This window comes from Lethenteron reissneri, chromosome 37 (genome assembly GCF_015708825.2).
Source record: "Lethenteron reissneri isolate LAM-NWPU_2019-01 chromosome 37, ASM1570882v1, whole genome shotgun sequence".
NCBI classification, from domain to species: domain Eukaryota; kingdom Metazoa; phylum Chordata; class Hyperoartia; order Petromyzontiformes; family Petromyzontidae; genus Lethenteron; species Lethenteron reissneri.
In genome coordinates this window covers 1,027,935-1,145,489 of record NC_083815.1, presented here as the reverse complement: position 1 = coordinate 1,145,489, position 117,555 = coordinate 1,027,935, and the positions used below count along the sequence as shown (strand labels likewise).

The 117,555-nt window shown below is 56.1% G+C and overlaps 2 protein-coding genes across 17 annotated transcripts; one reads left to right on the top strand and one right to left on the bottom strand.

Annotated features, from left to right (window-relative positions):
* Positions 1-12,475: 12,475 nt before the first annotated feature.
* Positions 12,476-30,853, top strand: LOC133351479 (vitamin D 25-hydroxylase-like). 3 transcript variants are annotated; one of them, XM_061566723.1, is made up of 7 exons: positions 12,476-12,638; positions 12,949-13,073; positions 15,054-16,020; positions 23,392-23,533; positions 24,143-25,489; positions 26,453-26,785; positions 27,381-30,853. In XM_061566723.1, the coding sequence occupies exons 3-7, from the start codon at positions 15,730-15,732 to the stop codon at positions 27,554-27,556; spliced, it is 2,289 nt and encodes a 762-aa protein (XP_061422707.1). In that variant the 5' UTR covers positions 12,476-12,638; positions 12,949-13,073; positions 15,054-15,729; the 3' UTR covers positions 27,557-30,853. The 3 variants fall into 3 exon arrangements, with proteins under 3 accessions (XP_061422707.1, XP_061422708.1, XP_061422709.1); XM_061566724.1 differs by lacking the exon at positions 12,476-12,638 and having other exon boundaries at positions 12,756-13,073; positions 27,454-30,853; XM_061566725.1 differs by lacking the exons at positions 12,476-12,638; positions 15,054-16,020 and having other exon boundaries at positions 12,756-13,073.
* On the bottom strand, positions 28,405-114,953 carry PLEKHA7 (pleckstrin homology domain containing A7). 14 transcript variants are annotated; one of them, XM_061566711.1, is made up of 29 exons: positions 114,278-114,953; positions 109,312-109,482; positions 107,719-107,795; positions 104,676-104,733; positions 60,981-61,067; positions 58,828-58,921; positions 58,324-58,419; positions 57,989-58,061; positions 57,481-57,581; positions 53,771-53,937; positions 52,371-52,656; positions 51,164-51,354; positions 50,597-50,882; positions 49,778-50,095; positions 48,612-48,701; positions 47,725-47,784; positions 46,471-46,551; positions 44,940-45,089; positions 43,571-43,766; positions 43,091-43,182; positions 42,596-42,859; positions 42,252-42,321; positions 41,940-42,016; positions 40,592-40,870; positions 34,701-34,934; positions 33,691-33,824; positions 33,376-33,512; positions 32,621-32,715; positions 28,405-31,815 (listed from the first exon to the last, which is right to left on the bottom strand). In XM_061566711.1, the coding sequence occupies exons 1-28, from the start codon at positions 114,361-114,363 to the stop codon at positions 32,663-32,665; spliced, it is 4,008 nt and encodes a 1,335-aa protein (XP_061422695.1). In that variant the 5' UTR covers positions 114,364-114,953; the 3' UTR covers positions 28,405-31,815; positions 32,621-32,662. The 14 variants fall into 14 exon arrangements, with proteins under 14 accessions (XP_061422695.1, XP_061422693.1, XP_061422694.1 ...); XM_061566709.1 differs by lacking the exon at positions 32,621-32,715; XM_061566710.1 differs by lacking the exon at positions 32,621-32,715 and having other exon boundaries at positions 34,701-34,931.
* Between the last annotated feature and the right edge of the window lie 2,602 nt (positions 114,954-117,555).

The window sequence follows — 117,555 nt, the reverse complement described above, 5'->3', positions numbered from 1 at the left end:
ATATTGACAACTTATTTCTTTAGAACTGCATCTTGTGTCAAGTTTGATGTACTTTCCCCGCACCTCCGATTAGCGCGGTTGGGCACTTGCAGTGCCAAAGAAGTTCAACAAACATGCATACAGCGAGGAGCCGATACATCAATCAGTCATGATCATTGTTCCTGTATGTGCCATTATATATATGTGCCGTTTACATCCGCCTCAAGCGATATTGACCGATGAACTATTTTTATTAATAAAATCGTCATGAATCAACAGTCATAGTAACCATAAAATACGTAATTCCATTGTCATCATCATAATCATTAATCATTCTTATTCATTCAATCGTGATCATCATACATAATATAAATGTGTCATTAAACCCTCCACCACTCGACACAGCCAATTAGTAAGGGTTGTCACGTAAACAGAACATGCCAATTCGTTACTAGTACAGCACACCGGTGTGTTGGAGAGCAAATCCACAACATTTACAATCATCATAATTATTTATCAATAACTCAACATCATCCTCATGCGATCAACATCGTTCAGTGTCATTCATCAGTCATCATTGAATCAGCAACCATTGCTAATTATGATCCTCATTCAATCATCATCATGATCAGCGTCATTCATTAGCCACCGTCGTCATCATCCATCGCTGATTTGAATGGGACGCGTTCGTCACTCGTTGTCGCGGAGGTTCGCGGTTCGATCCCAGCGGCCACCCCGATTAATACTGCGGTGGTGTAATAACCGTAAAAATAAAGCAGTATGCGCCATTCGCTCACAGTGGACGTTACAGATCCCGTGGCGCCATTGGCAAGAGTATGAGATTGTGTGCGGGGAGTCGTCTTCGGTGATGACCTCTGTTTGTGTGACTGTCCAAATTTAACACAACCCACAAATTACGTAGCTGGGATGATGAACAATCGTCGACGTGCGAACACTTAATCTAAGTGGTCTTGTGGTTGTTGTTGTTTGACTTGCATCCCACTGGTATTTTTGCACACAGCGTTGGTGTACGGTGCTTTTTCTGCAATATTTTGCTGTCTTTTCTTGGATTTTCTGTTTGCACATAGTCACTTTAAGATGTTTTCTTGTTCATGTTTTTGTTTTTTGTTTGTTGCGGTTACACCCGATTCAGGAGCCGAATGGCTCACAGGGCTATACCTTATAAATGAACTTGAAATTGAACTTGGCAGGACCCGCCTGAATAGGGGTCCTGAGTCTCTGCGAGGAGTTCCAGAGTGTAGCAAGCATCATGGCCAATTATCATCTTCATTAAATCAATCACTTTATACATTAATTTTCTATGCAATCATCAAACGATCATCAGCATCATCCATTATCTTGTCGACTGTGTGGATGTTGTGCTGCTATTGCTGGTGCCCGCGCGGCACCGCCAACGCAGCAGCGTCACAGACAATCTGTGTCCAAACAGGAACACGAAATACGGACCACAAGCACTGGCCCTGACCTCCTGACCCCAGGGCTGAGACACGACGGGGTGGGTTGGGGCGAGAGGGGACACCGCAAGACCCCCGCACTATTGACTCTCGAGCGACGACTATTATCGCCTCCTCGTGTCCACGAGCCACGACATGAACAATGATGTGTCTCTCTCTATGAGACACTGAAAGTCGAAAACCGGCGCCAAAGTTTCCTTTCTATTAAACCAATGCTGCTGAAGACAAGTCACTCCCCCACGAGGAAGCGCGGCTGATGGAACGTGTTAAGAAACAGTTTTAAGTGAATGTATGTTGAACTTTTCGCGCACCGTACGTAGCCAACCGTGCTAGTCGAAGTGAAGGGACAGCTATGGGAAGTTGGGAGGCAAATTGTCTGATTATATATTTGTTTGAAGATACTTTCATCCAGCAGTGGATCGACCATTGCTGCGTAGATAACGATGGTGAGGAGCGCTTACCACCGACCATAAAGACAGCTGGGAGTGGGGGCGGGGGGGAGGGGGGGGTTGAGTTGTTTTACCATATTTCACCACGCTGGCCTGCTGCTGTCGTGGGCCTGGGTTGGCTCTGACGTCACTGTAAGCCACCATCGTTATCGTTAGTCCGGGAATCGAACTCATGGTGGAGCTGAGTGGGGGGGGGGGGGGTATTGTAATTATAAGACAATAGAAGATTGCTAATCACAGTTGATTAGCATATGTTGGCTTTACATGGAATACAATTGCAAGGTGTGTTACTTAGTAATATGCGTCCAGGCTGCACTAAGCCTGTAGCTGTCAGAGTGGTGACAATAAGTTTTTATTTCTCTCGATGTAAATCGATGACACTGCTCTAGAATGTTTAGACGACGTCTGCTTCAGAGATGAAATGTGCTGTTTGTTATTGATTTTGATGTGCTGAATTCAAACATTGACAATGAAAACAACTGATTGGCTACTGTTCCCAAGCTATTTAAGTTGTTACATTTTGCGTCTATGTATGTTGTGTAGATAGTAGAGTTTTACTCATAAATGCTAAACCTAGGTCTTTTCATGTGTTCATGGTTGCTTTGAATGATAACACGTCACCTGTCCTGTTCATGTGACACTTAAAAAAATCAGAAAAAGGGTTATATAAATCAAATGTATTATGAAACAAAAGGCAAAAAACTATTATGTATATATAAGTACATTTCAATTTAAAGCTTTCGTGACTGCAGGTATTCATATTCTTGGTTTTTTCGGTAATGTCACATAGAAGGGAAATAATAAAATAATAATAAAACATTAATTAGGACGCTGTCTTTATAACAGCCATGTTCTTCACCTGAGGACGGCTGCTTGCGTTGTGGCCGAAACGTCGTGAGAATTTTATCTTATTACGTTTTATTTTTATTATTTTATTATTTCCCTTCTACGTGACTTTACCGAATGAACCAAGAATATATAATTACATTGTTTAGTCCATATTCAGTGTCTACTCAGCGCTTCCTGGCTTGTCTCTTGTATTAATTAAACGGAGCATCTCCTGTCACTGTCCAGCAATAGTCTGCAAGCAATTGTCGTGTCAGTGATTCGGAGACAAGGGTTTCCAGGAGGCACCTTCTTTATGAACACCTTCACACTGCACAGGTTCGCCCTCGCACTCTCCCGAGTCGTCTAGCCCAGCCTAGACACAACCCTGACCGTGTGACACCGACGGCGCTGACCGAGACAGCCAACAACTCTCCGGCCGTGCAATATCCAGCGAAGACGACAGCGACGACGAGACGAGTCCACTCCCAGAACCAGCAGCCCCGAGCTCCGGCTCTCAGCTGCTTTTATGCTCCCAGCGCAGCCTGGCTCCGCCCTGGCCACGCCTCCCTTCTGGAACCAACTAGCAGGTTCCAGGGGCTTCCAGATGGGATCTTCCATGACCCTTGCCCCAGTTCCTCCGCCCTGCCGACACACAGCCGTGTAGATGCTCACCGGCGTGTCCACTGTTTGTCCACCGCAGTTGCCGCTGCTGGACAGCAGCCGGCGCTATTACACTACACATTGATGGGCTCCATTTGCCCTCGTAGCGTGTCTCCATTGTTGCAATGTCCTGGTGACATCGCTCGCCATGCTCGTCGCTCACTGCTCCGCAGTTCGGTGGGAAAATCTAGATGAGAGTGCAAAAAAATATATCTAGTGACATACTCTTTGTTTCGGTAAAGTCACGTCGGTAGAACAATAAAACAAAATAAAAATAATTAATTTCGATTTAAAGCTTTCGTGACTGCAGGGATTCATCTCCTTGGTTCTTTCGGTAAAGTCACATAGAAGGGAATAATACAATAATAAAAATAAAACATAATAAAATAATTCTCACGACGTTTCGGCCACAACGCAAGCAGCCGTCTTCAGGTGAAAACCTCCTGTCTCAATGGCTAAATAATCACATCCTATATGAGCGAGGTTGGCTACGTACGGCGTGACACCAGTTCAAAATGCATAACTCTTTACTCTATAACCACCGTCATCTAATGTACAATTTTATAATTCTGTTAAAGCGCCTTGGACTAAGGCGCTATCGAAGTCTACGTACGATAAGGGCAAACACGTGGTAGGACCCTGCTGAAAAAAAGTCTAGAGGTTCGGTGAGGCTTTCCTGTGTAAACAAGTGAAACAATATGAATATTAATAACGATTTAAATGCCGCACCGTGGTGCTCTCCGTGTCCCAAGACACCATGCAGGCTGGACGCTGACTCACACATGCTGACTTACACATGCTGACTTACACATGCTGACTCACACATGATGACTTACACATGCTGACAGCGATTGTGGCCACAGGGAATGGTCACAGAGGAGAGACAGAGACGGGAAAGGGAAGGGCGCTGTAAAGTGGCGTGACAGATGAGAGCGCGAGCAACTGCTCGAGTCGTTCAATTTGGACGTTTTGGCCTTGCCGGCGATGGCACCAAAATAAAATGCGGTGAACGTTATCACGCCGAGAAACAAAGGGTGCTGCGGTGATGTATCGTGGCGAGCGTGTGGGCGAGTATTCACATCGCCCCTGCGATCGGCACGGTTGGCTGCGGGCGCTGCGTAAAGGAGTCCAGCGTACTCACTTGATGCAGCAAATCTGGCTGTGACGGTCCCGCCTGATGAGGGAGACTTGTGTTGCCTCCGAAACGTCGTGATTTTTATTATTTTATTTTTTATTCATTTTAATTTCATTTTTTACCTACGTGACTTTACCGAAAGAACTAAGAGTATCAGTCCAGCGTATATAATTGCAATTCAGAGCTCCTTCAGTTCAGCCTCCGTTGTCTCGACTGCCGCGCCCGGAGATTGGTTTGCAGCGAGCCCAGTGTGGAACTCGTTTCTCCGCGGTGTCGTCTCGACACGGATTTTTAAACGACCTCCTCCACATCTCAAGCGGCCTCCTCTCGACGGGTGCGCGTCTCTCGGCCGCCGAACTCACGGGACAAGGGATTTTCAAAAGCTGCGGGGCGATGTGAGATGTGTGGGCTCCGTCGGCGTCACACGCAAGCTGCCTCTCGCAGTGCTGATTTGACCGTCTTGTTTGAATTTCCGTCTCCCGTAAGCACTCTAGATTTGAAGTTTTCGTGACTGCAGGGATCCATACTCTTTGGTTATTTCGGTAAAGTCACGTAGGTATAAAATAAAATACAATAAATGAAAACAACTAAATTAAATCACGACGTTTCGGGCGCAACACAAGCGTCCGTCATCAGGTGGGAAAGCATGGCCTACTGCTGATGCAGACTGTTTCACCTACGTGACTTTACCGACAAAACCAAAGAGTATGAATCCTTGCAGTCACGAAAGCTTCAAATCTAGCAGCTAAATACTCTTCCAAAAAATCCTGATTGGATGGCAATTAACTATTGACAAAACAAGACCTTGTCAATGGATTTAATTTTCATTGTGGATCAGCAGGGCACGCCGGCTATCGTGGTGGATCTCGCGATTTCCCATCGGGTGCCGGAGGGCCGTTCCGAAATGTAAAGCTTCGTCTTTAAATAGGTGGCGGCGGGGGGGGTCGCCCTCACTGCCGCCAGCCATCCACTCCTCCCCTTCGATCCGCCACTCTGCGAAAGTTTCAATTTTAGTTTCAGCTGCTGTGGTGTAAACACCGAACCCCCGTCTCGGGATTATGTTGAACTTCTCCGCGCCACCGTCCGCAGCCCACCGTGGTAATCGGTGGTGCGAGGGAAAGACAACAAACAAGGACCCCCTCTAGACAAATTTACCCCACCCCCCCCCCCTCTTTAAAATTCCCTATCGCCCCCAGCGCCTGCCACGCCTTGTATCTGCCACCGCACCGGCATCGTCTTACGACGCAGCGATCTTTCCATGGAGCGGATCTCAGAGCGAAGCGCTCATCGAGTTTTTCCAGAGAAAGACCACGGGGTGGGGGGGGGGGTAAATGACGTCGCAGAACTACTCCCGAACCCTGAACTCGCTCCGGTCAACTCCTTGTTTACCACTGCGGAGTACACGTCACATGTTGTGACGTGCCACGCGCACGGGGTTCCATCGCGTGCCGATCAAAGCAAATACACGTGTTGTGTTCTCAGAGCCAGAAATAAAAGAGCAGCATTTAAAGCACTAACTAGATATGACGGCCCGTTTGTTTTTGTGTCTGTGTGTGCAGTCACAGTGGGGAGCGGTGGTGTAGCGGTTAGCGCGCCACGCTACGAACCCGGCGATCCGAGTTCGATTGCCGCTCACGGCCAACACCGGTGACGATTATTGGATCTGGTACTGGGCCTCCCCTAGGTCGACTCAGCCTCAAGTGAGTACTTGGTGCGGTGTGTAAACATCGCCACTGGGGAGACAAAGGCAGTCGGGAGTGGTGCTGGCCACAGAGCTCGCTTCGAGTGGGACTTTGGATTTTCGGCTTTAAAAAAAATCACAATTGACAAAATAAATGCTGACGTACATGTCAACGAGACACGGCACGCGGTTGTTGTTTGTTGCTAAAACGATGACAGTGGCATGGGCAGCGTGTGACGATCGGGCTGGCTGATCTGGGTCCAAAGACGAGTTGTCTTGTTCGGGAGTCAAGCTGCCCGATACGGGTGAGCGTGTGGGCGAGGCACCCTCCCCCACCAAAGACAAAAGATCCCCCGTATAGCCTTCAACAGACTGTTGGGACAAGTGCAGTTCACGAGGAGCACCTATAAAGGCCGGTACGGCACACGAGGGGGTCGGTGCCCAGCGCCACGCCCGGCCGCCTTTGTCTCCCGAGTGTCGATGTTTACACACCGCACCAGGTACTCACTTTAAGCTGAGTCGACCTAGGTGAGGCCCAGGAGCGGTTCAGATAATCGTCACGGGTGACTGAGTTCATAGCGCAGCGTAGCGCTACCCCCCCCCCCCGCTCCAGCCCCCCCATTCCCCACGTCCGTGTTGCTGCTCACTCAGCATGACGCCTCGCATCGTCTCCTGGCCGCTTGATGTCAGCCGGCGAGTCGGTGACGAGTCGGCGAGCTGGAATTTAGCAAAATTAAGCGTTAAATCGAATTTCACACCTCCGATTGGCACAGTTGGTTATGTACGGTGCGAAAGAAGTTCAGCATACATTCCGTGACGATTGTGCTTGTGCAGTCATTGGTGACCGCTTTGTGGGGCGCTTGCTTACAATGCCCCGGCATCTCAACGGCACTTCACATCGCCTCTCATCTCTGCCATTGCCACGCCCTGCTGCAGTTTAGCCTAGGGCACCCCCAGTGGCAAAACAGTCCCAACATAGCAGCAGCGGATGTGATTTTGCCAATGTGCTTTTACCCAAACAAGTAATTTGGAGATTATTTTTCCAACGGACATTACACAGCACGCAATCGGTTTCTTTATCGTTAGATCGTGTGGGTATAATGCCGACCCGATTTGGAGCCCGTGTGCCCTCCACTCACCTGACACATGCAAACAAATGCAAGCACCCCAATTGTTTCGGGTTTCCCGTAAACAAAAATGCCCGTCAAGTTGAAAATCGAGCGAAAAAAGTTGACAATGTTGTGCAACGTTTCGCCGGAGGTAACCACCGGCAATCATCAGGTGACCGTGACACGGGCACACGCGACGTCTGGTTGCCAAACTGTGCCAGACGTCCTCCCGAGCGTGGCCTCGTGGATGAAGTTATTTCTCACCTACATTTTTACTTCCAATTCCTAAGACGTTACGCGTGCGTCATCGGAATGGGAAAGGGTTCATTAGGTCCGGGCGCCACTGCGCCACGCCGCGCCGTCGGCAGACAACCACCACCCCCCCTCACCACCCCCCCTCCCCCCCGTTCGATTCCGCGCCCCGCACGGACGAGTGCCCCGTGCCACGTGCGTGGTGTCGGTCCTGGGACGGGACGCGTCTCAGGATTGCGTCCAGCAGGGGCGATGTGTTTTGTACTTGCTACTTACAGCTCAACGAAACGACGATCGCAGAGCGGAGGGGGAACAGAAATTCCGCATGACAGCGAGCCGATGTCGGCGCGACAAGGGCCCCGTGAAGGGGGGGGGGGATTGGGCTCGCTGACCCACCCAGGTGGGGAACACGTGCAGGAGGCATGAAGAGTTATATGGGAGGGGTAAGGGGGAAAATAACGAGTATGTACGTCAGTTGAATTTCTTTGGCACAGTACGTAGCCAAACGTGCTCATCGGAGGCGCGATGGACGTGGCCCAGCGGTAGCGCGTTCACCGCTCGTTGCAGAGGTTCGAGGCCGGCGGATGCCCTGGTTAATACCGCCTCGGAGAGCGTATGAGCCGTGCTGCGTGCCGTCTGCTTCACTCGTGGTGGACGCCAACGATCCCCGTGATGTCGTTCGAAACGAGTGTGTAGGTCATCGTGTGGCTGCGTCACGGTGCACAATTTGAGAGTGTTCGGAAAAAGTGCCGCGCACGTTGATCACGTGGGAACGCACAGCAGCGACATCGCCTGCCTGTTGTGAAAATGTGGACAGGACCCTCCTGCCAAAGAGTCTTGAGGCTCGGTGAGGCTTCTCTGGTTAAAGAAGGGCAATTGTAACAACACCACTAAATCAGTGCCCGCTGTTGTATTTGTCTTGCAGGTGCGGCTCGTGCCGTCGAGCTGTCGCTAGAGAGTGGCCGAGCGGCGGGGAGGGAATGACGAGTAGAGACGCAGCGAGACGGAACACTGGCCACGCTTGTAGCACACGTGTAGCGTGTGGCACGTCGTGGGGGGGGGGGGGGGTAATTACCGTACATTTAATTGGCTTAATTGCAGGTCGCGTCAACGGGGTGAATGATTGGCGTGGTGAGTACGGTGCCCACCGCGGTGTGGCCACGTTAAGGAACGCCGCGTTCTCGTCACTCCGCGTTCGTTCACAAATTCCGAGCCCGTGAGCAGTGGCGCATGGTCGTGAAGGGCAGCCTTCATCGGAACCCAAGAGGTCGGCGCCGGTAGCATGTATGTACGTACGTTGAACTTCTTTCGCACCGTACGTAGCCAACCGCGCTAATTGGAGGTAGCTAACGAGTGCGCAGGCAGTGCAACGGCACTGGGCAGGAGCGGCCGGTGAGGTCCGGGCGCCAGGCTACAGAGAAATTGGACTGGGCTCCCCCCACCCGCCCCATCATTCATTCCTCGCAGCAGGCTCCAGATCGAACCCAAGGTAGTTAACGTCTTGCAGCCATACATGTGAGGGCCAAATCCCAAATACAGCCACTACCAAGCAAACGACGAAAGTCCCGCTGCCGAGCAAAAAACAGAAACGAATAAACGCATTCAGAAAACGGCTCCACAACAAAGGGCGCAAGCGGCGACGAAAAATGGTCAACGCACGCGACTAACGCAAGCGTCTGCGCGTTCCCACAGCCCACCACCACCACCACCACGGCCGCAGGTGATCGACACGGCCGGCTCGAGGATCAGGTAGAGTTTGCTGGTCGTGTCGATCACCTGCGGCCGTGGTGGTGGTGGGGGGGAGTGGGGAGGGATAGGGCGACCTCATGCGCCACGAAGGGGGCCTGCAGCAGCCCGACGCCACGCACCACTTCGCTCAGGTCCTGTGCGCCGCCACCGCCTCCTCCTGCCACCGGCTGCCCGTGGCCCACCGAGACCTACTTCTGTGCGGGCACCAAGCCGGCGACGAGCTGCTCCTCGCTCGGCCGTCCGCTCACTTTGCTCGCTTACTAGTTTATTTTTCTTTTTTGCTTACCAGGGTCAGGCCCACTGAGCTATGTAGCTCTTTTTCAGAAGCGACCTGGCCACAAATGATAGCTCAACCAAGTTGCTCATCACGTAGACATTTATAGCGGCCAAATACTCTAAGCGCGTGTTTACAAATGTGGAGAAAAATCCATACAACCACGGGGAAAACACGCAAAATCTAAATATACAGGCATCAAGGTCGGGATTGAACCCAACTCCTCCTCTATAGCAGGCGAGGGAGTTAACATCGAGCCACCCGTGGGTGGGCGGCCGTTGCAGAGAAATCCGGCGACGTGGTTCTAAGAATGGTCAGAACTATTCTAAAAGGACGTGACGCGCCGGTGTCACGGTCCGATTTTTTTAAATTTTATTTTATTTCAATGACACCGCAAGTTGCCCACTCGGTGGTGATAGGAGAGCCGTAATTGTCGTTGCGCTCGATGATTTCATCCAACCGTAGCCATTGTCAACTAAAATTATAAATAAAAAACCTCTTCGGTGACGGATATTTCGTCGCTAATTCCGTTTACAAGTTAACTTTGAGAACTCAAAGAGACCAGGATGAGTACCGTTTGCAAGAGCTAAAATTACCAAAAAAAACAAAGTAGAGCATTTGTAGCGAATTTAATTCGGAGCAGAAACAATTGTCGCCTGAGAAATTGAAAATAACCAGGGAAGGGAACTCATCGTGAGGTGAGTGTGAGAATTAGTGAGCGTGGAAGCAAGTAGTTGGCCGAATGAATGAGTGGGTGAGTGAATGAGTGAATGAGTGGGTGAGTGAATGAGTGGGTGAGTGAATGAGTGGGTGAGTGAATGAGTGGGTGAGTGAATGAGTGGGTGAGTGAATGAGTGGGTGAGTGAATGAGTGGGTGAGTGAATGAGTGGGTGAGTGAATGAGTGGGTGAGTGAATGAGTGAATGAGTGAGTGAGCGCGTCGTTTCGACCCGCAGTGTTGTTGGTCGAACGGCTCGACGAGACGAAACAATCGGTCCTCAACTTACGCGGCGGAGGGATCGACGGCCTAAGCCACCGTGGTGCCGCATCGCACGCCACCACGTGCAGCAGCTGCCACCCAACGGCGCCCGGCGACGTAGGAGGAGGACCAGGGCCTGCGTCGCTCGCTCTCTCCGCCCGCTGAGCCGCGGCGAAGGATTCGCGTCGGCGTGCACAGGAGAGATTTGTCATCTTCTTGGTTCTTTCGGTAAAGTCACGTAGAAGGGAAGTAATACAATAATAAAAATAAAACATAATAAAATAATTCTCACGACGTTTCGGCCACAACGCAAGCAGCCGTCCTCAGGTGAAGAACAGGTATGTCGAGGAGAAAGCCACCTCTCAGGCAGCAGAGAAAGAACGCGGAAATGTTTAATCGGAGTGGCAGGCGCTTTCGAAAAGTGTCCGCTGTTGCGAATGCGTACGTTGCCTGCTGGTGTGTGTGCGTGTCGAAGAGACGGAGGGAGGTAGGGAGGCTAGCGACTGAGATTCTTCTCGAATCTCCTGGTCTTCGCTCGCGATGACGGAAGGGTTGCCACCTGTCCAGGTTTGACCTGGTACATTTTGAGTATCGGCGTCTGCGTTCGGGTGGCAACAGGAATTGAATTGTACCGAGATGGAACGTTGCTGCTGCAGTCGACTGCACAGTGTTGGCAAGGCCCATGCTCACTGCGAAGTTTGTCCGGATTTTGCGAGACGGACGATAGTCTATAGGAGGGTCCCCGAATTGCTTGGCCACTTCTATTATCGATTTAGACTCGGCCAGTAATAATTCGTTTAACACAACACTTAAACGTTATCAAAATAAGTTGAATGTCCTTGTTGGCACGCATGTTTTGCAACTGCCGACAGTTGTGTTTGTATTTAATATTTTGTGCTACTTTAGTCTCTCACCAATGTTACATCTCGTCTGTTCAACGTAGCATTTAAAACACCAGCAAATAATCCGATACACACCTGTAAATAACGTTGGGAATTCATCTTTATTTAAAGATACTGGTTTTTTTTTTTTTACCGTTCCAAATCTTACTATGATTTTTAGTTTTTTTTTAAAAACTCTAGCAAGTGTGTCAGTTACTCCCGCAATGCATGGTGTTTCATTGTTTTAATAACATGATGGTTTTCACTATTATTTCTGGTCGGTCTTGGTTTTTACATTGAATGCTCTGTTAATTCGCGCATTATTGTAGCTATTTAATCGTATAGCTTCTTTAACATGTTTAAACTCCCTCCTCAGACTTTCACCATCTGACACTGTTTTATCCCGATGTATGTGCGTCTTGATGAAAGAGGATTTCTGTGCGGGGTGATGATGCGAATCTGCATTCGGACGGGCATCAGTGTGCGTTCCCTTTCGGTAAACGCTGCCTGTTAGTTTATCGTTTAGGCCGCATCCGAGTAAAATATCCAGAAACGGGAGTGACCATAATACAGGGGGGGGGGGGTTGTTGGGTTAGGTGGAGTTTGCATCTAACCCCCCCAACCCCCCCCCCCTCCCACCCGTATTATGGATGATATTGGTCGTGAAAGCATCCTGCGTGTTAAACCAAACGGGAGTCATTCACCTCCACGTCCACGGTGAACTCCGGCGCGGGGGGAGTTGGTTGTCATTGTGACCATCACTCGGCCCCTGGTGGACAGAGCCTGCAACGAGAGCCCGTGTTGCGGGCCAGGCGGGGGCGACGGCCACGACACGGGACGCACGATGCTGTTAGCGACGCAAGTGTGGGTTGAAGCGACGCAAATCCGAGAGCGGCGTTAATAGCGGGACGACGTATATTTGCGAAACGACGTAAAACGGGGAAGACGTAAATGTGGCTATGACTGTGTTATAGCAATGGGTGTTGTGAATCTGTGCGTTGTGAAACAATGAGTCTCAGTGTGGCTGTGACGGGGTTGATGGTTCACGTGGTCCCCCCGACTGTAGGGGTCGCTCCACTCCACTCCACTCCACGCGTTCCGCTCCTCCTCTCGCAACCCGCGTCTCCGATTGCGCGATGAGTGAGCCGCGCTTCCAGTGTACAGCGTCGCTTCGAATAGCCCATCCTGGTACACACTCACCCCTCACCCAGGTCATCCGAGCTGTCGATTCCTCTCCACGCACTCTCACGTCTCCCCCCTCTCGTCTCATCTCTGCCCCCCTCTCCAATCGCTTTCTTCCCTCTCCCCTCTGGACTCACTCAGCCTCCCTCCATGTACCCTGCGACGTCTCATCTCACTCTACTCCCCTCCTCCTGCCACTCTCCTACATCTCCCCTCTCATCTGTCCGCTCCGGTCAACCTCCGCCCGGTAGGAGGTTGCTCATCCCCCTCTGCTGGCCCTAGTGTCTGGAACTTCCCTCTCGCCCTCCCTCCCCAGCACACCGTGCTGCCGACTCCATGCCCCCCTGCTCACGTCAAGACTCGAGACCAAATGGGATGCAGCGGTGATGCAGTGGAACCCGGCCACCTGAGCTCGATTCCTGGCCACGGCTAACATCAGTGGTGAGTGATATCAGCAGCGCAACACCCCTTAACTTTTATATCAGCATAAGTGACAGTGTAGGGAGACATTCTCCAAACTAAACATTTTATTTTATTTTACCAGGTAAGGCTCACGAAGCTCTATAGCTCTTTTTATAAGCGACCTGGCCACAAATGATATGTCAACAGAGTGGCTTATCACGTGGAAACGTGTTGCAACCAAATACTCTCAACGCGTGTTTCTAAATGTGGAGGGAAAACCGGAAGACCCGGAACAAAAATCCACGCGTCAAGGTCGAGCCCGAACCCACGACCTCCTGTACTCCAGGCCAGAGAGTTAACATCTCATAGCCACCGTGGCGCCACATTGATCCAGCAGTGGATCGATCATGGGAGCGTGATGGGGACCTGGGGGGCAGCCGATCCTCCCACGGCTTGAGGGGGGTATCAATCTGAACGCTGCCACCCTAATGAATATTCATAATGGACCCCCACGACGACTGGACCCCCGCAAAGTAGCAATCGCTTCCAGTGCGGTATCGTAGCCCCCCCCCCCCCCCCCCAACGTCGCCACTCAGACCCACACGGCAATGGCCTTGGTGGTCTCGCGTGCCTGTGCGTGTGTGTGCGTGTGTGTGTGTGCGTGTGTGCGTGTGTGTGCCTGTGAGCGTGTGCGTGCCTGTGGCGTGTGTGTACGTGTGTGAGTGTGCACGTGTGTGTGAGCGTGTGCGTGCGTGTGTGTGCGTGTGTGCGCGTGGGGAGCGGTAGAGCAACAGTTAGCGCGTGCCTGCGCGTGTGTGTGAGTGTGCACGTGTGTGTATGCTTGTGTGTGTGCGTGCTTGTGTGTGTCATGTGTGTGTATGTGTTGGAGGGGAGCGGTAGGTAGTGCAACGGTGAGCGAACCCGACAACCCGAGTCCGATTCCCGCTCACAGCCAACATCAGTGACGATTATCTAAACCGGTCCTGGGCCTCCCCTAGGTCGACTCAACCTCAGATGAGTACCTGGTGCGGTGTGTAAAAACATCGCCATTGGGGAGACAAAGGTGGTCGGGCGTGGTGCTGGTCACCTACCCTCTCGTGTGCCGTGCCAGCCTTCATGGTGTGCACCTCGCAAGCAGCACTTACCCCAATAGTCTGTTAAGGCTACACGGGGGATCTTTGTCTTTGTGCGCGCGTGTGTCGTATAGCCGTTAAGGGCTCTTATCTTAGCGTGCGACGTGATTGGGGCCTATTGAGTGAAACGCCGATCTATTTATGAAGACCAAACAATGGGATTAACCCTCGAACTCGTCTCGCGCGGTCTGACGCTCCCGCCGCACGCGAGGTGACCGTGCCAAGGGAGCCGAGGGGGCGGACGAACGGGGGGGGGGGGGACATGACCGGCTGAAACGTTTTTGCGCAATCGTGGTGGTTATAAGGGGGTGGTGGTCGTGGTGGTTACCAGGGTTGGTGGTTGTGGTAGGTTGATGTGGCGGTTGATGAGAATCGTATTGAGTGATGGTATGGGTGGTGTTCGGGGTTTGTGGTGGTGGTAAGGGGATCGTGGTCGTGGGTTGGCTGTAGGGGTGAGAGCAAGGGGGTGATGGTCGTGGCGTAGTTTGTGGTGGTGATGCTTAGTGGAAACATCGGGGATTGTGGTGGTGGTCAGTTGTTGAACACGTGTCTGCATAGACACGGGTGTCTCTCTCCCCGCCTCTCTACCCTCTCCATGCCAATCAGACAATATCTTGCTGTCCTTCCCGACACCTCCAATTATCACGGTTTGGCTACGTACGGTGCGAAAGAAGTTCAACATACATACGGACATTATCCCACCCCATTTGGCTCTTCGGACAAATGCGTAAAAGTTTCTGTTTGTGCAGTGCGCTCCGGCGGTTTGAGGGTGACAATGGGGGGGGGTGGGAAACGCCGAGGGAGGGAGGGATATGATCCGTGAGACCGCAAATTAACCCCCCTCCACCCCCCCCCCCCTCTCCTGCTCGCCCCACAACTCTAACAGATCGCACGCCTTCTGCGGAGCAACGTCAACTCGGGCATACGAGACAGAGACGCATAGACATCAAGAGGTGCATTCGTAGAGACGCACAGTGACATGCGCACACAGACACACACGCTTACCCAAACGCAACATACACCAACGATGTCACGCACGAAGAGCCGACGCACACTGTAATATAGCCAAACACTCACACACACAGAACTACACAACTACACACACTGGCGCATCAGCAACACAGACGAACACACACCAACAAAACAGACACGCATTTTTGACCCAAACACATTGACAAACACACACTTTGACCCACACACCGACACGCGCACACATATCAAACCGCACACACACTCACGCATAGTCGCCCCCACACACAGATAGCCAACCACACACGCAGACACTGACACCCACGCTTTGACCCACACGGACAACCAACTACACACCCACGGATAGCCACCTACACGCGCAGAGCCACACACACGCAGAGATCCACACACACACACGCAGAGATCCACACACACACACGCAGAGATCCACACACACACGGAGAGATCCACACACACACGGAGAGATCCACACACACACAGAGACACACACACGGAGAGAGCCACACACAGAGAGAAACACACACACGCACAGAGCCACACACACAGAGAGCCACACACACGCACGTCCAACCATGGCGTGCCATCTCGCGGAGGGCCCCGGCCAGTCGTGTCCGGCCCCCGCGCGTCTCCCCGCCGCGGCCTCGCCCCTGGGCCTCTCCGCGCTCTCCGTGGCCCTGCTGCTGCTGCTGCTCCTGCTGCTGCTGCTGCTGCTGCTCGTGGTGCTGCGATTGTGGAGGGGATCCCGGCGCCTTCCCGAGGGGTTCCCGCCGGGACCCCGGGCGCTGCCCTTGGTCGGGAACCTCCTCTCGCTGGGGGAGCAGCCGCACGTGACGCTGACGGAGCTGGCGAGCCAGCACGGAGCGGTGAGTCGAGCCGGTGGGGAGGGAGAGTCGGGTCGGTCGACACACTGGTCAACGAAGACGGAGTCGTCGTCATCGCCATCATCATTATCATCATCACCATCATCACCATCAACAACCGCCATTCGCCACTAAGTGGCGGTGACGTCACTACGACGCTTGTGCCAGGATATGTGCACGTTGAGGCCACGTGAAATGTCGAACGCCCACTGGCAGGAGGTCACGGGACAGACCCAGGTGCCACGGGTCGACTGACTGAGATGACTGGCTGATGCACCACCTGTGCCCCCTACTGTGCCAACTTTCTGTGATTTTATCTACCCGGTGCTCCGCTCGTGGTTGTGAGCGTCGCTCCTCCACCCTCCGTTGTTGTTAGAGGGCGACTGCCTCCAACTGCCCAGTAGCGTCCTTCACGAGCCTCCTCCACAGAGGCCGATCTTGACACCGCTGGTACCAGTCATCGGCAAGTCCATTCAGCTCCAAATCTTCCTGTACCACATCACTACATCTCTTCTCTAGCCCGTGCCGCGCCCGTTTAGCGCCCTCGATCCGGCCAAACAAAAGCTGTTTAGGCATGCGGTGGCTGGGCATGTGGGCGCCATGGCCCAGCCAACGCAGCCTTGCCTGCCGGAGGAGCTCACCGATGGGACTTTGCCCAGATCTTTCAAGGATTTGTGAGCTCCTCACACAATCCAGCCTGCTGGTTAAACCCAGGATAGATCGTAGGCAGGCCAGCCTACATGTTTCTAACCGGAGAAAATGTTCCATTAGGGGGGTCCACGTTTCGCAAGCGTAGAGAAGGGAGATTATGACTGTGGCCGAGAAGACCTGAAGCTTTGCGCGGAATGACATACCAGGTAGCTTCCACACAGTGTTTCGCATCTGGTCATGGGAAACTCTCCACTCTCTCCACAACTGCCCAGTCACCAATTTGGGAGTTGTGGGGGTCGAGTGTCCGATGGTACAAAATACCCAGGCAGGTGCTTAGTTTTGATGGGGCTGATGGTAAGGCCCCACCTCTTAGTGGCAAGTTCCAGGTTCAGTAGCAGCGCCTCCAACTCCTCCTCTGAGTGAGCAGCAATTACCAGATCATCGGCATACATAACATGGTTGAGCAATAGGGAGCCATCCCTTGATCGCACCCAGGCATCGATCAGCCTCCCATTGTATCTGTACCAGATGGAAATTCCTCCAGTACAGTTATGGAAGGCTTCACGAACTACGTGGTCGAAATGTGTTAAATAATGTGGGAGCCAGAGGACATCCCTGTCGCACCACAAGGTGTACAGGGAATGGCTCCGACTCCTGGCCACGTAGTTTACCTGAGCCCGCTCACCATCATGAAGGTCCTTAATGATCGTAAGCAGAAGGTCAGGGACTCCGAAAGCACGAAAACCCAGAGCTCAGGCCTACTGATGGTATCATAGACCTTGACCAGGTCAACAAAGCAGAGATGTAGGTCTTGTTGGAATTCCCTACACCTCTGCTGTAGCAGATAGACAGAAGATATGGCATCTGTATAAGACCACCCTTTTCTGAAACCGCATTGGGGCTCCGCAAGCCTCTCGTCAGCGTGCCTAGCAAGGCGATATCGAATAATAATTCTTGAAGAGTGAGATGCCCCTGTAGTTGTTACAGTCTGTGCGGTCCCCCTTCTTAAAGAGGGGGACCACCAGGGTATCCTTCCAATCCTGCGGAAACCGTCCAGTGGTCCAGACTGTTGTTATGATGTCATGTAGGGTAGTCTGTGCACAAACGCCACGCTCCCTCAGCATTTTTCTTGGGAGATCATCTCTGCCGGGTGCCTTTTCTGGTCTCAGGCTCTCGATCGCCTTCAGTACTTCCTCAACAGATGGCACCTCAGCCAGCCACTCACAGGGGGTGACGACTTCTTCCGATATTTGAGGCACCGCAGCCTCGGCAGGGTCATCCCCACTTTGTCCCACGATGTTTTCCATGTCGAGGGATTTCCCCTTCCCCAGGACCTCACAGAAACCCTCAGCAAATCTGCAAACCTGTTCCTGGGGATCAGAGATTGGATCACCGTTCTTTCCCCTATGGATGGCAATAGGTATGGTGCTGCAGGTTGCTTTTTGATGGAGTTAAAGAGCGATTTGTGATCGCGGGCCATTGAGGCAGACTCCATATCCTCAGCAACCCGCGACCACCACCCACCCTTGCAGCGCCTCACGGCTCTCCGAACCTCTGAGCGAAGGCTGCAGTAAGCCTCCTCATTTTCTGACGTGGGATGCTGTAGACGATGAGAGTGGGCCTGTCGCTTTTTCTCAGCCAGCTTAAACACCTCCTCTGTCAGCCAGGGTCTCTGAGGAGGTCTGGACCGCGTACCCAAAGCAGCTATTGCAGCTGTATGAGCCACAGTCCTAAATCTCGCCCATTTCCCCTCGACATCAGGAGGAGTGAGGGACGATGCCAACCCCAGCCGCAAGCAATGATGAAATTCTCGCTTTCAACGTTCATAATCATAGCTGAGACCAGGCCACTATGGGTTTGAATGTGGTCCAGGGTGTGCACTCACCACCGGAGTGGAAAAATGGCAGGCGCATCTTACAGTCGATGGTCAGTGGGCAGATCAGCTCCAGGGTAGGTCCTGGTGTCAAGGACATGGGCCCGCATCCTCTGTTCCATCACTATGTAGTCCAGCAGATGTTCTTGCATATCACCATCATCATCACCATCGTATTCACCATCGTATTCACCATCATCATCACCACCATCATCATCACCAGCACCATCATCATCACCACCATCATCACCACCATCATCACCACCATCATCACCATCATCTGACGAGATGGACAGCCACGACGAAGACCGCAGACTTCTCTAAGCGCCGCGAACAGAAGAACCCCGCTCCTCTCTCCCCTCGGCGAGTGGAGAGTGCGCGTGGTTGTGGGACTCGGATGGAGGGAGGGGAGTTGCGTTCATTTTTTAAAATATAAAAATCAGAGGCGCCACCGCTTGTGTTTGTTAGTGCGCAAAGAAGCGACGCTGCCGCAATCTCGCGGAGAGACTGGGAAGGGGAACCACGTGGACTGGAGAACGATGTCATTCTGAACGTCGTCAGGCCAACGTCGTCAAGAACGGTGACGGAGGTAGCAGCCAAAGAACGGAACGCGTCCGAGAGGACGTGAGCCGAGGAGATGGTGCCATGATAATTATGATGATGACGATGATGATAAAATCAGCAGCTGCAATATTGCTCCAGGTGCTAGGGGTGGATGGATCGTGACATCGCAGGATCGTAAGAGGTGGCGGTAGCTACGTTGCGTCCTTCATCCAACAGTGGATTGGCCATGGCTGGTGATGAGGAGGAGGAGGGGGGTGAGATTTGTATGCGCGCGTCGCGCGTGGCCACGAGCCACAGCCGCTCAGTGCTGACGTCATAAAGACCGCGTTGTTGTGGGTCATTATTTAATTATTTAGATTATTACTTTGTTATTTTATTGGGGGTGGGGGGGTGTAAGTTCCGGGGCTGTGCTGGGAGTCTGTTTCTGACGATGGGCATGGTCACCGCGACCTATCGGAAGTGAGGGAGGGGGGGGGGGGGATGGCGGAAGGGTGGGGGAGGGGCGGAACGGGTGATGTGAGGTTAGGAGACCCGGAACATTGGGGGGGAGGGGGGGGGACGTTGATTATGTAGAGAGTGGGGTGATGGTAATGTTGATGATGGTGATGCAGGTGGTGATATTGACGACGATACCGGTGTGAATGGAAAGGGTCGTGACATCCACACGATGAGTGATGATGATGATGACCACGATGGAGATAACACGGGGCACAAGTCCAGTCTGGTGGCAGAACACGCAGACAGATGAACACGCGCACGCACGCGCACAGACAACAGCCGCCGTTCGCCACTAAGTGCCGGTGACGTCACCACGACGCTTGTGCCAGGCTAGGTGCACTTTGAGGCCACGTGAAGTTTCGAATGCCCGCTAGCAGGAGGTCACGGAACAGAACCAGGTGCCACGGGTTGACCTGAGATGACTGTCAGATGCACCACCTGTGCGATCCCTCCAACTTCCCCAGCAGCGTCCTTCACGAACCTCCTCCACAGTGACCGATCGTGACACTGCTGGTACCACTCATCGGCAAGTCCAATCAGATCCATATCCTCCTGTACCACATCAGCCCATCTCTGCTCTAGCCCGCACCGCGCCGCTTTAGCCCCATCTAGCCGGTCAAACAGGAGCTGCTTGGGCATGCGGGCTCCATGTCCCAGCCAACTCAGCCGAGCTTGTCTGTAGGAGCGCATTGACAGGACTGTGCCCACATCTTTCAGGGATCTGTGTTGCTCCTCGCACAATCCAGTCTGGTTGAACCCAGGATGGCTCAGGCTAGCCTCAATGTTTCAAACCCGCGCAGACATCTCGCAAGCGTAGAGGAGGGGAAAACCGTGGCCGAGAAGAACCGAAGCTTTGAATGAAGCGACAGGCCAGGTAGCTTCCACACAGCGGTGCGCAGCTGATGAAAATATAATGCCACTCGACTTATTCGGAGTTTGACCTCGGCTGCCAAACCGGAGCTGGTCATATGCACACTGCTCAAGTACAGAAACGTCTCCACTCTCTCCAGCCCTGCCTTGTCACTCGTGAGGAAGTTGAGGGAGGGGAGCATGTGATTACACAAAATACCCAGCCAGGTGCTTTGTTTTTGTGGGACTGGTGGTAAGGCTCCTACAGTTGCATGCTCCAGGTTCAGCAGTAGCGCCTCCAACTTCCTTCTCAAAGTGAGCAGCATTCGCCAGATCATCCGCATACATAACGTGGTTGACCAAAAGGGAGCCACCCCTTGCCCGCACCCGGGCATCGATCAGCCTCCCATTGTATCTACACCAGATGGAAATTCCACGAGTATATTCATGTAACTCGTCTCAAACTAGGCGGTCAAAGAAGATGTTAAATAGCGTAGGGGCCAGAGGACATCCCTGTCGCATGCCACGGTGTACAGAACATGGCTCCGACGCCCAGCCAGGCAACTTTACCCGGGCCTGCACACCCCCATGAAGGCCCTTGGTGAGCACAGAGGCGCACACACACAGTCACACACAGTCACACACACAGACACTTAACCCAGTGAATGCTGTAATGTTTCATAACTCGTGACTTGACCCAGACGGACGAGGAATGTACGCAATGCCCACACTGTGATGAGCGCGCGTGTGTCCGTGTGTGTGTCCGTGTGTGCGTGTGTGTCCGTGTGTGTGTGTCCGTGTGTGTGTGTGTGCTCGAGTGCGTTTCTGTGTCTGTTTGGCTGTCTGTTTTTGCTCTCGTCCATGTGTGCGCATGTTCGTGTGTGTCTTTGTTTGATGCCCGCTCACGACCAACATCAGTGACGCTTATCTGAACCGGTCCTCGGTCTCCCCTAGGTCGACTCAGCCTCAAATGAGTGCCTGTGCGGTGTGAAATCAGCATTTTGGGAGACAAAGATGGTCGGGCGTGGTGCTGGCCACCCACCCCCTCGTGTACCGTGCCGGATTTTATAGGTGCTCGCTAACAGCACTTGCTCCTACAGTCTGTTAAGGCTATACGGGGCATCTTTGTCTTTGTGCCTTCATAGCGGTTAGCGCACTGCACTCCGAACCCGGCGACACGGGTTCGATTCCCGCTTACGGCCAACACCAGTGCCGGTCGTGGGCCTCCCCTAGGGCGACTCCGTCTTGAATGAGTACCTGGCGCGGCGTGCCGGCACGTACCGACGACATTCACAGTTGCTACTCGCAGAAAACATTCCCCAAACAGTCGCTCAAAGGCTCCGCCGGGCGATATTTACATTTGCCATTCTGTCTGCGCCAGTCAACCTCGTTAACCATTAACCCTTGCGCCTGTCCGATGACCTGCCAGCGAACCCTCGACACTTAACACGATGGCTTCAAAGTACACCTAGCCTGGCACAAGCTATGTGATGACGTCAGTGAATAGCACCTGTTGTCGTTTAGCGATGTGTGATAGTCTGTGTTGGATTATGGGGAGCTGTAGCGTAGTGGTTAGCGCAGTGCACTACGAAACTGGCGTTGGATTCCCCGGCCACAATTAATTATCGGAACCAGTCCTTTACCGAGCCTTAAAAGCGACCCAGCCTTAAATGAGTCCCTGGTGCCTGTGTGTAAATATGAACACTGGGGAGACAAAGGCGGCTGGGCATGGTGTTGCCCACTCACCCCCGTGCCGTTCCGGCCTTTATAGGTGCTCGCTAACAGGACTTTCCCCAAAAGCCTGCCAAGCCTATACGGGGGATCTTTGTCTTTGTGTCCGACCGATCGCCGTGCCAGCTACCCGACGCGAAAATTCAGTAACCCCCTCATGCTTCAAATGCAGTGGTGTGAAGATGGTTCATCGCACTCTCTGGCCCATATACAAATACACACATAGACATACTGTAAAAACTCCCAAATACACAAAGATACCTGACCAGATTGAGAGGAGCAAGTGCTGTTAGCGAACACCAATGAAGGCTGAAATGACATAACAGGATGTTTGGGTGACCAGCACCACGTCCGACCGTCTTTGTTTCCTGAGTGGCGATGTTTACACAAGTACTTATTTGAGTCTGAGTCGACCTAGGGGAGGCCCAGGACCGGTGCAGATTAACGTCACTGATGAATCGAGATGCACGAACCCACACGTCACACACGCCAATACACACGATACACAACACGCAACTCACACACTCGTACACGCCACACGCAGCCTCGCAGGCAGACTCACTCGCACACACTCACACGTGCACCAACCAACACATTCATACATTCACACGAACACTCTCTCACAACCTCAGCAACGACTGTACGCCATCATCATCGTCTCGTCCGTCCCCAAGGACTACGATGACCGCATGTGCATCGAGAGTCAGTAACCATCGTCACCTCGCGGGGTTGTTCTGTTTGTTTCCTGTCGGTTCGCTTCTGAGCTCACACGCACTGTGGGCTCAGGGCAACTCCTGAGATTCAGACGCACTGGTCGACACCGTAACCACTTCGAACCCGCCAACATACCCACCAACTTAAACATACGCCCAAACACACATTCGCACTCACAACAACCGTACCTCTCTACTTGGTGGCATTGATATCAACACAGCGCATGCATCAGGCCAAATCAAAAGCAGCTTGGGCATGCGGTGGCTGGGCATGAGGGCTGCATGACCCAGCCAACGCAGCCTCAGTCGCCTGCCAGAGCAGCTCGCCGATGATGGAGACTGTCCAGATGATGCCGTAAATGGATGGTCGAGTTCCTAACGCAGCCCAACAACCGACGGTGGATCGTGGGCGGGCTGCTAGTGAGCCCCTTCCCGTGGGGCTCCTCGCTCACCCTGCTCCCCCCTCTGCCCCCCCACTCCACACCCCCCGGGCAGGTGTACTCGGTGTGGCTGGCCACCATCCCGGCCGTGGTGGTGTGCGGCTACGAGGCCGTGCGCGAGTGCCTGCAGCTGCGTGCCACCGACTTCGCCGATCGCCCGTGCCTCCCGCTCTTCCAGCGCCTCACGGGCATGCGTGGTGGGTCACCGGAGTGGGTCACCGGGTCACCGGGGTGGGTCACCAGGGTGGGTCACCGGGGTGGGTCACCAGGGTTGGTCACCGGGGTGGGTCACCAGGGTGGGTCACCAGGGTGGATCACCGGGTCACTGGGTGAGGCACCGGGGTGGGTCACCAGGGTAGGTCACCAGGGTAGGTCACCAGGGTGGGTCACCGGGGTGGGTAACCGGGGTGGGTCACCGGGGTGGGTCACTGGGTGGGTCACCAGGGTGGGTCACCGGGTCACCAGGGTGGATCACCGGGGTGGGTCACCGGGTCACCAGGGTGGGTCACCGGGTCACTGGGATGGGTCACTGGGGTGGGTCACCAGGGTGGGTCACCGGGGTGGGTCATTGGGGCGGATTACCGGGTCACAGCAATCATCGTGTCCCTCCGACTGCGCAAAAAAAACCCCGGCAGGACCCTCCTGAAAATGAGTCTTGAGGACTCGGCCAGGTTTTCCTGGGAAATTACACGGACAAATGAAATCGTGTTCTTGGCCACGCAGATGAATGGGCATCACCGTTGGTTAATGTGTCTGCTCTGGGCTTATGGGACTATCCGCTCTCCCGCTTACGAATGCGAACCCAGGCCTCCTGAACGCGCGGTTCGGCCCGGGCTGGGCCGAGCAGAGGCGCCTGGCGGTGTGGAGCGTCCACGCGTTTGGCACGGCGAAGCCCGACTTTGAGAGTCTCCTCCAGGCGGAATGCGCCCACCTGCTGGAGGCTATGGACAAAGCCTTCGAGGCAGCCGATACAGAATCATCGTCGTCGTCGTCATCGCATTCATCAGCAGCAGCAGCATCCAGATCACCAACAGCAAACGCGTCGTCATCATGTGATCTATCATCAGTAGCAGCATGTGCTTCATTAACACCATCAAAATCCCGAAAATCATCCGATGCTTCACCACCACAATCATCGTCATCAGCAGTAGCATCGTCATCAGCAGCATCAGCAGCAGCATCCCCTTCATCTTCACCTAAGCGAGACCCAAGCGCGGCCGCCGCCGGTGGCATCGACCCGGGCCCTCTCATCACGAGCGCGGTGTCGAACGTCACCAACCTGGTGATCTTCGGCGAGCGCTTCGAGTACGGCGACACGGAGTTCGAGGGCATGGTGCAGATGTTCAGCGAGAACGTGGCGCTGGCGGCGAGCGCCTGGTCCTTCCTCTACAGCGCCTTCCCGCGCCTCGTGGGGGCGCTGCCCTTCGGCTCGCACCGCCGCCTCTTCGCCAACGCGGAGCGCGTGCGCGAGTGCCTCGTGAGCCTCACCGAGAAGTTCTCGCGCGGCCGCGTGCCCGGCGAGCCGAGGCACATGGTGGACGCCTACCTCGACCAGGTGGACGCGGCAGAGGAGGCGGCGGCGGCGGTGGCAGCGTTGGAGGCGTCGTCGTCGTCATCATCAAGAACAATGGCATCAGGATCACCAGAAACTACATCATCATCAATGTCATCGTCTAGGTTATCACCGCCACCATCATTGTCGTCTTTATCGCCATTATCACCGCCATCACCTACATCATCATCTACTTCACTACAACCACCATCATCATCATCACCGCCATCATCATCATCATCGCCACCATCATCACCACCATCATCACTACCACCACCACCATCATCATCACCATCATCACCACCACCACCATCATCAGCACCTACATCATCACCACCACCATCGCCTACATCACCACCACCATCGCCTACATCACCACCACCATTATCACCTACTTCACTACAACCACCATCATCATCCCCACCACCATCATCATCCCCACCATCATCATCATCACCTACATCCTCACCACCACCATCATCGTTCACGCGAGACAACATGATCTTCACGATCGGCGAGCTCTTCATCGCTGGAACCGAGACGAGCAGCAACACTCTGCGCTGGGCCATCCTCTACATGTGCCTCTACCCAGAGCTGCAAGGTGAGTGGGAGGGGGGGAGGGGATGGGGGAGGGGAGGGAGCGAGGGGGCCGTGATGCAAACAGCAGCGGTCTGATTTGAGTCTCAAGCGCTTGAGACTCAAATTGACACGGCGTGGGGAGGAGACCTTAATACAGCAGTGGATTGAACATTGGCTGTAAACCCATTCGTTAACTGTGTTTTTTAATTAATTGAATGACCGATTAAATCTGTGTTCTGCTCACGATGCAAGAATCGAATCGCGCGTCCAGGTATAGCTCTGGTGGTTGCCTCTGGGCTGATGAAGCGAACACCACGATACCAACGATACCAACGATATCACGATACCACGATACCAACAATACCAACCATACCACGATACCACGATACCAACGATACCACGATACCAACGATACCACGATACCAACATACCACGATACCAACGATACCAACAATACCAACGATACCAACGAGAGAGACGTCCATGACGCGTGATAATTACCCAGGAGTTGAACGCGTCCGTGAAGATATCCGCCCCCTTCCTAAATCACCCCCCCCCCCCCCCATCTGTCAACCCCCACTTCATTCCCCCATCACCCCAAATTATCTCTCCCGTAAACCCGCCTTCTCTCAAATCACACGACATCCCCATCCACCCCGTCCCGAAACCACTCTCTACTCAGCCCCGCCCCCCAACTCCGGGTCCTCCATGCCCCCCCCCCCCCGGCGCCCTTCCCAATCATCCCATCTTCCTCTCCCAATGTTGATGAGGACTCCTACAGTTTAGCAGAAGTCAGGCTAACAAATACAAGCGGCGGTGCTTCTGAATATTCTGAATATTTACAAATAAAAGGTCAAAAATAAATGTGAGTGCACCTCCCCCTCCCTTCCTCCCCCGTCTCCACTCCCGCAATATCCCCCTGCACATCATCCGCTCCCAATCATCACCCCCTCCTCCCCCTTCTCTCCATCCCTCCCCTCCCCAGACGATCTGCACGCGGAGCTGACGCGCGCGCTGCGCGGCGAGCGTCGCGCGCTCCGCCTGTCGGACCGCGCGCGCACCCCGCTGCTCGAGGCCACGCTCCACGAGGTCATGCGACACGCCACCATCGCGCCCCTCGGCATCTTCCGCGCGGCGACGCGCGACACCTCCCTCCGCGGCTTCGCGGTGCCCCGCGGCACCGTGGTGGTGGCCAACCTCCACTCGGCGCACCGCGATCCGAGCGCCTGGTCCCGCGCGCACGAGTTCCTGCCGCAACGCTTCCTCGACGCCGACGGCAGATTCGTGCGTCGCAAGGCGTTCGTGGCCTTCTCCATCGGTAGGTGGAGAGGGGAGAGGGGTGGGGTGGGGGACTGCTCGATAGGGGAGGGGTGGGTGTGTGTGGTGACTCTTCACTCCTCGCTCTGCTCCACCTCTCTGCATTCCCCAGCCTCTCTCTCCTCGCCCATCTTCCTCTCTCCTCCCGTCTCCTGTAACCTCACCCCCTCATCGCTTCCTCACCCCCTACCCCTCGCCTCCTCTCTGTTCACCTCATCGCTCACCTGCCACTCTCCTGCCATCGCCCTCCATCCCGCACCCCCATCAACCCGCCCCTTCCTCTTAACTCCCCCGTTGCCTTCCCCTTACCTCCACCCGCCCCCCCTGGCCCCCGACCGCACTCGCCCTTCCATCCCCCCCCCCACCTCTCCTCTTCTCTCCATTCTACTCACTCTATTCTCCAAGTCTCCCTCTCCACTCTTATTCCTCTCCTCTTTCCATTTTCCTCACCGTGCATCTCTCGTCTCACGTCATCTTCTTCCCTCTTCACCCCCCCCCTCTACATCCCTCTCAAAATCCTCCTCCGTCTCTCCACCCAACCCCATCCTCTCCTCTCTCCCCCCCCCCTCCTCCTCTTCCCGCCCCGTCACCCCCAGGCCGCCGTCACTGCGTGGGAGAGAAGCTGGCGCTCATGGAACTCTTCCTGTTCCTCGCCTCCATGCTGCACAGGTTCCGCTTCAGCCTGGCCGGGGGTGGCGCGCCCGACCTGCGGCCCCGCCTCGGCTTCACCCTGCAGCCGCGACCCTACCGCGTGAGCGCCACGCGGCGGTAGCGCGGGTGGCGCGGGTGGCCGCGTTAGGGGTGGCGTGGAGCGGGCGTGGGGTGGGACAGCCACCATCACCCAAAGGGCATCCGCGGCGGAGACTCAGGAACCATCGCGTTCGGAAGGTGGCCAACCGCTAAGGATGGAACGATCACCCGCTGTGAAATGGGGAACATCTCTTGGGGGGCCACCGGAGTAGGTTCGAATGAAGGTGCGAGGTGCCAGTCACAGGGTGGCAACCGCGAAGGACTGAACTATTGCCCGAGTGAGGATGACTGGAGACTGGAGAGAGAGAACGCCACCCTTTCTGCAGCGGTCACCGACGACTCCAAGGAGATGGGTTGGCAACCAGGGAGACGGAGCGGTCATCTGTGAGATGGGAACTACCTTCTGGGTGGCCACGGTCGAATAGAGAGGCAAGAGGGGTTCCATGTATAGGGTGGCCACCCGGGTGGCAACCGGGGATATGGAACTCTCTTTCCCAGAGATGCATTGGGGTTCCACTGAAGACAGAACGACAATTTATAGAACTGAACTCGCCGGGGGCATAAGGCAGTACGCTAACCGCTGCGCCACCACTCCCCTACCCCATTTAATAACGCACACGGGTGCACTTTAACTGAACGCACGCGTTGGGCTTGTTCCGCGTAAACTCGGCGTGCATCCGACAGGCAGATCGCTCGTTCATGGAATTTGCCAAACATCCCCATGTAGCAGGGCCCTCCAGACAAAACAACGTCTCTCGAGACCCGGCAAGTGTCCATCACGGGACGGCTGCTTCGTGAATGTCTGCAGTCAATTCGCTTCCATGGCAGGCGCGCCTCCTCGTTGACGATGGGCACGGCAGTCGACAGAGGCCACGTCTCGGATACTTTTATTGAACCCCACGCTCGCACATCGTCTCCCTCGTCAGCCCACTCCTTTATTTACAAGCCGCGACGCGCCGTGCCGCACCCTAAGGCAAGGGTTCTCACACCGCTGTCATTCGGTAATTACTGCACTACCCCCCCCCCCTCCCATTGGGGCACGATCTATCCACTGCTGGATGGAGGACTCCCCAAACCATCATCACGAGCGGTGCTGCGACACCACGATACATCCACACGTCCCTCATCGCTCCATCTCCTCCGCGGTGGTGACGGCCACCCTCGCGGGCGCGTTCCCTCCTTCGGCTGCCATTCCATCACTGATCTCGTCCATCGCCCATCATCGCCCATCATCCCTTCGAAGTCGCCCTGTCCTCTGAACCAATCTCGCCGAACTTTCCTCACAGTCGCTATTACGTCCGCTCGGCATAAATTATATATAGATACATCTGACGACTGTGTCCCTGTCTGTCTCTCTCTCCCTGCCGCTCGGTGTAAAGCCCATCGTGCTCGTCTCGCAACTTTCGTTCGCGCGGCTCACGCCTCCACGACGCTCCGACTGGCACCCTTCTCCAGGCGCCGTCGGTGCGCGCGCAGCCGCGCGGCGGCTCAGTGTAGGAGCCGGACAGTGGCGGGGGTGGTGGTGGCGATGCACGCGGCTCAGTGTGGGAGTCGGACAGTGGTGGTGGTGATGGTGGTGGTGGCGATGCACGCGGTTCAGTGTGGGAGCCGGACAGTGGCGGTGGTGGTGGCGGTGGTGGTGGCGATGGTGGTGGCGATGCACGCGGCTCAGTGTAGGAGCCTGACAGTGGTGGTGGTGGGGGTGGTGGTGGTGGTGGCGATGCACGCGGCTCAGTGTAGGAGCCGGACAGTGGTGGTGGTGGTGGTGGCGATGCACGCGGCTCAGTGTAGGAGCCGGACAGTGGCGGTGGTGGTGGTGGTGGCGGCGATGCACGCGGCTCAATGTAATCGCGCACCAGGGAGGCAGCAGCGAGGGTTGATGATGGATCCCCGCATTCCAACGCTGTGACAATCCCCGGTGCCACTGGGGAGGAGCCGTACCCTGGCTCTGCCAGGAGGAAAACAGGACAGCAAGAGGGCGCCGGCTGTTTCCATCTGTACGGGGATATTATTTCCCCCTCGCACGCAAGGTGCGGGGTTTCTCCGGGTGCTCCGGGTTCCTCCTCCCCACGTCAATAATACTACTAATAATAACCACACTAAACGCGACTCGTCATCCATTGGCTTGTTACAAATCAACACCCGCAGAGTCCTGCGACTCCTTGCTGTGTGGCCGCGCGCGTGTCCCGAGTCTCGCTGCCTGACGACGAAGGCGCCTCGCGGGGAGGCGCCCACACCGAGTGTGCCGCCTCGATCGGGCCCGGCAGACCACCGAGATCCACATCAATTATGGGGGGGGGGTGGTCCTATGCCCCCCTCCCCAGTGTAACCTAAGAGGCACTGTTACAATCGCTATCATCATTACAATCAAAGTACAATCGTTAATGTTGTTGTTACAGCAGTTTTGTGTTTAGAGAAATATGTTATAAAAGCTTAAAAAACGGACACATTTTCATCATCATCGTCGCCGTCGTCTTGACATCAGCGTCACTGTTATTGTTTTTACGTCGTGAACATCGTTCTTTCACCCGACGTTAAAAAACAACCTGGGTTGTAGATTTGGCACGGTGCTGCTGGTACGGGTTCCCCGATTGTATAACCCCCCCAACCACTCCCCCCACCATCACTGCTCTCAACAACACGTGGAACACACACACACACACAGTTCTCATCAGCGCTGTCACGCGTTTATCAATCATCAGGCGCGTGAAAGCGTGCAACGATTTAAAATATACATTTAAAAAAAATAATTATCGTTTTAGTTCACAGACGACATTGGGTAAATGCTGGAGCGTCGCTCGCACACGTGTGGAAGCGTTCTGCACAACCGGTCACTGGTTCCTCGTTTTTCACTGCACAACCGAGCCGTGCCAGTATTGTTTTTCCCACTCTGTAGAAGCCGAGCCGTGCCCTTGACGGCACACGCAATTCGCACATTATCAGCCCCGTCTCTGGCCCTGTTTGGCCTGCCAGCCAGATCCAGTCGTTTTCTTGTGATGCCGGCAGCACACATGTCACGATTTTGGTTTCGTCTCAGCTTTGCCAACTGATCCAGTGGGGGAAAAAAAAACTACCACCCGTGCCATGCTGGCCCCGTGCTGGCTCGGCTCGGATATACAAGTGGAAACGGGGTATTGTTGCTGGAAACAATGTGCGACCGCTTGCCAGCACGCGCGCCAGTGTGAATTTGGTGAGCTCCCTTTTATTTAGCCATGTTCGCGGTCAACGATGACCGCTGAAGTGGTCAATGGCCACATCGAGTCCAGTCTGTGGCCTCCCATGTGGTCATTCTCTTAGCCTCGTCCACTGTAAGGGGCATTCCCCCCCCCCTCCCCCAATTTATGATCAGTTCAGGCAATCAATGAACTCGGTAAATCTTCAACACGTTTGTAGCCAATGACCGCGTGCAATGCCACTATGAGATCATCTCGGACCACGTATTCATTCAGACTCTATAGCCTCGTCTCGTCACAGTCAGGCATGCTCGCTCTGTGGTGGTGATGGTGGTGGTCATGGTGGTGGTAGTGGTGGTTGTGCTGGTAAGTGGTGGTGGTGGTGATGATTGTAGTGATGGTGAAAATGATGGTATGGTAGTGGTGGTGGTGATGATGGTTGTGGTTATAATGGTTGTGATAGTGGTGGTGGTGGTGATGATGGAGATGATGGTTGTGATGGTGGTGGTAATGATGGTGATGATGATGGCAGTGGCGATGGTGGTGATGTTGAGTGGGCAGCAGTCGCAGTCCTCGTCACGTGAGTCGACCATCTTCGTTCACTTGTGGCCCTGACGGCGGGCACTCGAGAGCAACCCGACACCCCGCGGCCCATCAACGTGCACGCGGCCGCACGATGCTGCCGCCTCCTTCATTGTCCAGCAACGTCCACGCGGCCGCACGCTTCAACGTCCAGCAACGTCCGTGATAAAAAATAAAATAGAGAAGTCAAACGGAGCTCGCTCGCACACCCGGAGTGCCGTCCGCTGGATGCGTTGCTGCTCGCTTAACCCTTTGCTTGCTTTTCCTTTCGACATTTTTATTAAAAATAGACCTCTGTGTGTGTGTATTTGTTTGTAATTAGTAAGCAAGTTGTTTTTAATAATATTATTAATATCTAGAAAAAATAGTAATCAAAGAAAAACGATGGTAGTAATCAGAGGAATATCAAACGGTATTGCTATTATCGTAGGCGGTATTTATAGGAGGAAGTCATCGTCGTCTTTTGAAGTCATCAGCACTGCCCGGACGCTGCTCCCACTGCCGACGCTGCTCCTCAAGGCTTGGGCTGCTCCGGGTCGAGATCAAGGTTGGGGTCGCGGTCAGCGATGAGGTCGGGGGGGGATAGGGAAGAAAAGCGAGAGCGGAGGATGAGCGAGTGAGCACCGAGGGAGGTCGCTCCTTCTGTTCTGCTGCTCCCAACGCCTCGAACTCCGTCTCTCCCAGACATCCCGTGCTGTCGGCTCATTTTGGCCGGGAATCCAACTTGGGTCGAGCTGGGTTTGTGTGTCACAAACCACTCAAAGGCAAGTGACCTCATATACAGACAAATATTCCCCATATAGCCTTTAACAGACTGTTGGGGCAAGTGCTGTTAGCGAGCACCTTTGAAGGCCCCCACGGCATGTAAGAGGATGAGTGGGAAGCACCAATCCCAGCCGCCTTTGTCTCCCCAATGGTGATGCACCAGGTGCTCATTTGAGGCTTAGTCAACTTAGGGGAGGCCCAGGAACCGGTTTGGTTAATTAGTCACTACTTTTGACCGCGAGCGGAAACCGAACTTGGGTCACCGGGGTTGTTGCACATCGCCAACTACTGCACCACCACCCCCCGCATGCAAACGCGCACACGCGCACACAGACACGCGCACACAGACACGTGCACACAGACACGCGCACACAGACATGCGCACAAACACGCGCACACAGACACGCTCACACAGACACGCGCACACAGACATGCGCACACAGACACGCACACAGACACGCACACAAATACGCGCACACGGACACGCACACAAATACGCGCACACAGACATGCGCACAAGCGTACACAGACACGCACACACACACGCACGCAGCGCGGTCCCTTACTGGAAGACACACGCGTGTGTGCGCGAGCGCGCAATCGGCGCGTCACACGAAAACGTCGTTCGCCTCTTCGCTGAGCGAGGCGCATCGCTTCCTGGCTGCCGTTCCCCCGCGGCGATCGCCGGATCGGCAAAGCCAACACGTCGGGCGGGGGGGTGGGGGGGCAGCGTGGGGGGCACACGCGGGAGGGTTGGCGTACGAGACGGGGAGAGATAGCACGGGAGATGGGGAGAGGGAGATGGACAGAGAGCACAGGTAGCAGCTGGTTAGCTGGGCATGCATTAAAAGCGCAAACACAAATGTTCCGCAAACATGAGGTTGTCATGTTTGGCTTCGCAGGGTCAAGAGTGAAGGGAGGCATGCTCACACCATCATTTCAGCGGAAGCTGTCCGGGGCTCAGCGTGTGCAGGAATGTGTTCGTGTGTGCGTGCCTGGGTGTATGTGTGTGTGCATGTGTACGTGCGTGTGGTCATCTCGGTCAGTCGACCAGTGGCACCTGCTGGGTCTGCCCCGTGACCTCCTGCCAGCGGGCGTTCGACACTTCACGTGGCCTCAAGGTGCACTTGGCCTGGCACAAGCGTCGTGGTGACGTCACCGCCACTTAGTGGCGAATGGCGGTTGTTGTTGTTGTTGTTGTGCATGTGTACATGTGTGTATACGCGCGTGTATGTGCGTGTGTGTGTATACGCGCGTGCATGTGTACGTGTGTGCGTGCATAAACGTGTGTATGCGTGTGTGTGTGCGTGCGTGTGCGTACCGGCCACGGCCTTGCTGCGGCGTGACGCCTCGCTAGCGAGTGCGTGTGACATGCTGATGATCCGCTCCTGGTCCTCGCTCACACCGGGGACCTCCGCCTCGCCGCCTGGCGCCACCGCCACCGGCACCGCGTGCCCGCTGCGTCGCGCACGTGGGAACGCACAGGAACACACACACACGCAGGAACACACGCAGAAACACGCACACGCGTGCGAGTATAAGCGAGCGTGAGTGTGTGCGAGCGAGTGCGAGTGTGTGCGAGCGAGCGTGAGTGTGTGCAAGTGTGTGCGAGTGTGAGTGTGTGCCAGCGTGACACCTTGAACGAGCTAGCAGGTTTTGGATCTTGGCGACCGTCCGTCTCCGTGCCTCCATCTCCTCCGGGCCCAGGGCCTCCTCCGGCTCCATCTCCATGTAACGTTCCGGGATCACCACCTTGTCTGGCCGGCCCAGCTGGGGGAGGAGAGAGCATCACCAGTACCATCATCGTCGTTATCATCAACAGCGTCAACATCATCGTCATATTACCAACACTGTTGTCACCTATACATCATCGCCATCGTTATTATAATGCGCATTGCCATTCTGGTAATCACCATCACAAAGAGACCTATATAAGTATACGGTCCATGGGCTATGTTTTACTCGATTATCCTTATGTGAGACTACGGATCCTACGCGAGTCTGCAGGTCTCACCCCGAGTCTACAAGTCATATGGGCCGAGTGTTTGAGCTGCCGCTGAGCGAAACCCACACGGACGAGTGGTGCGTGAGCACAGCTGTTAGAAACAGCGCCACCGCGTCTATCGTGGCAAGCCGTTACGCAACCGCCACGGTGGCCAGAGGGGTCGGTGGGTCAGCCGGCGGGAGATAAGAGGGGGAGCGGTAGCCTCCGTGACCTGGCGGGGGCTCGGGGGTGGGGGTCAGTGGTCTGAGCGTATGTCGCGGGCGTGATCCGCGTACTCACCAACTCTGCCCCCCCCACCCCCGGTCGCACGGTACCCGCCCGGAGACGCTGGCCGGTTGACCAATCACGCACTTGCAGCGTGAACCAACATTACTAAAGTGTTTCAATAAAGTGATCTCCCGCTCAGCATTGATCTCCCGCTGCGGATCCATCTCCTGGTTAGGGTCCTGCAGAGCCAGCGGTGAAATTACGCATTCCTATGGAAAGGGGGGGGGGGCGAGTCTCTCCAAAGGCCACAGCGCCGACACCAAATGTATTTAATTAAGATGAATTACTAATTAAGGTCAAAGGCCGTGGCACGGCACCGGAGGGCGGTGAGAAGCGACCGCGAGCGAGGGCCGAGAGGTCACGGTGGAGCTCACCTCCTTGAAGAGGTCGACCTCGTAACTGTCCGGCTCCACGTCGATCTCCGTGATCCCATCGCGACCCCGCGGCGCCGAGCTCCTCTCGGCTCTGGGGGGGGCTGCTGGGGGGGCTGCGGGGGCGGGGGGGGCCGAGGAGGAGGAGGACCGGGGGGGGGCACCACCGTCCCACCCCCAGCTGACCGCCGAGCCCCCCGACGGGCGAAGCTCCGACTCCTCGGGGTCCCAGTGCTGCTGCGAGGGGGGAGGGGGGGGGGACCGGTGGCGTAGCTGTTGAGTGCGCAGGCGGTGCTACGGCACCGGGGCGCCTAGCGGGCCGGAGGGGCCAGCCCCCGGGCTACGAAGGAAGGGGCGCGGGGGGGGGGGAATTGGCGAGGGCCCCACCGTGTCGTTGCTCACGCCAGGGCCCGTGCCAACCGCGTGGTGCCACCTGCACGAACCAACTCCCCCGCAACAAACAATCACAAGCCTGTGATAGGTACTGACCGGCGTGGTGAAGTATGGTCAAATAACCCCCGACAACCCACGCGGCGTGGGGAGGCACTCATCCACCAGCAGAGCATCGCGAGTGCCACAAATGGCAATCTTCCGATAGAGCGACGCACAGATGGATTTCGGGAACGCGTGTGTGTGTGCATGTGTGTGTGCGTGCGTGTGTGCGTGTGCGTGCGTGTGTGTGTGCGTGCGTGCGTGTGCATGCGTGTGCTACTTATCTGGGACGGCTTGCTCAACCAACCCCGGGTCCCGACTTTTCAGGTCACATGACCTCTGCTTGCCTGACCCGCACGGCATCGTGGGTAAGCTTGCATCTCTCTCCGCAAGGTGACGCCAATGCGGCGGGGACGGCCCCCATCCCCATGGCCGGCACCGGGAATCGAACCGTCAGACTCACGTGTGTGGCACTGTGACCGCATAACCACCGCATAACCACCTGTGCATGCACCACTTGTTGGGGTAGTAGGACAGAGGAGGAGGGGGGGGGCTGGGTAGTTTGAATGCAAATGCCGAGTCGCGAAGTTGACGCTGCGAGTTGATTATTAAACAGGGGTGATGCGATCCCGTGTCGCAATGGGGCAAATGGTAGTGGCTGCAGGCGAATCGATAGACATTGACGTCTATCGGTTGATGCGTAGTGACGTGAGCGATTCCATGAGTGTAATCGCGATGATTAATCATCGATGAATAGATAAACAAACCAACATATATCAAGAGACAATGAGCGCGTCGAAGCCCTCCATTTGTAAATCCACTGCAGGACGAAACGTGGCGGTACGTCAGGGACCGATAAACGTCGCTGTGACAATCGATGCAGGACGCGCCGCCCGCTATTTAATCCGTTCGGCCGCTTCGGGTGGTGGTGGTGGTGGTGGTGATTGGTGGTGGAGGGTTCCACGACACAAGAGCAAAAACGTTGGGCCAGATCATTACGCGGAACGAACCTAAGAAGCGATCCAACAACAACAAACGTCGCGTCGTTCGACCCCCGATTAATAAAACGCGCCAGCGAACTCGGACGTAACGGAGCAGGAGGGCACAGGAGGGCACAGGAGGCCACAGGAGGGCACAGGAGGGCACAGCGCCAGGCCGGAGCGGTGGCGCGGAGGAAGACGCGGGAAGGACCGCAGATCCGGATCCTGGATCAGAGGATCCCGGGGGATCGGAGGCTCCACATGCAGGAACAACGACAACGGAGACACGCAGGGCGGCCGCGTCACTCGCGTCAGAGTCTCACCACACGGGAGGCGTCAAAAACCGTCGCGGTGCCAAAGAAGGAATGAGCAGCGGTGGCACCACGACGACGGGTCACAGACCATCGCCAAAACAAAAGAAAACAAACAAAAGAAAACAAACCAAAGAAAACTAAATAAAACAAAAGAAACAAACAGGAGGCAGCGGCGGAGCGCAGGCAGACGAACCGTCCTCCTCGCGTTTATTTTGATCATCAGCATGCCCGACGACGCGTTAAGGCTGAGCGGGGGAGGGAGCGAGCGAGCGAGCGGGAGGGGAGGGAGGGCAAGAAATGAGCGGCCGGCTATCTCAGGACACCTCGTTAGGTCGCATAATTAGGCAACATGATTTGGTCGCCTAATTAGGTTGCATAATGAGGTCACCCCTCACCTCCTCTCCCTGCCCTGGCTGCCAGAGGGGGGTGAAAAGGGGGGTGAAGGAGGGGGGTGGGGTTGGACTCAGTGGGGATAATTTGCCAGCAGAGCGCACCACAGTCCACAACTGTGCGCCCCCGGTCGTCACCAACCAGCCGCACTGACCAGCGTGGTGAAGTATGGTCAATCAAATCCACATAAAGCCGCAGGGCCTGGGGCAAGCGAATATGCCGCCCGTCGCAGAAGTTTCACGGCCCTGGTTGATCCTGCGGCTGCCAGGGCAGTGGGCAGTGACCGGAGGGCAGCGAGGGGCAGCGAGGGGCAGGGGCGTGGCCTCGCCCGCCCAGACGAGCGCTCTAATCGTGAGCCTTGGCTCGACGCTTTAAACCGCAGTGTGAGTCACCGCTTACAAACAGAGGTACAGCCGTGGACGAGCCTGAATGACGGACGGGTGAGAGAGGGGACGGGGGAGAGCGGGGAAGGGAGACGAGGCGAGAGAGAGAGGAGGAGGGAAGAGGGTGCACGGGAGGAGGGGAGGGACAGGACAGGGAAGAGAGATGGGGAGGAAAGAAGGCATGGAGAGAGAAGGGGGAGTTCCGGGAGGGCAGGAAGATGAAGGCAGTTGACAAGTAGAGAGAAGGGCAGCACCAGGGCAGGGCAGTTGAGGGGTCTGGGTCATTGGTTGGATGCGCGTGCGTGATCGCCAATTCACCGCGCTGCTCTCACCCCCCCCCCCACCCCCCCCCGCTTCCCGCTTGCTCTAACCACCTCGGGCGGGAGCTGCGGAGAAGCGGGCAGCAGACCCCGTGCCCACCCCGAGCCCCCGCCTGGGGCCGCTGGCGCTTCCCGACACGCGCCGAGGCCGGGCGGTGGCCGGCGCTCTCGCCCTACCATGCCCGGCCAGGCGGAGGGGACCGTCGCCCCGGCATGGGTCTCCCGGTTCGGTGGATCGGTCCGACTGTCGCCGGGGTCGGCGTGCCGAATGGCGACGTCCCGCCCGGAGTTCAGTCCGTCTCGGGAAATATCGACGAGAAGTTATCGAACCGCCATGCCCCACCACCCCCGTCACGACGGACGACGACGACGCACGAACGCTTTCAAACCGGCGTCGGGAAGCGCAGGCGAGGAAAAACAACGAGGGCATCACACGGTGGTGACGACGACAACAGCGGTGACGACAAATACAATCGGAGGCCAAGGCATGGGGAGTGCGCGGCGCATGGGGGGGGGTGGGGGGGGTATTTGAGTCCGCAGTCTCGGCCGGGGCGGCTACGTGACCGGAGCAGGAGAAGGGGCGGTGCACGGCTCAGACGCGCCGGAGGCCCCGGCTACGGTCCCAGTCCCCCGCCGGAGTCGGACCGATCACACGTTACCGTTCGCAGACCGGTGTCGGTTGTGGCCCCGCCGCATTTTGAAGGCCGCACGCCAAAGGCCACACGGCTTGGACAACGGCGGTGCCGCGTGGGCTCATGGAGCGGCGGCGCTTCCGTTGTTGTTGTTGTGAGGCTCATGAGGTTAATGTCATCAACCGCTGAGAGAGGTGAAATAATCGGGACCGCGAGCCGCTTGGCAACCGGCGCTGCGTGGCTCCCCGCTGGGTTAGGGGTCGTCCGACCCACGACGTCCGACGTTTCGTGCCCCGCGTGCTCGGGAGCCGATTCGGGCAATTTTTTTGTTCTGTTTCGGTTCCGCCCGGCGAGCGCTGCGAAACGTCGGACATCGCGCCCTGCGACGCGCGGCACGATCCTAGAAGCACGTGGGCAGCGCAAACCGCGAGATCCGGGGCCACAGCGCCAGCGGAGTTAGTAGGGCAGCTGCGTCCTCTACGCCGGCGTTAGTCCGATCGATGTGGAACTCACTCGTCAATAACGCCGTGCGTGGCCTTCGAAGCCGACGGCACGACAATCGACGTTTCGGGCAATGGCCCATATTCACAGCGCATTATTGACGAGCGTGTTGAGTTTTATTTTGGTGTTAGTTTTTGCGAGCGCACTACTACCGACACAGCGTTGCCACTAAATGATTTGTCGAATCGCGGCGGAGATGATTTGCAGTGACTGCAGGTTAGGGCAGGACGAAGACCACACGCACGGACGGACAGGCGGGACGGACGGAGGGCAGAGTGGATCGTGGGAAAGCAGAGGTGGTGTGTTATGGGAAGGGTTAGCGGTCACCAGTGCAAACACCAGAGCATCGACTCCGATTCCCAAACCCCAAGCGTGGCCGCATGGGATGGACGGCAGCCCATGATGGACAGTGAACAGAGCGGTAGCGCATCTACCCACTGGCCTCCCCACTGGTCTACTCATCAATCTACCCACCTATCTACCCGCCAGTCTATCCACTGACCAAACTATCCACTAATCTACCTGTCAATCAACCCACTGGGCTACCCCCCCGTCACCCCCAGTTCACGTGGATCGAGTCAGGCAAAGGTTAAAATATAGGACCGCAGAGCTCGGGCAACCGGTTTTTCAGCTGCCCTCCTCTGCGCGGCGCGGTCACCCATGGCCTCCCACCCCTCCGCTCGGAGTCCGACATGCAAATTATTTAATTGGGTTAAACTGCCCCCCCCAAACCCCGCCCCCCCCCTTCCCCCCACCCCCTACTGCTAACACGACTTGACCTGTCTGTGAAATAGCGGCGGGTTGCTGCGCGGTGGCCCTTGAAGGACGATCGCGCGACGACAGCACGGGGGCCGAATGGCGCTAACCTTACAATCCTTCACTCCCACCACCAGCACCACCAGCACCACGCCCGGTGACATTTTAAACCGCCGCCAGGCAGCGTGAAACAAAAACGTGGTGGGGTGAACGCCCGAGTTAGAAACCACGTGACGTGGCGGCACGGCACGGCATCGAGGGGGCTCGCCGCCCAGACCATTTCATTTGAAGCTCTCAGCAACACGTCTCCTGAGCCATCGCTCTCCCTGCAAGCTTCAATCTCTTACATCTCCACCACGTCTCGTGAACCACTCTCTTAGATCCCCTCTCTCTCTCCACCATCTATCACGAACCTCCCTCCCTCCCTCTCTCTGACACGTCGCTCGCAAACATTCCCAGGCCTCTGCCTTCGTCTCAGTGCAACGATTCTCACCTCCATGAGACCAACACAACGGCCACCGTGACACTTAGCCAGCATCATTATCGTATCATCACCTTGACTCCATATCACCCACGCTCTCCCCTCCACTTATCCATCTCTCTTCCTCAAACCCTGCTCTTCATTACATGCTACATCTTCCCGTCTGTCTGTATCGTCTCTCTCCGTCTCTCTCCGTCTGTCTCTCTCCCTCCGTCTGTCTGTATCGTCCGTCTCTCTACGCTCAGGCGACCCCCCCCCCCGCCCCCCGTGCCGCAGTGCAAAGGTCACGATCGCGCGCACTCAAGAGCTGGCGCGGAGACAATGAGTGAACCGAGATCCCAACACAGCCACAATCATCTCTCCAGCGTCAGTGACACCGATCACAATAGTCGTTAATAATAATTAATAATAATAATCAATCATTAATAGTGGTTATGATTATAGATCCCAGACGGGAGTTCTACAGTGAAGGCACCGTGACCCTAACCCCCCCCCTCCGACTCTCTCTCCCCATCACTCCCACCACTCTCTCTGCAACACTCCCAATAATCTCTCCCCAACACTCCGAACACTCTCTCTCCAAAACACTCTCTCTGCAACACTCCCAATAATCTCTCCCCCCCCCAACACTCCAACAACGCTGGAACCCCTCCCTCTCTCTCCCGCGTGCAGCGAGCGAGCGAGCGCGCGTCATCACCAACGTACGTATGCGAACGAGGCGGAGTGCGGGCGTGCGGGGAGCGTGGCCGTGCCACCGGCGGCAGCCCTGCTGTTCGCCAGCGCGCCACCGCCGCCAGCTGCGGTTGCAGCGCTAGCGCCACCGCCGCGCTTGTCCGACGCCGAGCTGAGCGAGCGCTTGCGCTGCCGCTGCAGGGTTCGCTGGTTCCGCTTCATCCGCGCCAGCTGCTCCTCAGCACTCATGCGGCCGCCGCCGCCGCCGCCGCCGGAATAGAGACGCTCCAGGGCGCTGCGGGGTCGGTCCCGCTGGGCGGGCACGCGCAGGGGGGGACACGTGTGTGAGCGTGAGTGTGTGTGTTGGTGCGATAGTGTAGCGGTTAGCACACTGCGCGATGAACCCAGCGACCCGGGTTCGATTCCCCCTCACAACCAACACCAGTGACGATTATCTGAACCAGTACTGGGCCTCCCCTAGGTCGACTAAGCCTCAAATGAGTACCTGGTGCGGTGTGTAAACATCGCCACTGGGGAGACAAAGGCGGTCGGGCGTGGTGCTGGCCACCCATCCCCTCGTGTACCGTTCCAGCCTTCATAGGTGCTCGCTAACAGCACTTACAGTCTGTTAAGGCTATACGGGGGATCTTTGTCTTTGTGTTGGTGCGTGTGTGTTGGTGTGTGTGTGTTGGTGTGTGTTGGGGCATATGTGTTGGTGTGTGTGTGTTGGTGCGTGTGTGTTGGTGTGTGTTGGGGCGTGTGTGTTGGTGTGTGTGTGTTGGTGCGTGTGTGTTGGGGTGTGTGTGTTGGTGTGTGTGTTGGTGTGTGTGTGTGTGTTGGTCCTTGTGTGTTGGTGTGTGTGTGTGTGTTGGTGCGTGTGTGCGTGGCGAGCGGTGGCGCAGCGGTTGACTCACTGCACCGCAAACCCGGCGACCCGAGTCGGACTCCCGCTGACAGCACAACATCGGTGAAGATGATAATTATCTGGACTGGCACTGGGCCTCCCCCCTGGGTCAAACCAACCTCAAACGCGTCACCGGTGCGGTGTGTAAACAACATGAGCACTGGGGAGACAAAGGCGGCCGAACGTGGTTGCTAACCACACAACCCCCTTGTGTGCCGTGTCGGCTTTAATAGGTGCTCGCTAACAGCCCCAACAGCCTGTTAAACGCTCTACGTGGGGTCTTTGTGTCTGTGTGTGGTGAACCCGTTAACACTGCTGCGGGGAGCAGAAATTGCTCCTGAAACTGAACACCGGCTACCGGTTAATCAGTTATGGTGTTGCTGGTTAAGGGTGACCGGTTTTAAGGATTATCGGTTAAGGGTTACCGGTTACAGGTTACGGGTTTACCGGTTCATGGCCCTGGGCACAACCCCGTACCTGTGATGAGACGTTGGCCTCCGTCTGGCTCCGTCGAAGCGTCACGAAGGAGGAGACGGAGAGCATCTGCGATTGGCCTGCAAGCACACCAACAACCGTCATGGTTCAGCCAGGATCTATCCACTGCTGGACGGAGGCTTCAACCCCAAAGTCGTCGCCATCTCTCTCTCTCTCACGGTCGAGGATTCATCTTCAGCCGGGTTCATTCAGAGTCTGCTACGACCCGAAAGATATTTCTGTTCCCGGCACACCACGTCGAGGAGACCGTTGTGGCTGCTATGAGCGAGGGAGGGAGGGGAGGATGGAGGGTACCTGGGAGTGTTGATCTGTAGAGGGAGGACGAGGGATCGCTGTTGGCTCCGATGGAGAGCTCGGGCTCACTCTGGGGAGGAGAGAGCACGGAGCGGAGACTTGGATCAAACATCGTCATCATCATCGTTATCATCATCGTCATCATCATCGTCGTCGTCATCATCGTCATCATCGTCATCGTCATCATCGTCATCATCGTCATCGTCATCATCGTCATCATCGTCGTCGTCACTGTCATCACCATCATTGTCATCATCATCGTCGTCGTCATCGTCATCGTCATCATCGTGACTGGCCTCAACAGAACACAGAGGGGGGGAGGGACGGTGGGGGGGGCCCCTCACGTGGTACTGGTAGTCCCCATTAGTGAGTCCGCCGTGCTCCCGGTCTCTCCGCCGCTCGCCCGACTGCCGCTTGAGCTCGCGCACGGACGTGTGGCGCAGCGCCTGCGTCTCCCTGGGCAGGGGCGGCACGTCGGGGGGGCGCCCCCCCTCGGCCGACGGTGATGGAGGCTGCTCCCCCCCCATGGCCGCGGCGTCGTCGGGGGAGTAGGCGCGGGGGAGAGGGGGCCGTGGGGGGGCGCGCTCCTCCTCCTCCTCCAGGTAGCGCTGAGACGGAGAGAGGGGGAGGGGGGCACGGGCGCTCATTCACCTCTACACACTCACCTCTACACTCACCTGTCAACACTCCCCTGTCAACACACTGACCTCTATAAATTCACGTAAAAGCCCCCATATAGGGTTCAGTGTTAATTACCGAGGCTGACCGAGCCAGACTAAGGCCGAGAAGGAGTGAACCCGGCCGGCCAAGCCGGCCCCGGCGTGCGTGTCGCGCCGTACCTCGTAGTTGCGAGGCGGCGGGGGGGGCTCGTACCCCCGGTCCACGGGTGCCCCCCCGCGGGGCTGGGGGGCTTCGTCGCGGGTCGACCCATCTGTGCGGCGGCGGAAACACGCAGACGGAATCAGCGACATTTCCCTTAAACTTCCAGGGTTTCCCGAACACCTCCAATCTCGCAAGATCGAGCTTGGCTCCATCGAACCCTCCCACCAAGGCCCCCCCCCCTCTCTCTCCCTGCCACTGGGTGGTGTTGCTAGCGGTCGCGCGGTGCGATGCTGTGCCATGTGGTGTTGTGCCGTGCTGTGCTGTGCCGAGCGGCGTTGTGCTGTGCGAACGATTTCCCCCGCAAACCACAGATCTGCGCGGCTCAACAATCCTGGTGTGCAGCGTGATGTGGTGGCTGCCCTTCCTGTACAGCGACGACTCCTCCTGGCTCCCGTACGCCCCCCCCCCCCGCCTCCCGCCACCTTCCCCATGCTCACCTCGCTGCCCCGCGCTGCCCACGTACTGCAGCCCGCGCAGGACGTCCTCCATGCGCCACAGCTGCTTCTGCAGGCGGGCGGCCGCGGGCGCTCCCGCCGCGGGCCCCAGCCGGGCAAGCTGGGCCGCGGCGGCATCCTGCAGGCCCCGCGCCTCCCTCTCCAGGCCGCGGCGCTCCTGCATGACGCGCTCCCACTCCTGGGGGGGTCACGGCGAGGTCAGGGAATGGTCGCGGCGTGCTCACGGTGGTGGTGGTGGTGACAGTGGTGGTGGTGACAGTGGTCGTGGTGCGTGAAGGTGTTTGAGCGTGCGTATGGGTGCGTGCAGGTGCGTGTGGGTGCGTGTGGGTGCGTGTGGGTGCTTGTGGGTGATTGAGGGTGAGTGAGGGTGCGTGTGGGTGAGTGTGGGTGCGTGTGGGTGTGTGTGGGTGATTGAGGGTGAGTGTGGGTGAGTGTGGGTGAGTGTGGGTGCGTGTGGGTGAGTGTGGGTGCGTGTGGGTGCGTGTGGGTGTGTGTGGGTGCGTGTGGGTGTGTGTGGGTGAGTGTGGGTGTGTGTGGGTGTGTGTGGGTGTGTGTGGGTGAGTGTGGGTGAGTGTGGGTGAGTGTGGGTGAGTGTGGGTGCGTGTGGGTGAGTGTGGGTGCGTGTGGGTGAGTGTGGGTGCGTGTGGGTGTGTGTGGGTGAGTGTGGGTGCGTGTGGGTGTGTGTGGGTGCGTGTGGGTGCGTGTGGGTGAGTGTGGGTGCGTGTGGGTGTGTGTGGGTGCGTGTGGGTGTGTGTGGGTGAGTGTGGGTGTGTGTGGGTGTGTGTGGGTGCGTGTGGGTGCGTGTGGGTGCGTGTGGGTGAGTGTGGGTGTGTGAGTGTGGGTGAGTGTGGGTGAGTGTGGGTGCGTGTGGGTGAGTGTGGGTGCGTGTGGGTGAGTGTGGGTGAGTGTGGGTGCGTGTGGGTGCGTGTGGGTGAGTGTGGGTGCGTGTGGGTGTGTGTGGGTGCGTGTGGGTGAGTGCGTGTGGTTGCGTGTGGGTGATTGAGGGTGCGTGTGGGTGAGTGTGGGTGAGTGTGGGTGCGTGTGGGTGAGTGTGGGTGAGTGTGGGTGAGTGTGGGTGAGTGTGGGTGAGTGAGGGTGAGTGTGGGTGAGTGTGGGTGAGTGTGGGTGCGTGTGGGTGAGTGTGGGTGAGTGTGGGTGAGTGTGGGTGAGTGAGGGTGAGTGTGGGTGAGTGAGGGTGAGTGTGGGTGAGTGAGGGTGCGTGTGGGTGAGTGTGGGTGATTGAGGATGCGTGTGGGTGAGTGAGGGTGCGTGTGGGTGATTGAGGGTGAGTGTGGGTGCGTGTGGGTGAGTGTGGGTGAGTGAGGGTGAGTGAGAGTGCGTGTGCCCGTACCGAGTTGGAATGCGAGATCTGAGCCAGCAGTTGCACCAGGTCCTCCTGCAGCAGCCTCTGCTGGTACAGGATCTTCTGCTGGTGGGCCGGCTGGCCCCGGAACTCCTGCATCTGCCGGTGCGTGGTCTCCAGCGCCTCCTCCAGCCGCGCCTGCCACGGCGCACGGAGGCACGCTCGGTGTACGCGGAACCGAATTGCCCCCCCCCCCGGGTCTCCGCAACGCACAACCGGTTGCTCGCGCGAGGGTCGCTCTCGACTGCCGAGCGTTGGGCTGACGATTGATTTGTTTACCCGGGAAAGCCACGATGAGCCCAGAGACCCCCCCCCCCCTTTCACGAGGGGCCCACGTTGGGCTGTTTGGGCAATGTCGGTGGGGCCCGTCGGATGGAACGACCTCCCTCCGTAGCCGACGCCGCGTGCGTGCGGGAGGCCTCCATCCAGCAGTGGATCGACCAAGGGGATGTGCATTCCTCCAGTCGGGCCTTACAGGAAATGCAGACCCCCCCCACACCACCGTTTGGCGAACAAAGCAAAACGGCCCCTTGCAGCAAAAAATGTCGACGATGTGGAGCGGTTGGAAAACAACTGCGGCCGAAACAATCCGTGGACTGTGATTCGGTGTTTGTTTTATTTCTCAAATTGCTTTCGCGACGACGCAATGGATATTTTGCCGGGGCTTTCACTCATTTGTCCCGCACGACAGCTCGGTATTTATTCAATATACGCGCGTGTGTGTGTGTGTGTGTGAAAACGTATGAATTATATTACACACGTGTGTGTATTTATAATTATATGCTGCTCACTGTAACCGCTGCTCAATGTGGTCTTGCATTCATCAATTTGGCCTGAAACCAAATCCACTCTCAATGCATCCATGTTTCTTTGCAAAGCTAGGACCGAGAGCAATCCTTTATTCTGTTATTTTTTTATTTCTTGCTGTTCTGCTAGTTCTACCCAGGGAAGCATCGCCGAGTCTCAAGACTCTTTTTCAGGAGGGTCCTGCCAGGTGTTTGCAGGCGAGGAAAGCAATGTTGTTGTTGTTGCTGCTGCTGTGAAATCCCACACGGAGTGTTCTGCAGGTGGATTTTCAGCACTGGGATGTTTTGGACAATACCGGTGACATTGGGAGGTCGCTCGTTCCGTAGCTATGGGAGGAATGCGGAGAACCCAGAGGAGAGCCGTGCCGAACAGGGGGAGAGAATGTACAAACTCCGCGCACTCACTCACACTCTCACGTAGATTTTCACTCACTCACACTCATAGCTTGCAGACCATCGGGAGAACATACAAACTCCACGCAAAAATGCACCCAGGTCAGGAGCCGAACCCACGAAACTTGCTTATCGCATGCACTCTTCGCTGCAACAGTCGCCGTTTTGATGGGCGACGAGGGTTGCGTTTAAACCGGAGCACGTGCCTGGAGGACGGTTCTGTGACAGGGTGCCCCCCCCCACGTTCCCTACGCTGACGCCGGTGGCCTTGTGGCGGCAGCGCCGAGTTGGCGGGCGGAGGTGCGGCGAGCGGCGCTCACCTTATCATCCTGCAGCTGCTGGAGGTGAGCGGTGAGCGAGCGCAGTGACTGGTCCTCCTCGCACAGACGCCCCAGCCGCAGCTGTCGAAGGCACACGGCGTTACCAGAGGTGGCGGGGTAGGAGGGTCACGTGGGGCCACCAGGGGGTCAACCAGGGAACAACGTGAGGTAGCCCCTGCCGCGGTGGTGGTGGTGTTGGCGGTGGTCGTGATGTTGGCGGTGGTGGTGATGTTGGCGGTGGTGGTGATGTTGGTGGTGGTGATGTTGGCGGTGGTGGTGATGTTGGCGGTGGTCGTGATGTTGGCGGTGGTGGTGATGTTGGCGGTGGTGGTGATGTTGGTGGTGGTGATGTTGGCGGTGGTGGTGATGTTGGTGGTGGTGATGTTGGCGGTGGTGGTGATGTTGGCGGTAGTGGTGATGTTGGCGGTGGTGGTGATGTTGGCGGTGGTGGTGGTGATGTTGGCGGTGGTGGTGCGTATATTTTATTGTTGTTTCGGAGGCGAGGGTTGGTGGACCGCGTGGAAGTTCACGAGGCTCACGCCTCCTGTTGGGTTGCGTGCGATCTGGCCAGGAGGTGGCGGTACAGCAAGACATTTAGACACCGGCCCAGATTTAGAGCAGAGTTTGAAAAGACATTTTTCTGCAGGAGCTTTGAGTGCGTTGTGAAGACCGATAATGACGCTGATAGCGATGACGATGACAATTTTGATTTGAAGCTTTCGTGACTGCAGGAATCCATAGTCTTTCGGTAAGTCACCTATGTGACTTTACCGAAAGAACGAAAGATTACGATGACAATAATTTCAACTCAACAACGATTACAATTATTCAACCACCCATCCCATGCTGACTAGGAACAATAGCACAAAAATGCCTCAGACATTCGAATCTCGTTGCATCGCATCTTGTCTCGACACGTTCTCCAAGGGCACCCCCCCCCCCCCCCGGTAGTAGCTGTCCAGCAAGCGGGTGTGAGTCCTGCTAGGAGGGGGCGACGATTCCTCCTGTGCATAACCCCAATTTAGCGGACGTAGGAATAAGTACAATGATGACGATAATGACGATGACGACGACGATGACGATAATGATGATGATCATGGCGTTGATGACGATCATGGCGCTGATGACGGCGATGATGATAATGGCGATGACGATGATGACGATGATGATCATGGCGATGAAGATGATGGTGTTGAACAGTGGCGATTGCTGTTGACGAACGCCGCCTGTAACCGGCCACGCGGCGGCCCTCACCTCGATCTCCTTGTCGTCCGGGAGGTGGCCCCCGGTGGGCGAGGAGGGCGCCGCGGACATCTGCGGGGCGACGCCGACAGAATGCAGCCACGAGGACAACCGGTCAACCCTCGCGGACCGGGAATCGGTACGGCTCGCGAAGCCTCACAGCGACTCACCGAGCCTCACCGAGCCTCACCGAGCCTCGCAGGTCACGTGCAGCAGCGCTCTCGCATTGTGTGCGTGAATGCGTATGTGTGTGTGTACATGTGTGCACATGGCCTGGCACAAGCGTCGTGGTGACGTCACCGCCACTTAGTGGCGAATGGCGGTTGTTGTTGTTGTTACGTGTGTGAGCTCCTCCGGCAGGCAAGGCTGCGTTGGCTGGGCCCTGTAGCCCGCTTGCCCAATCACCGCATGCCCAAGCAGCTTTTGTTCGGCTGGATCGAGGGGGCTAAACAGGCGCGGCACGGGCTAGAGAAGAGATGGAGTGATGTGGTACAGGAGGATGTGGAGCTGAGTGGACTCGCCAATGACTGGTACCAGCGGTGTCAAGATCGGCCTCTGTGGAGGAGGCTCGTGAAGGACGCTACTTGGGCAGTTGGAGGCAGTCGCCCTCCAACAACAACGGAGAGCGGAGGAGCGACGCTCACAACAACGAGCGGAGCGCCGGGTGGCTAAAGCACAGCAAGTTGGCACAGTAGGGGCCACAGGTGGTGCATCAGCCACTCATCTCAGTCAGTCGACCCGTGGCACCTGCTGGGTCTGCCTCGTGACACCTCCTGCCAGTGGGCGTTCGACACTTCACGAGGCCTCAAGGTGCACATGGCCTGGCACAAGCGTCATGGTGACGTCACCGCCACTTAGTGGCAAATGGCGGTTGTTGTTGTGTGTGTGCGTGTATGTACCGGTTTGCTGGAGAGCGAGTAGGTGGTGACTGAGTGGGGGAGGGAGCTGTAGGCACCCGGGAGGGAGCGACGGTCCTGGCTCTCTGGACTCTGCGATGGCCACACATAATCACAAAGACAAAGATCCCCCATATAGCCTTAACAGTCTTTTTGGGCAAGTGCTGTTCACGAGCACCTATGAAGGCTAGCGATGTTGCAACATCACATCAGGAACGGTTCAGATTATCTCTGGCTGGTATTGGCCCTGAGCGCACAGCGTGCTAACCACTACACAGCTACACCACCGCTCCCCCACACTCGTTCGCCCATGAGTCATCAATTGCGATTGATGTTCAAACGCTCACGCTTAGGACCTGTGAATCAAGCGGTGAGTGCCGACTCTGCTGGCACTGGAGGTACGACATTCACCACAACGGGGAATTAAACTGCAATGAAATAGCAACCTCTCCTCTATTTAAATCTGTCCACATCTGTCTAGGTTTCCAGACAATCCTGTTTTCATGTCTGGCTTCAATCCAACAGAATTATAATCGGACTCTCTCCCATTCTCTCCACACCCTCTAATCTCCCCTCACACACTGTCCCTCCTCGCACTCCACCTTGGAAGTGGAAATTAAAGACACAAGCCACAGTGTTGCGATTGTGGCCGTGCAACGAAAACGACGGACCCATATAGTAACCCCAACGAGACGCATAGAGATACACAGAGACCCATAGAGACTCACATATACATAGAGACCCACAGATCTCGTAAACATACGAGCCGTCAGTGGCTCAGGGAGTACGGCAATCGGTCAGGTGGGGACAACGGTAATTTTGAAAACAAATCTCATTGGGGTTGTCAAGGGGGCCCCAACTCGTAGCTTTGGCCACCAGGCTCGTCATGCTACTGCAGGCCGTGGCAGTGCGACTGTGGCCATCCAACTCAAGTTGTGGACCCGCCCTGCGGTCTGCGCTCCTTCAACAGGAGGAGCGGCGACACGACACCAACTCTCTCTTTGCTGAAGCCCTCCCTTTCGCCACGGCCTGCAGCAGCAGCAGCAGCAGCAGGACCTCCACATTGAGCGTCGAGCTTCCGGACATCCCACCGCCGCCTGTGCCGCCTGTGCCGCCTGTGCCGCCCATACCGCCGGTGCTGCCGCGCACGTACGAGACCAGCGTCGAACCTTGTAGGCCGCCCCCGCGGGCGCTCTCCTCGCGGTGCCGGCGTCGTCCTGGCTGTAACGGCCGGCGGCCACCGCCACCCTCCCCACGGGGGCGTGCGGGGACGTGACGCCGCGCGACGACCTCGCGGCGGCTCCCGCAAAGGGCCCGGCGCCCCGGTCGACGCTGGGGGACGCGGGCGCCTCCGTGGGCGAGCGAGAGGGGGGCGCGATGCCCTGGCGGAAGAGCTGGCGCTGCTGCCACTCGTAGAGGCGCCAGACGGTTCCCTCCTTGCTCGAGCGCTTGTCCTCATCGTTCATGCCGCGCAGGATGACGCGGTCCTGCGCCGTCGGCGGGTCGGCGGCCACCGTGGGGTCAAAGGTGCGGGAAGAGCGAGGGGTCGAGAGGTCAAGACGGCCGAGTTGAGGGTGCGGTGGCGGTGCAGGCTGTCAGCAAACCAAGCAGGGCGTAGGGCCCCAAGGAGCTTTTGGGGGGGGGGGCGGTGGGGGGGCTCCAGATTCTCAAAGAATAAAGAGGGGAGCCGAGTGAATATCGAACGGACACCGTTCTAAGAACACGGCCTGTGATTGGTAGATTGGCTTCGTGAATTTCGTACGCCACCAAGTTGTGCAGCTCGTCCCGCGCGTCACGCTGGTCGCCCACACAATGGTGACGGTGGCGATGATATGGATAATGGCGTTGATTATGAAGGTGATGATGGTAGCGATGATGATGATGGTGTTGGGTGGGCAGCAGTCATCATCACCGCAAACGAAATGCATCGGCCGTGTCGCACCCGCTCAACGAATCCATCTGTGCGGCGTGCGCGGGCGGACTCTGACCTGGGCATACTTGTAGTCGCCCGGCCGGGCGGCCACATTGGCTCCGTGCTGCGCCGCGTGCCGCTGCCCCCTCCCGCCCCCCCCCGCCGCCTCGGGGGCGCCCCCGACGGCCCCCCGCACCGGCAGCGTGCGGGTGCTGTAAGCCGGCGCCGTCGAGGCCGGGGTGGCGGCGCCGGGGCCGGCTGCCAGGCGCGACGGGAGCGCCGGCTGGGATGGTCGTGCCTGGTCGGTCATGTCCGGCCTCACCTCCCGGCGCAGCCTCGGCATCGTCTGGGTTTGGGGGCCACTGTGGGGGGGGCGGGAGGGGGGGCGGTCAGGATAGAACGGAGAAGATCCCGCCGCCAACTTCCGTGGTGACGTTGACGGTTTGTCCGTTGCGAATGACACCACGGGATCTGTAACGTTCACTGCGAATGGAGGAGACGGGCCCGTAGCTCCCCCGCGATTACAACCAGGGCGGCCGCTGGATTCGAACTGCAACGAGCGAGAGATTCGCCGACGGTGAGGATTCACTGGGCGGCCGCGTCCCCTGAACTCTGACCCCTCAAGCATCGTCATCGACCCTACCTCTGCCGAGCTGGGTTGGGGCCCTGGCCGTGGTTGCTCCGCGGAGGCCGCGACACGATGACGGGCTGGTGGGGCTGCCTGGGGTCGGGGCCACGGGGGGGGTGGGCCCCCTCGGAGGGGTAGGGGCCCCGGGCCACCGTGCCGGCGACCTCGGGCCAAACGTGGGCCCTGGGACCCTCGCCGTGGCGGGGCTGCACGCGGACGTACGCGCAAACGCACACGCGCACACATCCACACAGGCACACATACGCAGGAATAACCACGCAAGCACACGCAGGCACCGGCCGTACAAGCACATACCTGCGGGTACTTGACAGAATTCAGAGGCAGGCCATCAGGATGATGAGTGCTCGCTGGTTCACTTCAGCCACCCGCTCACTGGCGGGCAGTCAATTCCTTTCCGCTCTTCTCTCGCTACGACTGCCGTGGTTACCGTTCACTAAACTTTACTGATTCTGCGTCGTCTCATCCACCACCACACTGCAGATGGATGAACTTCTTTTGCACATCATAAAAATACACTCAACACCCACCCACCCCCTCACCCACCCCCTCACCCTCCCATTCACCCACCCACCCCCTCACCCTCCCACTCACCCACCCCCTCACCCCCTCACCCACCCACTCACCACCCTGCTGGACTCCTCACTCCGCTTTCTGCTTCTTCCCCTGCACCGTTGCACTTTGGAATCCCCTCCTCCCATCGTCACCATCCCCCAAGCCCTCACTGTCCAGAACTCTAATCTATTATCTATTGCCACAACCACTCTGACAGGCCTCTGACAGGAGGTGCCGTACCCTGCCTAACCAGGAGAAGGCAGTACAGCAAATGTGGATTAATCTTCCCTCTAACGTGTGGGTTTACTCTGGGTGCTCCAGTTCCCTCCTACCTGTAAACATTTATTGGCCAATAACACCTTCATCATTATATATATATGTAAGCCTGCAGAGCTTGGGCAATTGTTGCTACTGTCAGCTCAGGCTACTGTGAGAGTCCGAGCCAGAGGGGACGAGAAAGGCCTTGAGCCTGGACTTGGAACAGGGGCTGCTCGTTGGCCACCGATCCCAACTGCTCGCCCGCCCGCTCACCCGCATGCTCTCTCGCTCACCCACACGCTCGCTCGCTCTCCCACCCACTCTCTCACCCACTCTCCCACTCGCTCTTCTGCCCGCTCGCTCTCCCGCTCGCTCTCCCGCCTGCTCTCACCTGCGCCACCGTCGCCCTGGCATCGCCACCGCCGCTGTCGCTGTCCGAGAGCCGCAGCTCCCTGCGGCCCCCCCCACCGCCCCCGGCCCCTGGCCCCGCCGCGGGGGCCCCCCCTCCCCCGTTGGAGCGCGGCGCCCTGCGGGGGCTGCGCGGCCCCTCCCCCCGGCCCGCGCCCCCCCCGCTCGCGCCGCCGAGCCCGTGGTGGTCCCCCCTCCCGTTGCGCGCCGGCTCCTCGTGGTGAAGCCGCTCCGCGTGCTGGTTGGGGCCGCCGCCGCCCTGGCCGTTCCTGCGTGGGCGGAGCGGCGCGCGTCGCGAGATGCTCTCCGTGGTGCCGGTGGTTGGGGACGGTGCGGGTGGTGTTGGCGGTGGCGTGGGTCGTGGCGGCGGTGGTGGTGTGGGTGGTGATGGTGTGGGCCTTGGTGGTGTGCGCACGTATCCTTCACAGGTGCTGCTCGCTGACAGGACTTGTTCAAGGCTATCGAGGGGACCTTTGTCTTCGTGGCAGTCAGTCGGGGGGCTGTGTGCTGTGGGTAACATCTGGTGCTGGGTGAGTTGGGGGGTCGACTCGGCCCATCATCCATCCATCCCTCCAGGGCCCATAAAACGACGGCCATTGTGTGGGGAACTCAACGATGGCGTTGTCCTATGGATATACACATCCCCGGCATAGGAATGTGGCTCTATGGGGCTGTGAACAGGAGATGAGCACCGGTGCCTCGATGCTCAGTTGAGTCGGAATGATCACTCCCACTCGGGCCGCGTCGGGTTTGTGTCACAAACTATACTCGCGTCATCGTCATCATCATCGTCATCATCATTCTCATCACCGTCACCATCGTCATCATCATCGTCATCACCATCATCATCGTCGTCGTAATCGTTGTCGTCGTCATCGTAATTCTCATCACCGTCACCATCGTCATCATCATCACCGTCACCGATTGCCTTCATCATCGTCGTCGTCAAAGTCGTTGTTATCAACATCATCATCGTCGTCGTCGTCATCATCGTTGTTGTCATCATCGTCATCATCGTCATCATCATCATCGTCATCATCATCATCGTCGTCGTCATCGTTGTTGCTGTCATCATCATCATCGCCGTCGTCGTTGTTGTCATATCATCATCATCGTCGTCATCATCATCGTCGTCGTCATCATCATCGTCGTCGTCATCGTCGTTGTTGTCATCATCATCATCGTCGTCGTCATCGTCGTTGTTGTCATCATCATTATCGTCATCATCATCATCATCAACGTCATCAACATCGTCATCACCGTCGTCGTCGTTATCATCATCATCGTCATCACCGTCGTCGTCGTTGTCATCATCGTCGTCATCACCACCGTCGTCATCGTCGTCACACCGTCTCGCGAGGTACGGCGACCGGTGTCTCTCACCGGCGTGGCTGAGACAGCGCCGTGTGCCCCAGCGCCGCCATCCAGTCCTCGGCGTCCCTCTGGCTCTCCGCCGCCAGGAAGTACGTCCGCCTGCCCGTCTGCTGCGCCTGATAGTGCATCACAAAGTCGCGGCTGTAGTAGTAGGCGCGCTGGCCCGTGGGGCTCATCTGGGGGGGGGGGGGGGGAGATTGACGGCGTCACACGTGGAGACTTCATTCCCACGCACGCACATGGCCAAAACGTAATTCTCATTTAGCAATTTTTTGGTGAAAATAATTAATTACTTCTGTTAGAATCAGGGAATCATGTTTGTGGGGTCGCTGTGTAGATTAGGTGGCACGTGACTATGACCAGTAGCCGAAGTCGCATCGGGAGGTCTACTTGACGTGGCTTGCCGGATTATATTAATATCCCCGGAGTCGTAGCAATGATAGCAGCAGCAGCAGCTCTCTAGCCGGGCCGGTGGTGTCAGGGGCAGCGTCTGTGAGTTTCACTTCCACGTGGCAGCCAACTCCCAAGAGGGGTAGATAACATTTAGCACCACATTGTGCGAGCGAAGTCGACGGGTGAGTTTATCGTACGGATGGACATCCCTCCGCCAAATGAAAGTGGAAACACTCTAAAGTCGTCTGGCCGAATCCTCTACCGTGAGCGTCTCTGCACGTGGGAGGAAACCGGGGAGCTCATAGAAGCCCCAGCACCACGCGCACCGACGGGGATACTTGCTGTACTGCCCGCTGTCGGCATCATCGGCCGTCAGGTGTGAAGAAGTTCGTGTGTCGCACGGCTTCCCATCTCAGAGTGATCCACCAACCCCGGACGGCAGCCGGCAATGGCTACCCCGACCGGCATGAGTGATTCTCATCCCTGTGTCGCTGCTGCTGCTGCTGCTGTTGTTAATATCATCATCATTATCATTGCCATCAATTGTCATCATTGCGAGCGCGAGCGGAGCGATCGCGACCTCAGCCCTCGTCGCGCACGATCCCCGGGTGGAGGAGGCTACAGTGTCCAGCCCCGGGTTTTGTCTCAGGCGGAGTCACTGGTTGAGTCACTGGAATGCGATGATCGTCACATCGTCGAAAGTAATACCGTGGCCAATCCGATGCACACAGTGAGACTAGGAAACCCGGACTGGAGCGTGTAGCCTCCTCAACCTCTCCAATAACAACGTTGAGCGACGATCAGAGATGTCACGTGGACACCCACTGTCCCACCGCACCACCACCACCACCAGCAACCACCACCCAAATTCCCCACCACCAACACGACCACAACAACCCTCGGCTCCCCACAAGAACCAAGCGCATGCAATCACGCCACCCAACGGAAATCACGCAACGCACACGCGTGTACAAACGCAACGTGACAACACGCAGGCGCGCGAACCACACGCGTGTGCGCAAGCACGGCAACTCCCAAGCATGCGTGCGGTGAAGCAGAAACCACCAGGCCCAAGCACCGGAAGTGCCGCGGTCGATCCATCGATGATTTTTGCCGCGGGGCGCGCTCGTGGTTGAATAGCCGTCGATTGATTCGCTGCGGGCATTTCCGTGCGGTGAGGTTGCTTCGTCACACTCGCGATGGTTTTGTTTTAAAACGGGGAAGGCGTCGGGGGTCAGAGGACCCATTCATACTTAAAGAGACACGTCAAGCGGACAGGCGCACGGGAACACGCTCGCCCAGGCCGCTCCCGTCACCACGAACCGGGACGCGCGGCGCCGCTGTTTGCCTGCCGGGCCAAAAAAATATTCTCCCTCCAGTGCCCGATTAGTGCCGCTAGGATGCGGGCAAGCGACCGATTTATTTCGTTTGCATGCCGCTTAGAAGCGGTGGGCGTCGCATGGCCGCGGGCCGCGTGACGGGAGGAAGCAGCGAGCCGATATCTGGCTGGCGAGTCGGAGGGCTCTCAGACTTCGCGGTCAAAAGGTCAAAAATCGGGAACGAGTCAGGAACGAACAAACTGTGGGGTCCAACTCCTGGTTGGGGAAATAGGGAGGGGGGGGTCGACTCAGCCCATCATCCTCCCTTCCTCTTGGGTGGATAAAATTAGCACCACTTTGTTGGCAAGTCAACAGTGGTTGCCTTACGGCAAGACTTTCCCACTGCCATAAGAATATGGAATCTTCACCACTGGCTCAGGGATGTGAACGGAGGATGAGCCGGAAGGATGTTGACTTCGCGTGACTGGCGGAACGGCCGCCACCATCGGCGAGTGTGACGTAGCGACGGCGATGGACGTGCGGGATGGGAGGATGGGAGGATGGGGGGATGACGATGGTGATGGGGGTTGCATCTGCAGCCCAGGCGTTACCTATGGCCCCACGGAGACTCCGTGGCGGCACTCACACAGACAGCCGGGGTCGACGGCTCGGCAAAGGAGTGCAGGACCGCCCGAGGAACACACACGCACACACACGCATACATGCGCACGCACACATATATGCACACACACGTACACATGTGTAGGGACATCGCAGACACATCTCACATGTGGGTGCAGTACCGGCCCTAGAGGCGCTTGGTGAGCGCTGTCCGACAGTGCTGAGTGGCACCACGCTCTGCGTGCAGTGCCGACCCCTACAGGATAAGGTGAGGAGTGCCGGCCATGGGAATGGGGTTACTAAGGGCCGTGGCACTCTGGTTGACCCCGAAGGACACGTGACCGGTAAAGTCACACAGGGCCCCCAGGTGGGGGCTAGGGGTGGTCACGTGTCAGGGTCGAGAACCTGCAAGAGGGTTCTAGAAGGTGGGCGTGGCTAAGAGCGGAGCCAGCCACGCGACGGAGGATAGAAGCCGGGTCCCCGAGCGGGACCGGCTGCTGTTGTTCATCCTGAAGAATCTACGTCCTACAAGAGTCACCTACACGTGGACCGGGACCCAGGCCAGGGTCCGGTCCGTCGTAGCTGCTCCAGTGTAATTAGAGGAGTTAACCTGGTGGTCCACCACCATATGTTGTTCATGTGCTCAGGGGTAGTACCCCGTGTGTTGGTTTTAATAAATGTGTTGCCTCCAAGAAGTGCGTCTGCGACGAAGTTGAACCCACTCCACATGTGCATACACACGTGCTCATACACACGCACGTACACACACACGCACACGCACATACACACTCACGTACATACATACGCACTTACATACATACACACACACGTGCACGCACATGACAAACAAATTGCCCACCGATGGTAGAACAATTTGAATCAAGAGAAAACAAAGGCTTGTTGCGGTATATTCGTGTGTATGAGTGTGTGTGTGTGCATGTGTGTGTGCGGACGTGTGCATGAGCGTGTGCGTGTGTGTACTATGTGTAACATGTCTAGACTATCATCTCGTGTCTGCATGGGGAGCGGTGGTGCAGAGATTAGCCACCAGAGTTCGATTCCTGCTCACAGCCACCAACGCCAGTGACGATTATCTGAACTGGTCCTGGGCTTCCTCAAATGAGTACCTGGTGCGGTGTGTAAACATCGCCACTGGGAAGACAAAGGACGGCCGGGCGTGGTGTTGGCCACCCACCCCCTCGTGTGCCGTGCCGGCCTTCATAGGTGCCACTCGCTCACAGCACTTGCCCCAACGGTCTGTTAAGGCTACACGAGGGATCTTTGCCTTTGTGAGCAGAGGTGGGCGGGAGGGGGGCGTCTCTAAGCGGAATGGGGGGCTCCCCCCCCCCCACCCTGCCCCCCGCGCCGAGCTCGAGGGTGTCTCACCTTGAAGGCATACTTCCTCGTCACGTTGTCCGGGAGCTCCACGGGGGAGATCTCGTAGCTGGGCAGGAGAATGCTGCCCTGGAGCTGCTCCTCTTTGCTGTCTGTGCGTGGGGAGAGGAGGAGGAGGGGATGGGGGGAGGAGGAGACACGAGGAGGAGGAAAAGGGGATGGGGGGAGGAGGAGATGGGGGGAGGAGGAGACACGAGGAGGAGGAGGTGCAGGGAAAAAGAAGAGGGGGAGGGATGAGGAGGTGAGAGTTGCATAGCTTGCAGGAGCACGTGACTATATAGCGAGGCTTGGTCACTCATTGTCAAACTCCCTCCCCCCCCCCCCCCCCCGTGTCACCACTGAGATACGGAGGTATCTCAGTGGTGGAGTGGTGCACATTATCATCAAACCGGTCAGCGGGCGACAAGGAGGGCGCTAGCAAGGGACTAGGAGGGCGATAAGGAGGGCGTTAGTGGGCCGTGGGACAGTGGGGGATTGTGCGGTGGCTGGCACTTGCTACCTTTGTAGTAGAAAAGGCAAAGGTCAGACAGCACGAACCATCGCCTCTTCCACAACTTCATCCCGGCGCTGTCCTGCAAGACAAAGCAAAGATCCCCCGTGTAGCCTTCACAGACTTTTCGGGGCAAGTGCTGTTAGCGAGCAGCACCTGTGAAGGACGGCACGGCACGAGAAGTGAATGAGTGGCCAGCACCACGCCCGGTCGTCTGATGTTCGAACTCGGGTCACCGGGGTTCGAGAAGAGCGGTGCGCTAACTGCTGCGCCAGAGTGCCGACGCTCCCAGTGGCCCACACGGCCCGCGAGAGACGGGGGAGTGCGGGAGGGATGCCACTCACCTGCTTGAAGAGCCACCCATACTTCACCACAGGAGCCTTGGGGTTTCTCGTTATCACGGCGGAGCCCTTCCCAAAGGGCTGGGCCTTCTTGGAGATCTGGGAGAAGAAAGGCGGGGGGGAGAAAAAGTCTTGTGACTCTCATCTAAATGTGAGGATGAATCGAGTGACGAGGCAATACAGGTGATGGCGATGGTGATGATGTTGATGATTGTGATGATGTGATCGTGGTGGTGATCTTGATGGTGGTGGTGATGGCGGTGATGGTGATGGTGGTGATGGTGGTAGTGTTGGTGTGCTCTCACCGTGCTAGTGGTGTGGGTGGTGGTGGTGGTGGTGGTGATGGCAGTGGTGTGTGGTGGTGGTGGTGGTGGTGGTGATTATGGTGATGGTGGTAGTGGTGGTGTGCTCTCACCAGTGCTGGTGGTGTGGGTGGTGGTGGTGGTGGTGGTGGTGATGGCGGTGGTGGTGATGATGGTGATGGTGGTAGTGGTGGCGTGCTCTCACCGTGCTGGTGGTGTGGGTGGTGGTGGTGAGCGTCGTGTTCGTGGTGTTGCTGACCAGACTTCCCGGCCGCTCCCCTCCCCTCTCTTCGTATGGCCTACACAAAGACAAAGATCCTCCGTATAGCCTGAGCACACTTTTTGGGGCAAGTGCCACCAGTGAGAACCTCCAAAGGCCGACACGGCACACAAGGAGGAGGAGGGGGTTGGTGGCCAGCACCACGCCCGACCACCTTTGTCTCCCCAGTGCTGATGTCTTTGCACATCGCACCAGGCACTCATTTTAGTCAACCTAGACCCAGGACTGGTTCAGGTATTTCGTCACTGATGTTGGCCGTGGGCAGGAATCGAACTCAGGTACCGGATTCGTAGCACAGTGCGTTAAGCCCTGTGCTGCTGATACACCCACACAAACACGCACGCACATTACACACAGGTGTAGCTGAGACCCACTCTCACACAAAGATCAAACATAAAAATCCCCGTATCACTTTCACAGACTGTAGGAGCAAGTGCTGTTAGCGAGCCGCCTTTGTCTCCCTAGTGGCGATGTTTACACACCGCACCAGGTACTCATTTGAGGCTGTGTCGACCTAGGGGAGGCCCAGTACCGGTTCAGATAATCGTCACTGGTGTTGGCCGTGAGCGGGAATTAAGCTCGGGTCGCCAGGTTCGTAGCGCAGCGTGCTAACCGCTACATGACCGCTCCCCACTCTCACACACACACACGCACACACTCACACACTCACGCACACACACACAGGCGTACCTGAGACCCACTCGCACACTCACGCACGCACACACACACTCACGCACACACACACACAGGCGTCAGTGTTCCAGCGCGCGTTCCCCAGGTATCAGTTTCTGCGGCCCGGCCAGAGCTTTCAGCACGAGCAACAATGGGCGATTTGTGGGGGTCTCGTTACGCAAAGCATTCCCCCCACTCCGCGTCAGGGAGCGCGAGAGAGAGACACAGAGAGAGTAACAGAGAGATACACAGAGAGAGAAACACAGAGAAAGTGACAGAGAGAGACACAGAGAGAGAGACACAGAGAGAGTAACAGAGAGATACACAGAGAGAGAAACACAGAGAAAGTGACAGAGAGAGACACAGAGAGAGAGACACAGAGAGAGTAACAGAGAGATACACAGAGAGAGAAACACAGAGAAAGTGACAGAGAGAGACACAGAGAGACAGAGAGACACAGAGAGACACAGAGGGAGTGACAGAGAGAGACTCAAAGAGAGAGAGAGACACAGAGAGAGTAACAGAGAGATACACAGAGAGAGAAACACAGAGAAAGTGACAGAGAGAGACACAGAGTGACAGAGAGACACAGAGTGACACAGAGGGAGTGACAGAGAGAGACTCAAAGAGAGAGAGAGACACAGAGAGAGTAACAGAGAGATACACAGAGAGAGAAACACAGAGAAAGTGACAGAGAGAGAGACACAGAGAGACACAGAGAGACAGAGAGAGACACAGAGGGAGTGACAGAGAGAGACAGAGACAGAGAGAGACTCAGAGAGAGAGAAACACAGAGAGAGACACAGAGAGACTCGGAGAGAGTGACAGAGAGAGACACAGAGAGACAGAGAGAGACACAGAGAGATGGAGATAGTGACAGAGAGAGAGACAGAGAGAAACCAAGAGAGACACAGAGACACAGAGGGAGTGACAGAGAGACACAGAGAGAGACAAAGAGAAACAGACAGGCAGAGAGACAGAGAATCAAAATCTTGATTTAAACTGCGGGAAGAATCCGATGAGCTATGAAGCTCTTTTTCACAGATGTCCCGTAGGGGTGTGTCAGCAAGTTGCAACAACACAGAGAGACAGGCAGAGAGAGATGATTATAATGATTATGGTGATGATTATGGTGATTATTATGGTGATGATTATGATGATTCTTCACTTAAAGCTTTCGTGACTTCAGGAATTCATATTCTTTGGGTCTTTCGGTAAAGTCACGTAGATAGAACAATATTTTATTGTTCTATCTACGTGTTCTATCTACGTGACTTTACCGAAATACCCAAATAATATGATTATGATGATGATGGAGATGATGGCGCTGATGATGGTGCCGCTGATGGTGCTGATGGTGCTGATGGTGCTGCTGATGATGATGGTGAGTGACGGTGGCGACGTACATGGTGTCGTTGAGGAGGAACCCCGCGTTTTCCTCCGCCGCGTGCCCCGTCTCCGGGTGGAAGAACGTCGTCACGCGCTCATTGTGGCTGTCGCACACGCAGCAGACACACGCAGCAGACACACGCAGCAGACACACGCAGCAGACACACGCAGCAGACACACGCAGCAGACACGGAGACACAGAGACATGGAGACACAGAGACACGGAGACACGTGAGTATGCACAGAGACAAGACTGGGCAGCAAGTTAGACATCTCCATGACACTGCTGGGAGACCACTCAGTGTCCACCACTCACCTACACACCTACTCACTCGCCCAACCACTTACTCACGCACTCACCCACACACCTACTCACTCGCCCAACCACTCACTCACGCACTCACCCACACACCTACTCACTCGCCCAACCACTCACTCACGCACTCACCCACACACCTACTCACTCGCCCAACCACTCACTCACGCACTCACCCACACACCTACTCACTCGCCCAACCACTCACTCACGCACTCACCCACACACCTACTCACTCGCCCAACCACTCACTCACGCACTCACCCACACACCTACTCACTCGCCCAACCACTCACTCACGCACTCACCCACACACCTACTCACTCGCCCAACCACTCACTCACGCACTCACCCACACACCTACTCACTCGCCCAACCACTCACTCACGCACTCACCCACACACCTACTCACTCGCCCAACCACTCACTCACGCACTCACCCACACACCTACTCACTCGCCCAACCACTCACTCACGCACTCACCCACACACCTACTCACTCACCCACACACTTACTCACTCGCCCACTCACCCACACACCTACTCACTCGCACAACCACTCACTCGCACACTCACCCACACATCTACTCACTTGCTCAACCACTCACTCGCCCACTCACCCACACACCGCTCGACCGCTCAATAGCTTGGAGGGACGAATGCCAACCCCACATCATCCCCCCTGGCACTCTCTTTCTCACTCGCTCGCTCACTCCCTCCCTGTCATTCACTCGCACACTCCCTGGCCACCCTTACACTCCGACACGACACTAATGAACTCGCACGCACGACCACTCACTCACTCCCTCACGAACTCGCTCACCCGCCTCTCACTCCCATCACCACCCTCCGTCATCCACCACTCAGCCCCGGCGCCCATCAACTCAGGTGCACGATCGCTCGCTCTCTCTCTCTCCATCTCTCTCTCACCCTCTCGCTCCCCCATCTCACTCCACCGCCCCTGCCACCCCCATCTCCCCCCCCCCCGCCGTCACCACCCTCCATCACCCCCGCTCAGCCCCGGCACCGGTGAGCTGGCCGTCTCGCCCGGTGACAAATCCTCCGCGTGAATAATTGAGACGGCGGGAGGCCCGCCACCCGATCCCGAACGAGCGGCTAAACGGCGCGACCGCCGCGGCGGCGCACTGCGGTGATGGCACCACCCCCCCAGCAAGACGAGCGGGCACGAAGAGAACGGGGGGGGGGGGGCAAGGTGAAAACAGGGGGGGGGGCACGGAGAGAACAGGGGGAGGGGGGCACGGAGAGAGCAGGGGGGCGGCATGGAGAGAACGGGGGGGGGGCAAGGTGAGAACAGGGGGGGGGGGCACGGAGAGAACAGGGGGAGGGGGGCACGGAGAGAGCAGGGGGGGGGGGCACGGAGAGAACAGGGGGGGCGGCATGGAGAGAACGGGGGGGGGGCACGGAGAGAACAGGGGGGGGCACGGGGGTCGCGATGTGCCGCGCGTCGTGGTGTGTGCACCACCCTGCACACTCCACCCTGCACACTCCACCCTGCACACTCCACCCTGCACACTCCACCCTGCACACTCCACCCTGCACACTCCACCCTGCACACTCCACCCTGCACACTCCACCGTGCATGCTCCACCGTGCAGGATTCACCCTGCATTCTGCATCCTACACACTCCACCCTAAACACTCCACCCTGCACACTCCACCCTGCACACTCCACCTGCACCCTGCACCCTACAAACTCCACCCTGCACACTCCACCCTCCACACTCCACCCTGCACACTCCACCTGCACCCTACACACTCCACCCTGCATACTCCACCCTGCACACTCCACCCTGCACACTCCACCCTGCACACTCCACCCTGCACACTCCACCCTGCACACTCCACCCTGCACACTCCACCCTGCACCCTGCACCCTACACACTCCACCCTGCACACTCCACCCTGCACACTCCACCCTACACACTCCACCCTGCACACTCCACCCTGCACACTCCACCCTCCACCCTACACACTCCATATTGCACACTCCACCCTGCACACTCCACCATGCACACTCCACCCTGCACAGTCCACCATGCACCCTACTCACGCTACCGTGCGTGCTACGCGATGTGTCATTCCGTGTGTGCTCGTTTTGGTTGGATTCCCGGGGAGACCCGGCCCGACCGGCCCCGCGCCAACCCCGCGGGGAGACGCACCTCGCACACAAAGACAAAGATCCCCCACCTAGTTTGCAACAGACTGGTGGGGCAAGTGCTGTTAGCGAGAAACCAACGAGGTGCTGGGGTGGTGGTAGTGGTTAGCACCACGCTCGGCCGCCTTTATTTCCCGAGGGTTGATGTTTACACACCGTACTAGATACTCCTTAAAGGCTGAGTTGACCTAGGGGAGGACCAGTACACGTTCAGATATTCACCACTGATGTTATCCATAGCCGGGATTTTGCCTCTGTTTGCTGGGTTCGAACCGAAGCACGCTAACCACTATGCCACCTCTCACCCTACACACGCATATGCTCAGACACATCAGCGAGCACTGCAGTTCGCAACTAAGTGGCGGTGACATCCCCACGGCGCTTGTGCCTGGCTAGGTGCACTTTGAGGCCACGTGAAATGTCGGGAGGCTTGCTGGCAGGAGGTCATGGAACAGACTCAGATGCCAAGCGTTGACTGAGGTGGCTGGCAGATGAACCAACTGTGCTCCCCACTGTGCCAACTTTCTACGTTTTAGCCACCCGGCGCTCCGCTCGTTGTTGTGAGCGTCGTTCCTCTGCCCTCCGTTGTTGCCGGAGGGCGACTGCCTCCAACTGCCCAGTAGCGTGCTTCACTAACTTCCTCTAAACAGGCCGGACTTGACACCGCTGGTACCAGTCATCGGCAAGTCTAATCAGCACCACATCCTCCTGTACCGCATCAGTCCATCTCTTCTCTAGCCCGTGCCGCGTTCGTTTAACCCCCCTCTATCCGGCCAAACGGAAACGTCTTGGGCATGCGGTAGCTGGGCATGCGGTGGCTGGGCATGCGGGCTCCATGGCCAAGTCAACGCAGCTCACTGATGATGGGACTGTGTCCAGATCTCTCAAAATATATGTGAGCTCCTCACAATCCCGTTTGGTTAAACCCAGGATGCATCGTAGGCAGGCCAGCCTGGACCTTTAAAACGTGAACAGATGTTAATTTAAAGAGCTCGAGATTTTGCAAGCATGGAAAGGGAGGGCCACATAACTGTGGCCAAGAAAACCCGCATGATAGTTTGAAGTAACCGGTCAAGTAACCGGTCAGGTGGCTTCCACGCAGCGTTACGCAGCTGATGAAAAGATGGTACCGCTCCACTGACTCCGAGTGCTGCCAAACCAGAGCTGGTCGTAAGCGTACCCGAGACCCAGGTACCGCATAACCACACACATACAGAGGTAAGACACACACGTGTCCGCGCAGAGGTAAAGAGGAGAGAGACACAGACAGAGGCAGAGGAAAGACGTACCCACACAGACACGCTGAGACATGAAGACAAAGGTTTCACCCTTTTTGGCAATAAAACAGGTAATTAGATGTTCAAACACCAACTAGAAACCTTTTACAAGGAACAAAAAAAGATGTATCTATTTGTTATTTGAACATGTTAACACCTACTTTATTTTTCTTGGTTCTTTCGGTAAAGTCACGTAGAAGGGAAGTAATAAAATAATAAAAATAAAACATAATAAAAACATAATAAAATATAAAATAAAATATTATTTTATTATGTTTTATTTTTATTATTTTATTACTTCCCTTCTACGTGACTTTACCGAAAGAACCAAGAAGATGAATCCCTGCAGTCACGAAAGCTTTAAATCGAAACCTACTTTATTGCCAAAAATGGTGAAAACCTTTTCATACCTTGATTCTGGCAAAAAGCATCACAAAGGCGAAGATCTCCCTGAACAGACTTGTGGGGGAAGTTCCCTTGGCGAGCACCTAAGAAGGCCGGCACGGCACACTTGGGGGGGTGTGTGGCCAGCACCACGCTTGGCCCGCTTTGTCTCCCAAGCGGCGATGTTTACACAGCGCACCAGGCACTCATTTGAGGCTGAGTCGACCTAGGGAGGCCCAGAACCGGTTCAGACCGTGTGAAGCAGGAATCGAAACTCGGGTCGGCCGGGTTCGTCGGGCAACTGCGCCACCGTTCCCCACAATACACACACAGACAAAGTGCCCCCGTATAGCCTGAATAGACTTTTGGGGCAAGTGCTCTAAGCGAGCACCTCCGACACACGAGGGAGTGGGTGGCCAGCACCACGCCAGGCCGCCTCTGTCTCCCCAGTGGCGATGTTGACACACCGAACCAGGTATTCATTTGAGGCGGAGTCGACCTAGGGGAGGCCCAGGACCGTTTCAGATAATCGTCACTGGTATTGGCCGTGAGCGGGAATCGAACTCGGGTCGCCAGGTTCGTAGCGCAGCGCGCTAACCACTCCCCAACACACAGACACACGCAGTCACGCACAGACACGCACAGACACACACACAGACACGCACAGACACACGCACGCACAGACACACATGCACGCACAGACACGCACAGACACACACACAGACACGTACAGACACACGCACGCACAGACACACATGCACGCACAGACACGCACAGACACACAGACACACACACACGCACGCCCCCACGCACGCACGGACCCAGACAGAACCACACTGGTGAGCTCGCAACCCGCCCAACCGGTTTCACGAGGCAAGACAAACACAGAGAGAAGCACACAGACACACACACTCCGGCCACCACTACACCCCATCATCACATCCTCATCATCACATCCACATCTTTATATCCACATCGTCGCATCCTCGTCATGACGTCAACGTCATCACGTCTCCATCATCAGCATCGTCCACTTATCCAGATGTTCAACTGAAACACACTCGCACAACATTCACACAACTCTGTGTGCTGACCGTAACGCTGAGTCGTCCCAGCTCGCCCCCAACAGGCAGCGCTGCGCCGCGGGTCACTCTGGCACGGTGACCCCTCCTGCGACCCCAGCAGGTCCCCCCCCCCAGTTCGCAGCTGGTTACACAATCCGTGTCGAGACACCAACAACGACGACACGAAGTGGCGGTGACATCACCACGGCGCTTTGTGCCAGGCTAGGTGCACTTTGAGACCACGTGAAGTGTCGAAGGCCAGAACCACGTGCCATGGGTCGGCTGACTGGCCGATGCCACCACCACCGGAGCTCCCCACTGCGCAAACTCGCTGCGTTTTAGTCGCCCGGCGCTCTGTTCGTTGTTGTGAGGAGCACCGCTCCTCTGCCCTCCGTTGTTGCTGGAGGGAGACTGCCTCCAACCCCCCCCCCCCCCCCACAGTAGGAGGATGGTGTTGAGACACCACACCCTCCATTACCGCCAAACACAACACAAACAGAACAAACTGACCAAATATTTAACGCAGTCGGCTCTCAAATAAGCATCGTTTACAGAGAACGCCAGGGAGTTGGTGGAGAGGGTAGATACGGATGAGAGGGTATAGGGAGGTATGGGGAGAGGGAGAAGGTGGTACGAGAGGGTACAGAGAGAGAGAGAGGAGAAGGTACGAGGGATAGCAGAGAGTACGAGAGGGAGTACAGGGAGAGAACGGGAGAGAGTACGCAGAGTTGAGGGTACGAGTAGAGAGGAGGGCTACGGTGAAAGGGGTGCAAGGGATTAGGAGGAGAAAGCAGAGGGATGAGATGTCCAGAGACCCCAATGGATGTGAGTCTCGCGATTCATTCACTCGGGCGCCTGTACAGCAGCGGACAGGAACTAACTCAAGAGACGCAGACAACACGCGCGTGTCTGTCTCCTCTGCGCACATACGCGCGTGCGTGTGTGTCTGAGCGTGTTTCTTTGTCTTGTTTCTGTGCGTGCGTGTGTCTGCGTGAGTCTGCGTGTGTGTCTGCGTGAGTCTGTGTGTGAGATAATCTGCGTGTCTGCGTGTGAGTCTGCGTGTGTGAGAGTCTGCGTGTATGTGTGTGAGGTCTGCGTGTGTGAGAGTCTGTGTGTGTGAGAGTCTGCGTGTGTGAGAGTCTGTGTGTGTGAGAGTCTGTGTGTGTGAGAGTCTGTGTGTGTGAGAGTCTGTGTGTGTGAGAGTCTGTGTGTGTGAGAGTCTGCGTGTGTGAGAGTCTGTGTGTGTGAGAGTCTGCGTGTGTGAGAGTCTGCGTGTGTGAGAGTCTGCGTGTGTGAGAGTCTGCGTGTGTGAGAGTCTGTGTGTGTGAGAGTCTGCGTGTGTGAGAGTCTGTGTGTGTGAGAGTCTGCGTGTGTGAGAGTCTGTGTGTGTGAGAGTCTGCGTGTGTGAGAGTCTGTGTGTGTGAGAGTCTGCGTGTGTGAGAGTCTGTGTGTGTGAGAGTCTGCGTGTGTGAGAGTCTGCGTGTGTGAGAGTCTGCGTGTGTGAGAGTCTGTGTGTGTGAGAGTCTGCGTGTGTGAGAGTCTGTGTGTGTGAGAGTCTGTGTGTGTGAGAGTCTGCGTGTGTGAGAGTCTGCGTGTGTGAGAGTCTGTGTGTGTGAGAGTCTGCGTGTGTGAGAGTCTGCGTGTGTGAGAGTCTGCGTGTGTGAGAGTCTGTGTGTGTGAGAGTCTGCGTGTGTGAGAGTCTGTGTGTGTGAGAGTCTGCGTGTGTGAGAGTCTGCGTGTGTGAGAGTCTGTGTGTGTGAGAGTCTGCGTGTGTGAGAGTCTGTGTGTGTGAGAGTCTGCGTGTGTGAGAGTCTGTGTGTGTGAGAGTCTGCGTGTGTGAGAGTCTGTGTGTGTGAGAGTCTGCGTGTGTGAGAGTCTGCGTGTGTGAGAGTCTGTGTGTGTGAGAGTCTGTGTGTGTGAGAGTCTGTGTGTGTGAGAGTCTGTGTGTGTGAGAGTCTGTGTGTGTGAGAGTCTGCGTGTGTGAGAGTCTGCGTGTGTGAGAGTCTGTGTGTGTGAGAGTCTGTGTGTGTGAGAGTCTGTGTGTGTGAGAGTCTGCGTGTGTGAGAGTCTGCGTGTGTGAGAGTCTGTGTGTGTGAGAGTCTGTGTGTGTGAGAGTCTGCGTGTGTGAGAGTCTGCGTGTGTGAGAGTCTGTGTGTGTGAGAGTCTGTGTGTGTGAGAGTCTGTGTGTGTGAGAGTCTGTGTGTGTGAGAGTCTGCGTGTGTGAGAGTCTGTGTGTGTGAGAGTCTGTGTGTGTGAGAGTCTGTGTGTGTGAGAGTCTGTGTGTGTGAGAGTCTGTGTGTGTGAGAGTCTGTGTGTGTGAGAGTCTGTGTGTGTGAGAGTCCTGTGTGTGTGAGAGTCTGCGTGTGTGAGAGTCTGCGTGTGTGAGAGTCTGTGTGTGTGAGAGTCTGTGTGTGTGAGAGTCTGTGTGTGTGAGAGTCTGTGTTGTGAGAGTCTGCGTGTGTGAGAGTCTGGTGTGTGTGAGAGTCTGTGTGTGTGAGAGTCTGTGTGTGTGAGAGTCTGCGTGTGTGAGAGTCTGCGTGTGTGAGAGTCTGCGTGTGTGAGAGTCTGCGTGTGTGAGAGTCTGCGTGTGTGAGAGTCTGTGTGTGTGAGAGTCTGTGTGTGTGAGAGTCTGTGTGTGTGAGAGTCTGTGTGTGTGAGAGTCTGTGTGTGTGAGAGTCTGTGTGTGTGAGAGTCTGTGTGTGTGAGAGTCTGTGTGTGTGAGAGTCTGTGTGTGTGAGAGTCTGTGTGTGTGAGAGTCTGTGTGTGTGAGAGTCTGTGTGTGTGAGAGTCTGTGTGTGTGAGAGTCTGCGTGTGTGAGAGTCTGCGTGTGTGAGAGTCTGCGTGTGTGAGAGTCTGCGTGTGTGAGAGTCTGCGTGTGTGAGAGTCTGCGTGTGTGAGAGTCTGTGTGTGTGAGAGTCTGCGTGTGTGAGAGTCTGTGTGTGTGAGAGTCTGCGTGTGTGAGAGTCTGCGTGTGTGAGAGTCTGTGTGTGTGAGAGTCTGTGTGTGTGAGAGTCTGTGTGTGTGAGAGTCTGCGTGTGTGAGAGTCTGTGTGTGTGAGAGTCTGCGTGTGAGTCTATACAACGACGCCCGAACACGACCTTTACGATACTGCTATGGCGCACTCATACACACACAACACACACTCATACACACACACTCATACACACACACTCATACACACACACTCATACACACACACTCATACACACACAACACACACTCATACACACACAACACACACTCATACACAAACACACACTCATACACACACAACACACACTCATACGTACACAAAGACAAAGATCCCCCGTATAGCCTTAACATACTGTTGGGGCAAGTGCTGTTAGCGAGCACCTATGAAGGCCGGAACGGTACACGAGGGGGTGTGTTGTCAGCACCCCACGCACGACCGCCTTTGTGTCCCCAGTTGCGATGTTTACACACCGCATCAGGTACTCATTTAAGGCTGAGTCGACCTAGGGGAGACCCAGGACCGGTTCAGATAATCGTCACTGGTGTTGACCGTGAGCGGGAATCGAACCTGGGTCGCCGGGTTCATAGCGCAGCACGCTAACAGCTACACTACCGCTCCTCACATACATACACACACAAACACACGCTCATACATACACACATACATACACACTCATTCACACAGAAACACAGAACCACAAACGCACGTTCAAGAAAACAAGAACAACGATCTCCCCCATGTCCTGACACAACATGAGCTGCTGCTGCTGTTGCGTTGGTAGCGGGGCACACGCAGCAGTCGACACTCAACAGTACTGCGATAGGCGACGTTTCGGGCAATGACCCCTCTTCACGACGCTACGAAGGGGAGTGGAGTGGTCACCGCACACCATGCCCGGCCGCCTTGGTCTCCCCAAACCCATTCTCACACTCACTCACCACTCTCACTCGCTCACCACTCACACACACTCACCACTCTCACCCACTCACCACTCACACTCATTACTCACTCACACTCACCATTCTCACTCACTCACCACTCACACTCACTCACCACTCTCACTCACTCACCACTCACACACACTCACCACTCACCAGTCTCACTCACCACTCACACACACTCACCACTCTCACTCACTCACCACTCTCACTCATTACTCACTCACTACTCACACACACTCACCATTCTCACTCACTCACCACTCTCACTCTCACACACTCACTCACCAGTCTCACTCACCACTCACCCACACTCACCACTCACACACCACTCTCACACACCACTCACACACACTCACACACACTCACTCACCACTCACACACACTCACCACTCACACACACTCACCACACTCACTCACGAACCTGTTCACCACCAGCCGCTGACGCTCCTCTCATTCCAAGCATTCGCTCCGAGTCGTCACGGCCCCTCGTATCGAGAAGTCGCGGCTCTCCGTGTCGAGTCGTCACGGCTCTCCGTGTCGAGGCGTCACGGCTCTCCGTGCCCAGTAAATGTGTCGAGTGTCGACTCAGGAAACGACCTGCTCAGTGCCGCGCGCCCCAAGAGCGCCTCTTCTGTGCCCAGTGACTCTCGCTCGCTGCCTTCACTGACTCGGGCTGCCCAAAGCGATGGAAGTCCCCGTCCCCCACCTCGCTCCCTCCCCCCTCTCGGTGGGTGGGGAGGGGGAGGGGAGAGGGAGGCAAGGGGCGGATGATGCTGCTGCTGATACTGCTATTGTGACCACAAGTCATTGTTCAGCTTCTTCATTCATCAGGGGCTGCTGCTACTGGTGCTGTTGCCGTTACGGATGCGGCTGCGCTTACCGATGTTTAACACCCTTACTGCTGCTGCTCTTACTGCTGCTGCTCTTACTGCTGCTGCTCTTACTGCTGCTGCTCTTACTGATGCTGCTCTTACTGCTGCTGCTCTTACTGATGCAGATGACGCTTACTCGTACACACACGACTGGTGATGGGGGTCGGGGGGCGAGTGATGGTGGTTCGTAATGGGGTGGGGGGGGGTGCGGTGGGCAGTGATGGGGGTTGGTCGGGGGAGGGTGATGGGGAGGGTGATGGAGGTCGTTGTTATTGGGTGGGGGTGAGTGATGGGTGGTGATCGGGGTGATAGAGGAGAGAAGAGTGATGGAGTGAGAGATGCGGTGGACGTGAGTGATGGGGGAGGGTGATGGGGAGCGGTGGCGCAGTGGTTAACGCGACGCGCTACGAACACCCGGTTTCCCGAGTTCGATTCCCGCTGACGGCCAACACCGGTGGCGATTATCTACAACGGTCCTGCGCATCTCCGAGTACCTAGTGCGGTGTGTAGTACACATTGTAGTGTGTGGTACACATCGTAGTGTCATGGTGAGCCTTTTCGGGAGGCGGCGGGTGGGGTGCCCGGGTATTCGCGTCCCCACGAGATGCACGCGACCCGGGGAAGGAGAGGCCTGCCTGTCTACTCGTGTGTCTGCCCGTCTGCCACTGTTTTATTTTATATTTTAGCAGGTGAGGCCCACTGAACTATGTAGTTCCTTTTCAGAAGCGACATGGCCACAAATAATATCTCAACCAAGTGGCATCATCACGAGGATATGTAGAGTGGACACATTCTCTAAACGCGCGATGTTGATTATAAATGTGCAGGGAAAACCCGGAGGGCCCAGAGAAAAATCCACGCGACCACGGGAAGAGGGAGAGAGAGACACGCAAACTCGAATATATACGGCAGCAGGCGTCAGGGTGGAAATAGAACCCACGACCTCCTGCACACCAGGCGAGGTAGTTAACATCTCCTAGCCACCGTGATGATGATGAGAGAGAGACACGCGCAAACTCCAAATATACAGCAGCAGGCGACATGGTCGGGATCGAACCCACGGCCTCCTGTACACCAGGCGAGGCAGTTAACATCTCCTAGCCACTGTGATGATGATGAGAGAGAGACACGCGCAAACTCCAAATATACAGCAGCAGGCGACATGGTCGGGATCGAACCCACGGCCTCCTGTACACCGGCGAGGCAGTTAACATCTCGCCAACGCGCCGCCCTTCGTCTCCTTGTCTCTGCACCTCCCTGTGTTTCTGTTTCTCTATCGATACGTATATGTCTATGTATATCATTGTCTGCCTATCTACATGTCTTTGTATATATGTGTATGTCTCTACAGCCGTCTGTCTACTCCTCACAGATAGATTCATTAATCCGTTGCTATAGTGCCATCTCTCGGCCGCCTCGTAGCCCAAGCTGACTCATCACACTCGGCTGATGGGATGTGTAAAAAGAACACTTACACAGGGATAGGAATGAGAAGGAGACAGAGTGTCTATTTAACGTGCGACTTATATTCACCACAAGGCAGCAAATGATTATTGCGCCTGTTTATAATTGAAGCACCAACTCGAACCAGGCTGAAATCTGCTTAGCTTTCCAGATCCCACGAGTCCAAGCAGAGTGACTAAGTCTCTATGTCAAACCACACACACACACGTGTACAGCACACACAGGTGTACAACACACACGTGTACAACACACACAAACACACGTGTACATCACACACACACGGCCATTGTGAAGTATGCAAAAGTAATTCCACCAGCAGTTCCTGCAGAACTGCCATTGTGTGCCTCCTCTTGCCTTGGAGGCCACCATTCCTCATCGATCTGAGCGCAACGTGACCCACTCACACCGGCAGCAGCAGCAGCAGCAGCTGCGATGCACCGACAGACACACTGTGGACCGGCTTCACCCGTGTGAAGACTCATCAGCAACAGCCGCGGTCTCCATCCGGCCTCGTTGTCAAGGTGTGTGTCCGCCACCGCACCGCCCGTCTCACGATGTGCGTCGCGGGGTTTGTTTCGTCTCTCGCGGCGCCTCCGCCGTGCACGCACCCAAGTCGCCAGCGAGCGAGCGAGGGAAAGTGCCCAGGCGAGAGGCGGCAGCTGACGCAGTGGGGGGGGGGGGGGCGGAGATTGACAGCAGCGCTCATCCGCGCTCTCTCCCGTCCAGGTGGTTTACCAAACGGCATCGCTCCAGGTCGCGCCCAGTCATGAGACTTCTCTCACCTCTGTCTCTCTCTCTGTCTCTCCCCTCTGTATGCTGGCGAGCGAGCCTCACTGCTGATGAGGCACTGAAAGAGGAAGCTGGACCAATTGCTGGCTGACAGAGCGCACCCTCTAGAAGAAGGAAGGCCGTGCGGCTGATGGGATGTGCGAACGTATTTATATAGACACATATATACGCGTTTATTTAATCATTTACTCGGAGGGAGATATGAAGGTAAAGTGTGACACGAGGCAGGGAATGCCGGCGCGGATGAGGTAGGAGTCCAGTGTCCAGTGGGTCCCGGTGGGGGGTGAAGCTGGGTACGTGTGGGGGTCCCGGTGAAGGATACGAGAGGGGGATCATCGGTGTTGCGTGTGGGGGGGTGGGAGGGAGGGGGTTCATTACACGATCTGCCCGTGTCCCGTGATGCTCACAGAGCGCCGTTGTTTCTCTCCGGTGAGGGAAGCAGATAAATCACGAGGGGAGAGAGACGCGAATTCTCACTCGGCCACTCTCGGCATCCAGGCTCCCCCGTGAAGGACGACCCCGGGACTCCGTTCAACCATTCACACCCCGGGGGTGGGGGGGGGGGCTCATGTTTGGGGGGGGCTCAGGTTTGGGGGAGGGTCATACACACATTTTAAATTTACATTGTGCACAGTTTTCTTTTACTCTCAAAGAGAGAGAGAGAGAATGATGCGAGTGATTTGAATGGGTGGGTGAGGTCGTGGGTAAGTGGCTGTGTTTGGTGGGTGGGTGAGTCGGTGTATGAGTTTCGCGTGTAGGTGAGTGATTGGGTGGAGTGAGTGTGCGGGTGAGTGTGTGCACGACGGAGTGAGTTGATTGGTTGTATGAGTGAGTGGGTGATGTCTTGTGCCCTGCAGTGTGGTGGTTGAATGAGCTAAGTGGTTGTGTGAGTGAGTGTGTGGGTGAGTGTGCGCGCTAATGAGTGGGTTCAGTGGATGAGTGAGTGTGTGGTGGTGTTGGAACACAGTGCGGATGAGATACGTGACGACCGGCGAGGAGAGGTATGGTCACGGAGCCAAGGGTAGCGGGAGAGACCAATCACGGATTCACGAACACGCGCCGTGAGATCGCTCGCCCCTAACTCATCCTGGCTGGCTCGGCACCGCGGATCTCAATGGCACCTGATTTACCGTTCGCTGCCCCGGTGGAGTTTGGCTTTCGCGAGGTAAAGAAGACTGCACAATGCTCCGTTTTAGCGGCGGTAGCAGCAGCAGCGAGAGAAGTGAACTCACGCGGAGCGCCGTAAGCCAAGCGAAACCTCGGTGCCAATGTTTTTCAGCAGCGTTCGTTTACAAGTTGCGAGTTCGATTTACAACGCGGATTTGTGCGGCGTGTAAATGAGACCACATCCCAAGAGAGAGAGAGCGAGAGGACGTCTGTGTGATTCCTACGGCTCTCTGCGTGACCCCTAAGGCTCTCTGTGTGAATCTAAGGGTTTCTGTGCGAGTCTACGCGCCTCTACGTTGCCCGAGCACTGTGCTGCTGTACGCACAGCACTTTAGTGCTGCCTTGACAAGTGCCAAACCCTTTGCCATCACCAGGAGACCCGCCCCCCGCCCCCACCGCAACACCTGACTGCTTCTGCAGTTCAAACAAAGCTCCTTCGCTCAGTGCCGCCCCTTGAGATGAACACCCCTCAACGGCTCTCTCCCTCTCCCCCTCCCCCTCTCTCTCCTTCCCCCTCGCTCTCTCCCTCCCAACGGCCCGCACCGTCCTGGGGCTTCCAGCACACACAGCTCATCAGCGAGCCCACCACCTCCAGCACCAGCACCCTGCTCCCGGGCTTCCAGCACACACAGCTCATCAGCGAGCCCATCACCTCCAGCACCAGCACCCTGCTCCCGGGCTTCCAGCACACACAGCTCATCAGCAGACCCACCAACAGACCGAGTCATCGACATGGGTGGAGGAATGAACGAGTGAAGTTCACGGCAACAGGAGCCGTGCTGGTGGCTCTAGGAGAGTGACAGGGAGGTGACTGGCAGCCGGTGAAGCTGCGAACCTCCCAGGCTCATCGAGGTCACGGCAGTTCCTGCACCCCCCCCCGCCACCTCCAGACCGTTACCCAGGTAGCCCCCTCCCCTCCACCCCCCCCCTTGCCCACTCCACCTGCCCCCTCCTCACAATGGGGGGGGGGGGGGTCTGTCGGAATCTCGTCCGCTAACGACGACTTCGCACAGCCGCATTAGGGGCGACCTCCCCGTCCGCTGACAGCAGCAGCAGCAGCGGGGACACAACAGCAGCGGTAATGATCTGGCAGGCGGCAGCGGACATTCCTCACCGACTTTACCGGAGCGAGGCCGTCAGCGCCAGCTACGGCCCCCCACGCCCCCCCCACCCCATGGGCCCTCACGGCGCGCACGGCGAACCCCGATAACTCACTCCGCCAGGGCTTCATACGAACCCACAGACTCGCTCAGAGACCCACAGACTCGCATAGAGACCCGCAGACTCGCTCAGAGACCCACAGACTCGCATAGAGACCCACAGACTCGCTCAGAGACCCACAGACTCACATAGAGACCCACAGACTCGCATAGAGACCCACAGACTCGCTCAGAGACCCACAGACTCGCTCAGAGACCCACAGACTCGCATAGAGACCCACAGACTCGCATAGAGACCCACAGACTCGCTCAGAGACCCACAGACTCGCTCAGAGACCCACAGACTCGCTCAGAGACCCACAGACTCGCATCGAGACCCACAGACTCGCTCAGAGACCCACAGACTCGCATAGAGACCCACAGACTCGCTCAAAGAACCACAGACTCGCATAGAGACCCACAGACTCGCTCAGAGACCCACAGACTCGCATAGAGACCCACAGACTCGTATAGAGACCCACAGACTCGCTCAGAGACCCACAGACTCGCTCAGAGACCCACAGACTCGCTCAGAGACCCACAGACTCGCATAGAGACCCACAGACTCGCATAGAGACCCGTAGACTCACTCAGAGACCCACAGACTCGCATAGAGACCCACAGACTCGCATAGAGACCCGTAGACTCACTCAGAGACCCACAGACTCGCATAGAGACCCACAGACTCGCATAGAGACCCACAGACTGGCATAGAGACCCATAGACTCGCTCAGAGACCCACAGACTCGCATAGAGACCCACAGACTCGCATAGAGACCCGTAGACTCACTCAGAGACCCACAGACTCGCATAGAGACCCACAGACTCGCATAGAGACCCACAGACTGGCATAGAGACCCGTAGACTCGCTCAGAGACCCACAGACTCGCATAGAGACCCACAGACTCGCATAGAGACCCGTAGACTCGCTCAGAGACCCATAGACTCACTCAGAGACCCACAGACTCGCATAGAGACCCACAGACTCGCATAGAGACCCGTAGACTCGCTCAGAGACCCATAGACTCACTCAGAGACCCACAGACTCGCATAGAGACCCACAGACTCGCATAGAGACCCACAGACTCGCATAGAGACCCACAGACTGGCATAGAGACCCGTAGACTCACTCAGAGACCCACAGACTCGCATAGAGACCCACAGACTGGCATAGAGACCCATAGACTCGCTCAGAGACCCACAGACTCGCATAGAGACCCACAGACTCGCATAGAGACCCACAGACTCGCATAGAGACCCGTAGACTCGCTCAGAGACCCACAGACTCGCATAGAGACCCACAGACTCGCATAGAGACCCACAGACTGGCATAGAGACCCGTAGACTCACTCAGAGACCCACAGACTCGTATAGAGACCCACAGACTCGCATAGAGACCCACAGACTCGCATAGAGACCCGTAGACTCGCTCAGAGACCCATAGACTCACTCAGAGACCCACAGACTCGTATAGAGACCCACAGACTCGCATAGAGACCCATAAACTTCCATAGAACCCCGTATATTCACATCGAGACACATACACTTAAAGAGACCCACAGACTCGCATACAGACCCATAGACTCACTCAGAGAGCCACAGACTCGCATAGAGACCCACAGACTCGCATAGAGACCCATATACTTCCATAGAGCCCCGTAGATTCACATCGAGACACATACACTTAAAGAGACCCACACACGGGATACCCATACACACCCGCATCGAGAACCACATACTCGCATCGACACCCGAATACTCAGAAACTCGCATAGAGACAGACTTAGAGTCTCGTCCAGAGGGTGACCCATAGCCTTCACGTCAGAGACCCACACAGTCCCGCACACGCGCGGCCTAGTTGCTGGGTCTCTGCGTAGGCCGGTGACTGGAGCGTGGACTGTGGGCAGCCACAGCTCTGGATGTGGGGCCGTTTCGCCACACTCTCAGCGCCAGCCAACGCTACAATCAGTGGGATGGCTACCGAGTGTGCAGGCGGTGCAACTGCGCTGGGAACCACAGGTCGGGCTACAAAGAGAGGCGGGGTGAGCGGGGGGATGTCGTTCATACTTCTGTCGTGTGTAAATAGCATCATCTACAAGGGCAGGTCGTACAAAGATCCCCCATATAGCCTCTATAGACTATTTGGGGCAAGTGCTGTCAGCAAGTAGCACCTATGAAGGCTACTGGCACTGTGGCACAGGAGGGGGCGGGTGGCCCAGCACCACGCCCGTCCGCCTTTGTCTCCCCAATGGCAATGTTTACTAGACACCGCACCAGGTACTCGTTTGAGACCGAGTCGACCTAGGGAGAGGCCCAGGACCGGTTCGGATGAGTCCGTGACTCGCCGGGTTCGTAGGTGTTCTCAGCTCAGTCACAGATGACCGCACAAACAACACCAACAACAGTTTAACACGTAGGAGGCTTTCGCGACCAGTATTATCCACAATAGAGGCTTTTGAGTGAGATCGCGTAAGTATTGTGTCGTTAAACCCGCCACCACGCGACACAGCCAATTCGTAAACAACAACAACAACCCCACCGTGATATTTAGTTGAGGCTTTTATCCTTAACTTCATTCCCAAAATCCCACCTCCGAGAACGGGACACCACCTCCGTGTGCATGGCATGCGACATCTACCCTGTAACAGGGTACACGAAGGCCCAACGTTATCCAGCGGTAGGGCGAGCGGCTTGCGATGCCATGGACACAAGTTAAAACCCTGGTCAAGGGCGGTTGTCACGGGACAGACCAAGGTGGTAAACCGCCCCCGTCATAGGAATGTGGAAAATCCGCCGCTCGCTTACTGCAGGGCTGACTCCGACGCGTTGTTGTCAATATTGTTAATATCCTCATGTGTTAAGGCTACACACTCCAGGCCACACTCTGAAACTGAAACATTCAACTGAAACTAAACATAGCTGGGCACTGGCTCGCACCCAAATGTAAACACCTGAGGAGCCCAGAGGAGCCCAGTGGAGCCCACAGGAACCCAGCAGCCGCGGGATTCAATCCCCACTTCGAGAGCCAAACACAAACATCGCCGTGCGGCATCCCACTCGCAGAGAAACCACCACCATCGCCGCCACCATCGCCACCACCACCACCGCCCAGGGCGTATTCTCTCATGCACCCCTCGAGGAGGGGGATACAACTATTCCAGAACCTTGCCACCACCACAACAACAGCCGTTATTCACCACCAAGTGGCGGAGATGTCACCACAGCGCTTGTGCCAGGCTAGGTGCCGTCACGTCAAGTGTTGACGGCTCACTGCCGACCGGAGGTCACGGTGAAAAAAACCCAGGTGTTACGGGTTTCCTACCCGAGATGATTGGCAGATGCACCACCTGTACGATTTGTGCTCCTAAATAAAACCCCCACCACCGCCGCCACCATCACCAGCACCACCAGCACCACCACCACCAGCACCACCACCACCACCATCACCACCACCATCACCACCAGCACCACCAGCACCACCACCATCACCACCAGCACCACCACCATCACCACCACCACCAGCACCACCACCACCATCACCACCACCATCACCACCAGCACCACCAGCACCACCACCACCACCACACGTGTGCACAGTGCACAGCGCGTCTCCACGGAGCGGGGGGAATCAATAGAGCGGCTTTTGTGCGTGTCGAGTGAGTGGCGCGTTATTCACGACACAACGACCCTCGCTCTCTCCCCAGGCACTCTCAGCCTCCCATCCCCCACGCCAGCATCACCCAGCAGCGACACTCACTCACCTCGCTGGCTCGCCATCACCGCGCCATCACCTTCCCAATCACCACACCATCACATCCCCATTCACCTTTACCACACCATCGCATCACCTTCACCGCGCAATACCACATTACCATCACCCTACCATCACCCATCACCTTCACCGAATCATCAGCCGTCATCCCGCCATCACCTATCATCTCGCTATCACCGTCTCATCACTTAGACATCATCTCGGCAGCTCTGTCCGCCTGTCTGTCACGCGGGAGGTCACGATCATTCTCGTCAAGTTGATCCGATACGAGAACATAACTTCACACTAAAATTCCGTTTGTGTCGCACCGTCTTTTAAAAACCTCCCGAGCGCTTTGATCGGGCCGATGAGGCATCGCTCGGCAACCCCGCAGGGTGCGACCCCGCACCTCCGATGAGCACGGTTGGCTACGTGTGGTGCGAAAGAAGTTCAACTTCGACAGCGTCCCTCTGCTTGCGTGGGCCCGACCCTGTGGACGTCCAACCTCGTCACACTAACGAGGGGACCTCCGGACCGCCCAACGCAACACAAACAGAACTTCAATCGGCACATCAGCAGCCCGGCATTTACAGCTGGAAGATTAATATAGCGTCACAATAGCGCGCGGTTGTTATTATTGTTGTTGTTGTTGACGTTGTTTACATTGCATGCTTTTGTATGTACCGTACATGGGACTTGATTTGAGAAATTCAGGCCTCGAAGATCGATTCATTGAGCGCGGTCACAGGGGGGAGCCGTACGCAGGCGCGGCTCTTCGTTCCATTGCACCAGGTAAGGCCCACTGAGCCACGTGGCTCTTTTTTCAGAAACGACCTGGTCATCACAAACATCATAGCTCAACGAAGTGGCTTATCGTTTGGAAATGTATAGCAGCCAAATACTCTAAATACTATTTCCTAAATGTGTGTGGGGAAGGGGGGGGGGGGGAAACCGGAGGACCCGGAAGAAAATCCACGCGACCACGGGGATAACATTCAAACTTCAAGTACACTGGTATCGGGGTCGGAATCGAACCAACAACCTCCTGTATCCCAAGCGAGGTAGTTAACATCTCCTAGCCACCGCGGCGCCCCTTCTCCCTCGGCTCGGGCTACATCGTCTCTCTCTCTCTCTCTGGCGGGGGGCTCCGGGTAACGAGAAATATTCATCGCTCGACACGAGGGGCGACCGCTCGGGCGGTCACGCAAGGTGACATCGCGCGGTGCTGAGCGGAAAGCCGTGGCCAAGTCTACTGCGCCAGCAGCAGCAGCGGAGAGAGAATTAGAGAGAGAGAGGGAGGGAGTAAGAGGAAGGGGTAGAGAGAGAATTATAGGGAGAGGGGAGAGGGGAGAGAGGGAGAGATAAAGAGAGAGAGAATTATAGAGAATGAGAGAGAGGGAGAGATAGAGAGAGGGATGAACGGAGAAAGAGAGGGAGGGGGGCCTCATTCACCGCGAGTGGCCAAATCGCCGAGCTTCATTCGGCCCCCGCGATGCCAGGAGGGGGTGACAAGCGGGGTGACGTATGGAGTGGGGCCCGGGGTAGGATGTGTATCTGCTGCAAGGTTGGCCTGGGGTCACTGTCGCTGGGAAGGCAGCGATGGAAGTCCAACCGGAACGGGTTCCCCATCGCTGTCCCGGGGATCATCAGAATCTATTTTTATACTGGAGGAATCTGATGAGCTATGAAGCTCTTTTCAAAGAGCATCAGAACGTTACAATAGTGATTCGGCAAGCCACCTCCACCTCGCCTGGATTTGTAAATTCATGCCTCTACATTTAAGTTTTTTTTATATTATTAATTCATGTTTCTGATTCGTGATGATGATCAACAGCCAGGGTCAAACCACGGCTGGACGAAGACCCCCCCCCCCTGAATCCGCTTTTATATTCAATGTCCCGGATCGCTGTGTAGACGGTGGAGTGGGTGACTCGTAGTAGCCACAGCCCACGACGAGAGATAAACTGGATAGACGACGTTTCGGGCAATGGCCCTTCAGAAGTCTTATAAACCTGTTTATAGACTATAGGATTACCGGGTACAATGATTTAGGGTTATCATGGATGGGCGTACCCCGGTCATGCATTACTACCAACCCCGCTTGGCAGCGTTCCGAGTGAGAAATTAAGACCTGGGTGTGTGTGTGTGTTTGAGTGTAAATGCCTGTGTGCACCTAGCCTGGCACGAGCGCCGTAAAGACATCACCGCCACGAATAAACGAATGGTGGCTGGTGCGTGTGTGTGGTGAGCGCACTGCCTTTGAACCTAGCAAGCTGAGTTCGATTCCAGGCCATGGCTAATATCAGCGGCGAATATCTGAACGGTTCCTGTAGCGCACATCGGTCAATTCTGTCTCAAATAAGTGCCTGATCAGTGTCACGAGCCCACTGACGTTAGCCGTGAGCCGGAATCGAACTCGCGTCGCCGGGTTCAAAGTGCAGCGACATAATCGCCCCACCACCGCTCCCCACACACAAAGATAAAGGCCCCCCGTGGAGTCTACACAGGCGGAGGGAGCAAGTGCTCTCAGCGAGGACCTATGAAGGCCTTGACGAGGCACACGGTGGCAGTGTGGCTAGCACCACGCCCGGCCGCCTTTGTCTTTCCCGTCCCGATGTTGACACACTGCACCAGGTATACTTGGGCAAGGTCGAGTCGACCTGCGGGGGAGGCCCAGGATCGCTTCAGATATTCGTCCCTGAAGTTTGGCGGCCGCGAGCGGCAACTGAACTCGGGTCGCCGGGTTCGTAGCGCCGGGCGCTAACCACAGCGCCACCGCTCCCCATTCACGCGCTCACCTCGTCGACCCGTGACGCAGGGAGGAAGGGCGGGAGAGGAGGTGGAGTTTCGCTCTTTTTAAGGAGACCCAGCGTGGATCCCTCCCTGTGCACCCTCACACTCACTCACACACTCACTCACTCACACACTCACTCACACACTCACGCACACACTCACACACTCACTCACACTCACTCACACACTCACTCACTCACACACTCACTCACTCACACACTCACGCACACACTCACTCACACACTCACTCACACACTCACTCACACACACTCACACACTCACACACTCACTCACGCACTCACTCACACACTCACTCACACACTCACTCACACACTCACTCATACACTCACTCACACACTCACTCACACACTCACTCACTCACACACTCACTCACGCACACACTCACACACTCACTCACACACTCACTCACACACTCACTCACTCACACACTCACTCACTCACTCACACACTCACGCACACACTCACTCACACACTCACACACTCACTCACTCACACACTCACTCACACACACACTCACACACTCACTCACACACTCACTCACACACTCACTCACTCACACACTCACTCACTCACACACTCACGCACACACTCACTCACACACTCACTCACACACTCACTCACACACACTCACACACTCACACACTCACTCACACACTCACTCACTCCCACACTCACTCACGCAGTCACTCACACACTCACACACTCACTCACGCAGTCACCCACACACTCACTCACACACTCACACACACACACTCACACACTCACTCACACACTCACTCACACACTCACACACACACACTCACACACTCACTCACACACACTCACACATTCACACACACACACTCACACAATCACTCACACACACTCACACACTCACACACACTCACTCACACACACTCACACACTCACACACACACACTCACACACCCACTCACACACTCACACACTCACTCACACAGTCACACACACACACTCACTCACACAGTCACACACACACACTCACTCACACACTCACTCACACACACACTCACTCACACACTCACTCACACACTCACACACTCACTCACACACTCACTCACACACTCACACACTCACTCACACACTCACTCACACACTCACTCACACACTCACTCACACACTCACACACTCACACACTCACACTCACACACTCACACACTCACTCACACACTCACTCACACACTCACACACACTCACTCACACACACTCACACACTCACTCACACACTCACACACTCACTCACACACTCACTCACACACTCACTCACACACTCACTCACACACTCACACACTCACTCACACACTCACTCACACACTCACTCACTCACACACTCACTCACACACTCACACACTCACACACACTCACACACTCACACACTCACTCACACACACACTCACACACTCACTCACACACTCACTCACACACTCACACACTCACACACTCACTCACACACTCACTCACACACTCACTCACACACTCACTCACACACTCACACACTCACTCACACACTCACTCACACACTCACTCACTCACACACTCACTCACACACTCACACACTCACACACACACTCACACACTCACACACTCACTCACACACACACTCACACACTCACTCACACACTCACTCACACACTCACACACTCACACACTCACTCACACACTCACTCACACACTCACTCACACACTCACGCACACACTCACACACTCACTCACACACTCACACACTCACTCACACTCACTCACACACTCACACACTCACTCACACACTCACACACTCTCTCTGTGTGCGTACGCCGGGGCCACTATAAATAGCAGCCGTGTACCGAGGTCCAATCGCACTCACGTCTACGCACCCACAGATATGTGGATGTGTGTATACATACAAATATAAAATGTACACACAATCCGAGTCTCGCTCTGTCATCATACACGCGCATTCACACCGGGACGTGAATGCGATCGCGCACATATTCCTGCCCACATGTGCGCGCACACACACTCAGACAAAGACCCCCTATAGACATAACAGACTGTTGGGACAAGTGCTGTTCGCGTGCACCTATGAAGGAGGAGGTGGGTGGCCAGCACCACGCCCGGCCGCCTTTGTCCCCCCAGTGGCGATGTTTACGACACACCGCACCAGATACTCATTTGAGGCTGAGTCGACGTGGGGGAGGCCCAGGACCGGTTCAAGTATCCACTGTGATTGTTGGTCGTGAGCGGGAATTGAACACGGATCGCCGTGACTGTAGCAGAGTGTGCTAACCACTGCGCCACCGCTCCTCATACACCCACACGAAGAGCTCCCATAATAGCCTTCGCAGACTTTTGGACGCACTCACGCACTCACTTACGCACTCACGCACTCACTTACGCACTCACGCACGCACTCACTCACTTACGCACTCACTCACACACTCACACACGCACTCACTCACGCACGCACGCACTCACGCACGCACGCACTCACTCACGCACTCGCTCTTTGTCCCGTATCTTGACGGGGCGCGTGAGATTGTCCACGTGCTATTTTCACAGCGCTCGGGAACACTGTCACGCACGCACTCCAACACTCACGCACGCGCAAAGACAAAGATCCCCCAAGTAGCCCACACAGGCTCAGGGGCAAGCGCTGCTGAGGGAGGAGCACGACAGGGTGGTGTGGCTCGGAATCACGCCCGGCCGCATTTGTCTCCCCAGTGCTGGTATGTACACGCCGCAACAGCTACTCAGTTGAAGCTGAGACGATCTAGGGGATGTTGGTCGTGAGCGGGAATCGAACTCGGATCGCCGGGTTCGTGGCGCAGTGCGCTAACCACTGCGCCCACCGCTCCCCGTTAGACACGTACACGGACATGCAAACTCATAGACACTCACACCGCATCTTTGTATACGAGCAGAACTCAATTTCAGCCGCAGTGTGTCGGAGTCAGCGACCTGTAACAATCTTTACGCATCCGGCACATCACATCCAGTATACTTCTTACGATGATTGTGGCTACGAGTCACCAGGATTAAATTTCGATTTAAAGCTTTCGTGACTGCAGGGATTCATCTTCTTGGTTCTTTCGGTAAAGTCACGTAGAAGGGAAGTAATAAAATAATAAAAATAAAACATAATAAAATAATTCTCACGACGTTTCGGCCACAACGCAAGCAGCCGTCCTCAGGTGAAGAACATGTCTGTCGATAAGACAGAGTCTAAATGACACGTCTTAGGCTTGGAGTGTCTATTTAAGCTGTGAGGGAGGAGGAAGAGAGCCTTGCCAAAAGAATTTGCATTTGTTAAGCCTACAACCAAATAAAACCGGTAACCGTTTTCGCAATCGCAATCGATTACCGGCTTGGGGAGGCCTACATCCAGCAGTGGATTGACCATGGCTGCTGATGACATTGAAAAGAGCGGTTTGTGTTTTCGCAGCGATGACCTCACTGACGCGACTGTGAATGTGGACTTTGCTCTTCATTTGGAGAAGAAACCTTTGCTGTTGGACCCACGGACTTGCCGGGAGACCCATAAACGAGCAAACAGCCAATAGAATGGCATGGAGACTATGTCACGCTTTGCATAGATACAAAGGCTCACTCTTGTCGCTTGGATTTACACCTGGTTAAACAAGTAAACTTAACTTGGCTTACATTAAGACCCATATATTTTAATTGAGAACCATAGACTTCCATGTAGCTTATAGATTTGCAAAGGGCTCGTAGACGTATATAGCGAATCATATGCTTGTATCGGCAACCATGAACTTTGCAAGTAGAAACCATAGAGACCCATAGACTTGCATAGAGACTCATCGATTTGCACAGTGCGCTAACCGCCGCACCTCCTCCTGGCTTTCGAAGACACCGCTGGAACCACCATCACCCGCATCAGAAACATCGTCAACAGCAGGCAGCTGCGCACAGCTCCCTCGTGAATGGAATATTGAAGACGGAGCCACAGTGGTGCGATCGTGGCCATGCAGCCCAAACTATGAACCTGACAGTAACCCTACAGAGATCCACAGACTCATCGAGATACATAGAGATCCACATACTCATAGAGATACATAGAGATCCACAGACTCATCGAGATACATAGAGATCCACATACTCATAGAGATACATAGAGATCCACAGACTCATCGAGATACATAGAGATCCACAGACTCATCGAGATACATAGAGATCCACAGACTCATCGAGATACATAGAGATCCACAGACTCATCGAGATACATAACGATCCACAGACTCATAGAGATACATAGAGATCCACAGACTCATAGAAATACATAGAGATACACAGACTCATCGAGATACATAGAGATCCACAGACTCATAGAGATACGTAGAGATCCACAGACTCGTCGAGATACATAGAGATCCACAGACTCATCGAGAGAGATCCACAGACTCGTCGAGATACATAGAGATCCACAGACTCATCGAGATACATAGAGATCCACAGACTCATCGAGATACATAGAGATCCACAGACTCATAGAGATACATAGAGATCCACAGATTCATAGAGATACATAGAGATCCACAGACTCATAGATCTACATAGAGATCCACAGACTCATATAGATACATAGAGATCCACAGAGATCCACAGAGATACATCAATGACGAGTCGTGGCCGTGCGCCTGTGGCCATGCGGCCCACACTCTGGGCCCGCACAGTGAACCCACTGTGGCCTGCACGCCCTCAACGGAGGTCGAGGAACAGCGACGCGACACCAACTCTCTCTGTCTGCTGAAGCCCTCTCGCCGTGACCAGCAGCAGCAGCAGCTGTAGACCTCGACATTGGCATCGACCTCCTGCACCACATCTCGCTGCTGCCACACTCACCAGAAGATATAAACTACAAACTCAAGTGTTTGTGTTGCCAGGTAAGGCCCACTTAGCGACACATCTCGTTTTCAGACGCGAACTGGCCACAAATCACAGCCAATCGAAGTGGCTTATCACGTGGAGAGTTATCGCAACCAAATACTCTTCATGCAAGTTGATTCTAAATATGGAGGGGAAAACCGGAGGACGCGGAGAAAAATCCACGCGACCACAGGGAGAGAGACACGCAAACTCCAAATACACAACAGAATCGAACCCACGACCTCCTGCATACCAGGCAAAGTAGTTAACATCTCGCCACCTCTCCCCTCCCCCTCTAAGACCCCCGGATTACCGACGCCCCCCCCCCCCCCCGTGCTCGATTCACGTTGCTCGAGAGACAGCGAGACACGCCCCGAGCTCCATTCCACGCATTCCTCACCTGGGTGAGAGCGAGAGAGAGAGAGCGGCCTGGGGCTCAGTGAGCCAAACTAAGGCAGCTTCTCATGAATGCCGCTCTGGGCATCGCGACTGTCGATATTCGCTGGGGACTACAGCTCTCTCTCTCTCCCTCTTGCAATGTGTGCACGCCTCGAACGAGAACTCTGCGTGGTGGTGCGTAAACATCCACACTCGGGAGGCAAAGGGCGGCCGGATATGACGCTGGTCAACAACCCCCTCGTGTGCCGTGCAGATAGGTGCTCGCTCACAGTACTTGCCCCAACAGTCCGTTAAGGCTATACGGGGGATCTTTGTCTTTGTACATTTGTACAGACCTTTGTCAGTCCCCTGCTGGATGAGTGGCCACCCCACGCCGTGGACTTGCAGAATAGAGACCCATAGACTTGCATAGAGACCCATAGACTTGCATAGATACCCATAGACTAGCGTAGAGCCAATATAATTTCATAGAGACTCAAAGACTTGCATAGAAATCCATAGACTTGCATAGAGACCCATAGACTAGCGCAGAGCCAATATAATTTCATAGAGACTCAAAGACTTGCATAGAAATCCATAGACTTGCATAGAGACCCATAGACTAGTGCAGAGCCAATATAATTTCTTAGAGACCTACCCACGTCCATGTCTCTCCTCCGATTAGACGGTTGGCTTCGTGCGGTGGGACAGAAGTTCAACATCCACACGTTGTGGTAGTTTGACGACATTTCACCACGGCGGTGAAGGCGTGGGTGCAGGGAGAGAGATGCGGGACCATAGAAGGGCACGGTACAACAATTGTTTTTGCTGCACCGTCTTCTGCTGCTGCTGCAAGGCCCCGCAGCAGCCTATAGCACCTGTGTTGCACGGTGGCCACCCATCCGAGCGCTTTGCAGGCTGAAGGTTGCTCGGCTTCCGAGATCACGTTTCAGCCGAGTCGATCCGGGGATCAACGACCATGGGAAATCTATTCCACATCTGTAACACCACATCCAACGTGCACCTTCGCCGTGGCTGCTGGGCACGTGACACCTACTACCCCAGTCGAGTGTTCACGTTGGGATTTTGTTGAACTCGAGGAAAAAGGGTAGGAGTCTCACTCGCAAGCGTGACCTGGGGCGTGAGGCTGTCAGCAGCGTGGATATGATCGCTGCTGCTGCTGCTAAGTGATCCCAATGGAGCAATTTGCGGTGTTGTTTTCGAATTTGGCAAATTTGGACCCTGCTGCCGGCACATGGTGGGCGACTCTTTAGAATACTTACACACAGCCACTTACCTACACACAGCCACCTACCTACACACAGCCACCTACCCACACACAGACACCTACCTAGACACAGCCACCTACCTACACACAGCCACCTACCTACACACAGCCACCTACCTACACACAGACACCTACCTAGACATAGCCAGCTCCCACACTCAGCCAGCCCCACACTTATCCAGCCAATGTTGATGGCATTCGAAGGGATTCTGTAAGCCCTACAGAATCCCTTCTACAGCTGTGCCCATGGAGATGGGTTATGGGTGGGGAGAGATTTACGGGGCCGGGGTCGGGGGAGTGGGAGACGGAGGGCGAGAGGGAGGGGGGGGGAGACGTGGGGGGGTGGGAGACGGAGGGCGAGAGGTGGGGGGGGGGGAGACGTGGGGGAGGGGGAGAGAGGGCGCGGCGCAACGACCACGCCGTGCGGGCGGCGAGCGGAGCGCCCGGGAGCTCCACGGCAACAGATCCGAGTGCCTCGAGATCGCGCCGAGCCACTGCTGGTGAACACAGCCACCACGCAGACACGACGCCTCCTTCTCATCATCGTCGTCGTCGTCGTCATAATAATAATAGTATTACGTATTTCTTTACACATCCCATCAGCCACGCGGCCTTCCTTGTGCAAGTGCATCTTGTTAGCGCCGTTGGTTCAATGCGAACAGAACTCCGAACCAGTTTCGACAGTGTCTCGTCGGCGTTTAAGGCTGAGTCAACATAGGGGAAGGTCGGCCCGCGAACGGTTGTCACTGATGATCGCCGTTCACGTGAATCTATCGCGGGTTGGGGTGTTCAAAGCGCGGTTCACACACACACAGGTACGCGTGTGTGTGCATATACCCACGCGTGCACACACACACGCGTGCACACACTTGTACAAAACAGCATAAAGATCCCCTGTACAGCCTATACAGTCAGCTGGTGCAAGTGCTGCTCGTGGACATACATACACAGACACGTACATACGTGCACACACACGTGATACGTGCACACACACGTGCACACTCACACGTGCACACGCACACGTGCACACGCACACGTGCATACGTGATCCGTGCACACGCACACGTGATACGTGCACACACACACGTGCGCACACACACCGTGCACACACACACACGTGCACACACGTGCACACACACACGTGCACACGCACCTCGACGGCACTTGCGCGCTCCCTCACCGTCTTCACGCGACTCACGGCTCCGCGTCCTTTGCCCCCCCCCCAAAAAAAAAAATCTCTCAACATTCCACTCGGGACTCGACAATGATGGGGGAGGAGGAGGAGCAGGAGGAGGGAGGCACAGAGAGAGAGAGAGAGAGGGCGAAGCACAGCGAGAGAGAAAAGAGAGAGCGCGAGAGGGATGGAGGCGAGGGCGAACGAGAGAGACGCGTACACTCTCTGGCAGAAAGCAGAGAGAGGGAGAGCTACTGGCCAATTGGGAGAGAGTGCGATGGGAGTTGTTCTGGACAAAGGGTCTCGGAGATGGGGCCCCAGGCATGGATCATGAATATTGACGATGCCCGCGTGGGTAGGTGGGTGGGTGGGGGTGGATGTGGGGGTAGGGTGGTGGGTATGTGGCCGGGCGGGGGGGTATTGTGTGAGCCGGGGTCGGGGTGTGGTGGCACGACAATTTAACAACAACTGCTCCCGCTGCAGGAGAGGAGGCGACGTTTTCAAAAACCAGAAGGGGAAGAAGCGTGGAGAGGATGGCGCCGTGGAGCCATCCCTCTCGCGCGAGACGCAGTGGCTGGACTGCGAAGCAAAGTGTAGAATGTTCAAAACTACATCGGGTTTGATGAAACAAAGTAAGTTGTCACTTATTTTTTTGTTACGATGATTTACCTTCTAAAAACAAGTCTGGCCGTGCCTCGCAACCCCAGGGGATGCAGCGTGCACCCCCAGGTTAAGAAGAAGAACCACTGCTCCAAGAGACGAGGTGTTCCAGCAGAACACGCGTGTCGGATTACACGCGTGTTCTGGTGGAACAAGCAGACGACTTCACTCAGCTAACCCAATACTACCACGCGTGTTCAAGCGGCAACACGGCTAACATCAGTGGTGAGCGACATCGATGTATCACTGAGCGGCATTGATACGTCTATGAGTTCAACCTCAGCTCCGTTGCATTAAATAGACCATGATGAGTAAGAACAATCGTGCATACGCAGTGATTCTGTGAGGCGTTCTAAGGCGCTAAGGTAGCGCTCATGCCAGGCACGCAGGGAGCAGTGCATCCACAACCGGAGATCCAACCAGACAATCACCATCATCTCTCCATCACTCACCAAACTAGTCAGCCAATCACCATCATCTCCATCCCTCACCAAACTAGTCAGCCAATCACCATCATCTCTACCCCTCACCAAACTAGTCAGCCAATCACCATCATCTCCATCCCTCACCAAACTAGCCAGCCAGCCACTCACCATCATCTCTACCCCTCACCAAACTAGCCAGCCAGCCATTCACCATCATCTCCATCCCTCACCAAACTCGCCATCATCTCCATCCCTCACCAAACTAGCCAGCCAGCCACTCACCATCATCTCCATCCCTCACCAGCCAGCCACTCGTGCCAGCTCCACCCCCTGGACGTCACCGCGCCCCCTTCTCCCCTCCCAGTGTTGGGCCTTGAGCGACGCGTGACTGATCGCTGGCGAGGATCCACGTGTCCTTGACGGACACGTGGAGTGGGGGGGGGCTGTTTATTCCGTGCCCCCCACTCCACCTGTCCTTGACTGACACGTGGAGTGGGGGGGGGGGCTGTTTATTCCGTGCCCCCCACTCCACCTGTCCTTGACTGACACGTGGAGTGGGGGGGGGGCTGTTTATTCCGTGCCCCCCACTCCACGGACACGTGGAATGGGGTGGGCTGTTTATTCCGTGCCCCCCACTCCACCTGTCCTTGACTGACACGTGGAGTGGGGGGGGGGGCTGTTTATTCCGTGCCCCCCACTCCACCTGTCCTTGACTGACACGTGGAGTGGGGGGGGCTGTTTATTCCGTGCCCCCCACCCCACCCTCCTTCCTCTCCCCACCCCTCTCCCCTTCACCCCCCCCCCCCCCCCCCCCACACCGACCATGCTCTGCACCGCTAAGGCGCAGCACCTGCAGGTCGTTACGAGCGGAACGCGATTTCTTGACGGGGCGTTCCCAGAATGGATCGGGGTCGGTGGATCTCAGGAGGAGGTAGTGGTCATGGGAGAGGATGAGTGGGCAAGAGGAGGAGATGGGGTGAGGAGGGAGGAGTAGGATCAGGAGGAGGTAGTGGTCATGGGAGAGGATGAGTGGGCAAGAGGAGGAGGATGGGGTGAGCGGGAGGAGTAGGATCCGAGGATGTAGTGGTCATGGGAGAGGATAGTGTGGCAAGAGGAGGAGGATGTGGTAGGAGGGAGGAGTAGGAGCAGAGAGGTGTGGTCATGGGAGAGGATGAGTGGGCAAGAGGAGGAGGATGGAGTGAGGAGGGAGGAGTAGGAGCAGGAGGAGGTAGTGGTAGTGATGGAGGAGGAGCTGCAGGAGAATGGTGAGGTGGTATTGGTGGTGATTGCGGAGGAGGAAGGGGGTGGGAGGTTGGGGATGAGGTGTCGTTGTTTCCCCTGCTGGTGAATCTCAGGGTGAGTCAAACTCACTGACTATTTGTAAACACCCACTACTCGGATTCCATTAAGAATGAAACCCAGAGACGCAACGCCTAATACATAGCGATCCAGAGACTTTAGTAGATTTTCTTTACATACTCATTAAATGCTGAGTCGATCTAGGGGAGATCAATGAACTGGTTTAGATTATCAATCGTCACGATTATCATTCATGGCGGCTGGGAGTCCCTCTCGGGTAGTCAGGTACGTAACGCAAACAGTAGCACACAACACGTTAACAAATGTAAAGATCCGCCGTGTAGGATGACAGTCTGAGTCAACCTCTAGAGGCCCAGGACCGGTTCAGATAATCGTCACTGGTGTTAGCCATGAGCGGGAATCGAACTCGGGTCGCCGGGTTCTTAGCGCAGCGCGCGAACCACTGCACCACCGCTCCCCACGATGTACACAACAACAACAACAACCGCCATTCGCCACGAAGTGGCGGTGACGTCACCACGGCGCTTGTGCCAGGCTGTGTGCACTTTATGGCCGCGTGAAGTGTCGAACTCCCGCTGGCAGGAGGTCACGGGACAGACCCAGGTGCCATGGATTGACTGAGATGACTGAGATGACTGGCCGATGCACCACCTGTGCCCCCTACTGTGCCAACTTGCTGTGCTTTACCCGCCCGGCGCTCCGCTCGTTGTTTTGAGCGTCGCTCCTCTTGCCCTCCGTTGTCGCTGTATATACAAGACAAAGACAAAGATCCCTCGTATAGCCTTAACGGACTGTTGGGGCAAGTGCTGTTAGCGAGCACCTATGAAGTTCGGCACGGCACACGAGGGGGTGGGTGGCCAGCACCACGCCCACACATCCACGCTTATTCCACTGCCCTCTCTCCTACGAACAGCCAACAACATAACTTGGCACAACCACGTGAGTTCAATAGAAAGCCCCCTGGCCCCCCACCTCCTGCACCCCCCACTCTCCACCTTTGCAGACGCCCCCCCTTCCTTGCTACACGTGGCCCGACTTAGAGCCACGTCTCACGACTTCAAAGTTGTTGATGCGTAAAACGCATAATAAATCTACAGCCCTTCGCCCATCCACTACTGGATGAAGAAGACTTCACCTCCCCACGCCGTGTCAGCCGTTAGTGGGTGACGAAGGCGGCGGGGGGGAGCGTTGTTTGACTCTACTTCACCACGCTGGTCGGTCAGTGTGCGGGTCGAGTCTAGAACCGATGTAAGAAGCCCGTGGCCGGGAATTGAACTCGTCCGTGAGCTGGCTCGCAGCGCAGTGCGCCAACCGCTGCGCCACCGCTCCGGCCAGGAACAACAAGAGGTCAGGGTAACAACAACAGCGGACGGAATGCGCCCTCTGAGCTTGGAGCGTTTCATGTGGAGCGCTGCGTCTCAGCGAGAGTCCGTGACGACACAAACACGAACCACGTGCACACACACCTCGCCCCTCCCCCCACCCCGAAACCCACCACCGACCAACAATAGATCACCACAGAACTCTGCCCCCCTAACTCGACCCCCACCATACCAACTTTGAGCCAGGTGGTGGTGGTGGTGGTTTTTACGCTGCACGTGGCTGCCTGTAACCCGGCACTGTGGATGTTGTTGTGAAACTCTCTTCCCGCGGGCGCGCCTCGAGGATGAGCCGTGCCCCGGCTCGCGAGGAGAATGCGGTGCAGCAACGTGTGGACGACTCTCCATCCGTACAATCTGTGTGGGTGCTCCGGTTTCCTCCCACATGCATAAACACTCATTGATTGGCCGATAACAAAAACTTAATAACCCACAGAGGGGAACGCAGAGCTTGGGCAATCGTCGGTAGCGCCGGCTCGTCACCGCGTGGCTGCTGCTGCCTTCCCGCTCGTCTGTGATTCCTCCTCCTGGAGCCTCTGAGTCGTCCCCTCTCTCTCTGAGTCGCCCTCTCTCTCTGAGTCGTCCTCTGTCTCGGAGTCGTCCTCTCTCTCCCTGAGTCGCCCTCTCTCTCTCTCTATGAGTCGTCCTCTGTCTCTGAGTCGTCCTCTCTCTCCCTGAGTCGTCCTCTCTCTCTGAGTCGTCCTCTCTCTCCCTGAGTCGTCCTCTCTCTCTCTCTCTGTCTCTACGAGAGCCAGTGGTGGATCCCGTGCGGCGGTGGCGGCGCAGCGCGGTGTGACGAGTCAACATCATCACTACACACTCCTGAGTGTGATTATAATCACTACACACTCCTGAGTGTGAGTGTGTGTGATTATAATCACTCACACACAGCAGAGGCGACGTCGTGTTGGGCACACGCGCTTTAGTAAACGCTGCACGGCGATAGAGAGACGTGGGGGGGTGGAGTTGGGTTTCCAAGCGGCCAGCGAGGGTCGATAAACTCAATTCACGGGGTCTGGTTTCCCCCGCGTCTCTCCCCGATGTACAACTCCCCCTGTACCCCCCCCCCGCCGCCCCTCCCGTGTGCTGCCCCCGTGGGGTTGTGGGCGCTGTTGTCATAACACGGGAAGTCGTCGGCGTGCTCGTGAACACGAGGAGGAGACCCATGGCACACACACACACACCGCACCTGCCGTCGGACTTTAACGATCGCGGCTCAGAGAGAAATGGACACGTCCCCCCCGCTCCCTCCACCCATGTGATTTGTCCGACGTTTCGCTCCACGTGCTGGGAGCTTCTTCGCGAACTGTGGGGGCCGTGCTAAGAACCCCCGGCACGCCTCTCGGTTCAACGTCGCCGTGAGACTTTCGCCCAGGTGGACTCGAGCTTAGGTGAGCGGTGTGGTGGTACGAGGAGCGGTGTGTCGGCATCAACGCTGGGAAGACAAAGGCGGCCGGGAATGTCGCTGACCGCTCCCCTCGCGCGCTGTCCCGGCCTTAATAGGCGACGCCTGATAACAGCCCATTGCTCCAGCAGTCCGTACAAGGCTACCCGGGGATCTTTGATCTTTGTCTTTGACCTTTGTGGGTTTCAGGGTGCGCGTATGTTGTGCGCCAGTGGGCGTGCGGGCGTGTGTGCGTCCCTGCGTCTACGTCTCGGCGTGTCTGTGCATTTGTCTGTGTATGTGTGTTCGTCTACCTGTGTGTGTGTCTGTTTGTGCATATAAATCTGTGTATCTACATGTGGCTGGTGTCTTTGTGTCGATATATATCTACGTTGACTCCGCCTCAAATGAGTACCTGATGGTACGGTGTGTACACATCAGCCATGGGGAGACAAAGGCGACCGGGCGTGGTGCTGGCTACCCACTCCCCTTGTTTGCCGTGCCGGACTGTGCAGGTGCTGCTCGCTAACAGCACTTGCCCCAACAGTCTGTCGAGGCTATACGGGGGGTCTTTGTGTGAGTGTGTGTGAGAGTCGTGTGCCGGACTGCGAGGAATTAAAGATTGCGTTTCGCCACGCCTCGTGAGAGCCTCGCAACAAACCCACGGGCAGACCCGCTTCTGCCTCCCTGCAGCACGGTAGCCGACTACGTCATACAGCACCACAGCGGCTGTATTTAGTTCGCCAGCGTCATCAGCCACCAACATTATCAGCTAATTCTACTGAAATATGGCTTTGCCTACAAACACCTTACAGTTCACCATCATTGGTTCAAGAGACCCTGACTGCTGATGTTGAAACCCACGCAGAGTTTTGCTTGTGTTGATCCAGCGCTGCTGAAATGATGCCCACTCAGAAGGAAGACCGCGTGGCTGACGGGATGTGTCAAGAGTGTTAGTTTCACGTGGACGGACAGACGCCTGTGTATGATGGCCTTGCCAGACCGATATCATCAGCAACATCTGTCGCAGTAAACAAACCCGTGGACCGGTTTCGACCTTCTGCGTCTCATCAGCAAAGTCGGGCCGGTTAAACAAATGCCTCTGGGCTGCCAGATGTGAGGGGGGGGGGGTGGAGATGGGGGGGGGGTGAGAAGAGGGGAGCGGCGGTGGTAAACTTGAGTGGGGACCGAACCGTGAGTTTTCACGGGCAAGGTGGAACGGGAGTGAGTTGTGGAGTGAGTGTACGTAGTGTGTGTACGCGTATGATTGACGTAAAGAATGCGTGAGTCAGTGAGTAAGGAGTGCTACATTCCTGCCCGCTTGGGTCAATTTTTATTTTAATCAGGAAGGCGTGGGACGTCAGAGGGCCACACACACACACAGCCCTAACCACACGTCCTCACACACACACACACCCCTAACCAACACACACACACCTAACCACACACACACCCCTAACCACACGTCCTCACACACACACCCCTAACCAACACACACACACCTAACCACACACACACCCCTAACCACACGTCCTCACACACACACACACACCCCTAACCAACACACACACACACACACCCCTAACCAACACACACACACAGCCCTAACCACACACACACACACAGCCCTAACCACACGTCCTCACACACACACACACCCCTAACCACACGTCCACACACACACAGCCCTAACCACACGTTCACACACACACCCCTAACCAACACACACACACACACACACCCCTAACCACACGTCCTCACACACACCCTAACCACACGTCCTCACACACACACACCCCTAACTACACGTTAACACACACACACACACCTAACCACACGTCCTCACACACACCCTAACCACACGTCCTCACACACACACACCCCTAACTACACGTTAACACACACACACACACCTAACCACACGTCCTCACACACACCCTAACCACACGTCCTCACACACACACCACTAACTACACGTTAACACACACACACACCTAACCACACGTCCTCACACACACACACACACAGCCCTAACCACACGTCCTCACACACACACACCACTAACTACACGTTTACACACACACATCCCTAACCACACGTCCTCACACACACACACCCCTAACCACACGTCCTCACATACACACACCCCCCCCCTAACCACACGTCCACACACACACACACCCCCCTTACCACACACACACACAGCCCTAACCACACGTTCACACACACACACACTCCTAACCACTTGTTCACACACACACCCCTAACCACAAGTCCTCACACACACACACACCCCTAACCACACGTTCTCACACACACCCCTAACCACACGTCCTCACACACACACACTCCTAACCACACGTCCACACACACACACACACACTCCTAACCACACGTCCTCACACACACACACACTCCTAACCACACGTCCACACACACACACACTCCTAACCACAAGTCCTCACACACACACACCCCTAACCACACGTTCTCACACACACCCCTAACCACACGTCCACACACACACACAGCCCTAACCACACGTCCACACACACACACACCCCTAACCACACGTCCACACACACACACACCCCTTACCACACGTCCTCACACACACACACACCCCTAACCACAGGTCCACACACACACACACCCCTAACCACACGTCCACACACACACACCCCTAACCACACGTCCACACACACACACAGCCCTAACCACACGTCCACACACACACACACACACCCCTAACCACAAGTCCTCACACACACACACCCCTAACCACACACACACACACACACCCCTAACCACACGTCCTCACACACACACACCCCTAACCACACGTCCACACACATACACACACACCCCTAACCACACGTCCTCACACACACACACACCCCTACCCACACGTCCACACACACACACACCCCTAACCACACGTCCTCACACACACACACACCCCTAACCACACGTCCTCACACACACACACCCCTAACCACACGTCGTCACACACACACACACCCCTAACCACACGTCCTCACACACACACACACCCCTAACCACACGTCCTCACACACACACACCCCTAACCACACGTCCTCACACACACACACCCCTAACCATACGTACACACACACCCCTAACCACACGTCCTCACACACACACAGCCATAACCACACGTCCTCACACACACACACACACCCCCCTAACCACACGTTCACACAAACACACCCCCCTAACCACACGTTCACACACACACACACCCCTAACCACACGTCCTCACACACACACAGCCCTAACCACACGTCCTCACACACACTGACACACAGCCCTAACCACACGTCCTCACACACACAGCCCTAACCACACGTCCTCACACACACAGCCCTAACCACACGTCCTCACACACACTGACACACAGCCCTAACCACACGTCCTCACACACACAGCCCTAACCACACGTCCTCACACACACAGCCCTAACCACACGTCCTCACACACACACACAGATCCCCAGTGTAGTCTGTAACAGGCTGCTGTGACAAGTGATGTTAGCGATCACCTATTGATGACAGCACGCCGGACGAGTAGTGTGGGGAGCACCACGCCCAGCCGTCTTTGTCTCCCACCAACACTCACACACGCGATACCACAAGATAAAGCACACGCAAAGATCCCCCGTGTGACCTTCACCAGAATATCGGGGCAAGTGCTGCTTGCTAGCACCGATCAAGGTCGGCACGGCGCGTGAGTGGTGAGCACCACGCCTCGCCGCCTTTGTCTCCCCAGCGTTCATGATGTTTACAAATCGCACCAGATGCTCAATTTTAAGGCTGAGTTGACCTACGGGGATGGTTCAGGACCGGTTCAAATATCAAACTCGGATCGCCGGGTTCGTAAGCGCAGCGCGCTAACCACCACACTACCGCTCCCCACTAACACGCGCTCACACACGACCCCACACACGCACATACACTCTCTTACATAAATCACTCGCGGAAAATAACTCGACACGCTCACACGTGCGTGTGACCCATTATAATTACGCGCACGCACGCGCACGCACCTCGTTTCCTAGTGTGGATGAGGCCGCACGTGCGCATTCCTGTGCGTGTGGGGAGCGGTGGTGTCGTGTGTGGGGAGCGGTGTAGGCGTCGTGGCGAGCGAGCCGCACCACGAACCCGGCCCCCCGAGTCCCGCTCAGAGGCACACACACACACACAAGTGCAGAGTGTCTCATTAACACCCGTGGACACGGACCTGGGTCTTAAATAAATAAATAAAGTTGTTGGTCCGGTGTGTAAACATCATCTCGAAGGAGACAAAGGCGGCCAGGCGTGGTGCTGGTCCCTCACCACCTTAATAGTTGTCTAGCTAACAACACTTGCCCCAACAGTCTGTGACGACTATACGGGGGGGGGGGTCTTTGTCTTTGTAGGGTGGTGTGTCCCACGTGTGCTGTACTACCCTACACCGTCGATTGGTGCACGAGCCTCTCCTAGATCGACTCAGCCTTGAATGTGGCATAAGTGGTCAGCGCACTGCGCTACGAACTCGGCTACTTAGAAGTCAGTTGTGAATGTCCTCGATCTTAAATGAGTACCGAGTGCAGTGTGTCTGAAACTCAGCACAAGGGAGACAAAGGCGGCTAGGCGTTGTTCTGTTTACACCTCCCCTTCCCATTCGCTTTACTTACATGAATAGGTGCTCGCAAACAACGCTTGCCCCAAAACTATATAGGTCTGCCAAGGGGATCGGGTGTGTGTATGTTGGGTGTGTGTGTAGGGTGTGTGTATGTAGGGTGTGTGTATGTATTCGTGGTGGAACCATGCATCGATTATGTTGAGAAAGCTAGACGTTGTTATGCCCACCCCTGTCATATGAATGTGGAATTCATACTGCTGGCGCATGCATGTGGACTGCATGTGGACTTTGTTTACGAATGTATCCGACTCACGTTCTCCGTTCCGGCCGCCAGAGGCCGCTACATTCACCACAAGATCAATGAATTATTTCATTTAATCGAATCAGGACGACATCGGATTTCGTTTCTCATTTCGTCGGCTCGTGTCACTCTACCCTGGTCTCTGAGTGCTCCTCCTCAGTCCCCTGGTCAACAGACTGATGGGCCAGTGCTGTGAGCGAGCGTCTATGACGGCCGGAACAGCACGCGAGGAGGGAGGTGGGGGGCCAATTCCACGCCCGGCCGCCTTTGTTTCCCCAGTGCTGATGTTTTGCACACCACACCTACTTGCTCATTTGAGGCTGTGTCGACCTAGGGGAGGCCCAGGACCATTTACGATATTCGTCGCTGGTGTTGGCCGGGTTCCACGCTGCGCCAGCCCTACCCACGGCTGCGTTAGCGCTCCCTAAATCGACGCGCAACGACAACCGCCCTTCACCACACCCCGTGGCGGCGACGTCACCACGACGCCTGTGCCACGCTAGGTGCACCTTGATGCCACGTGCAGAAGCGTGGAAGGCTCGCTGCGAGCAGGTCACGGGACAGACGCACACACACACACATGTACCACACAGACAGAGATCCCCGTAGAGTCTTGACATGTTGCATTAGGGATAAGTGCTGTTAGCGAGCACCTATGAAGGCCGGGACGGCACACGAGGGGGTGGGTGACCAGCACCACGCCCGGCCGCCTTTGTCTCCCCAGTGGCAATGTTTACACATCGCACCAGGTACTCATTTGAGACTGAGTCGACCTAGGGGATGCCCACGTACACATACGGACACGCGCACGCGGGGGGCGACTTTGACCGCGCTGCGTCTCTGTGGTCGCGGTCTGTCTGCGTCACCTTCGCCCGGCTTGAACACGCAGAGCCATGTCGCTTGTGGGTGGGGGGCGCGGGGAGAGTGAGGGGGGTGACTGCGGCTGTGTTCAACAAGTCGGCAGAGGCAGCCGCAACACGGACGAGCAGCAGCCCCGGGGGCTCCAGCCTTGATTACAACACAGGCGCACTCACTATCACTCACACAACAACCAAGGGCAGATGCAGGACATTATTGTGTTCCGACTTACGAACATATCTACTTACGAACGGGTGTCGGGAAATATGTATGTTCGTAAGTCGAAGACTCAGAATATGTATTTACACTGGAGGAATCCCATGAGCTATAATGCTGCTTCACAGACGGCTGCCCGTATTGCCCCTCGCTCTTGCTGTGTGCCGAGACGTCTTGAAGCCGGACACAAAGTGCCCTGATCCCCCCCCCCCATCTCCCTCGCCCCACATTTCAACAACTCCGCTACTGCCACAACACAATTGCTTCGCCAATCATCCCGCCAGCGCTTGCATCGTTCACAACTAATTCTGCTGTTCCCATTCTGTCGACCGCCGCCCCCCTCCCCTCCTCGCGAGCGGCGCCCGGGGCGGCCGACTCACGCCCGCCCCACCCTTGGGCGGACCACAATGATAGCAGAGACCACAACAGAGATCACAACAGAGACCACAACAACCTCTTTCCCCTCCACCCACGTGTCGCTCGCCGCCCGATCGTCACGCGCGGCGGTTCCCCGTCTATTTTCCAAGGGGGGTTTCGCGTGCCACCAGGATGTGGAATGTGTTTGTCTGCCTATAGATAGACACCCCGGGCCAGGTCAGGGCTTAGCCTTGGCCTCCTCGTACCCCCCACTGCCGACTCCCCCCCCCCGCCATACCCGCATAGCATCACCTACAGCTGTACACACATAGTGGCCCGGAGTGCCGCAAATAAAGGGCGAGTTTCACAGCAGGATTGTTAATGTAATCATTATTATTATCAGCACGCTCAGCTCGGCACGTGTGGTATGCGCCAGGCATGGTGCAGTTGTCAAATGGGTACCTGCGAGTCTCAAGACTCGTTCACAGAATATCAGAATCAGAATACGGAGTCGTGCTGGAGGAATCCGATGAGCTGTAAAGTTCTTTTTCACAGGTGCCCACTGGGTGTGAGGAGGCTCGTGCGTTGTTTGGATGCCGCCACCGCGGTGTGACGCTGCTCAGCTGCGCTGCCGGACTTTCAATTCCAGAGGTCGCCGGTTCGATTCGATCTCCCGGCAGTTGGAATAATGGAGCGAGATTCTTAAACCCTGCGGCTCCCGTCGACTCTAGTCCACCCAGCAGCATCGCTGAGTTCACCACAGTCGATGGTCGGTTCATCGTCTGTAGTGTGGGCACGCCCATCTCCTTCCATACGTCTGGCCAGCGCGGAAGAGTAGGCCAAATGCCCTCTAGAGGGCCTCTCTAAAGCTCCTCATAATTGACGACATTCCGACAGCAGTGGCGTGAGCGAACACTTTCAGGGCTGCGCCTTCACCGATCCAATTGTGAGTCGTGTGACTCATTTTCCAAGTGGGTCCTACTCTGGGATAGCCGAGCTCAGGGGAGTTAACTCACCCACCCACCCATCACCACCACCACCGTCACCGTCACCGCCGCCTCTCCCCCATTACAACTGCAATGAGCCTCCCCGTCCCACCACGCTCCATTCCGAGCTCCCGAGTGGTTGACCCTATCCGCCGACGAGATTCCGAGCGGCCTCCGCATGCCCCACTCACGGCCTCGGTGCCTCTATTCTTAGGGCGTCCTGATACCACATCCGCAACGACAACAACACACAGACACACACACAGACACACTATTCCCAGGGACACCACGGGTGTGAGGTCACACTGTGTACGGGTGGAGCATGCCTGCGGCAGGCGAGGTGCGGACCACAAAGCTATGGACAGAAATTCACGGAATTACAAAAAATCCAGGACCCACGGGCAGCCTGCACTCATACCGCACAGGCAGACTATTGCCTACTCCTCCATTTCCGTGACGACTCAGAGATCGAACCTGGGTCGGAACTCCATGCTACCACTCACCCACCGACCCACTGGCCCACTCGCCCACCCACCCACTCACCCACCCATTCACTCGCCCACCCATTCACTCACCCACTCGCCCACCCACTCACCCACTCACCCACCCACTCACCCACTCACCCACCCACTCACCCACTCACCCACTCACCACACTGCAGATCAACTCACGTCTCTCTCTCTCTGCTTCTTTCCTCGCACCGCTCCACTTTGGAATTCCCTCCTCCCATCGTAATCGTCGTCTCTTTGCCCCCAAGCTCTTACAACAATAACCTCGCTCAATGCAAACAAGGTCTTACACTCGTATCTACATTACATCTGTGACAGTGCTGTCCGTTCCTGACCGCTTGGCATTCTCGGCCTGTGCTTTGCAACTGCTATTTTAGCTCCCCTTTCTCTCTCTCTCTTTCTCTCTGCTATCTTATCTTCTCCTTCTCCACTCTCCCGAGGCTCTCTCTTATCTCTCTCCACTCACCCTGCGCTCTCTCTTATCCCTCTCCACTCTCCCTTCTCCTCTCCTCTCTCTCCGCTCTCCCTTCCCCCTCTCGCGTCTCTTTCCACACATGGAGGGGGGGGGGGCGGTGGGGATGTCGCGCTAATAAAACAGAGAGGCGCGCTCCCCTCCCTTGACCCCTGCCACGCAACTGTGGACATCACCCGGTGTCCGCTCGGGGCCGATCCCAGGGGCGAGTTCCTCTCCCTGCGCCCGAGGGAGCCAAGCGCTCTGTAAACTCTCGCTCCGCGTGCCACCGCTCTTGCCTCGCCCTTCTTACATCAGCCCGCGCTGGGAGCTGAACGAGCGAGCCCGACCCTGGCTGATGGGACACTGAATGTCTAAAACCGGGCCAAGAGTTTTGCGTGTCTCGAAACAATGCTGCTGAAATGATGCACACCCCCAGAGGGGTTGGATGTGTACAGAAGTAATTTCATTTATTAACTAGCAACGCGAACGTCCTTTGGAAGTGACCGTCCTGGCAGCCAGCCAGCCAGACTGCAAAACTTTTTTATTTTATAACATAATACGAATTAAGATGTGGAGAGATGGATATTACAAAGAAAACCTTCTGCTGATTGATTTTGTTAAGCAAATTCAGTTTTGCAATCTATTGGGCCAATGAGGATGTATATTTATAATTGGCATTGTGGCAGAGGTGTGCAGTTGGAGGCACCCCGGCCACCCTGGTTAATATTGCCTCTGCGTGCGTTCCGACCAGCACGTTCCAGTGCGCCGCCTGCTTGGCAGGGGGCGTTGTAGACCCCGTGGCGTTGCTGGAAGGAGGGTCGAGCGAGCCATTGGGTGCCAGCATCACGGTCACAATTTTTTGCCAAATTTTAATAACTTGCTGATAATGTTTTATGTATCATTTCATTGGAATTACCACGTAGCAACATCGCCCCCTACTGGCGGTAACAGGGTGGTGGGCAGCGCAGTGCCCCACAGCTTGAAGCATCCCGTATGAAGTCTGTATATTCTCACCCTGTTCTGCAATGATTTCCTCCGGCATCTACACCCTACTCCTACCCCACACCTACCCCACACCTACCCCACACCTACCTCACACCTACCCCACACCTACCCCTACCCCACACCTACCACACACCTACCCATACCCCACACCTACTCCTACCCCTACCCCACACCTACCCCACACCTACCCCACACCTACCCCTCTTACCGTTCCCCCTGCGACCCCCCGCACAGCCGCGCAGGGGATGATGCGAGCCCGGTGGGGAGGGGGTCAGGTGGGGGAGGGTGGCGTCATTACTCACTCTATGAAGAAGCTGGCTCCTTCAGGCGTGAAGCCTTCCTCCCAGCCGCGAGGCAGGTCTGCCGGAGGGGGATCAGGACGGGGGAGGGGGCAGGGGGGGGATGGGGGCAGGGGGGAGGAGAGACCAGCAAAGTTCAAGGGCAGCAGGGTAGAGGGGCAGCAGGGAGGGGCAGCAGGGAGGGAGAAGCCAAGTCAGAATGGCACTGGATGCGAACTCCCGTGTCGCTGTGTAAGAATCCGGTCCCTGGGGGGTGGGGGGGGGTGTTAATGAGGCTAGGCCCATGCCATCATCAGGTCCAATAGACATCATCAAGTCTAGTAGACTAGTAGACTTGATGATGGCATGGAACGCGACACTTGAACGCGTCTGCTCGCCTCCCGCGATCTCGACACGACGACTACATCTTGACCTCTCTCCTCGGTGAGACACGGAGACCTCGCCTTCACGATTCTCACTCGGCTCTTGAGAAGAGACGAAGAGGAGACTTCAGAACCAGTGGGATGTCTATGAATGGAGCACGCTCTATGCTCGACACACACACAGGCTGGAGCGATGGTGCAAGAACTGTAACTCTATGAGTTTGATTCCCGACTACGGCTAACATCAGTGGCGAGTGACATCCGAACCGGGTTCTAAGGTACCCGCTTTCACCGACACGCGCTGGCCAGCGTGGTGATGTATGGAACTTCCCATCATCGGCACTGCGTGGGGAGGATCATCATCGAGCACTGGATTGACACACACACAGCATGTTCTTCCTATGTACTTGCACACATACACAAAGACAAATATCCCCCGTATATCCTTCACATATTTTTGGGGCAAGTGCTGTTCGCCAGAGCCCATTAAAGGCCGCCACGGCACACGCATGGGTGGGTGTGGCCAGGATCACGCCCGGCCGTCTTTGTCTCCCCATTGTTGATGGCTTACACACCGTAGCTGATACTCATGGGAGGCTGAGTCAGATATTCGGCACCGATGTTGGCCGTGAGCGGGATTCGAACGCGGGTCGACGGGTTCGCTAACCACTGCGCCACCACTCCCCCGCCGTGTTATACCCAGCCAGACACATCCAGTATTGATCAATCACACACGCGCACACAGATACCCGTGATGATGATGAATATTGATATACGTGGTGATTAATATTGATGTATATATTACGAGTATTGATGAAACGCTACATCCGTGGGGTGTTCTCAGAGCGTTTTACATCACTGAACGATATCGGCGAGCAGCGATGCCCAGGGACAGTCAACAGCAACATCCCAACACACCCGTCAATAGCACTGGGTGGCCTTCACATAATAATATGTAATACATATTATTATGTGAAGGTGACGTTTCGGACAATGGCCCTTCTTCAGAGCACATGCCAATTCGAGTAGCTGTCCTTTGTGCGGCAAAGGGCGACTCAGACACTTGGCCTCAGTCCGCCAGAGTAGCGGGCGATGATTGCTGCCGTGTGCAATTCCCATTGAGTACTGCATAAGACAAATATCCCCCGTATAGCCTTGACAGACTATTGGGGCAAGGGCCGTTTAAGTAGCGCACACAGACACATATGCACAATAATGAGTGTACACTAGCTATCAATATGCCTTGCAAACGAAATTCTACGAAGCTATAAACCGTTAACAACTCTGGGGTATACATTTTATATTTTACAGCCTGCTTTCATTGGATAACCTATTGCCAGGGATATCACGCTTTGAGTGAGAAACTCAACAGCCATAGCCAGAAAGTGAGCTCGTAAATCACGACACACATTGGCTGACAACGCATACCCACGCCTCGTTCCCCATGTGTGTCTCTGCACATTAAAATATATGCAATGATTTTGACACATCCCATCAGCCAGACGACTTTCTAGAAGCGTGTAAGGGACGTTGCAGCGTTGTGGGATGCAATTACACGAATGACGCTCGGCAAAGCAGCATTGTTATTGAAAGTGTCTGTTTGTTAGCATCATTGCGTTAACAGCACAACGCAAACCATGGGCCGGTTTGAACATTCAACGTCTCATCAGCGGAACAAGTGCTGGTGAACTTGCCAGAATGGTTATATGATAGGGCACTACCTCTGATAGATATGGCTCACGGTTCAACGCATACATCTCTATCGATAAACAACACAATCTAAGCATTCGCGTCTCTGTGGTGAATATAACAAAATCAATAACGCGCTTTCTTTCCGAATGCATCTCTCAACACATCAACACATAAGTACACGGTGTTCATTTGTTTAACGGCGGAAAGACGTTCCCCTTGTACCGACAATATCCATCGCACCCCGAGTGTATCAACAGCTTATACATCACCTGCGGTCCAACGATCTCTTCCGATCGGCGTCAATAAACTCTCACAACAACAACGACATCAATGAATCAAATCCTCGCCGACTGCTTCCCAGGCTGACGCTCCTCTCTCCCCGACCTCGAGTCGCCGCGTGACACTGCCTACACTGCCTACACCGCCACGGACGGTGGATGAACATCGCACGCTGACAATGGGGTGGGCGAGGGGCGTTCGATCTCAATCTTTGAACCCTGCAGCCTAACGCCTGAGACGCCTTCGCGCCCAATTGTGCCATAAAACTCACCACCACCACCGCCACAATCGTCGCACAAAGTCCACCGGCAGTTGAAAGCCAGCAGGTTGGGGGGTCACGGCAGGGCGCATTCAAATCAGCAGGCCGCAGTGGGTTGGTCGGGCGGCCACTGTGACGGCCGCCGAGCCCGCGCTCAGAGCTCATCGGTTTGTTGCACGCGACCGGTTGCGAGCTGTTGCGTGCAACCGGTTGCGACTCGCACTCGTCAGGACAGGATCGACACTGGAGTGGATAGGCGAGTGAAGTTCAGCGTGACAGTGGCTAAGCATGGCAGTAGCAGTGGCGGTAGAAGAGTGACAGGGAGGCGACTGACCACCGATGAGCGAGTGGGTAGTCGGATTAAATCGGTGAGTGCTGGATCATCACTACATGCATTGAGTGTGTTTATTATGATTCGACCTTAATAGGAGCTCGCTAACAGTGCGTGTCTCACCTGAGCGGTGGCGATGCCCCGTGGACACGGGCTCACTGGTGCGGGGGTGCAGCCACGTGGTACTGCGCGTGTCCTCACTGTACACACACACGCGCAGGGTGATGCACACGTCAGCCGTGGTCTATCCACTGCTGCACGAAGGCCTCCCCCAAGCGCGGCCTCGAGACGCGACAACAAAGCCACCGAGCTCCGAGCCGACCTCATCAACTCCTCCACGGATGGACGCCGCCCCCTCCTCTGCCTGCCACTCCGTCACCGGTCTCGACCCTCAGCCCTTCGAGGCGTGACGTCGTCCTGCGCGAGCCCCAGCCACCGTCTCTTGCCGCGCCTCTCCGTGTGGTTCCGAGCCGACACCCCCACCGCTCCACGCCTCTTTGCGCATCGCTCGGGTGTTGTTCCATTCAATTGTCTCTGTCTCATGTCAATCTCGATTTGAAGCTTTCGTGACTGCAGGGATCCATACTCTTTGGTTCTTTCGGTAAAGTCACGTAGGTAGAAAATGTAATAAATTACGACGTAGCTTTCCCACCTGATGGCGGACACTTGTGTTGTGCCCGAAACGTCGTGATTTATTTTATTTTATACCTACGCGACTTTACCGAAAGAACGAAAGAGAATCTATCTCATGTACTTTCTTAGAGACGTCTACGCGAGTGCAAAGACAAAGATCCCCCGTATATCGTTAGACGGACTGTTGGGGCAAGTCCTGTTAGCGAGCAGCACCTGTGAAGGCCGGCACGGCACAAGGTGGGGGGGACGGAGGGGGTGGGTGACCAGGACCACGCCCGGCCGCCTTTGTCTCGCCAGTGCTGATGTTTTACACATCGCACCAGGTACTCATCTGAGGCCGAGTCGACCTAGGGGAGGCCCAGTGCCGGTTCAAAAATTCCTCACTGGTGTTGGTCGCGAGCAGGAAGAGTTGCCGGGTTCGTAGCAGAGCGCGCTAACCACTACGCCACCGCTCCCCTCACACGGACACAAAACAAAGACAAAAATCGCCCGTATAGCCTGGAACAGACTGTTGGGGTAAGTGCTGTTAGCGAGCACCTATAAAGGCCGGGACGGCACACGAGGGGGTGGGTGGCCAGCACCACGCGCGGCCGCCTTTGTCTCCCCAGTCGCGATGTTTACACATCGCGCCAGGCTGAGTCGAAATAGGGGAGGTCCATGACCGGTTCAGATAATCGTCACTGGTGTTTTCCGTGAGCGGGAACTGAAACGGAATCGAACTCGGGTCGTCGTATTCGTAGCTGCAGCGCGCTAAGCGCGACTACATTACCACTCCCCACACGCAAGGGCACACACGCAGAGACTCACGCACGGTGAGACACACGACCACGCTTCTATTGACACACTTAAACACGCAAGGCACTCGTAAACACGCGTACAAAGACACATATTTACACACACGCTTCAACACAAACCCACAGACTCACGGTCACATCCTCACGCACCCGGCGCATTCCTTAATGTGCAACCGCTGCGTACGCATCGGGACAGGCACTGCAGTCTCATAATCACATGCACTCTCCATCACATCAGCCACGGCCAATCCACTGCTGGGTGAAGGTCTCCCCAAACCACCACCCTCACCTCCCGCGATCCACGTGGCACTCGCTTGAATGCGCACACACACGAGACGGTGTCAGAATCGCTCCGTCTCCTCTGGCGGACGTGACACTCGGATGGGTTCCCTTCGTCGCTCGGCATGCGCGTTTACGCACATGGGTGTCATCCTCTCTCGCGCGCACAGGCACACGCAGACTGTAGGTTGTACACACACACAGATCCATAATACAGGTTTTTTTTGGATGAGATTGCGTAAATATATAAATGTGTCGTCAAACCCGCCACCACCACCCTACACAGCCAATTAGTAATGGGGTTGTCACGTCAACAGAACGTGCCAATTCGTGGCTCGTGCAGCACACCGTAAATCCACAACATTTACAATCTTGGTGGATTCACGTGGGGAGGAGGAAGAAACCGGAGCACGCGGAGACAACTCACGCCTTGTGCGAGGGGGCAACACTCTATCCCCGTACAGATGGACACAGATGGCGATTAGTCCACTCGCTGTGCCGCCGTCTCCTGGCGAGCCAGGGCACGGCTCCCCCTCGACGCCCACGGGTAGAAGGGAGTTTCACGACGTCTGTCAACGGTGCTCCACCAACCCTCGCTGCTGCTGCTGCTGCCTCCACACGCAGCGCTGGGTCATTACAGCAGCCACGTGCAGCGTAGCCACCACCACTGCCACCGCCACCACCACCACTACCACCACCACTACCACCACCACTGCCACCGCCACCACCACCACTACCACCCGGTAGAAGTCCCCGTGTGCCTCCGTGTGAGAACGGATGAAAATATCCCCCGTATAGCCTCATACCCTTTTGGGACAAGTGCTGCTAGCGAGCACCTATTGAGGCCGACATAGCGCACGAGGGGGTGGGTTGCCAGGACCACGCCCGGCCGCCTTTGTCTCCCTCAGCAGCGATGTTTACACACCGCACCAGGTACTCGTTTGAGGCTGAGTCGACCTGGGCGAGGCCCAGGACCGGTTCAGATAATCGTCACTGGTGTTGGCCGTGAGCGGGAATCGAACTCGCGTGGCCGGGTTTCGCAGCGTGATACACCACCGCTCCCCACACACTACCGCACACACGCACACTCGCACACACACAACACTATCCGTATCTGTGTTCTCTATTTGCCCGAGTGAGACAGCATTGAGATTAATGATCGCTATTAGCAAATAAATGCACTCGAGTCAACACGTCCGCGGTGTGACTATAACCTGGCACCCCGCGTCATCGTCATCTGAATTAATCGCTCCATCTCCCCGCCGGCTGAGACCACGTGGGCGCGTGCCGTCCCTTGGCTGCCACGCCGGCATCATTCTCGACCAAGTGCCACCCACGTGGTAACGCGTAACTCTTTGCCTATGAGCCGCGTTGTGCTGTTTGTTACTGGCCGATCGACGTTATGTGCTCAGTAACTGTAAACCTCTTTACGTGCCCTGGCCAATCGCATTGAAACTAAACTATTTTTTTTATTTTACCAGGTGAAGCCCACTGAGCTATGTAGCTCTTTTTCAGAAGCGACCTGGCCACAAATGATAGCTCAACGAAGTGACTTATCATCATCACGTGGAAATGGATAGCAGCCAAATAATCTGAACGGGTCACATTAATTCCAAAAATTTGTAGGAAAAATCCGGACGACCCGGAGAAAAATCCACACTACCACGGGGAGTGAGACCCGAAAACTGCAAATATACAACAGCAGGTGTCAGGATTGGGATCGAGCCCACGACCACCTGCATACCAGGCGAGGGAGTGAACATCTCGCCACCGTGGCGCCCCCAGCGACTGGTGATGCATCAGAGTGATCTACATGATTCGTGTCATTCTGCGTGTGCTCTCTGCTCCGTGTGTTCCCGTTCCTGTCTCCCGGCGTGATTCCAAGCCTGCACCTTACCTCCCCGTGCTTCGTTGCGCACTCGGGGTGAGATGGGGCACGCTCTGTTCACGTGGCACATTTTACTCATTGGCCGTGTCGGGTGGAGGTGGGTGTACGACACAGCTACATTCACCCCATCTCACCCAAATAACTTCAACGTGAATCCTTTGTCGCTGTTAATGATTCGTAAAAAAAAAACGTGTTGGCCGTGGCACTGCACGACGAGGCGGGTCGAGTCAAGGACAAAATGCAGGGAATGTTGCGCAAAAAGGCAGCAGACAGGGAGGGAGTGGCACGGAAGGGGCAGGGAGGGGGCAGTCTGCACGGGCAAACGTGATGGTGACGATGAGATGGTGGTGGTGGGATGACGATGATGAGAAGAGAGACGGAAGGAGCGAACAGAAGAGAGCTGCACGGAGGAGGAGGAGGAGCGGCGTCTGTTCTCACAGGGGGCGGGGGAGGGGTTCAGAGTGGGGGTGGCCCCGTGGTTAACAGGAGGCTTGAGCCTAGGTACATTGGCGTGTTGAAGAAAGTAACAAATGCAATGAGACCCAACAAAGAGACGGATCCCTTGTCTCGACCGTCAGTAGGTCCCAGGATCGATTCAGATATCACTCGCCACTGATGTTAGCCGTGGACCGGAGGCGAACGCAGGCCTCCGGCTTCGTAGCACAGTGCGCTAACCACTGCGTCACCGCTCTCCACATAGACACACAACAGCATCAGCCATTCGTCACTAAGTGAGTGTGACGTCACCATAGCGCTTGTGCCAGGCTAGGTGCATTTTGAGGTCACGCACAAACAGATACACACATGGATGAGATCAAACAGACACACACACGTCTATACACAATACACACACAAACTCACACAATAAACACTGATACAAAGGCACACCAAAAAACACATTCACTCCCATAACCCCTCTCACAAACTCACAACGAATACAAAGATCCCCCATATAGCCTTTAACAGACTGTTAGGGCAAGTGCTGTTAGCGAGCACCTATGAAGGCGGGTACGGCACACGAGGAGGTGGGTGGCCAACACCACGCCCGGCCGCCTGTGTCTCCCTTAGTGGCGATGTTTACACAGCACACACCAGGTACTCAATTGAGGTTGAGTCGACATAGGGGAGGCCCAGGACCGGTTCAGATAATCGTCACCGGTTTCGGCCGTGAGCGGAAATCGAACTCGGGTGGCCAGTTTGGTAGGGCTACGCGTGCTAACCGCTGCGCCACCGCTCCCCACCGGTGTGTGTACACACACGCGCAGGATCCCATTCGCCCTTCACAGCGAATTGCGCGCATTCCGCAGCGCGCTTTGATTAATCATCAACCGCGCACTGTTAGTAAGCACGCGGTCCTGACAAACACACAAACACGGGCAGGTGGGTGTGCGGGTGTGTATGTGCTGTGTGTGTGTGTAGTGGGGAGCGGTGTGGCAGTGGTTAGCGCGCTGCGCTACGAAGCCAGCGACCCGAGTTCGATTCCCGCTCACGGCCAACACCAGTGACGATTATCTGAACCGGGCATGGGCCTCCTCTAGGTCGACTCTGATGCGATGTGTAAACATTGCGACTGGGGAGACAAAGGCGGTCAGGGAGTGGTATTGACCACCCACCCCCTCGTGTGCCGTTCCGTCCTTTATAGGTGCTCGCTAACAGCACTTGCCTCAACAGTCTGTTAAAGGCTATAGGGCGATATTTGTCTTTGTGTGTGTTAGTTTCGCGTGTCTGTTGGTGTATTTACAAGTGTGTGTGCATCATACATGCTGTTGTGTGTGTGCATGTGCCGTGTGTACATATATGTAGGGGTATGTGCGTGTGTCTAGTTCTGCATGTCTGTATGTTGGAGTGTCTGCACACACACACAGAGGTGTTCAACAAAGACAAACATCCCCCGTGAAGCCTCCAACAAACTGTTGGGGAAAGGATTGTACGCGAGCACCTATAAAGGGCAACACGGAACACGAGAGTGTGATGTGGTCGTGACTGCCCCAGGCCGCCTTTGTCTCCCCAATGCTGATGTTTACACACCAAACCCCTACTCATTTAAGGCTGATTTGACAAGTACACACACACCTACACGCACACACACACTCGTGTGCACACAGTTGAGGAAAGTATGTGTACACACCTGTGCACATACTCATTGAACCACACACACACACACACGCGTGTGCACAGACATACACACAGGTACACACACCTGTAGGAACAACAACAACCGCAGTTCACCACTAAGTGGCAGGCTAGGTGCACCTTAAGGCCACGTGAAGTGCCGAAGGCTCGCTGGCAGGAGGTCACGGAACATACCCAGGTGCCATGGATTGACTGAAATGACTGTCAGATGCTCCCCAATGTGCCAACTTTCTGCGTTTTAACCGCTCGTTGTTGTGAGCGTCGCTCCTCTGTCCTGCGTTGTTGCTGGAGAGCGACTGCCTCCAACTGCCCAGTAGCGTCCTTCACGAGCCTCCTCCACAGAGGCCGATCTCGACACCGCTGGTACCAGTCGTCGGCAAGTCCACTCAGCTCCACGTCCTCCTGTACCACATCACTCCATCTCTTCTCTAGCCCGTTCCGCGCCCGTTTAGGCCCCTCGATCGAACCGAACAGAAGCTGTTTAGGCATGCGGTGGCTGGGCATGCAGGCTACATGATCCAGCCTCGCTTGCCGGAGGAGCTCACTGATGGGACTGTGCCCAGATCTTTCAAGAATCTGTGAACTTCTCACATAATCCAATCTGGCTAAACCCTGAATAGATCAGGGTAGCCTGAATGTTTCAAACCGGCGCAAAAAAAGTTATTGTAGAGGGCTCCATAATAGCGCAAGCACACAGAAATAGAGAGAGGGGGGCAAAATTGTGGCCGAGAAGACCCGGAGCTCAGCACGGAGCGACAGAGCGGGTCAGCTTCCACACGACAGCGTTACGCAGCTGACGAGAAAATAATGCCGCTTGAAAGATTCGGAACGAGACTCCGGCTGCCAAACCGAAGCTGGCCATGAGCCCACGTACACACGCACACAAAGAGAGCAACAACAACAACAAGACACGCACACAGAGACAACAACACACAGGTAGACACACACAACTCACTGCATGAAGAAGACACGACCGTCGCTCGTCACGTCGTAATACCAGCCCGGCGGCAGGCTGTCCCTGCCACTGAAGTCGCCCGCCATTTCACGCGAGACGAGGCTCGGGGCTGACGCCGACCCACGGGGCGGGGGTGGTCAGAGGCCCAGGTGGAGGTCCCGGCCGCCGCTGATGTCGCTGCTGATGTTGATGACCGTGTGAAGGACAGACACCTTCCCTCTCAATCTCAGCGCCCCCCCCCCTGTCACCCCCCTTCCTCTCCCCGCCCCCAACGAGGGGCTCAGAGCGAGACAAAGTCCAACGTGTGATGATGTCGCTTCTTGCTACTGCTGCTGCTGATGATGATTATGCTGCGATAATGTCCCGGCAGTCGCTGCTGATGCTATAATGGCACGGTCCGGCAAGCGCTGCTGATGATGAAGATTGATGCTGATGATGATTTCGTTCCTGGTTATGAGGCTGCTGCTGAGGCTGCTGTTGTTGCAGCTACTGTTGCTTCCGCTGCTTCTGCTCTTGCTGATGTCGCTGCTGCTGCTGATGATGGTGGTGACGATGATCGCACAGCCGCTCGCAATAGTCCAAAGCGCTTCGCCGGCCTCGCGAGAGCGCGCGTGGAGCGGAGCCGCGACGCACCGAGCTCGCAACCGTCCCGTGACGATCGCCTCCCCCGTCTCCCCTCCCCTCCCCGTCTCCCCTCCCCTCCGTGGCCCCCTTTCTCTCCCCCCGCCTCCCCCTCCGTTCTCCGAGGGGGTGATTATAGTTGAGGGGTGGGGGGAGGCGGAAAGTAAATTGGGGGGGGGGGGGCACAACCAGAAATCCGTAAATGAAAGTCGGAAGAGCGCCGCGCACGTCTTGACGCACCGGCCAGCCCCTCCGCCTCCTCCAACAATACCTGCCCCCCCCCAAAACAAAGCGAACACGTGCCCCTACAGAGACAAAGACGACCCCCCCACCTTCTACCGCTCTTGCTAACCCAGTAGAGCCTCGACGAGGAAGGAGCGGGTGCCGTGAGCGTGCGCCGAGCAAAGCCGGCACGGTGCGCCACGGAGGGGCCCGGCGGACACGTGGTGTGGCCCCGTGGCCCCCACGTCGCTTACCGCCCGACGTTATTCCCCCGGCGCTGACGTTCTACATATCGCGGCTGTTGGTACTCGTTTAATGCCGAGTCGACCTAGGGGAGGCCCAGGACCGGGGGTTCAGACGCACACGCTCGCTCACTCGCATCGAGTGCCCGCGATTGGCTCCGTGCGGTCAGATGCTCCGAGCGCCGAGCGTTGCCGGAGCAACCGCATCAAGAGCTGAGCAGTGTTTGGAGAGCGGTGGTGGGGGCTGGGGGAGGGAGGGAGCGAGGGAGGGAGGGAGGGAGTCTCGATGCGAACATAAATGCGCTCACGATGCCGCCCAGTGGCGCAATCTCGTTCAGTCAGCATCATCAGCACGATCACCATCTTCATCAGCAGCAGCATGATCATCATTAGCATCATCATGAGCAGCATCAGCAGCAGCCGCATGATGATGTCTATGTTGAATTTTAGTGGACTTTATTATTAGTGTAATCATCATCACCATCATCCTCATCATCACCAAAATCAATATCCTTATCGTCGTGTTAATCAGCATGATGCCTCCTCGAAAGTTTTCAGTGAAGTTTATACCGTCATCATCATCACCCCTTGTTATTAGCATCAGCATGACGGCAAGACGCGACTTTATCATCACACCATCATCACCATCACCGACATCACCGTCGTCATCATCATGATATCTGGATAGGGCTTCACTGGCCTGTATTATTACAATAATCAACATCATCACGACGTCTGATCTGCGTTTTCCTGACATTGATGATCGTCATCATCATCATCATCCCCCTTTGTCGACATCTCCTGGAAGGCGCCCGACCTCGCCACTTCTCGGAAGCTAAGCGGACATGAGCCTGGAGAATGTTGATTGGTGGACAGGCAGCATCGATGTTGATTGATTGACAGCCTGTCATAAGTGTAGGCCCTCAATCAATTCACTGCTGACGATTGCGTGATTCGGAACCGCTAACTACTTTCGGGCGGCGTCGCGGGTAGCGACCTGAGTTCAATTCCCGACCCCGGCTAACATCAGTGGCGAGTTAAATCTGATCCGGTTCTGGGTGCCTCTCACCCTCCACCAACCGGCAGTGACCAACGTGGTGAAGTATGACCAACCCCCAATGATGACGGCACAGCGCGGAGTGATCACGGCGATGATGAATGCTGACGGTGCGTCAACGTCTCCGCCAGCGCCCTCCCCACCCCCTTGGGTCACCCCCTCGCTGCTGCCCACACGCCTCCATGTAGGTCACGCTACGCGTGGGTCCTTAGGGGACACTTGGGGGTCGCAATTGTTCACTGCACGCGTACAGTGCACGGGGTAACCACGCGTGAACGCTGCGGCTCTCTTTCTCTCTCTGCCCCCCTTACACCCCCCCCCCCTCGCCTGCTCCGCTCCAGCTACATCCACCCACCCCACGAAGCTCCGAGTACTTGAGACTCACACACACTCGGAAGGTGTGTCCCCCATCTCACGCATGCGTTGGTGCGTATAACAACTAAGTGGCGGTGACGTCACCACGGCGCTTGTGCCAGGCTAGGTGTACCCTTTAGGCCACGTGCAGGCTCGCGCGCGCGCGCCTACCGTCACGTGCTGTATAGCAGGTGCGCGCAATAATGCAAAGTGCACAGGCACATGCACTCGCGGTGCACGTGTGAATGTGCGTGCGTGGGGAGCGGTGGCGCAGTGGTTAGCGCACTGCGTTACGAACTCCGGCCACACGAATTCGACTCCCGGTTCACAGCCAACATCGGTGACGAATATCCGAAGCGATCCCGGGTCTCTCCTGGGTAGACTCGGCATTAAAAAAAATTTGTATCTGGATCGATGTGTATGCAACATGAGCAGTGGAGAGACAAAGGCGGTCCGGCGTGGTATTGGCCACACCGGCTCGCGTGCTGCACCGGCCTTCGTAGGCGCGACTCGCGAACTGCACTTGGCCCCGACGGTCTGCCGAGGCTATCCGGGGCGGGGGGGGGACCTTTGTCTTTGCGCGTGCGTGAGAAAGTCTGCGGGCGCCCACGCGCACGAGGAGGCATCTTAATCCGTGGCGCCTCGTCAGCTCAAATAGCCGCGCGGGTCACACGATTCCTCCTGCTCCCCCTGCTCCTCCTCCCCCCGCTCCTCTCGCATCGCGGGGATTCTTCGGCATCATCCATCAGAGGAGCAGGGATCAGTGTCCCCGAGACACGGCT

Coding starts and splice junctions, on each gene's coding strand:
- LOC133351479 (XM_061566723.1), top strand. CDS start 15,730: ATGGCGTGCCATCTCGCGGAGGGCCCCGGCCAGTCGTGTCCGGCCCCC. Junction 25,490..26,452: donor CCTCTACCCAGAGCTGCAAG/GTGAGTGGGAGG, acceptor TCCCCTCCCCAG/ACGATCTGCACGCGGAGCTG. Junction 26,786..27,380: donor GTTCGTGGCCTTCTCCATCG/GTAGGTGGAGAG, acceptor CGTCACCCCCAG/GCCGCCGTCACTGCGTGGGA.
- PLEKHA7 (XM_061566709.1), bottom strand. CDS start 114,363: ATGGCGGGCGACTTCAGTGGCAGGGACAGCCTGCCGCCGGGCTGGTAT. Junction 58,420..58,827: donor CCACCCACACCACCAGCACG/GTGAGAGCACGC, acceptor TTCTTCTCCCAG/ATCTCCAAGAAGGCCCAGCC. Junction 45,090..46,470: donor AGCAGCTGCAGGATGATAAG/GTGAGCGCCGCT, acceptor GCGCCGTGGCAG/GCGCGGCTGGAGGAGGCGCT.